Below are 121896 nucleotides of genomic sequence, written 5' to 3' on the forward strand. Positions count from 1 at the left end.
TAAAATGTTTGTTTAATGGAAACACAAATATTGGTACAATTTAAAGAGAGTGAGTGCCATAAATAGAGAATTGAAAGGTTTTATAGTTCTTTCCAGGTGTTCTCTTCAGAATTGCTTTCCTTGGCAACTCTTCTTTGTAACGTAACGTTAATTAGCACCTCGGTCTGGGCTTTGGGGTATGTCAGCCTTTCGTCACCTTCAAGTTTTTTACAATTATAGGATCATTGTCCTTTGCTTGGCCAAAAATGTATTTTTATGCTGAGGGAAAGCAGAGTGTTAGCAGCAGTTCTTCTCACAGCATTACAGACCAGCTGAGGCTGGAGGGCACCTCTGGAGATCATCTGGTCCAACCTCCTGCTCAGCGCAGTGGCCACTGCAACAGGTTGGCCCAGGACTGTATCCAGACGGCTTTTGAATATCTCCAAGGATGGAGACTCCACAACCTCTCTGGGCAACCTGCTCCAGTGTTTGATCACCCTCATCATAAAAAAGTTTTTTTACTATGTTTAAATGGAATTTCTTGCATTTCACTTTGTGCTCTGTTCACTTTTAACTCCAACAGGTAATAATGAAGGCTCTCAATTCCACAAAATGGAGTGTTGCATCAAAACATATACAGAGGGTGAAGTAGTGAAGGGCTGGTCGCCCAACAGAGCAGGACAGTCATCCTGTTGCTACATATAACTACTCATTCTTTGTACAAGTAGCATGAAATTTTGCTAAACAAAACAGCATCAAAGAGTTCTCTTTTGTTTTGTCCTGGGTACCTAAGAAATAGCCTCCCACCTTTATCCCATTTTGGAATGTAAATGCAATAGGGACACTGAGCTGGAATACTGTCCGATATGACATGGCTGTGTGTCTGTAAGCGGGAGGACCTGCAGCGTGGAATTCAATAGGGCCAAATAACATGGTGAACATAAATATCACCCGTCATCAGTAATGATAGAAGACACAACTCTCTAAACATGTTTTCTTTTAAAAGCTAGTGAAATGCATATTTCTTTGGTGAGCTGAGACTTAGAAGTTAACCACAGAGATATAGTTGTTGTTTGTTTTTTGGTTTTTTTTTTTTAATATCCTTCCTGGACCTTCAGTAGAGAAGATATTACATATTTCTTCTTTTATGAAGAAACTGCAACAGTCAAAAGAATATCTTACCCTGGGTGTTGTACTTAGTATTTGACAACGTGTAAAATCACAGCTGGATAGACTAAACCTCCTTATTTAGTGATTACGTATCTAAGAGATTTCTTTTACATATTGGTTCAGTTAACATTCAGCAAACACCATGCTCATGGTATCCATGCCTATATGCTACTTTCTGACAAAAGAATATTAATAAGTGGTTATTCTATTGGAATGTTAGATATGTATATCTACTCCAAAGACTCTTTTGTAAGAAATGGATTTGTTGGTCAGGCACAGATTCTGAACAGAGGCAGCCTCTTTTTCACAAAGAAGTCTCTCAACTTTGTGATAAGTATGTGCAGTTTTAAGATTAGACTTAAGATCCTCCTCCCTTGATATGTTTAACTCCTTTCAGCATCACAGCTAGTCTGAATCATTCCCTTATCCTAAAATTTCTCACTTGTTGTTTACATCTTTGCAATGCTGAAAGTAGAAAATAGACCAAAAGACTCATAGATCATTTTATTTAATCTTCAGTGTTACCATCAGTTTAAAAAAAACACCTAACCTGTTTTTTTACCCAGAATTCTGTAATTTACATGTCTCATAACTAGTACTTGAGATTATAGAACAGAACATGAGTGATTTGGGGGGGGTGTTATATTTATATTTATATATTAAGCAGAAACGTGTAACCATTTTAACCACTTCTTTGCACCTCCAGTCAGTTTCTGGTGTTCACAGAAACCTGTAATGTGGCAAAGAAGACAAAGCCCCACAAAATCCAGAGCCATGGAAATGATCAGAAGGTCTTTTTGCTTTGTTTTTAAATTGAGTACATTTGACATAACTGGTGTTACGTTAACATGATTTGTTGAAACAGTCATTCCCCTAACATTATGCTTAGTTCTTTTTAAAAGAATAATCTACCTAAATTCCCTGGGATTGACCATATACATATCACAGGGCAAAGTAATCTCCAATCCTGCGCACTAAGGATAGAGAAGGAGTAGGGAGAAGCAAGCACAGGACAAGTCTGTCCTGTCAAGCACCTTTATGAAACAACAGCATCCTACCTTCAGAGCAGAAATGAAAAGGCAAGCAGATCTCACCTCTCCCACCACCTCTCCTCTCCCCTTTCTCTTGTGAATGACATGTGTTTTTTCCTACTGAGACATGAATTACATCATTAGAACAAGTCTATTTGGATACATAAATGATAAACATGAAATGAATGCTGCAATACATCACAGTAATATCTTATCTCCCTAGCAAACACGTAAACACACACATAAATAAAGAGAGAAAGAGTTTAAAGAAAAAAATAGTAATAAATCCCAAACCAATTAGAAAGCATAATACGAAGTTCTGGTTAAGGTGAAATTAAAGGGAATTTAGGCACTGGCTTTGTTAGAGTCACTGTTGGGGTTTCTACATTCAATCTAGTTGAACACAGGTGAAAATAAAATGCTTGAATTGTCAAACACTGGAAATTCAGTGTTTCTCTGCTGGGAGATGCATGGTCAAACTTACATCAACACCAGTTTATGGTGTCCGTGCTCAAACTTTCAACTTAGTCATCTTTTGATCAGCAAACTTCTGGAGAGTCTTACAGCTCCAGGAACTATTAGCTTTATTCAAGATGTTATTAATATGATCATTTTGACTGGGGACATTTTGACATTTTGACATGTTTTGCCTCCTTTTCTCCAAGGGAGTATCATTCTCTTAAACCTGCATATGTCACCTGCTGTTCCTGCTAAGCCAGTGTTCAGTGTTGTACAAGCACACAATAAAGGAGGCATTGAGCAATCTCAATTAAGACAACCCCCTTTTTTGGCATTTTCTCAAAATCGTGACAAAAGTAATGGGACTGAAAAGTTCTTTATCATTCAGTTATCCATGCTTGCTCCTCAGACCTGCTGTAGTCTACGTTTTCTTAGGAAGTGCATAGTAGTTTGCCTTCGGCTTGCATGTGACACTGGACAGATTCAGTGTAGTCCTAGAATCGTATACATAGATTTCAGGGACGTTTCCAAGTAAGCACAGCTATAAAAATGCACTTTGGGAATCAAGTTCTTTACCTAGTCCTGTTTTTTAAGTCATTACCAATGACTAATTCTGTTTAGTTTCTCTCTACGTTACTGGACATTACCCAGCTGTATGTAATATGCAGTTTAAATAAACAGAGATATAAATTGAGTGTTTTCCTTTTGTAAATTACACAGTATTTTCTCCTAGCAAATGAACTTGCTCTGAATGGAAAGGGAACAGGTATTTTGAGGTAATTCCCCTGCTTGTAGTTACATTTCAGTGCTTGAAAATTCAACAACTGGCTGATTTTTGTCCAAAAGAATGTATCATTTGTCAGAGGTGTTGGGTGGACAGAGGCAGACTTCTATTTATCTGTACACTGGTAACTATTCAGACAAAAGCAGTACACTAAGCTTACTAACCCAGCACTGCCAACATGTAACGTGCCCAGCAGTAAACTGGGCTTCAGTTTCCAAACTCATTCAACCTTTTAGGCTTTCTGTAGAAACACTGCTAAGCCACATTGGTAAAAGCACGCTGTTTGCAGATGTGTCAAAAGAGCACTGATGTAGAACAGCTAGGTAAGTCTTTTCATAGACAAACAATATTCTCATCTATCACATCCCTCACATTAACTTCAGGACAATTTTTCTCTTCTTCCTTACTGACCTCAGACATCCAGATCGGAAGTGCAGGAGAAGGAGACATAATTCTCACAGGCAGTATAAGCTAGGAAGAGAACATCATTTGTGGTACTTAAACATTCAAGGAAGTTAAGGATATGTCACTAAGCAAGGCAGAGAAAGATAAATGCCTCCTGTTTTTTCCTGTGTGAGGAATTGCAAAAGTGCTGGCCTTGTGTTCCCCTAGATGCCAGCTCCAAAGAATCCAAAGACACCATCAGATCTAAGCAAGATGACACAAGTCTCTTCATCTAATCCCAGCTCTTCTTTACAAGTGTATTTCCATGAAATCCTCCTCATCACGTGGACTCATACTCTGCACCCTCAGGAAGACCTGTTGTCTGTGGAGTTTGTAGAATTTGTCTCTGTTTTAGCTTCAGTAATACTGAGAAGAGTTGTTGCCTGGAGCTCCAACCTTTCCCTCAGTGTGAACTGCTTTCCCCAGCTATGCCCTGGAGCCAGGCTAGCAGTGCCTACTGACCAAAGGTCCAGCGCTCAGGCAGAGAGCAGTTCCTAAACATTTTGGTATATGAAGCAATTAAAAAAAAAAGTCATTGAAAATGCTGCATTTTCAGAATATGTTTCATCCCAAACAATTAAAAACAAGGAAGAGGAGGGCCACAGCTGCACCTTACTGCTGTCCTGATAGCTAAGTGAATTTCATTTACACCATCAGTAACTTGAACTGACTAAAGGTATGAATCTCGAACAAAATTGAATGAAGGCTGCTAGTGCTGAAAAACTACATTTACGTTAAGGCTTAATGTAGTTAAGTCTGTTTTAAAAGTGAAGTAAGCTAAACAAGAAAAAAAGGCCGTTTTAACACCGTCCACCAGGGAATTTAAAACAGTTTAATCAGAGTGGTAATTCCTTCCCCCTCCCGCCCGAGTTTGTTGTATCCAGTTACAAAGTGTCCCCACGTTTTCTCTCAACCTAGCCGGTGATGCCTTGCTGCCTTGCAACCCTTCAGCCTGCCCGCGGCTGGACCGCCTCAGGCGCTGCCTCGCCAGGCCTGCGCTCCCCACAGCGCCCCGGGACGACGCCCGCACCCGCGGGGCCGCCAGCCGGGGAGGTGCCCGCCGCCGCCGCTGGGCCCGCCTTGTCGAGGGGGCGCGGGGGCCGCTGCCGCGCCGGATTCCCTCTCGGCCTGCCGCAGCACCTCCCTCGCCTGCCTCCGCCCCTCGGCCGCGTCCAGCGGCTGCCCCAGCTGCCGGGGCTGGCCGCCGCGCCTCCTGCGCCCAGTGCCGAGCGGGCAGGGCGGCGGGGCGGCGGCGCAGGACGGGACGAGGCAGGCGGTCCCTCGGGGCCAGGTGAGCGGCTGCTCAGCTGGCGGGGGCAGAGGCAACCGGAGGCGGCGGGCTCTCGGGTGGCGAGGAGGGAGCGGCAACGCGGCGGTCTGCGAAGGTGGGAGTCGTCCTGCGCTGCCAGACTGAGGTGGGTGACTCTCCGGGGCTTGGGCGGCGAAGGTATGCGGCTCCCTGGGGATGGGCTTTCCCGCCCACACTCCCCGGAGGGACGACCGGGGTGAGGGCAGAAAGGTGCAGCGAGAAGCCGTCTGCGAGGCTGGCGGAGGAGGGCAGGACGGGGAGTTTCACCCTCCTCAGCCGAGCCCCGTGGCTCCCGCTTAGTCACGTCCCCCTCACGCATCCCTCCCCTGGAGTGGCACTTGTGGGTTCCGCCCGGTGCAGGGAAGCACAGCCCGCGGGGAGCCCGGGGAGATCCCGCCTGCGAGCGCAAAGCGCGCTGTGGGACTGGGGCGGGGGCCGCGCGCTGCCGGGGCCGTTGGTGGCCGTTGATGGCCGTTGGGACTCGCGGCCGGGCCGCTGCGGCGTGTGAGGCCACGGTAAGAGGCTGCGGGGGACACGTTTCTCAGTTCTTCTTGTGGGGGAGTGCTCTTCTTAGCAGGTACATTTCCCGGTGCTGCTGGTTGGAAAAGTTTCCTTCTGGTTTCCAGCCTTATTTTAAGAGCTTAATCAGCGGTGATTAAAAAAAAAAAAAAAAAAAAAAAAAAGAACGTCTTTAAATCTGCTTAAAAAGTGAATGATTTTGACTGAGTAGGGGTTTGAATGCGGGTTACGATACAGAGCTAGGGCAGCGTCCCGTTGGGACTGTATTTCGAGGCAGGGTCCGGTTTTGCTCTGACACGCGTGGGAACGGGTGCTGAGAATACATTCAGCTCACAAGTTTGGCTGCTTGTTTCTCGTGCATTCTGCAAGATAACCTGTGTCACCGAAAGTAAAATGTCTTCGGTGTCACCTGTTGTGCACAATAATGGTTTTGAGTTGGGTTTTTTTGGTCTGTTTCTTTGTCTTGTCCCTTTACATTGGCTGAGTGTACTGGAAGCATCCTTTCCCATCTGCGTTTATTTTTGCTTTGCTTTCCAGCTATGTAGGTTTTGTCATTCATGGGTAGTGTTTACAACAGGACTGTCATTGTCTTGCATTGATTTACGCGGAAATGTTTAAGAAATGTTCGTAAACTAATTCACTAGCCTTCTAAAGGCATGCCTACCCAGCAAATTAAACGTGTGATTGTACAAGCCCGGGCTGGTTTTGGCTTACATGAAATAGTTATAGTAATGCTGAAAACGTGGTAGAATGAGCTTCAGCATGAGCCGAAATAATAGAGTTTACAACCTCAGGCATGTGGATCTGAGTGTTATTTGGTCCCAAAGCAAACTATTTGGGTGTTTAGCTCTGTCATTTGTGCTGAAAAGGTAGAGCTGGCATTATGTGTCTCTACTCAAAATAGTTTCTTCCTTTTGCTTGCATAGGCTAACAGTGTACATCATCATCAGAAGAGAGCTGCGCAAGTTGATATTTCTGTTCTTAAGCTTTAAGCTTATGGCTTTAGCCATTCCTTCCAAAGCTGGAAAGTGTACTTCTGTAATTGTTTGCATGGGGGAAACAAGCAGGATTTCGTCCTCTGCCGAGTGACCGGAAATGTGTTTGTTGAATTAAAGAACAGAAAACATAGCTTTGCTTAGGAGGGTCTCCAAGTACTTGTCTTCACTGAGAAGACAATTACAATTTATTGATAAAGACAATCTCTAAAGTGAAAAACCTTGAAAGAAGATGCAGGAAAGAAATTGCGCGTGAACAAAGTTTGCTCAGATGTGAATCGAGGTCGCAAGATTTTATACTTACACTGCAAGCTAGTATTATTTTATTTCTGCTGTGGCAGTCAGACACCAAGTGAACTAATGTTATTAATATCTTTATTAATATCAATAAAACTTTAGTATCTTAAGGTAATTCTGTAGATCAGATGGAGTTTGTGAGCACGTTTTTTCTCTTCAGTGCCTTCCAAATTTAATGTTAAACTTCTATTTTTAATACATCAACAGAAATTGGCTCAAATTAGGGCCAGCTGGAGAGAGATAAAAGTCTAAATTCCCATTCTCAAGTTAATTGCTCAACTGATACAGTTTTTGTACTGTGAATGCTTTTTGTCAGGTCTTCCACTAATAACTGTAGAATGTTGGCAGATTGAGAAAGTTTTGGACTTCATGAGAAAATAACTGTAGTTAGATTTGGACAGTTTTTAGTTCTCAGTATGTAACATGATCAGTGGCCTTGGCAAACACAGTATAGCTTTAAAACTGATCACTACACTTGAGTTTGGAATTTTATGTTTTCAGTGGGATAGTAGATTAGATTATTTGAAGGCCAAAATCAGGGTAGCTCATACAATCAATCTTGTTAACTTCAATGGAAGAATTGGCATGAATAAGGCATACTATTTCACCTGAAATGTTAACTTTCGATAAATGGTAAGTTTAGTAGTATTATTGTATCTAGGTTCAATTAAAGCTTTGCTCTTTTTTCATGGATTTAGAGAATATTAATTTGTTGCAGGACACTGGTAGGTGCTACTCAGCTTGTGAACAAGAAAGGAGCAAAGCAGAAGTGGATTGTTTCATGTTTATTAGATAGGTGCTCATGATTATGAGGTCTTTTTCTTTCCAGTCATAAATTCCTGGTGGAATTACAATTTGGAAAGGATCTATACTCTATGGTCTGTGAAAAGCTAGGTTTGTGTAACTATACGGTCATTAATAGGACTCAATTATTTGTGAGTCTTGCATTCCTTTTGTGCCAAAATATCTCTGAAATTTATTGTTGTTCAGGGTGGACAAAGGATCCTTTGTAGTTGACATTAAATCAAACACAAAAAAAAAGGATCTCAGACTCCTCCCTGGATGAGTCACATGGACTTGTCTCCAGCTGTGAGCTGACCATCTTGTATACCACAGGTACTCAACCTGTGAGTGTTACTTGCATTGATTTCAGGACAGTTTTATTGCAGGTAATAGGTAGTGGAACTGATAGAAGATTTTAGAAGTGCATTTGGCAGCTAAAGCCCCAGCCTCAGCATTTTCTGGTTTTCTTTTATCAATGAGTGCTGCAGCCCAGAAGTCTAATTATTCTTTGACACAACAGCTGCTTTTCAGCTAGTGCCTTATTAAAAGAGTGATTTTGTTCTTCCATTCTAGGTCCTCTTCTGCTGGCTACTGAAACACAGTGTTCTTGACATCTCAGACAAAAACCGTAGTTTGTAACATGATTTACTTATTTTTGCTTTAGAAGAAAACTGCAGAATGTCAGTTATACTAGATGAGACAGTGTATGGAAAAGAAATAGTTTATAAAGTTCCCTAATCCACTTAAAATACTTTTTTACTTTGTAGAATTTAGAGGAAATTATTAGAATTTATCACATTATTTATGTTTTCTGAAATTTACATGAGATGAGTACCTCAGATGATGCCTTAGTTGCTAGAAAAGAACAACCACTCACAAATTAAGCACTGTGTATTGTTCTCATTTATGGGGTTCCTTAAAGGAGTCGTTGAAGGGTTAAGGCCTAAGAGATCCATCAGTACATTTGCCAGAAGCTGTCATGTTTGATAAGATGTGACACAATTAGAAAAGGTAGAACTAGAAAGAAAATGAGTAATGTGAGTATGCTGATTATGGAAACATTATTGTGCACACATAACAAAACCCAACCTCTTTTTACTGATGCTTTTAGTGTTTAAATATTCTCTTAAAAATTCCTTTTATATTCTTTGGAGAAAAAATTACTGTGGCTCTCTGCCTGGATTTATTAGACATCTGGGCATGCCTGATTGTGAACTTGCCAAATTCCACATTTAATTTCTGAGTTCCCAACCAGACTTTGAGTATCTTTGTTTCTTTTGCACCAAATTAATTATGGACATAAGTTGACTGAATGGATTTCTGATAATACTTGTTACTTCATGTTTTGAAGTCTGGGGTACTTTGTTAGCTCATTACTTATTCATAGCATAGTCCAAGTATTCATATAACTTGAATTAAAAAAAAACTTTCTTTTTTTTCCACCCTTATCTATGTTTCAGCAAGTCAGCATTGTGATTAGGGTGGTTTATTTGTAAGAAGGCTAATCACTTTTTTTTATAGAGGTGGTGATGGTGAAAGAAGCCATGTACAGTGTAGTTGTACAAAGTAAATTTTCTGAGCTGATGTGTTCGTGGAGGCTGCACACAGAAATGGTGCTGGTTTAAAGAAATTATTCTGAAGGTGCTTTGAAGTCACCTACTTTCCTGTGTGATGACTTTCAAGTATTTAAGAATGATTGCTGTTGACAAACTTGTTTCATTTGTATTAGTCGAATGTGGGCTCCCGTCGAAGCTTTGCCTCCCCTTCTTTCCCTAACAACTGGTCATGGGGCTTGTCCTGGAAATGGTACCATCTCCTTTCCCCAGTGCTCCATAGACTTACGTTGTACACTATGGACGAGCAGTGCTAAAAGAGGCCCAGGACACTGTTGTGGTATAACCGTGTTTTCTAGAATGTCTTAATAGAGGACCCCTAAATATTTACCCCATGTGAAGACTAAGGTGCTAAAGTGACTGTATTTCCTTGGGCTGTATAGGGTAGTGATGCCATATTCCTAATCAGAGTTGTAGTGGAACTCTAGAAGATGCTTGCTTCAGTGCATCCGTCTTTCAAAACTGATGAGCTTTATTTCTTTGGTAGAAACTATTAATTTTGGTCATTGGGCTGTTGATTAAAACAGTCTGAGAGATTGTTTAAAAGAAAACAAACAAACAAACAAACAAAAAACCTCCATCAAGTATTGTGCTGCTTAGCTTCCAGAGAAATTTTAACAGCTCCAAGTGGAAGATCCAAGACACCTGTTAAGTCCATGAAGTGAAGCTTAGGATGAAATCACAGTATAATTTCTTTTTTTAGAGTGCTGCTGTTCAAGCCAAAAGAGCATGGAAAGAAGAGTGGGGAAGGAAAGTATAAACTGAGCAGAAACAACTATTTCCTTTTTTTTTCTCCACTTACAGTAAGATGAAATAAATGTTCAGGTCTCATTTTTAAAAAATAGGAAAACTGAAAGCATGAGCTGAACAGTCTTCTTTCTGGTCTGCCTGGCCATCACTTGATTCCCTACAGCCTGCTTTTACATTGCTCACTGCTTAGAATATTCCAGCTTTAGAAAAGTCTTTGTCCTTCCCTCTTTTTCCCTGCATCAAATTCAAGTCCTGTTAGCAAACATAAAGTTTTTGCAAAACTTTGTCTACTTTTGTATGCTTATATCTATGTACACCCTTCCTCATCCCTTTTACGTGGCTCAAGGTGCATGTCCAGCATTCCTTTAATCTTTTTCTATTTGCGAACTTAAAGGTAAGCTTTCTTATACTTTCAGTCTTTTACTCTGCAGAACACTTCTTTTGTTATTTCCCCCCCATGAAACCTATATACCTCTATACCCCAAAGTATTATTAATGAAAATGTAAACAACCTGCCTGTAGTTGAAGTAACCAGACTTGTGACAAACATAACTACTTTATTACATCTCTGCTTCTTATACTTCATCAATACTTTGTACTCTTTGAAGTAGAAACCTGCTCAGGTATTTCCACTGAAGGGCTTTTTAAATAGAGTGTGTGGATAATACTTTCTCTTGAGATAACACACAATGCAGAAGAGGATTTCCTGGATAGTGTAGAACTTTAATAGAGCTAGAAAGAGGCCTCTGGCTCATCACCCAGGTGACTGCTGGCTACGAAGAAGTGAAACATTGCCAAACTGGGTAAGAGGGAATAAAAACTTGCTTGAAATCGTCCTCGGTTCCATTTTTGGACTATATACAATGACACAAGTTACTGTAAGAGGGAATTAAATACTAAAAGTGATTTTTGGCACTGAGGTCTGTATTGGAGAGCCACCCAATAGCATAATACACTCATGAATCCACTTATATAAACCTTAATGATTAAGCTTATACTTTTACACTAATCTACGGGGAGATCTGTGAGTTGAACTGAAGGCAGACCTTGGCTTACACAGCTTGGTATTTGTAAAATAAAATTTCAAAAAATATTTCTAATACCAGTGTCCTGCAGCTGTTGAAAGACTAGACAAAATAATGGATTTCTTGGGGAGTTTTACCTTCTCTTTATTTTTGTTAAGAACTGAACAAATGAGCTATGAGTTTTGCAGAAGATGGGTGTCTAAGTGGCTTGTTGCTCTTTGTAAGTCAACTTAATAAAAAGTAAGGTATTTAATATCTTTGAAAACAGTAAAAATTTGTGTCAGGAGGACATGTTTGGAAGGTCCTTGAACTGGCTCCACACATTACCATTGTGGTCTTAGAAAAAGATGGTGTTCTACATAAAGTGGCTAAATTTTGTAGAATACAGTATGCCTGTTTTTACAGCCTTTGATAAGCACTGGAGAAAATGAATGAAAACCAAGCTATTATCAGACAGTAATAATCTTATTACTGTCTTCTGGAAAAACGCATTAAAAATACCCCATGGAACAACATTTTTAAATCAATGGTGCTACTTCTGCTGTTAAGTCAGTGAATACTGTATGTGCCAAAATTCACACTGACATAAGACTTTCCAACATAAGCGTCCTCCCTCTTACATCTAACTTGCTTCAGCCAAAATTTAAAAATAGCGTTAAAACTTTACTATGTTTTGGTTCCAGTCTGGAAAATATAAGGGGTTGATGGAAGAAGTCTACAGTTTTACGTTTCTGAAAGTAATTCAAGGCATCAAGAAGTTCTCATACCTGGACAGTATGATATTTCTCTTGCTCTTTTCTGCCTTTTATCACCTGGTATAGCTTTGAATAGTGCAGGCTGTCACAAACAACATCCAGAAGCTTACCATTCATTATTACCCTCCTCCTCAGCAGTAAATTCTACACATTTGGGAAATATTTTTATTAAAATCCAAGATTTTAATCGGGGATGACTACAAAAGTGGACAGAATGAGCCCCAAAGACTATGGATGAAATAAGTGTGACTTGAACAAAACAGTTTGAAGTGCAGCAATAGACAGCATGGTTAGAAGAAAATGATTGATTTCTTCAGGTTGTGATTTCCAACATAAGTTTCTGTTACCAACAGTTTATGCCTTGGCAGTGAGAAAATGCTCTGGCTAAAACTTGGCATAAAAGAAGTAATAGTTATTTAAATTTTAAAGACTGCCAGTAAATAGATATATTCAACAGGAATTGTAAAATTTTAGTGTGTTTTTCAAAAAACATAGTGATTTAACAAAGTACACTACAGCACATAAGAGTTGTATTTGCATTTTGCGCTTTCCTTTGGGTTCAAGCCTGTTGAAAATATATCTCCTGTAATACAAGGCAAGCAGTGGCTTAAGGTGAGCCCTGTATCTCTTGGTATGTCACCTGTGGGTGCTCACTTGGAAAGTAGTCCAGGTTTCTCACACTGCACTTTGAGTGGAGCTGCACTATGCGGTTCCCCTTGAGGCTGGTTGCAGAGGCACGGACTCCATCTCCTTTGCCTTCCAGTTGTGTTTGTAACACAAGCCCAGTTTCCTGGGGCACCTCAAAGTCCTTTCACTGTGAATACCTGTGACTAACGAGCTAGCTGAGAGGCTTTAAAAACATCAACTTCAGATAAATGTTACTCATCTTTCAGAGATACAAAGCTGGGTACAGCAGACTAAACACAGTAGAAGCCTTACAGGCCTTGGTTTTAACAGTTTTTCTTTGCCTGCTCTTGTAAGTTGCTGTTGGCTTACTGACCTTCATCCTTCTATTCTGCCCGTCCTCCTGCAGCAGGCGCCCTGTTACAATGTTTGTCTTGGTTAACCTGTTAGGTTTCAGTAATTTCTGCTGCAGAAACTCCGTGCTCTTCAGGTAGGTAAAACTCCCATTGTGTTGGAGGACAATTCCATCAAAAGGTAGTAAAATATCATGACATAAGCTAATTAATACTGATGGTAAGAATACAGACTCCTCTATATATCATCTTCCTGTTGGTATTTCCAGTAACCTCTTTTATTTCCACAGAATGTGGTATTAATGCAGAACTGCAACATGTGTAACACAACATACAAAACAACCATCTAATTTTTCAAACTGTGTTTGTTCATTTGCTTTAGGAAAAGTGCTATCAATTCTATTTTCACTTTCAAATTAATGACAAGGTATGATATGTTGTGAAACCTGGGTACCAATGCTACAAGATTGTCACTGTCAAAATAGAGCACTCTTCTTGGGGAGCAAACAAGAGGGAACAGCTTTATGCCTAAGCCCTTATTTCCTGTTTTCTGAATTTCCATTTTATCCACTGACCATAAAGAAAAGTACTTGATTATATTCTCTTGTACTTCAGGCAGTTAGCACTTTGTAAATAAAAGTGACTTAATTGTTACTTAAGCATAGTAAGTGAGAAAGCAAAGACAGCCAGTTCTATCTTTACTTGTGGTCTGTGCATAGAATCCTTTCCTACATCTTGGTGGCTCAGCAGTTGTGCCCAGTAGCTGTTTGCTTGATTAGATTTGCTTGATTTACAAGTGCAAATCTTTCTTCCTACTGCAAAAACTATGCAGATTCATGCTGGGTTCTCTGAGTCATGCTATATTCAGCTGTTACAATGAACAATAAAAATTGTTTGAACAAATGAACAAAACGAACAACAAATTTAAAAAAATCACTTATTACTAATTCTGTAATGTCAACAGCTACAATTACATTACTTTTCAGGATCATTATTAAGAGTAGAGCTTTAGAATTCTAATACAAATAAGGGCTTAAATAGGTTTAAGAGAAACATAATGTCTGAATGTTTTGGAATTTATCATATCATAATTTCAATAGATACAGTGAAATAATGTTTTATATCTTGCTTTTTATTTTAAAAAATAATAAAAAAAATCTATCAACACTAATAGCACCCTTTTCTTTGTTAGTGTCTAAACAGAACTGTTGCAAAAAGAAAGAAGCACTAATGTTATTTTTGTAACTCTTTTAATTGTGATTTTCACCAGACATTGGAACTAATCTTGAGGTAGCATAAATGTCCAAAGGCTTGCAAAAAGTCAACTGAACTATGATCATGTTAGGATTTTGCTTTATACATATACTCGCTTTCCTGCTATCTGGATTTTATTGCTTTTCCTGGGACCATTAATCTGCATACATAGCTTTGAATACCTTCAGAGTTCTTGATGGGACTGTATTCTGACAACAAGAAGCTGTGCCTCTGTCCCCATTTGTCTTTGCCAGGCCCATCTCAGGAAGTGAGAACAATGTCAAAAAAAACAGGAGAGTATAAAAACCTAAACATACTGAAAGTATTTATTACAGCCTTTCATTTAAACACTGGACAAATATTAGCAAAGCTCACTCTGGAAGGCCAGAGTTAGAGGCAGGTCTTTTCAAACTTTTCAGGGCTACATAGCACTCTGGCAGAGCTGAAGTCAGAACCAGGAATTTCTTTGCTTCTGCCCTCAGTTTTAAACTCTTGGAATGCAGTTTTTATTTCTGGTGGATGGGGCACTAATGTGATTGTCTAACGAGGTCTACCATCTGGCAAATAGAAGCCACACTTGATGGTATGGGATTAAACCTTTGTCCTAGTCAGCTCATTTCATGTATATATCTTTGCAGAACTGAGGCTTAAGGAGGAAAATAAATGCAGGGAATGTATAGAATCATAGAATATTTGAGCAACCTGGTCTACTCCCTGCCCATGGCAGGGGGGTTGGAACTAGATGATCTTTAAAGTCCCTTCCAACCCAAACCATTCTATGATTCTCTGATTCTCTGATTTAGGTTGGAAAAGACTTTAAGATCAAGTCCAACTGTAAACCTAATGCTGCCACTAAAGCATGTCCCTAAGCTCCACATCTTTTGAATACCTCCAGGGACGGCGACTCAACCACTTCCCTGAGCAGCCTGTTCCAATGTTTGACAACCCTTTCAGTGAAGAAGTTTCTCCTAATATGCAATCTAAGGCACAACTTGAGGCCATTTCCTCTTGTCCTGTCGCTTATTCCTTGGGAAATAGTAGCATTCTGAATCAGTATTATACGTGACACAGAGCAAGCAGTTTGCTTCAGTACTTGGCAGCACTGATGGCTAAAACTTGTGATTTTTTTAGGGCTGAGTGTTTTTGGGCTCCATCACATTCACATTACAACTCCTGATGTCTAAGTGGTAGAGGCAAGGGATGCTGAAAGTTGTGTTTGGTTGGTTGTCTAAATATATCACTATGGATAGATGGTTTACTGTACAAAAGAAAAGATATCCCCATAAAATGGAGGAATAGATGTCCAGCTTGGCTTTGCTTGGAAGTGACCTAATTTGAGACTAGAATGAGAAGCATGAGTAAGCAAAGAAAGGAAGCACAGCTTTTGGATGGACATCTCTTTTAACTCTACTAAATTACATTGTAGATGCACAGTCCTTGAAGTTGTCAAGTATATTTAAGCATGGCAGTTTTCATTATCAGGTTCTTCGGATAATTAATGTAATTCTGCTGCTTAGTTTACTCCCTGAACAACTTTATTAATACATGATTTTTAGGTGTTCAAGAGAAGCAAGCTGAAGACAGGTTTGGACATGTTTCCTGTGAATCTTTAGAAAGCTAGACCACCTTTGACATTTCTTGCTTTTTTTACTTGTTCTTGTTTGGTTTTGGTCTGTTCCTGTATAGGATTGTGTGTGTTAGCTATGTTCGTTGTTTTAGCATACCATTTATTTTCTCTCAGCTTTAGTATGCTTGATTTTTATATTCCTTTTATCAATAGCCTTTCGTCCTGCTGGTTAACACCTGCAGCACCCAGGCAGATGGCATTCATGATGTTGCCACAATTTGACTGTTACTTCCTTAGTGTATTTCAGTTCTGAGTGTGACATCCAGAACCTGCAAAGTGGAAGCAGTATGTGTCATCATCCAGATTGGCCTGCTTCAATGCAGTCAGTATGATCTTATTTTTCTGCTAGAAATACTGCATACTGTATAATTATTGAAAACACTGGCTGGCAACAATGTTGCAGTGCTCTAATTTTTAGAAAGCCTTTGCTTTATGTTTTCTGTGTTACATTATTATATGTGTGTAATTTATTTGCATGTACATTTAATCAGTTTCCAACATGCCAATAACCTAGCAACTTCACTGTTTTTCAGTTTATTCCTCTAGCACTTCTTTTGGAGAGTTCAGTCAGTAGTAGCCACTTTATGCTAATAAATATTTACATTAATGTGGATATTTGCAAAAAATACATTTTAGCCCTAACCTTAACACAAATTTACAACTCCTGAAAGAGTTCACAATTTATAGTTCCTGAAAAGAATGTATTGCAGCCTGATACAGCATGTACAAAAACACAGTAAAGTTTGCAAGCAGTAGAAGTGCTAACCATCACACATGCATCAAACTTGTGATGGCAAAGTTAAACTTCTGGTGTCATGCAAAATGCTCTGGTCTAGCATAAAGCTGATACATTGAAGATAAACAATACATAAAGTGTACTGCTTTGCATTTGTTTCAAGAATCAGTTATAGAATCACTTGTAAGTATGTATCTCCAAACCTTTTTATATAAGAAATAACGCATGAAAAAAACACAGGAATGTTTCTCTTAACATTTCTTTCAGCATGCAGAATGTATGCAGATGATGTACCTTTTTTTGAAAGATTGTTTTAAAAAAAAGTGTATAATTTCATAAAATGTTATCTCTTATAGTAGGAGACATGTTCTTTGTCCAGCACCATGTCCCATTGTTCACATTAAGCAACAATCATGAAGAAGAAATGTGGACAAACTAGGTTTTGATGATATTCTCCATGAACTTGCTGCCCACAGTGACTTGTGGCACTTCTAATTTTTTTGCAGTAGCTTCATATCTTGAGAATGAGATGAGGATCAGGAATCAAACTCTTGGTTATTCCTTAGAAGCTCAAGGTGTTGCTACAAAAATGTCAGATGATAGAACCTGTGGGTAGGGGACTGAAGAGATGATTTCTATATACTTACTGAGATTACCAAAGATTTTGGATAAGCTCTCCAAGCTTGCTCTGTGGTTGGTTTTGGGTTGTGGGTTTTTTTAGGGGTGTGTGTGTTTGTTGTTGCTTGTTTGTTTTTCAAATGTTGGAAGTCTTATTTGTGCAAGGACTCATGGCCATGCTCTGATGTATTTGTGAGCCTTTGGAGAATTAGACCTTGAGTGGGGGTTTTTTGGTTTTGTTTTTCCTTTCAGCAAACAGCTCTCTTGGTGACTTGGCAGTGCTCTACAGAATGTTTGTGCATTTCTGTATGATATAAACCCAATAGTGCAACAGGTTTGAAAAGATTTACACTGCTGGGTTGGAAACATAATTTGTCATAATATCTGCACACCTGCACTTTTTGTAGTCACTGTAGTTTGTTTATTTATTTATTTATTCTTCTAGAATGGTTGCCTGGGGAAAGCAGCACTCCTCTGTTGGCAGAATACAGGACATTTTCTTGAGATTCATGACTATTATAGCAGTTCTTTTACTTCATTTGTTCCTCGCTGCAGCAGGCAAAGGTAAGACAATTTTTTCCTGGTTTATCTAACGTTGGTATTTCAAATAAATAGCATTTGTCTTGATGAATAGGACTTTTGAACATATTCAGAACAGGCAAGTTTCTGCCCTCTTGAAATCAAGATGAAAAATTGCCATTAACAAGAAGTGAAACAGTTGGTGCTTAGCACTTTGGATATACAAACCCAACATTTACAGTATTTGTTTTCATAAAGACTCATCAGCAGTAACTTCTTTTCAGCTGTGGATGAGGAGAGAACGTAAACTCAGTATGTAGTAACAAGACAAATTACTTTCTTGCTATTTTTTTTAAACTGGAAGTATTACTACTTTCAGAATGTGTTGTTAAATCTTTTGCACTGCTTTTAAACAAACACCACAAGATCCTTTGAGCTTCACTCTACAAAGTGCATGTATGAGCATAGAACATCTCTTGTGTTGCATATGGCTAAGGGAAAGGTAGTAAGGTCCAAAACATGTAACAGAAATAATGTATTTTAATTTGACAGTCTATGCTCTTTATATAACAGTAAATGAAAAATAAATTTGTAAGGTTCTTGTACAAATTGGGTAAGTAACATGGTGATGCTTTTGTATGAGGTACAGTAGACTCATCAATTTGTGTTCCACTCATGGCTATTCTGTAAGCTGGCACATACAAGTCTGTCACTACTCTGGACCTCAACTGATAGAGATAACAGTACTTGTCATTTGTAAAATTTCCTTATATCACTAGTGTGTAATACATTTCTCATGTTAGTAATGTGTATGGAATATTAAAAAATTAGAAGTGTTTTTTGCCATATACTTAACGGCTAGTTTTAGAAACTGCTTTCTGTGTCATGGCATGCTATTTTACTCTGGAAGGTCAGAGTTTCTTGCAGTTCAGATGTACCTAGTCAGTAGACAGAATTTGAGATTCGGGTGATAAAACTGTTACTAAGATGGTGAGTTTTTAACCTTATGTACTTTGAGTAGTAAAAAGGACAGTTGCTCAGCAGATGGGCAGATGTCCTACAACAATCTTTCCAGGGAAAATTCAACTGCATGTAGAGTTCTGAGGAAGCAAGCAAAGAGGGATTTCATCTTTCACCTATATCACTTGCAAGTGTCAGTAATCCTTGAAGAAAAGCTAAACTGATGCAAGCGTTTATTTATGGTTCCACCCTGTTTGTTTTTTTGTTTGTTTTTTAGGCTGTTAGCACCATCAGTAGCATCTCTACTCAGTTCTCTCCTCATCTAAGATGCCAAAGTATGTTTGTGTTCTCCAGGAAATATGGAGAACAACTGCCTGTTGTTCTTTCTGATGTCTAGGACACTCTGGATAATGCGGTGTAGTTTATCCCCAGATATCCAAATACAACTGTGAATAAAAGGGAAGGATGAAAATAATTTTGAGGAAACAGTTCTTAGCTTCAGATTTCCAAAACATTCAGCAGAATCAAGTAACCCACATGTAGAAAGTTTAGAGTTTTAAACCTTTTGTAAAGAACAGTTATGAGCTCTAGGTGGAATGCATTAAGGTACAAGATTCTTGTGATGTCATTTTAATGGACTGTAGCAAGCCAAATATGTTACAGGTGGCAAACACTTGCATAGAAATTAATGACTATTGTTACTGGTTAAAGCCAGGTTGTGCAGACATATAAACTTGTGACTATTTTTATTGAAGAGAATACTCAACTGTATAAATGCTCAACTGTACTGATATAATAGCTATTAGTAATCTAAGGAAAATAACGCTGGTGCTTATGTACTAAAAGGATCTGCTCCTGGATGCCTAATTCTTACTACCTCTAGTTGGCTATGTCTTGTAAAGGTATAATTTACCACTACCTGAAAATGTTTGAAAAAAGAGATATTAAATTTTTGACTTACATTTACATTACCTTGTAATTCTCAGAAAGTTTATTCTAAACGTTTGGAACTATGTGCATACATTTCAGGATTTCTTTTAGGGCTTAAGAGAACACACTTAAGTGGATGCTTCTAGTTTTAGTGAGGGTAAAAACCCCAGTTCTTCCATCTATTAGAGATAAATATATTAAGAAGGAACAATTTGCATTTCTAAAAGAGGTTAAGTGCCCAAGTACAGCAAATGACATTGAAAAGTCAGCGCACAATTATTGTTGCATAGAGTTAGCACAGATAGTGATTTTTTCTTGTTTTTCTTACTCTGGAGATGTTTTGAGCATTCTTTCTACTATGCTACCTTTTTGTGCTATGGTGATAAGGGTATGTTCATGGCTAGGTTTCTGAATGTTATTTGTATTGTCTGAACCCAAAGGAACTAACTGTAAGCCCAGAGTGCCACTGTCAGAGCAGAGCCAGTTCCAGCTCCTCGGTTCTATGGTCAAGGGTGGGCCACAGCCCACAAGTACCATTACCAGAGAAAATACGTGATGATTAACAGAACTTCCAAAAGCTTCAAAGTAATGTCATCTCCTACTTATGTTGCATGCACCCACATACCAGACAGACTTAGCCAAGATGGTGTTGATAATTAATTTCTAACTAATTTAATGCTGTACTGCATGTGTTCCACATGGAACAGTGAAGTGCATTTTCTGACTATGGTTATGATTTCCTTTGTGCTTTTTCAGCATTCTCTGGGTAGATGAACCATATAAAATTTTCCAAGCCTTTCTTGTAACTTTCTTTACTATTTACTATTAGTATTGGTATCTACTGTCTTAAGTTTGACACTCCTTTTTGGCACCTTTTTTTTTAAAACTGTTTGGAGCAAAATGGGCCAGACTTTCCAGTTTCCAGAAGGGTAGACCTCTCTAAGTAAACTCTTTTGTTAGTTTAAATTAATTCATCAGGTCTTACATACTGGTCAACAGCAGTCTTTTTGAATGATACAAAGCAGACTAGGAGACTCATCATCATGATTGATCTCATTTTGCATCATTTTTATTGGCTACCTGCCTTAAGACTGTTTCCACCTGCAAGTTCATGTTCACTCTGGCTCCCTTGACAACTTCATAGTGTCAACCCCCCTAAAGAACGTCACAGGATTTTGCAGCCCTTTAATTAATTCACTCTTGGCACATAAACACTGATTAAATGCTTAACATGAAATCAAGTCTCTCACAGAATTTCTTCACTCCAAAATCAAGTCTGTGAATGGTACCTCAAGTTCTGATTAACATTTTTGCTCAGGAATAGACTTCCAGTCTTCCAGTCTGGACAGTTAACAGTGACTTCCAGGTTTTGAAACTATGTCAGGAGGCTTCCTTAACCAGTTACTTTGGTCATCTCTGCATGCTCAAAGCTGCTTACAGAAATTTTGGAGGGTCTATGAGTCATGCAAGTATACTTCTGACATATACTCTGTGAGGAACAGTAGCTGCATCAAATCAAAACCTTCAGCATAATTCCTACTTAATAGTGAAAGACTTGAGCAATTGGTTTTCTTTGGAGACTGTGTCACAAGTGTTGGTGTATAACTGTATATCCAGCTACCCGTTTCCATTATAAAATCAGTTTCCTCATGATGTGTCCAAACTGAAAGGTAGCAGATCTATTTTAATTGTCATCCTTTTACGAAAAAGGGTAGGTACATTTGAGTCTGTATCTAAAAATCTTCACTTCTGTGACACTTTGCCCTCCCGCGCAACCTTCCTCACCTCAGCTTTTAAGTCATGTTCTAAAAACTAAAAATGTGCTGTACTGTTCTTAGCTGAGTATCCCAGATTTTGCCTGTTAGGCTCTGACAAATGGCCAAACTGAATGAGGGAGTTTACGCTATAGGTGGAAGGGTGTATATGGGCAGGGTGGAAGTAGTTCTACTGCTTGCTGTTGGGTCAAGTATGTTTTTCTTCTCCATTGCCATAGAACCATGTTAAGTATTACCTCACCATTCAAAATCCACTGTCTGCTAGTTAGGATTTTCACCTAATTCAGCCTGTACCCGGAGAGTTTTTTGTTTGGTCTTATAGCCCTGTATGGCACTTTCATGACGTATGTTGATCTTCAGGAATGATTCAGGGTTGTGAAAGATGCCTACAGGTTTACGCTAATTAGCATCACAAAGGGAATCTCAAAGATATAGTATGCAAGAAGAATAGTTATCAATAACTTCCCATGAAACTGAATTGATATATTTTGTGTTTCAAAGTTTTTCTGGTAGCTTGTATCTATCAAGCTGCACTTGGAAGTTAGGAACTTCTTCCTGTTTTTCATTTGTTGCTATTGAAAAAGAAATTTGAGACCCTTGTGGTCAAGAGACAGAAAAGTTGAACATTCAATCAACAATTCAATTCTGAATCAACAATTCTTGATTCAGAATTGGCCTGATGAAAGCTGGTCCTCTGGTTGGTTGAGAAGATCACAGAAGATCTGGCTGTGATCTAGATAGCTAGCTAGGGCTATGAATGTAACCTACCTTGGAAAAAAAACCAACTGATACAAGTTGCCTGGAAATTTGTCTTTTCACAGGGGGGGCTAATGGAAAAGCTTTCTTCCTATATTGACAGATCTTCTCCTGCTGTCCAACCCTGACCAATCATGATTAATCACATACCTTTTCTGGCGGGTACATAAAAACTCTGCATAATAAATAAATGCCTCCTTAAAGGTGTCAGTAATGTGTTCTCTGGCACTGCCTGAGCATCTACCAGGCTGTTTCATTTTTCTGTAGTTCTACTTCATGTTCTATAGGAGTTTTTCTTAGTTTGGATTTATTTTGTTGCTGATGGATGCACCATAAAGAAAGCAATCACGATAATGATTGTGTGATCGGAATGTGCATTTTTCCACAAAATAAGAATCAGCTCCAAAGTGCTACATCTACAGCCACAAAAGCTTGTACTTTCCTGTAGTGGGACAGTGGAGGAAATGAGGCACCTACAAGAACCTAACAGTATGATCAAGTTCCAGTGTTTGGGGCATTCCCTGGCACTGTTTTACCAGCATTGACAGAGCCTGACACCTTGTTTACACCAGAAAATTTATTTTTAGCACCTAAAATTCTATTTACTGTCACAGTTGAACTCTGGGTTGCCACCATCTCAATGCCTCAGTAGGTTTGAGATTCACAGACCAGAGGTCTCTGCAAGTAAATGCCCTGGTAGAGAACAGGGGACAGGGGCTGGATGGGATTAAACGTAAAATAAACCAATGGCTCCAAAACACATTTTCTGAAAGTTACCTAAACTCATTCTCTTCCAGAATATGACTATTTTCTACCTTTCTTGCTGAAACACTACCAGTATGCAGCAGAGGATATAAAAATCTCAGGGCTGGAAAAAAATGGCATCAAGAAGCATGACCTTGTTCAGAGAAGCAGCATGCAAGGCTGGGACATGAGAAGGCAGTAAGGGCTATAGTCCCTTCTTCTAGCTCTGTTTCTGTATTTTATCCAGTATCTATTAAATGCAAAATACCTGTGCAGTCTTGGGAATAGGAACCAGGATCTGTGATTCTCTTTTTGCCTCCCATTTGTCATTTGAGTGCTGCCTCAGAGAGCTACGTGGTCATCCCCTGTCTTGTGCATGAGTTTTACTTCAAAGCTTTCATGAGCAGCTAGGATTTATTGACTGCCTCCAAATTTGCCGCTTCCCCACCACAAAAAAAGCAAAAGAGAAGGATACAAGGTTGTTTCTTAATGTGTTGTTTTGAAAACTCCTAGGTAAATGCCTAGGAACAGTGTTATATGGAAGAATAACATACATTTAGAAGATCCTTTTAAAAATGAAATAATTCTACAAATCACCTTTTCTTTATTTAGATCAGGAGGATTTCCTAGGACAATATAAAGCCGTCTTTAAGACTGCATGTGAAGATCCCTGGATTATGTCACCAAGAATTTCTCTGCGTCCCTTGAAAGAATTCATTGTCTGTGTGCACCTCAAGCTATATTCCTCAAATAGTCCCTGGACAGCATATGTATACAATCAAGAAACACCTCACAGCAATCTCTCTGCAGATAAGTATGATCTTGGACTTACAGGAGATCATGGTAAATTGAGGATATGGTTGTTTGGGAATCAAATAAATACAACAGTAAGGCTTCGTGAAAATACTTGGAACCAAATATGTATCCAGTGGAAGAGTGAGGATGAGGAGATGAAGGTATTCATAAATGGAATAAAAAAAGTAAACAAAAAACTAACTGGGAAAATTAATTTCCCTGGAAAAGGGCAGTTCTTACTTGGCTGTTCAAAGCTGCCAGGTACAGCTACGTCACCTAACCTGGGTATGACTGGGGAGCTGTACATGTTCAGAATGTGGGATAAAGCAAATATAAAGCAATCTCTGGACTGTGAAGATAGTGGTGTTATACGCTGGAGAAAGGAAGATTGGAACTATAATAAGACAGTAGAAGAGGATAACTCTTTGCTATGTGGTAAGTACCACTGCACCACTGTTTTTAAAATAGTATTTTTGTCAAAAGGTGTTCTGAACGTATCTAACATTTCTGTTCCAGGTTTTAGAAAGACTTTGTCTCTTAGTCATTTCTAGCTAAATGCTTCTGAGGTCATGTGAGGATCTGCAGCTTTCACCAGCTTTTATCCAAATGTAAAAAGCATAGCAGCAGTCCTTTAAAGACTTCCAACTTGTTTCAACTTTTGTGTCTGTCTACTGTCCATGTAATGGTAATGAGCACAGGATGCATCCAACCAAAACTCCTAGAAGTATTAGGGCTTTCTATCAACATCATCTTAAAATAATTAATTTACACACCTTCTATTCAGGGAATAAATACGGAGGAAAGCATTGCTGGTCCTCATTCTACACATTCGCTGGGCCAGAACTTCAACAAGTGCAACTTTTAACCGCTTCACTGGCACATTACACCATCTTTAGCTGGTATGATATACATCTGCAAAGATTACTGGAGGCTCTGATTTCTTTTTGTTTCTGTATCGGTAATGTCTTTCTTTATTAAAATGGCCAAATGGTTTCTCACACATTTCTCAAAATTCCTCTCTGTCCTGAAAAAGAATCATAAAAAGCTTTAAACCAAACCAAGATCTTATTTTTAGAGAAATTGAATTTTAATATAGTTGAAATGGAGTTAAAGCAAAAGAATAATCTTCTTTGTATCTTTTGCTATCGTGTCTGTTGACAAGAAAGTCAAACTTGAATCAAGCTTGGATGGGATCCAATTTATCAACCATAGTAAATGGTTTTACCCCCTAAGACCTTCAGAGATTTTAAGGTGACTAGCTCAATTTGTTCCTAAAATTCTTATATAGCATAGGTGCTTCAGTTAAACTGTGGCACCAATCTTAGTCTTCATCACTTTTATCCTTAAAAACTATACCTATTTTGTGCAGACTATATTAGCTATGTAATGTTGTAATCACTGCCTGACTGGGTAGATCTTAGTAAGGGCATTAAAATAAGGTGACCAGATTTCTTTTTCTGGGAAAGAAACAAGTTTGTTTGACAAACTAGGACACAAGGAGAATGCTTCTAACACTGGGTCATATTGAAATAAATGCCTCGGCAGGCCTGATGCTGTAGTTGAGAGCACATCTTCTCTGTTGGGTTGTGTGATTTGGGAGAGGAGCTGAAGAAAGGATGTCTTTCTTTTGCTCATGTATGACTGTGTTTGAAGGAACACAGTCCTAGGGCTGAAAGGGGGAACATTCTGATTACCAGACAAAAGTTTGGTACAAAGAAAGTCTAAGAGAGATCTGTCTGGATAGTGGGATAAATCCTGGTCAGAGTGGAGCATCTGACTATCTTTCACTGAGGCACAGAAAGGATAACCTTCTTGTTTTCAGCTCCAGCATATATCCTTTCAATACTTGACATACATCCTTGAGCATGACAGGGCATCTTGGTTAGGCAGTGCCTAATTCCCGTTCCAACTGATTAATGATTTTAGAATTAGTGATTTAGGGGCTTGTGGAATCCTTTGTCTAACTGCAAGAGCTTTCTAGTGAGTGTGTAAGATGCATGGTTTCCAAAGCTCTGTTACTTAGCCAAACTGAACTTTAATTATGCTGGCAGAGGTTTGTTTCATTATGGAGGCCATCTCTATTGCCAAATATAAGTTATCTCCTCTAGATAACTTGGAAGAATAACATCTTTTCGAAGAAAAGTTTACTGGATTTTTTTTAACAGTTTATTTGCCTATTTGCAGGAATAGATTAATTTTAGCTGATTGTCCTCCCTCTCCAAGTCAGCCTGTCAGAGGCATACATTTAGCAAATACCAATCCAACAATTAAACAAAAAAAAAGCATTAACAGTAGGAGCATATAATAGTCAGTGTCTGGCAATTTTAATTGATGGTGCTACTACTCTTATAATCTGATTTCTGTCTATGAGTTTCTCTGTATACCTGTGTAAAAATTACCTGATTTGGGGGCCTTCTCTGTTTTTGTTAAAACAGGACTTTGAGTAGTAAGTCTTCAGAAATTTCTATTTTTGCATCCACAAAGAACATAATTGGCAAAGAGCTAAAGCTTGGGAAAGGGCTATGCCTCCTGTGTAGGCACAAAAGGTGAAAAGGAAATGGTTCATTACAATCATAATTGTGCCAGAGGACAAGTTTCAGGGTTTTTTTTATGACTTGGTTGGCATTTTGTGCCTACATAAACAACAATTTGTAAAATGTTCAGTCAAAGGTTACTATGGTTTCTGTGATTTCTCCTTTCCTTAACCACTCAAAATCTTTGTACAGTGTAAGCCATTATCTAATTGGTGTCTTATAGGCAGTGATGCACTCCGTTAGTAAGTCTAGGTTTACTTAACATCACATTATTAGCTTACATCCTTTTCCTGCCTTTCTTTTTGTTGACTCTTTAGATTCTTTTTCATTTGGTTTTATTATTTATTTTTCTAATAATTATTCCCATTACCAAAAGTGTATTTAGTTTTTTCTTAACCATGTGAGGTCTGATAAGGACCAGAACCACAGTTCTGGTTAAGATTTACACACACACTTAGTGCTTAAAGGTGTGCTCAACTTTAACCGAGTAGTTCGCTCCCTAGAAGTGGGCTGGATTACCTTTGCAGTAGCTACGTATCTTATCCATCTGAAGATGTGTGAGAAAGGACTGCTTCTCAGTTTCTGACAAGGGCTGATCACATTTCTTGGACTAATGGCACTTAGCAACAGAAAACTTTTACATCTGAGTTAAAGATGCAACTCTTGCTTCTTCCAGTCACGCAGTTTTCTGGTTCTCCTTTGCTTGGTGTAGCCATTTCACGCTGAGCAGGTGTAAATACTGCAGGCAGGGCCAAAGAGGGGAAAGGAGGTCCCCCACTTTGTGTGTCAGTAACCTTCCACTTACAATCCCCAGGTTCCTTTGATAATTCCCCTTTTGCTGGGAATGAGAAGTAGCATAACAGCTGTGACATGGAGAAAGAATGCCACAGATTGAATGTGTCTCACTTTAAAGATCATCTGGTATTTAAAAGTACATAAGTGAAGAAAAATGGGCTCACTGTCACAAATGCCAACTTTGGAAAATTTCCTTATCTTCCTTCATGAATGATTCCTATTTAGCTACATACTTTAATGTGGACAATGTGAGTGATATCACTATTGTCTCTGCATAATCCAAGAAAAAAGTGCACTAAGTAATATAAAGCTCTGGGTGATTTAAGAAAATACAAAAACACAAGAAAACAGGTGAGTTTAAAATGTTAAATGCTCAAGAAGAAATTTTAGTTATCTGTGAGCACCAGCTCTTCAGTTGTCATTTTTACATGGGATATTTGCCTTTAATAATAACTTGACAACTTGAAGAAATGTACTGTTTAAACATTAATCATTTCAGTTACACATTAAACTGTAGCATTCTTAATCCAAATATAAATATTCAAACTGTTACACTGTGCATTTATGCAAGGAGCACAGAGAGGATGGGATATCTTTTGCGAATACCAATTAATAAATAAAATAAATTATTTATGGCATAACTGCAAATAGTGCCACTGACAGTAAAGCACTGTCATCTCATTTGTGGTATTGGTGCTGTAACTTTTAGCAGAAGTCCAGTGCCTGTTGCTTTTCGTTGCATTTGTTTGCATAAATATGCATAAATACAATTAAGTGTTTATATTGTGGCATTTTATGTTTTTCTAAACTGTCCTGTCCAAGCTTCAAGATTAAGGTGTTGCCACCTTTTTTGCATTTATCCTTTTCACTCCCAATATTGCTGAGCCTGCTACCGGTGTTGCTGGAGGAGGTTTCCAGGCTTGTGGGAGCAAAGCAGTTTAATGCTGGTGGGAGGAATGGGAAATGACCAGCGCCCTGTGTGACTATGTTGCCTTTGCATGCTCAAGGAAGAAGACTTCAGCTTGGGCTGTTTCTAGTTTGCAGGTGTGGACAATAGGAGGTATGATTTAGGCTCATGTAATCCCTTTTAAAGATTTCCCAAGCTGTGTGTGCTTCTGATGACCGGATCAGCTTTCCTGGAAGGGAGGGTGGAGTCCCAAAGCTTTACCAGCTCAGGTAGAAGGTGGAAATGTAGCTGCCACTCGTTCAGTCTGCATGCCAGTCTGTTGGGTACCAAACTTTGGGCCATACTGTTGCATTTACTGAGCAGATCATGAAAGCTAGAGATGAAAAAATAAATTATTTGCCCAAAATACCATTTTCTTTTTAAAACTGTAAGGACAGAATACTACAGAAACGTTTAGAAGCTCTTAAAGGAAGTAAATGTGACAGGGAAAAAAATACCTAACTCTGGAGTGGCTATTTGGTGAGTCATGTGCCACTCTACTTTGTACCTATTAACAGAATGCATGTTTGACCTTCCCTTTCTTTGCTCTTATTGCCTCCTTCTTATGTGATATCAAAGGACGTAGCTTTTTGGAAATCAGCCTGCCAGAGAAGAGGTGATTTGATTCACCTCAGTCTCTAATGTAAAGCTTTGTACACACAGAACTTTATACAAACAGATAAAAACTATGTTTATTACCTAATTTCCTAAAAACCTGTGTAACCTCAAAGCTGAGTTAAAAATATTGCACCTAAATTTTCTGTTAAGGATACTAAAATGAACTGGCCAAAGTGACAGAGCCTGATGTGAACAAGCACTTTCACCATTTTCTTACATTCGCTTCTGTCCAATCGCCAGTGATAATTCATCCTTTCTTCCATGGTGCCACTGCTAAGAGTCAGAGAAGACATGTCATGAGAGGCACTAAAACATAAAATCAAGATTGCACATAGTTTTATTCTATAAATCTATACAATATGCCTCAAAATCTGACTTACATAAAAAGTCAATATGGGCTAATGTCTACAGTGAAAAAGTTGTGGAGGATTTTTATGTGTTACTGTTATTAATGCCTTGTGTGACAGTATGGTTCATTCTGGCAGAATGTTTATCCAGCTGAAAGGTTTATCAGATGTTAACAGGTTCCACTCTCTTAATAGAAAATATGGATTTAACTTGAATAAGAGAATTGAATGTAGTATTTTAGGTGCCTGTTTCTGTAAATAGACGGATTTTAGAATATTACCATTTTGAAATTTTGCTGTTTGGGCTACTCAGTTTTGCTCATGAGCAAGTCCTGCGAAATATATTAATGCCAGGCATTTTCATATGGCTGTATCCTAGTAATATTGAATACAAATGGATGGTAGTTGCTGCACAGTACTGGCAACTGATGTAATACATACTGGTAACTGTTGCCTGGGAGAATGTTTAGAAGAAGATTTGTATAGACTTAAAAATGCAGTGTGGAATTGATTTTTTGATGTTAAATGTTTTAAATTAATTTTTTTTAAGCCAGAAAGTGATACTATGTATCTGTTTGGAATGAAAATTTCCACTTTGGCATTTCTGATGGGAATTTTTAATGCGATTCCCCTGCCTGAATCATTGAATTTTTGGTAAAAAAACTTTCAGCACTAGGTTTGCTATCACATCTTATTTAGAAAATCTAATTTTTATTCATTTCCTGGTATTTTTGTGTGTATTTGTAAGTCAAAACTGATCTTATCAGCAATACACAGTCATGATTATCTAATGTCATTCTTTGGTGTTAGCCAAGTACTGCAGCATGGGGAGACCATATTACATAGCCACCAAGGTGTCCCTTGGATTCTTCCATTCGGATTCTGCTGTTGATCTATTTGTGAGAGGTGATACGGTCAAGAGTACCTTTAGTTTGGAAGAATAGTCCTGGGTGATAATACAGACTGTTCTCATTTTTTGGCACATTTTTCAATTAATACAATTAAAATTTTAGGCACTTCATTTCATAAACCTATCATGTAAGCCCCAGAACATGTAAGTCCATAAATATATGTTTTTCTGCCAGTAACATTGTCTGTGCTTCTACAGATTGCCAGGGCTGTTGCTGCTCCTTAAGTGTTCAGTGCCTATTTCATGCCTGGACCTGACTGGAAAGCAACTGCTCCTTGCATTCTCTCACCGTGTTTCCTGAGAGCCAGAGCCAGCAGACACAACCCTCCTCGCTGTACCATCCCTTGCCCCTCCACACCACACAAGACTGGGCAGGGTGGGTGTCCATGTGGGGGCTCTAGTTCACTACAGTTCAGACTCTTCTTTTCCTTCTCCTAAGCAAGCACTCTAGTTGCTGTCTCAGGTTTGCTCAAAGGATGCTTTCTGCAAAAGTTTAAAGGCAATCATGAAGTGTTAGGTAGAATGGTCAGCAGCACCACTGTTCCTCTGAGATAGGGGAGCAAGAAGCAGCTGCCAGTAACTTAGTTCTTGCGTGATGTTGTTATCTGCAGCCAGGTTCTTGCTGCTTCTTACTCCTCTACCCTGGAAAAACTGACCTGCTTCTGGCTGAGGGGGTTGCCTGAAGACAGGTGAATCAGAAAGGGTTTTTACATCTTTTAAATTTTAATTTTATTTTAAATTTAAAATCTTTAAATTTTAAGAAAGAGTGTACTTATTGTAAGTTAGATTGGAGGTAGGGAGAAGAAAAGGATAGTTTTTGTTCTTCCAGCTGGAGACAGAACATTGTACACTATTCATGCTTTAAGGTCTTCTTCTGTATTCTGTGACTAAGTTACTGAACAAAAGGCATGCTATCAGTGACAATGCCTTTAATGCCAGGAGCAGAACACAAATCTTGTCCTTCCTATCTTGACCACTGTGTTACAAAGCCTCCCTCTCCCTTTCCTTCCCTTTGACTGAATTGATTTTTGAATTCTGCTTTGCTTGGTGGAACAGCTTCAGCAGGGCATGTGGAGACCATCCCATCCTAAAAGAGCCAGTAGACTGTTAAGATCCCTCATGCAAAGGAATGCTGTAAGCACAAGGCTGTTTTGTAGACAGGGCCAGGCACTGTTCTCTTTCAGAGCTACATCAGTTTGTGGACCTAGCCTTAAGTACTGTTATTAATGGATTTAGTCGCCCACCAGATTGGAGCTGCTAAAGTTACACTGGTTCCCATTGTCATACAAAGTCATTTTGGGAAATGAAGGTTGTCACAATGCAAATACTTGTTCCCAGGTAAGCTTTTTGCAGCTGTGGTATGGAGTGATGGCAAGAGTTGCCAAACGGGTTTCATACCAGTGGAACAGTTTCCTCTGCCTACACAGGTGGGATTTTCAGGTCTTGGCTTAGTGAGCTATTTGTGTCAGAATAGTCCAAAATGGTATGAAGACAGTAAGGGACTTGCTGCTTTTGTTTCTAATGATGCATGTTAGTAACAGAAACTGATGCTTATCGCATTTAATGCAGTTGCCTTTTTGTTCAGAAAAGAACAGTTCTTATGGGGACCTATTCTGTCTCCCTTGCAGCAAAAGCAAAGAATAATGCTGAATAATGTTATTTGCTTATTTATTTGCTGTGTGGATTTTCAGGAATGTTGTCTATTAGAGAAAATGTAGAAATGTATTACTACAATATATAATGTGTCGTGGTTTAGCCCCAGCCGGCAACTAAGCACCACGCAGCCGCTCGCTCACTCTCCCTCCCACAGTGGGACGGGGGAGAGAATTAGGAAAAACCTCGTGGGTTGAGATAAACACGGTTTAATAGGACAGAAAGAAAGAAGGGAACAATAATGATAATACCAACAAAGGAATGTACAAGAACAAGTGAGGCCCAATACAGAAATTGCTCACCACCCCGTGATCGACAGCCCGTCCCCGAGCAGCGATTTCCGCCCCCCGGCCAACTCCAGTTTATGTACTGGGCATGACATTGGATGGTAGGGAATATCTCTTTAGCCTGTCTGGGTCAGCTGTCCCGGCTGTGTCCCCTCCCAGCTCCCCGTGCACCCCCAGCCTGCTTGCTGGCAGGCCAGCACAAGAAGCTGGACTGTCCTTGACGGCTCAGCAACAACCCAAAACATCAGCACATTATCAACAGTTCCTCCTCCCAAATCCAAAACACAGTCTCACACTGGCTTCTGTGAAGAAAACCAGCTCTATCCTGGCTGAAACCAGGACAGTATCCACCCCTTATTCCATACCATTTACGTCATGCCCAGGTCCTATACTTTTCAATACATTCCAATTATTCATTATTACTCTTCCTGTCTTTTAATATATACACACAGATATCACTTTCTTAGTCCATGGGCCATCACTTAAAATGTCTATGGAGTTCAGTCAGTCCATGACTCTGGGCTTCATCCATCATAGCAGTCTCTCAGGGCAGGGGAGATGGTATGTGGTGTTGGATTGTCATCTGGCACAGTCCATGTCCATGATCTGCAGGTCGAAGATGTCGATCTCGAGGGATTTGTTGGGCGCAAGCTGCTGAAGCCCGTTCTGGTTTCATCACTGCTGCACGTTGCTTGGTTTCAGTGAAGCTCATTCTTCATCAGTCTGGGTGATTCTTACTATAATACCATTGATATGGTAGATAGCAGCCATAGTAGTAATGTCATACTGAACAATTAACATAATACAATTCAAATCATTGACTGTTTTCACCCAAAATCAAGTCTCCTTGAGGTACACATCGGACTTCCCCATCCTTCCGCATTACCCACCAAGTGCACCCAGGTCCCTGGGCAAAGGCAATCCCACGAACGGGTTTGCCTTTTCCTAATGCAGGAGTAACCCAGACTGTCTTCCCCAGCATGTTTCTCACATGCACCACAGGGACTTTATCCCCTTCTACAGTACGTAGAAGTTTTGATTGGGCAGGGCCGGCTCTATTAGTAGATCCCCTAGTGTTGACCAACCAGGTGGCTTTGGCTAAATGTTTATCCCAATGTTTGAATGTCCCGTCACCCATTGCTCTCAGTGTAGTCTTTAACAGTCCGTTGTATCGTTCAATTTTTCCGGAAGCTGGTGCATGATAGGGGATATGATACACCCACTCAATGCCGTGCTCTTTGGCCCAGGCGTCTATGAGGTTGTTTCGGAAATGAGTCCCATTGTCTGACTCAATTCTTTCGGGGGTGCCATGTCGCCATAAGACTTGCTTTTCAAGGCCCAGGATAGTGTTTCGGGCGGTGGCATGGGGCACAGGGTATGTTTCCAGCCATCCGGTGGTTGCTTCCACCATGGTAAGCACATAGCGCTTGCCTTGGCGAGTTTGTGGAAGTGTGATATAGTCAATCTGCCAGGCCTCCCCATATTTATATTTCAACCATCGTCCTTCATACCAGAGGGGCTTTAACCGCTTGGCTTGTTTGATCGCAGCACATGTCTCACATTCATGGATAACCTGTGCAATAGCATCCATGGTCAGGTCCACCCCTCGATCCCGAGCCCATCTATATGTTGCATCTCTTCCCTGATGGCCTGAGGTGTCATGGGCCCACTGAGCTATAAATAATTCACCCTTATGTTGCCAGTCCAGATCCACCTGAGCCACTTCAATCTTAGCAGCCTGATCCACCTGATGGTTGTTTTGATGTTCTTCGGTGGCCCGACTCTTGGGTACGTGAGCATCTACGTGACGTACTTTTATGACGAGATTCTCTAGTCGGGCAGCAATATCTTGCCACAATTCAGCAGCCCAGATGGGCTTGCCTCTGCGTTGCCAGTTGCTCTGCTTCCATTGCTGCAGCCACCCCCATAGAGCATTTGCCACCATCCATGAGTCAGTATAAAGATAGAGTACTGGCCATTTTTCTTGTTCAGCAATCTAAAGCCAGCTGGATGGCTTTCACCTCTGCAAACTGACTTGATTCACCTTGTCCTTCAGCCACTTCTGCAACTCGTCGTATAGGGCTCCATACAGCAGCTTTCCACCTTTGATGTTTGCCTACAATACGACAGGACCCATCAGTAAACAGGGAATATGATGATGGTGCACTCCGTACAAACTTCCGCCACATAGGTGGCATGCAATTGACTTCATCTGGATCTTTGGATGATTGTCCATTGTCCAAGTCACCATAAATCACTTCCAGCACAGCAGCTAGCTCCCTCAGGTACTGGATACCTTTCTCCATGGTGGTCCACTTGCCTGGGTGACATAGAACATCTTCCTTGAAGGGATACCTTTCCTTCACACCCGACAGGAGTCGTCTCCAGAGGCTGAGGACTTGTGCACCTTTTCCAATTGCTTTGTCAATGCCCCCTTCCCTAGAAGGCTGAAACCAGGACAAATGTCTTGATTTGGCATAAGTTATTAGGTATGTTGATTTGATGATCCTAAACTAACAGTGTTGCAAATAAAAATGCATGGGGCAAATAAAATGAGGTTTCATATATGTAAAGATTTTCTTGCTCTTATTGACAGTAAGCAACCTAAGGGAAATGATTTTCTGTTAGCTTGTAACTATTTTACTTTCCTTTTTACATATCAACTTTAGGGATATTTTAGATTGGACTTTAATTCTTATCCAAATAAGCCCTATTCACTTTCTTTTCTAGTTCTTAAATACAACAAAGGAGGAAGCTTGACAAATCTAAATGAAATTAAATAATGTATGACAGCCTGTCCTCCTTTCCCCTTTCTGTATGCAAAGGTGATTCTGATGAAAGACTTGGTTAGTGAACTTAATGCTGCACCTTGATCAGTGACAAGTCTCATTCTCACAGACAATTTCTAGCAACCGTAAGCATGTGAATATTATGCAGTAAGAGAAGTCATGGTTAGATTTGTGTCCAGGAAAAAGTGCTCCTCAGATTATGCATGCTATCATCACTTGCTGCATTTGCCAGCTCCATATTCATGGATTGTGTTTAGCGTATTTTGCTCTCTGTACTGCTGGATTTGTTATTAAAAGTATTTGTCATTTTTAGGGTTCACTATCTTCTTACTAACTTATGGTACTGAACATGTTAGTGGACAATTTTCTTACCTACCTCAGGATACTACTTGTATTCTCAAAAATTCACAAAGCGGGTTGAAGGGACATGGAGGATGGGAAATGCAGTTTGCCTAACAGTGACTCCTCAAGAGTATGTGAGAAAGACCTTAACATCAGATTCCCCAGGCAGATTTTTTTAGTGGGCAGAAGCAGCAGTGTAGTGATCTTTTCTGTAAGATGCTGCATACTTAAGAGTATTCTCAATTCTTTTAAGAATTTAATTTCCTCCAGGGCCTTTTGGTTGGAGATATGGGCTTTTGCACAAGGTGCTAACCACTTAGTAAGACAGGACCAGTGGCAGGTAAATTTTTGGAGATGGAAACTTCCTACAGATGGAAACTGGTAGGAAAGCCAGTTTGCCCACATGTGGAAGGATACTTTCTTCTCTAACCAAAAGTCCTCTTTATTTTATGTAGAATTGACTCAATTATTTTTATTCATCCCATTCTACCTTAAAAAAACTATTTACTGTTTAAATAATACAGAACAGTTTTATACGACTACTGCTTCAGTTTGGTGTACTATTTAAAGTCAGTATTGTAGCTTAAGGGTCTTCCCTAAACCCACATCTGGTGTTAATAATTTTATAGGTGCCATAATACCTAATCACTGTACAGTGTTAAAGTAACAAAAGTTCAACATATGAGATCTAGAACACATACTTTATAGGATAATGTATTTTAACCAGCCTTACCATGTAGGGAGAAGTCCTAATTTTCATGAAAATTGACTGTAAAAATTAAGTTTATAGAAAAATTTTCATGATCTGTGAAGTTCATACAGTGCTAGACATTAAAAGGAGGAATTGTGTTTCTCTGTAGGCAGAATCCTAGTTGTCTCAAATGAGATGTTTGATGTAACTTGGTTTTGTCTTTACTGAAATAGTTTAAATTCAGTAGGCTGCTAGATTTGAAGGTGTAATTTTTTATGTATACTTTTTACTTAATGGATGTGTATTATTTTACTTAGAATATTGGCACTCTCTCTCTCTCTTTTCTTTTACATGAGAAAATTTCTATCCAGGATGCAAATCAAGTAAAACTAACAGTTAATTTCAAGGAAAATGCCTAAAAATTAAACATAGTGCAATTAATCTGATTTCCATGTATTCATCCTTCCATATTTTAGAGTGGCTGCATTTAGCTTCATGCAGTGAACATTCAACAAAAATGAACTGACATTTCTTTACATCTGTCAAGCTCTCATTTACTCTCTTAATTCTGATTGTTGGCCCCAGTATCTCAGCATTGGAGCAGCGAGGCAGCAATCTGCTTACCTGGTCAGCAGCAATCTGCTTACCTGGCCAGCAGCTGTAATCTTTGTGCATATTTCACAGCTTGCTCAGTGAGAGCAACTGACTGAATGGTTTCTGTCTCTTTTATGATTTCTGTCACTTCCCACTCCTGTTCTTGTGGCTCTCCTGCTGCAGAACAGGCTGCCTCTTCTGAGTCTTCTTCCTGACTACCCTCAAGAGGAGCTTCTTCCTCCTTCACTAACTGGGTCAACCTCCACTTCCATTGTTTCCTCTTGACTGCAGGAGTGACTATTATGGTTAGGGTTGTGTCTCTGGTTTAGCCACAGCAACCACCTGTATGTCCTTAGATCCAGAGTCCCTCTTGCTTCTTTCAGGGTGCTGGACACAGGCCTGGTAGGCACAGACCAGGCCTCAACACAGTACCAAAAGTCTCTGTCTGTCTTCTGTGACTGTCTTCACTTCCTTCCTTCAACTGGTCTGCAGTTTCAATAGGTTTCCATGCCTGTTCAGGAAACTCCCAGGCCACCAGAAATGAAAACTGCTCTAGGGACCTGCCCAAATTCTCACACGCACCTTGCTACCCAGGAATTTGCTGCCTCAGAGTACTTTCCTGTATGTCATCCCTAACTGGTTGGTTACTGGAGGTCCCACAGAGATTTGAACTTGGATCACTGGATTCAGAGTCTGGGGATGGTCTTGTAGACTACTGATGCAAGTGGACCACCACTGGTGGAAGGAGGAAGGTGTCCAGCATCTGAGGGAATTAGCAGTAGTGGAGGTGGTCTACAGCAACCTAGACAACAACCAGGTCTCCAAAGATCTCGATGACGTCCACTGCACATGGGCCATGTGGCAGAGGTTAGTACAGTACACACCAGTATAATATGCCAAAACCTTGGTGATGATGGACTGGCCTGATATCAAGGCACTAACTGTGGAGAAACTCTCCCATCAGCTCTGGCAATTCAAAGAGAATCTCTCTACCTCTGCAACCCTGTGGGCCCGCATCTTGGCTGTAGCTAGAATGTCCTACCAGGTTCAGTGACTTGAAGAGAATATTTCTTCCTCCTTGACTCAACAGCCAGGGTCTCAGCTGTCAAGTGTGCTGAAGTAGGTGACAGTGCCTTAACTGTATGTCGTGCTGTGTTGCCACTTGTTTTTCAAAGCCCAGGATGATGTTTTGGGTTGTGGTATAGGCTGCAAGGGTACATTTGTAGCCACCTGCTAGTTGCCTCCACCATGGGAAGCACATAGCACTTGCCTTGGTGGCAGGTTCACAGCGGTGGTCTGATGTAATAGATCTGTGAGGCCTCCTCTTATCGATAGCCCAGCCGCCTTCTGTTCTAGGGAGACTTTAGTCACTTGGCTCACTTGAGTATGGCTCATGTTTCACATTCATGGGTAGCCTGTGCAATAGCTTCAATTGTCAGATCCAGACCTTGATCAAGAGCCCATCTGTATGTTGCATCTCCCCACAGTTGTCCCTAGGGACATGTTTCATGGGCCCATTGGGCTTTCATTCCCAGTCCAGGTCCACCTGAGCCACTTCATTTCTGGCAGCCTGATCTATCTGCTCATTGTTTAGATGTTCTTTGGTGGTGCAGCTCTTGGGCATGTGAGCATCTACATGATGTATATGCACAAGGTGATGTAGATGTATTCTCAAAGTACATCTCATATAATTTGCAAATATGTATGGAATAAAGCATCCCTGTCTTACCCACCTCTCTTGCTTCCTGCTTTTTTTTTCTTTTGTTTAATTTCTCTGTTTCTCTTTATATTAATAAAATTTCACTTCTTGAATAATTCATCAGCATTTCTTTTCCACATTTTTTCAAAAATAGCTGTGTGAAAGCATAGTTGTGTGTACCTGTTACATTTTTGGTTACTGTTATTTAGTCTACTTCATGTTCACTCAAGCTAATGTGCTGGAAAGGTTTCTGAATACATTGGCAATGGAAGAGCAGTGGGAAAAGCTCACAGCCTAATCTGTGTCTTCCGTAAGTATAAAAGTAATAAACTGAGTAAAAAATTGAGCTTAAAAGAGTTCAACTTCCAGCTTTCAAAAAGACTCAACACACATTTCTCAATTGTTTTGCAAACCAGCTTGAATTGAGGTGAGTAGCACATCTAAAATGGTTGTGTTTAAAAAAGTGTGTGTATATATACATGTGTACAAATATATATAAAAACTTTTGCTCCTAAAAAACCTTCTGCTGCTATGTTGCCTGGCAGAAAACACGTACATGGGGCTTCTGTGTAATTTTTTCCCCATTCTTGCGTTTTAGAAAGTGTTATAAGAAGGTTGCTGCTGCTGTTTCTTTGTAACTAATGGATATGGTAAAGAATATGTAAATATTTGCAAATTAATTATCCATATCATCCTTGTGGCTAATAAGCATATTCCACGGCACATATAGCATCAGTAATTTTCCAGAGAAAATAAAAACAAGGTCACTGAGATGTCTCTGATTCTCCTTTCCTTGCAGAAATTATATTTACGTTTATCCTTTGGAAAGAAGCTATTACTAGTTTTCAGTAAGGCAAGCAAAATAGTCTGAGCAAGGCATCATGTGAGTGATTAGTATTTCAGAGACTCCTTATTTACTATGTTTAACCAAAAATATCTCGGCTTCTGCATAGCCTTTTGATATCTCTGACTTAACTCTCCTACAACAGTAGGAAAGGCTTTACAGTATGACTAGAGTATTGTAAGTTACATTATAAGATGGCTTTTGAGTTATAAGATGTTGAAATACCTTAAGTATATTTTTTTGAATAGCTTTTCATATTTGCAGCCAGCTGTTCTTTAGATTATATTTCTATGATAACTGTGACTTGACTTGTCTGTGGCATTGTCAAAAACCACTCAGTGAATGAAAGGGCTAACTTTGAAGTTGCTATGTAAACCAGATATCAAATTTCCTAACTTATTTTTTGATCAAAATACTGACTGTAACAACGTCAAAGATTTAGTGACTAGTGTTTGCTGTACAAATAGTTGGCTGGCTCCTATCAAGATCAGAGGTTCAAATTTGAAATGAATTACGTTTTTGTAATGCTACTTTTTGCAGGATAGAAAAGAGAACAGATATGTATGGGATAAATTTTAAATGGCAAGTCTCAATGTTATACAAAGTCTGAAAAGAGTTCTTCATAGCCAGCTGCAGCCATCTTGTTATGTACACTTGATTCCCATTCCCAGAATTAGCGAGACGCTCAGGGTAGGTATGCAGCTTTCAGGCTAGCACAGCACATATCTTGGGTCAAAGAGTTTTGTTTTTTTAACATTATGCAATGCAGCCTGTCTAGTATTTGTTGAAATGAAATAGTCGTCAGTTGAATTCTATTTGAATTCCTAAAAATTGTAATTTTTTGAATCACAGATTGTTACAGCTGCCTTTTTGGTCAACCTGGAAGTAGTGTTCTGATAAGCAGGTGTTGCCCTCTTCTGGTGAATGCAATAAACTTTTGATAATACAAGGAAAGGCTGCTGAGGATGGTTATATATGTGTCTGAAACTTCATTACGGTCCTTTTTTTCCCCTGTTTGTTTTTTTTTTTTTGTCTGAAACAAAGCTGCAAATTCAGGAGAATCAGCTGCAACAACCATTTCTGGTAAGAAAACTGTGACTTTGCTGATTACTGCAATGTTTGTTATTTCCTTTTAGATAGATCTGCTTTTATGTCAGGTAGCACAGAAAAGTTGTAATGTAAATGAGTTCCAACTTTTAATGTTGTCATTGTTTGTTTTTTGAAGAGAAAATTAATTTCTTCAATCTACATCCTGAACCTTATAGGATTGCAGTTTGTGGCAGTGATGCTTGGGGATGAAATAGGAGCAAGTTGCTTGATCAGGAGCCTTTTGTCCAGTAATCTAAATAGTGAACAGTTTGCAGAGATGGCAGAGGAGGAACACTGTACTGAGAGAGCTCCCTTACTTCTCCTCCTACCTTAGCAAATGTGCATACATCATTTGATGCGGTGTCGTGTACTACACACACACATGTGAGAGGTTATTAAACTTCTGGGACCAGAGGAGATGAACATCATCTATGAAAGCATTTTTTAAAAATTAGGAATGTAGACACACAGAAATAGCTGTGTGACAGCCAGTTGCTTTCTTGCTTAATGTATACTGACATATTGTGCTCTGGAGAAAAGGAATAATACAGACACAAACACACATGCTTTTGTTCTTTTACAGATGCAATCTTGCTCTGGGAATGGTTCATCTTTAACAACTGCAGCCAATTCAATATTTGTTGTAGTTTATACCAAGCCAAATAATACAGATGAAGTCAGCACTTAGTTTTCACTCTGATTCCTCGTATTTTGGCTGCTTGTTAGTTGCCTTAGAAAATCAGTTGTCTTCAGAACTGTTACTTAAGAACCAAATAGCCTAGCTTTTACTCTGAGTATTGAATTAAGAGGGCACTTTTGAAAAGGCTCAAAATAGCTAGTCTAAGTTGAAATAAATATATCAGAAAGAAAAGCTCCCTTTCCCTTTCCATGTAATGAAGAGATTGGTTTTTTTCTTGATATGCAACTATCTTTATGCAGCACCACCAACTTTTCTTTATTATACTTAAGATATTGCTTCCACTAATGACAGTGATGCTTTTAGTAAAGATGTTTGGGAAGCATAATGTTCTTCTGTTATGAAGCTGCTCTGGCCCATTTAAAAAAAAGCCACTATGTTGTCATATTGGAGTGCTATAAAGTGGTCCTCTCACCACTTTGTATTCCTGCACTGACACCTAAAATGTGCTTACTAAGCACATCCTTCCTGAGCAATCTTTAAATTTTCTTGTCTTAAAGTAATTTTCTTTTTTTTTCTTTTGATGTAGCTAAAAATAATTTGCATCCTCACTCTATTTTATTTATATATGGTTACTGGCAAAAACAGCTTTTTTGAGAGACAGCTTGCCAAACCCAGCGTGTTGTCTTTGCTCATGAGCGTTATGAGTTTGTGCAAGAAAAGGTCCTTGGAGCTAAGCAGTTATTGCTATTGAATATGCCAAATTCATCTGCATCTTCTAAAGGAATGGAACCAATAAAAGGAACTTACCTGGAGGAACTTTATTACCAGCTGTTTGTATTCAGATATTCAGACTTGTGAAATAATGTGAACATTAGTTCAAATATTTATATTGAAATAATGTGAACATTCTTAACAAGCACTGCAGTTCCTCTTAAAATGGAACTTAGATAAATAATATTTGGTTCCTGTTCAAAGTTTTGCATGCTTGATCTTTTTTCTCCAAAATTCATAGAAATGAAGTATTACATTAATACAGTTTTCACTTCTTTTCTATCTTTTTTCCCTAGGATCCTCTATTGTTACTTTTATCACATATCCTATTAATCCTTCAGGCAAGATTTTATTAATGTTTCCCTTATTTAGACTTAGTTAGATTTAGATTTTTAAAATTTTTATTGTATTTTTATTTTTACTGTTATTATTTTTCTTCTTCAGATGTGACTTCAGAGGAGACGACACAAACTGCAGGTGAGAATTAGCATGAATAGAGTAAGGTCTGAAAGGAGGTGTTTGTTGCGTTCATGAAAGCTTGCTTTTTTTTAGTAACTGGGATTTGTTTAGATCAAATTATTTTCTTACATGATCTTAAAATTTGTATTTATCGCCAACCTGTATTTTAAGTCTGCATGGGTAAGCGCATTTAACTGACACTGAGTTGTCAACCTTTGTTTTTCATTCAAGATACTACATTGCTTACCAAAGCCCAAACTGAGCATATTTATTTTTAGTAAGTATGTAGTTTTTTGATATATCTATAGACAGAATGTTTTCTATACTCAGAACTAAAATGTATCCCCCACTGTCAAAGACACATGATGGGTGTTCGTGCAATGAGTTGCCAAATAGGATCAGTAAAGACTCAATCAGAAGAACTTGCTAATCCTTTTTTCCTAATGTTTGCATTTGAAAAGCATGAGTAGGTTCATCCCATATCAATACAGATTCCTACCTGTCTGTATATGAGCTAGATATCCTGCTATTCTTCATAGTTAATAGAGAGAAAGACACATTTTTAGAACATGACTCATCTTCATGCTGAAGTGCCCATGTAGAATAGGTTAAATGGCAATCATACCTTAAAAGCACCACTTTCTCCACTGAATAATAGGAGCCTAGAGTAACAGGCTTATATGGGGACATTAACATTTCATTGGATGGATCTTACTCTGAATGCTGCTTTTTTATTTCCCATGCTGAAAGTAACTTAATTCCCTTATAAATGGTCATGTGTTCACATGTCTTCTGGGAAGACAGAGTCTAAAGTAGAAATTAGGAAACATTTCTGTGACATGTATTTCATAGGCTTTTTAAATTAAAATGTGAAAACTTAATTTCAAAACTTTTCTTTTAACAGATGCTCTTAACATCGCTGATTACTACTCCACCATAACACCAGGTAGGATTCATATATCACTACTGATCTTTTTTTGCTCCTCAAAATTAAAGTACATGTGAGTTCAGGAAGTCTGCTCCCAAATACTTTAAATAGGATCTTTTTTCTTGGTATTATGGTGTGTTATATTAGCAGTCTGCCTTACTTCACGCTGATCTCCAGTCTGGCAAAAGGTCTAATTCTGCAACGCTTGTCTACATGACTGCATATAGAAGAGTTTAATTATTTTGTAAGTCAGAGCAGCAGATTACCAGAAAGATGTAAGAAGCACAATCTCAGGGACCATGTTTACTTTAAAAAAAAAAAAAAAATCCTCATGCTTTTTAGTAGATTGAAGCAGACTCAATTCAGTCACGATTTTCTTAGGGCAGGTCCAGTTTATAGGAGGAGGCTGAATTTAATTTTTTTATTATCCATGTAGGATCTTGGTAGATCAATTTGAATGTAGTTGCACTGAATTAGTGCAAGCGGTAGAAGAACTGGCTTGGAGCCATACTGGTTAGTATAATTTGATTGTGTGAATGTGACCTGCAGGAAGCTTGCAGCTATGTTATCTGATGATCTTTGGGGGCAGGAAGCACTAGCGATTTTTGATCAGTCTTTTATCCTCCACGCTGCTTATCTATTTTGTGCATTTTGGTGGCATGCAGAGGTCCTAAGCAAGAATAGATGGCACACAGATGGGTGCTCTGTAAAGAAAAAGAGGCTGATGTTTCTCTTCTGTGACACTACTGGATTCTCTGTTGAGTTTTTATAAGTGTTATTGTTCTTTATGTAGTTAATAATTTTGACAAATTCAGTTATTTATGAACATTTTATTTCTTTAAGGATTGTTTTTTAAAAAAAGTTCTGATACCATTTTTATAACTATTTCACTGACAACTGCCAAGACAAAAGGGAAGGCAAATTTATTTGAATCTAAAATGCTGTCTGAAAAAATATTTTTTTCCTAATAATTTGAGTATTGCCACCACCTCACAATCTATACCCTCTGATGGCTGTTTGTTGATGGTGATGTTATAGCATCAAGCTATAACAGGCAAATGTTTGTACACCAGAAAAAGTAAAAAACCAAAAAAATTCCCATCTCATTTGGTACTTACTAATGATAACAGCAGAGAAAATAGCATTTGTTTTTCCATTAAGGGAGATCAATCTATCTACTTACATAAGGAAAGTTGCACTGCCACGTTGTTTTTATGAACAAGTGTAGGAGTTTTTTCTTGGATGCAGATATCTTTCTGGTCTTTATTTTGATTTGATACAGAGACTTCTCTTTATAGAACCCTTAATTTGGGATCCTTGTTATTTCTTTGCAGTGTAGGTAGTATTAAAAATATGGGAGCAGCCAAAAGCTTGCTGGAGTTAACTAAAGACATGTTCTACTAGATGAGACTATAAGTGTGCTATCATCATAGTTTGAATTCTATCACATAGAACAGTTTTAGTTTCATGCTATCATAAGTAGCAGTAGTAGGATCCTCAGAAGCAGATAATATGGTATCTAGTGATTCAATACTGTGATATTTGAAGAGCTTATTTATGATATGTTGATTTCTGTTTTATTCGGTTTTTAAAAATGAATAAAGACCACTTGCGTGTCTTCTGTGGAAACTGTTACAGAAAATTATTAAAAATTAATTATCAAAATCAGCATGTTTCACTCTGAATACTAAGTCTTGGAAAATGTCATGGTAAGTACCTTAGAGAAGTGAAGTCTAGGCAGTATATGAAATATTTCTAAAAGGCAAAGATCTTTACATTTAAAACATTTGAATGATTGTAAATATGTATGTTTGTCAGTACTGCGTTTAAGTTCAACTTTTTGACTCACTAGACTTTTTTTTCCAACAAAAAACTGTAGCAGGAGAAACCATTTTATGCAACGTAACACCTGCCTGTAATTTTTCAGGTTAGTGGTTTTCTTTTTCCCTTTTTTCATTATAAAAAACATGTCCAGCTATTTTCTATTCTGAGTAATGAGGTAACTTTTAATTGTTGTGTAAAAGCCAGCTCTGTAAAAAAAATCTTGAGAATTTAGAGAGGTTTTGCATAACTTCTAAAAATTAATATAAGAAGTGGGGGTTTTTTATTTAAAAGTAATGTTTAGTCTGTTGTATTTTTGATCTTTGGTTTCTTAGAAAAGGATACACAGTTGCAGATAAGAATTACAAACCTGAGAAAACAAGAAACTAGTATTCTATGGTAGATGCTGTCTGCCATATTGAGCCTAACTGTATCGGGAATGGAAGCTGAAACAGTATTTAGGAGAATTATTGTAAAAGCCTGCATGTATTTTAAAAGTGTAATGTAACAAAACAGACAGACAAAGGAAAGTGGAAAGGGCAGTTATGTTCTCTTTATGTGTGTTGACAAAAACATAGTAAAAGAAGATTTTGTTGATACATGTTGCTGCCTTCCAAAACACTTTGATAAACAGCTTTTGTTAGAAGTAATTAAGAAAATAGAGTCACTTCTGCCAAGTACCCATATGCTGCGTACTTTATAGATTAGAAAGAAGCAGAGTGAGTATCTGCCTCTTCCCGCCCTTGCCCAATAAAGTTTCCCTACTAGTTGAGACAGTAAACTGCTAGATGATTTGGGTGATGTCACGTATATGTTCCTGTACTGGTCTTTCTCTGTAGCTTGCACTGAATGTATGGCTGCAGGAAGAAAAGTGTTGTAGAGGTTCTTCTTTGTCTCCAAAATGGGCCTACCAGGTCTCAAGGACTGCTGAATGATGCTCTGAGTTATGGTATCTTGAAAGTTCTTGAATCCTGAAGGGAGTCATTTTCAGAGTATCACTTTGCCTTTACCCACACATTTTATTCTTGTTGCAGGAGTGTATTAATAGTAATGTGCAGTGCAGTTTTTCTGCACTGGGGGGGCAGGACACAGGACACCAAAAACCAAAAAAACCCTAGAATGAATTTAGAGACAGCCAGCAAACATAAATATACAGAAAATAATTAAGCTATTGGAATAGTTAATTTGCGGAAATAGTAAGTGAAGACATGGAAGAACAATTGCAAACATAGTGAATGATAAGAAAAGCTAGTGTAAGTGTTCTTATTTCCCTTCTATTGTAAGACAAGACAGTGAATTTTAAAATTCTCAAATAATGTTACATCATGTGGTTTAGCGTTATTTCCTTAACTTTTTTGCCTTTTGGTTTTAGTGTTCTATGTGGGCAAGGTAAAACTTCGGGCAAGTGAAGAAAGTAACACGTCACTAAATGTAGAAATAGTAAGTGTTCTCTCTTTTAAAACTTTATTGTAAGGAAGGTTGAAATGAGTTTCTTGGTCTACACTTAAAATACTGATACCCTAACATGATTCTTACTATGGGGTTTTTTTTCATAGTTTTGTGTTGTTTCAAATACAGTTTGCAGTACAAGTTAATATTTGCAGTGGAAGGATCTACTCTCTCTTAAACAGCTGCTTTGCAGCTAAATTTTAGAATTCCAGCTAAGTAAAATTCCTACAGTAAGGCCCTGTAATCTCTATATAGCCACTGAAAGGAGGGGGAAGCCCTAGGAAGTCTGGAGAGAGGAACTGCCTAATTAAGAATCTACATTTAGGCATAGAGGATCTTCCTTTGGAGATTAATTTAGGCACTTTAGGCACATACTTTACTTTAGAAGGTGATCATCATTAGATGGCAACAGTGTGGGCATAAATGAAGTTGGATTGCATGCTGGGAATAATTCATGTTGAGACTGTCATCAATAGGGTATCATTCTGAGTTTTTTGGCATGTAGTTAATCAGTTACTAATTTTGCAATAGGCCTATGTGACACAAGTGTGCCCACTTATACAACATAACAGATCTTTAAGAGAATGATATCATGCAGAGCAAGGACCATATAGATAATTCAGTACTGAAATAATACTATGAGGATGAGAATGTTCAGTCGTTATACATGGAAAACTGAAGGGAGAAAAAAAAAAAGGACATTAGCTTGTAAAGGACCTTGTATCTGTCTCCAACACATCCCTGTCTGCACTCAGTCTGAGATTTCACATGCCAATCTCTGCAAGCCTGAGAGTAGTCTGCAAAATCACTGCAGAGAGCTACTGCAGAGGTACGCATGGAGCATGGCATTTGGGCAGGGGTAGGCCCCTGGCAAAAGCCACCTCTGCATTGTGTTGCGTTTCAATGGTGATAATGCCTACTGAAACTGTCGTAGTGTATTAACATTATGCCTACAGCTGTTAGAAAAATGTCTCTTGAAACACTTATTTTTTAGCAGAAAAAACTCTCACCTTTTCTTAGGTAATGTCAATACTGTATATGTTAGATGATGTTTTCTTCGTAGTGCTCACTAGTTGCATGAAATGTAAAAATAACCGGTAACAGTGGCAATGAGAAGAACATAAGAATGCTGATCTATAACAGGTCTTTAGATAAGCCTTAGATCTGGCTAGATCATACATATTTAGATCATTCCTACCATGTCTTTCAACTCAGTTTTTGACTTCTTACTCCCAAGATTCTATGTATGTTGTCTGTTACTTGTGTCTGTTATGGAGCTTGCCCCATTGCTGCACCTACAGTCAGAAAGTTTGTTCAGTATCTGGTCTAATCTTTGTTGCAAACTAAGCCAAATTCTTTTTCCATAATGAGACATGGTGAGGTCACTATCCTCTTGCCTGTATCTTTCACAAATCAGACCCTATTACTCACTGAGCCAATTCCTTCCTTAAGTTGTGACAACAATGTCATGGTGAATATTTGTTGAAGTGTGTTGATGAGAAAATGTGCTTCTTATCTTTGGAATTTCAGACTGTTAGAATGTGTGAAATTAACATAAGTTTCTTTTAAGGCTAAAAATCACTGTTTTACTTAGCCATGGAATCTCTGTTTCTAACAGATTAATAACATAACTGTCAACAAGCAAGTTACAAAATTAATTGCAATTCCAGCACCTACCCCACAAGAATTGAGGTAAGTAATTTTGAATAAAGATTGAAATCTTTGTTATATTTGAAAAAGATGAAGTGAGACTTCCATGTGGTTAGCAGACTCTTCACTTTGCATTATTCCTGCACTTTGTAAGTTAAAAATTTCAGGAATTGTCAGTCATTGTTCTTTATCATAAAGTTCATATAGGTTAGAATAGTCTTAGTTTTGTTTTACGTACCACTGGAGTTTGTTTTAAGAAATGGTAAACTTGCTTAATTCCTTTTAGGTCCTTTAGTTTCTTTGGAGCTGTTGTGGTTTAGCCCCAACCGGCAACTAAGCACCACGCAGCTGCTCACTCACTCCCCCTCCCGCAGTGGATGGGGGAGAGAATTAGAAAAAAAACCTCATGGGTTGAGATAAACACAGTTTAATAGGACAGAAAGAGAGAAGGAAACAACAATGATAATACCAACAAAGGAATGTACAAGAACAAGTGATGCCCAATACAGCAATTGCTCAGCACCCAGTGATTGACAGCCCATCCCCGAGCAGTGATTTCCACCCCCCGGCCAACTCCAGTTTATGTACTGGGCATGATGTCGTGTGGTAGGGAATATCTCTTTGCCCAGCCTGGGTCAGCTGTCCTGGCTGTGTCCCCTCCCAGCTCCCTGTGCACCCCCAGCCTCCTTGCTAGCAGGCCGGCACAAGAAGCTGGACTGTCCTTGACTGCTTAGCAACAACCCAAAACATCAGCACATTATCAACAGTTTCTCATCCCAAATCCAAAACACAGTCTCACACTAGCTTCTGTGAAGAAACCCAGCTCTATCCTGGCTGAAACCAGGACAGAGCTCAACAAGGATCAAAGGCCTTCTTGTTTATATGCTGCTGATGTTAATAATAGCAATAACAACAATAACAACAATAGTAATAATACATGAGGACATGAGAGGTAGATTGTTGAGAATGCCAGTCTGACTGAATAAATGGTTTTTATAATTTCAGGGATTTGAAATTTCTGTCTCTTAGGAAATTACTAAGAGAACTTTCATAGATGCATGTTTTTGAATATGTATTCTTGGAGTTATATCTATATTTTATTTTGGTGTAGTTTCTTTTTTCACAGTCTTTATCAGGAGAGGTTTGAATGAGTGCATATTTACTGCTATTCCCAAAATTTACCCTGAAAATCAAAAAGATGTAATTGGCCAACAGGTCTTGTTTGTAGAAGAAATCCATATTTCTTACTCGTTCTATTTCTGTAGCTTTGAGTATGAATTTAGAATTCTGTTCCAAATGATTGCTTGCCAAAAGGCAACTTTTGCTCTTTTAAATAACTTTTAAATAAGTGGATTGATATTAAAATAAGTCATGACAGAGGTTTAAACTTAGTTTGTGGAGTGACTAATAAAAGGCAGCTTTTAAAATGTTTAATCCTTTGAAAAGTGGTTTTACAAAATTAGAACTGGCATGATTTAAAAAAAACACTGATCAACTGGAGGTTTTTTTCCCCCCTCGGTAATTGCTTGTTCTTTTCATTATATTGTTGTAATTGTTTTTAGAAACAGAAGTAAAAATCATCCATAATGGTAACTCTTTCTTTTAAAGAATTTCAGAGTTCAACAAAACCTTGCAAGCAGTGAGTGAGGTAAGATTGCTAATTGTTGTTACTGTTTGAAAAACTTTTTTCAACTTACTTCTGATAATGTCATTATCTAAGTATCAGTACTTTTTTCTTCTGACAAAACAATTTTTTTCTATTTTCACTTGTCATTACAGTCCTCTGTTATGGAATGCAATGCAGAAAACCAGAGGTTTGTTGTTAATTTTTTTAATGCTCATATCTTTAAAAGCTCATATATTGTCTGTGTGTATGAATGGCTACGTAACAGAAGGAAAAAAAAAACTTTCTAGGAAGTTAAGTTTGAGAAACGGGCTGGAGAAATATATGTAGACCAAAAAAGGCATTCTGATTCCATTATCCTCCTAGCATTAGTGATTATTTTTTTAACCAAATGGTATTGCTTTTCATTAATCTTCTGGTGAAGCACAGGCTTGTCCGCCATATTTCTTCTGCATATTTGTCTTAGCTGAGTCACACAGCAACTTAACCACTGAGGCGATGGGATTTGGGATCACCAGACTTCCAGAGCTTGTGAATACAGTGCAATCATTATGAAGGAATAGCTTCAGACATCCCAAGTTGCTGTTTACCAGCTTGGGAAACCAGCCATCCTCAGGGTAGGGGAAGCCTGAGAAGGTAACCAGTTCAGAGTTTGGTAGCCATGGGGTATCAGAATGGCAAGGCTGCTCCACAGGGGTGATCCTGGAAACCCTGAAATGTAGATAAAGTCTGTCAATTTAATTGCTGCTCACCAGTAAATTGCAGGTCCTTTAAACTGATCAGCTTGGAAACACTATATTCCAAAATGTGTGGTTTAACCTGGAAGGTAGCTAAAACAATCACAAAGGCATTCGCTCACATTCCCCCCCCTCTCCCCCTGCCGCAGCAGGATGGGGGAGAGAATTGGGGGAAAAAAAAAGGTAGAACTCGTGGGTTGATATAAAGACAGTTTAATAGGACAGGGGGAAAAAATGATGAAAGAACATACAGAACAAGTGATGCACAGCACAACTGCTTACCACTTGCTGACCAATACCCAGTTTGTTCCCGAGCCACAGCCCCTCCCTGGCCAACTCCCTCAGTTTATGTACTGAGCATGACGTTGTATGGTATGGAACACCCCTTTGGCCAGCCTGGGTCAGCTGTCCTGGCTGTGTCCCCTCCCAGCTCCCCGTGCACCCCCAGCCTCCTTGCTGTCAGGCCAGCATGAAAAGCCAGACAGTCCTTGACTACTTAGCAACAACTGAAAACATCAGTACCTTATCAACATTATTTTCATCCCAAATCCAAAACACAGCACTATACCAGCTATCAGGAAGAAAATTAACACTACCCCAGCCAAAACCAGGAGATAAAACAAAATATAGAACCTAATTTTCCCAAATACTTGAATTTGAGGTTTATCTTCCTGAGTTAGAATGAAAGAAAAGTCCAAAACACTCAGTAACAGACAGAAAGTCAGATCACACCTTTAGATCATATACTGGCAGTGGTTAGGGTACTCTTAATTCTTGTTAGCTGGAAAGAAGCTCCCCTTCATCTTTTATGTGTTGCCTTGTCATTTCACCTGTGTGTTTGATTTTGCTGAACGTGAATAATTCTTACTGTGGGTTTGCTAGTTTAGGCAGGGTTTCACATCATCGAACCGTAATTGTACATGTGAAGTTACATGCTTCAGTGGGTCATTCAAGTTCTCTCTAAAGTCAAGAGAGAGAACACTGGCTTTCCCCAGGTGATAGAGATTTCATATACACTGACATAGCCACCTAGGACACTTGCTAATTCCTCTCTGGAGTTTCTTTACAGTAACAGTGGAGAATAAGTTATCTTCACAAAATTATCAACTTTTTAGGGACTAACATTAACTAGGGAGGACCCCACTTAAGAATCAACAGTGTCTGTAGAGAAAACAGAAAATAAGCTGTCACAAACTTGTGTATTACTCTTCTTTTTAGCCTGGCATAGTGTTTTATGTGCATTAAAAATATCCCCAAATCTGAAAAAGCCTAGGAAAAATGTGTTTTCACAAATAGCATTTGTGCTAATGTGCTTTCACTTAGCATTTGATGTTAGTTTCATGCATTATAAAGATGAGGCAGATCTGTTTCTTAAGTCTAAAGCTTTTTCTTCTCATTATAGTATACACTGCAACTTCATAATGAAGCTGGCTGAGAGAGAGAATATAAGCAGTTTAACAGACATAGCAGAAATAAGACAACTTGGTAAGTTATGCCCTTAAAAATAGTCTCATCACAGTTACCCTTTCAGATTAAATTTCATATCTTTGCAGGTGACCTCCCAGTAGCTAAAAGAAAAGACTGTTACTTACTTTTAGATAAAAATTATTTTTTGTTGAACAATGTAAATACATCAAAAATGCAACTTTCTGACTTTTGGGTGGGGAGGGGGAAGGAGAAATATGTTTAAAAAAACATAAAATTGCTGACTACATTTAGCAGACTTTGAAAGGATTAGGTGTAAAATTACTTGAGAACAGAAATGTGTTACTGAAACAGTGATCTGAATTGAAAAGTTTGTAAAGTAGCCAACCTCTCGTAGTGATATTGCGATAGTAGGGAGTGGTAACTCATACCATTTGTCCCTTTGTTTCAAAAGACGTAGCTTTTCATTTTGGTTTGTTTACAATAACAAAAAGAGAAATCTGTACTTGTCAGACATTAAGCAAAAATCTGGGGGTATTGCAGTATTCTGACTGGTCAAGATCTGTTTTGCAAACGTCATTTCAGAATAAAACTCAAAATCAATTATGCAATATGCACTATTATTTAAAAAGCATAAAACACATGCTTATTTGAATATCCTCCATAACAGTAGTAGCAATTTTTATGCTTCAGGATAAACTAGATTAATGCTTCTTTGCCATCTCAGAACGGTGCTGCTGTTCATCACTGAAGTATTGTTCCTTGACTGCTGAAGAGTTACAAATGTAGTAAGTATAAATACAAAATTTGACTTGCTTATTTCCTAAATTTCCTAATGCATTAATAGAGTCAGCTTCCACATTTTAGTGTAATAGCTAGGAAAGACTCCACAAGATCAACCTAACAGGCATTTTGCTATATAGCTCCCTCCCCATTCCTCCCTTTTCCTCTCCCCTCCCTTCTCTTCCCTCTCCCACCCTTAATTTTTTTCCCCCCTGATGCAGATAGCTTTTGTGTTCAGCATGAGATCACCTCCAGAATAGGCATCAAAGGCAGTAGTGGTGTTTATGGACTTGCTAGTTAACAACTACAGCAAAATAGAATGCAAGAACCCTCAAAAAGTTATGAAATTCATATTTGTTACTAGAGCATGAAACATCCAACATGATTGATTTTAAAATATACATTATCAGTAGTATGTCCATATAATTCATATATATTCCTCTATTATAACTTGTTTTCTTTAAAATAGAAACAATGTTAAATTTAACATTTATTTCTGTGCCTTTTTTTTTTTACAGTACTGTACAAGTGCCACCTCATTCTATATGGGTTCCTTTCCCACATTCTCCTTCTCTCCCTAAAAAGACTTCCTCCCAAACTAATATTTCCCCCACTGTGCTTTCTACCAAACAAAGCCCCACAATTGGACCACTGATCCCACCATTTACAGAAATTTCTTTTTCTGGAACTCTCTCCACATCTCCTACTACATATCCTCTCTCTGAAACTTCTACCACATCTACTACTGAAACTTCTGTGTCTTCCACCAGTGCTACCACTACACTTTCCTCTTCTGAGTCTCTTGCTCAGCCTACCATGCCAACTTTTCCTTCCATAGCTACTGATAAATCTGTCACTACTTCCATACCTGCAACAAAATCTGTCACTAATGCTGCTTTCTCAATTAAATCTGATGCTGCATATCTTAGCAAGCCTATTACAATAATTTCTCCTTCTGCAGGTTTCACTAAACATTCTGCAGTTCCCTCTTCTGAGCTTCCCCCCAAACCTCCAACAGAAGTTCCCCCCCTTCAGACTACCACCAAATCTGTTGCACAAATTCATCCTGCTACAGATTCAACCCATCCCATTTCTGGTAACAAAAATGTTACTACAGCACCTATTCTTCCCCTTACTCCTTTCACAATAACTTTGACCCCTACTGCTAGTCCTGTCAACCATTCTGTCTCAGCTTCTCATCCTCATTCTACTGCCGATGGCCATGATAGCCTGCCTAATGGGAGCACAGGTAAATGAGACAAGTAAAATTATTATTTTTTTAAATTGAATGTTATATACTGAATTTGCTTTTAAACTTTATTAAACAAGATTATATATGCGAGCTGTGACTTCCAATTACTGTGAAAAGCCCGAGACAACTCTCACGAGGTGTATTTTAATTGTAATTTTAAAATACATTTTGATGCCTTTGGCCATGATGAATGATACCTCATGCTACAAATTGTTTGGTAACTGTGATAGAGAGGTACTGTACTAAGTTCCCAACAGGTACCTTTGGCAGAAAAAATAAGTCACAGAGCCAGGTGGCTATTTTTTTTTACCAAGCTAGTATTTAAAATATTGTAAATCAATGTTGGATCTTCCTTAAAATCTTGTTACAGATTAGGAATATTCTTAGCGTATTTCCTATGAAGATAGTATGCATTTTCACAAGCTTCTTTTCAAATTGCTGATCTTATCTTGATTTTATTCTACTTTCAGGCACTCAGTGGCTAAAAATCCAAAATAATAGATTATTTAACATCACTAGTGGTCTGATGTGAGGAATTTTGTAATCAATAAAAAGTGGAATTAATGCTGGCTGTTTGAAAACTTGTTTTATGTTTTCGTAAGATTAAAAATACTGCTATCTGCAAAGTAGCTGATAGGGAGAAAATGGGATTCTGTCTCACATAACATGTTGAGAGACCTTACAAGTTGTGATAAGGTTTGCTGGTCAAGAGAACCACTTCATTTTTCTGCTTATCAAAAGTTACTTCCTTTGTCGAACACAACATTCAAATAAATGCACAACTTTTCTTTTGTCACAGGAAAGATACTATCAGCTACCACATACACAACTTCTGTATCTACCACCATTAATATCACTACAGCTGAGCAAATTGTGTCCAAAATAGAAAATGATTTAGCAGCTGGAAAAGTAGAGCCAAAAGATGTAGAGAGGATGGTTAGTGAGGTTAGCAAAGTCCTGACTGCTTCTCCACCTTTACCACCCCAGATTTCCAACAGGTAGGTCATTCTGGCAATAGATTAAAGGTGTGTTGTATTGACTGTATTGAAAAATTTGCTTCAGCAAGTTTCATTTTTTCATAATCATAATCCAAAAGAATATTTCTTGTTCTTTAATTTACTTATACAAAGCAGAAGAAGTATCATTCTAGTGTTACAAGATCTACTATAATATAATGCCATGGAAAACAGTGTATTTTTTTGTACTGACACCACAGTAAGTAAGCAGAGTTAACTGTAGTTCACGCTATGCTTGGATTGCTGCTCCATAACCACAACTTGCCTGAGAATTTTGTGTGCATGTGCTTGGTAATACTAAGTATCTCTTTTTCTTAACAGAATTATAAAACTGGTGGATTATATTGGCCTAAAACTGAACTTCTCAGCAACGTCTGCTGATTTTGCCTCCCCTTCCTTGGCTCTGGCAGTTGTCAAAACCAATAGTATCCGCTCCAACCAAATGTCTTTTGCTGTCCAGGACTCACCTGATCTCCAGGTTAAACGCTGATAATTCTAAATACTTACAAATTCTCAAGCATTTATTTTTAAGTATTTATGCTTTTATATTTACATGTAACATGAGTTTCTTCTGTGTTTATGTCACAATTTCAGGATCTTTTGTTCATGTTAGTTTCAGAGAAAAAATACTTTGTTTTTGAAGCCCTCCACAGTTTTTCCTTCCATTTTCTATTATGGTGTAAATAAGCAACAGACTTAACAGAAGCTGGCATTTGACTAATAAGCTGTTTAGAGAGGGTACAGCCAGAACACTGGAATGGACAGAGTGCTTGGCAGAATAACTTTACCTCAAAAACTGAATCATGAGTCACTTAATCACTCACCCTGGCAGTGCTGAAATTTGTCAAGGAGTGTTGCCAGATGGCTTCATCTGTTAGAAGGTTATTAATTGCAGAGGGTTCCAGGAATGAACTATTATGTTGCTTAGATAATGACATTCATACATTTGTCACTCATGCCTATTTGGTCTTGCCAAGAAAGTGATGCTTAGAAAGTTTGGATTCACTTTGCCTCACTCAAAAGCTCCCTCCTGGTTGAGGAAATAATTTGGACAATACCAGCCTTGGAGGCTTAAGCAAGGAGACATGGAAAGTTCTGGACAATTCTTGGCACATTCTGTCCTCTCAGAGAAGGAAATAACTTAATCTAGCATGAGCCATAAGTAGTACTGGAACTGTTCCGTGGTACTGGAAGTGATACAAAATGTTAACATTTGAGTTCTTTTCTATTTTCTTAGTAATGTGCAGTATATGAATGTGGGGTGACTAGGAGGTGGTAGTACTAAGAAACAGTTATTTGCTAAGTAATGATTTTCTGGAAATCTCATGGCACTGGCAATGAAATGCAGAGAATTTGCAACAAGTATCATCTAGTTCAAATCAGAGGAACAGGAATGCTTTTGCAGAATTGATTTGGGATTTCTTTGGTGGCTGTCTAAACCAGTGATGTCCAAAGTGGGGTGTGAGTACCCCAGGGTGTGCGCACCTGCCCATGGGGATGCAGGAAGAAAATATTTTTATATGATTAATAAATTAAATATATTTTTTAAAAAGAATGTTTAATCTTTGTCTCACGCTTTTAAAATTTCTGTTTTTGTGTATATTTTATAACGTACATAACATTAGTACAGTAGTACATTCGTATAACTTATAAATAGATAATTTTGGGGTGCATGCTCAAAAAATTTTTAGGGGGTGCATGATCAAAAATGTTTGGAGACCACTGGTCTAAACAGAAGAGTTAAACCATATTGTTAGGACACTGTGGAGAGCTCACACTGTTATTCCTGTTAAAATCATTCTTATTCAGCACTGCTGATGTTTCATATCTCTGAAAAACTCTGAGATGATGATATTTGTATGTAAAGTGACTAATGTGCGACAAGAAAATGTTACAGCCTTTGTACTAAATAAAGCTCTCTGTCCTATAAGTACAGCACAAAAACTAGGTGAAAGTTTAGATTTTTTTTTTAATAATGTTAGTTCACTAAGCTTTTGAGAATATCTAAATTGTAGCTTATCCAGTTTATTTTTGTCATTTTTGCCAGATGATCATAAAGTTAGGGTTTATGTTCTTAGGTTCTCCTTAACCTACTGTACTTAAAAACCTATTGACAAATAATGGCTATTTACAGTTTTTCTGATTCTGACATACTTCATACGGGGTATAAAAATCCTTTACCTCAACAGGCTTCCATGCTGTGAAATGTTAATCTCCCTACACAGTTGCATAGACCTACCCAGCTTCTTGCTCTTCACCTTTTTTAAATCAATATTGTCCACCACAGTGATGTGTTCTGTCCCTGTAAGCAAATGGGTAAAGCTAGAGTATTCTCAATGGTAGGCAGACCTGAAATGAGTTGTGTCCCTTTCAGGCCTGCAGATGCTATTTATTCACTGGAGCAGGAAAGGAATGAGAGAGCAGCAGTGAGTTCCTGGCAGTGATTACAAAGACATGTATTTCAAAATTCTAAACTGAAAATAAGTCAGCATTTAGTTTTTCTTTAGTGGCTAAAATGAAGCATAATCCTTGCATTTATTTTTCAGATCTCTCTAGGCATTAATGCAATTCATGATTTAAATAATCTTGGATCAATTACACTTCCGTCATCATTGCTGACAAATTTACTCCCTGAGGAGCTGGACTTGGCTTCTAGAATTATATTCAACTTCTTCAAAAAGACCACTGTGTTCCAGGTATCTTTTTGATCCTCTGTTCATGAGGTTTTTAAACTCAAGCCTAGAGCAAAATAAAATATGAATGGACTTTTTTCTCACAAAATGCATTTCAGAACTTCCTGATTTAAAAAGTAATTGTTTTTGTCCAGTGCTCCCTCCATATAATAACTGAGCTTGTGGGTGCTGTACTCTACTATTGTTTTCTTTAAGATTTTAAAATATGTTTATTTTTTGTCATTCCAGGATCTATCCTTGAAGAATGCATCTTTAATCAGCAATGTTATATCATCAAGTGTTGCTAACCTCACAATTAGCAATTTAAAGGCAAATGTTACTGTCACTTTACAGAATATCAAACCTACTCAGGTATGATTTACATTTTGGCATACTTAAAGCATGATTTTGTTGCCTCCATTGGAGTTGTTGTAGAAGAAATACTGTACTAAGAATACAGATCGGTTGGTTCTGCTTTACTAGTGTGGACATTTCATCTCCATCCATGTGGACTTGAAAAACCACTCATCTTTGCTTATTTATCAGTGGTATAAATTTTTGTTCTCAGATGGCTTCAGGTAATTTTGCTCTATCATTTATACATTCCATTTTTATCTTTCCTACCTACTCTTCTGTTTTATTGTTCAGAGAATAAAAATTCTTAGAGGAAAGCCTGACAGTGGGGGTGGCTACAGAGATGCTGCAATCATGACACTTCTAGGTGCTGCATGGCCAGAAAGCCTTTTTTCTTAGGTGGGGGATGTTGTTCCTTAAACTGGAACACAGGATTGTGTCCTCTGGAAGTATTACGGCTTATATAGAGCATCTCTTTCCAGAAGGATTAAAATCTTCCCATACAAAATATTATGAACTGAAAAATGCAGGGATTCCACTAATGTACCTGAAGCTTTTTTCTAGAGCTGGCTTAGTGTAGTCTTTACTTGTATTGATATAATACTGAGTTTTGAGATATAACTGTAGAATTATTAGTATTCATAGCAGTATAGTGTATTACTGCTACTATTTTTAGGATTTTCAAGTGTGTGTGGGAAATCTACATGTAAACCTTTAACATAGTAATATAAAGTGATCAAATGTTTGCAAATGAAAAAGAGTTTTTCCTTTTCTGTGTGGTCATTTTCTTGATACTTAGAAAATAAGGAAGGATGAGAAATCACAAGAAATTGTATAGTGTGGGAAGACAATGAAACAGCATTCATGATGTTCTACCAGGAACAGAATCTTAGCGTAAGCATGAGAGCTAGCTCCTGTATGGTGACTTCAGATTTGTTCAGCATATTTTCACATGCATGTTGCAATATTAATCCATTCCATACGCCTAAATTCATTTTGTGTTCATGTAAAACAGGTATATTTGCTGTACACAGTATTTATTATTGCCTGCATTTTGTGGAAAATTCATAAATTACTTGATCATAAACTCATAGTTTAGTAAAGTATCTTTTTTTTTTTTTAATATCCCAAACAGGATAACTCAACAGTTAGATGTGTTTTTTGGGACTTCAGTAAAAATGGTAAGTACTTGATATCACCCAAGATACCATGCTGTTTTAGCTGTGTTAACTCCTGTCAATATAAATAAAGGCTTTTATGAATAACAAAGCTATTTTCTTTAACAGGTGGACATGGAGGCTGGTCATATGAAGGTTGCATAGTTAAAGAAAGTAGAGTAAATGAAACAGTCTGTTCATGCAACCACCTCACAAGCTTTGCAGTTTTGATGGTAATTATTTTAAAAATTATGCAATATTACACTAATTCAAGAAAACATGTAAGCATGTGTTATCTTAAGCAAATGAAGATCCAGTATGCACATACGACCTATGAAATACTACTCAAGTTCTATTCACTTCAGTGTTAGTACATATTGCCTTAAAATTAGTCACGTGCTTAAACTGCTTGTTGAATGGGGGCCCATGAATTCCATTGAAGTAAAAAATTCCTTAAGTGCTTATTAAACTGCAGCTTTTACATTTAGGCAGTTTTTTATAGTGTAGGAAGTAAAAATTAGGATAAATCAAATTTAAAACAGGTTTTTAATCAAATGGAATTTCACAATTAGAATCATAGAGTCATAGAATATCTCAAGTTGGAAGGGACCTGTAAGGATCATCGAGTCCAAGTCCCTGCTCCTCACAGAAATAGATTGGCTTTTCTGTTTTTCAGTTAACTTTTTTAATCTTATGATCCATGATGAAAAGAACCATTTCCTTTGTTTTGTTTTCATTGCAGAGGGAAAGGTGCATTTTGGTTTTTTTGGATCTTTTTCCATTTAATAAACATGTTCTCTGAAAATAACTTCTGTTTCCCTTTTAGAACTTGTATGGAAATACTCCTTTGAATCCCACAGAAGAATTGGTACTGACTTTTATATCCTATATAGGCTGTGGCCTCTCTGCAATTTTTCTTTCTATTACACTTGTGACCTACATAGCCTTTGAGTAAGTACCTGTTCAGCTAAGCTCCCATTATTCTTCAGTTATGATTGCTTGTAGTCTTCACTGCAAAGTCCCTTCCATAAGTTAGAGATTCTGTCGCCATTAATTGTGCACAAATTTGTCCAGTTTACCAGGAAGACGTTGATTCAATCTTCAGGAACATTAATCTTGCAGACAAGGGAATTAATCATGAGGCTTTATGCAGTAAGAAGTGAAGAAGTAGCAGTCTTCATATAACAGATTATCATAAGTGTGAAGGAATGTTTAAGATACAGCATATATAGAGCAGTGCAGAATAATAGCATTTTAAAATGCATTTGTATTCTTTGTTGTTTGTCGGAATATTTTCTTACATTTAAGCCTTAACTGTTGAATCCTCTATGCTATGTTTTGGAAATACTCCTTGAAGTTATTAGTCACACATTTATTCTCTCGTTATCCTGTCATCAAGGACTTACTTGTCTTTATCAAGGTTTTAGAAACCCAGTCAAAAGCCTAATCTAGCTTATCAATAATGAACAGTCACATTTTCATTTTTGAAGTACTGTAACAAGAAGTCCAACGTACAATGTAAAAAAAAAATCATGGTACTAAACTCTAAGAATCGAAGTTATTGTTTGCATTTATGTAACATTATAACAAACTTTATTCATACAGACTGTTAATTTGGAAATATTTTGTAAATTACTCTCTCCATGTATAAATGCAATATATGAAGCATTATATATGAATGAAAATACATAAATAATTTCTTTTCTTGCCATTTGTGTGCTAAGGACTACACAAGAGGAAGTAAGCCAGAGATGCATGGACAGCTGATGTCATCTCACTAATTTGCTTTTTTTAGGAAAATCCGGAGAGACTACCCCTCCAAAATCCTTATTCAACTGTGTGCTGCATTACTTCTACTCAACTTAGTTTTCCTCCTTGACTCGTGGATCGCACTGTATGATACACAAGGCCTATGCATTGCAGTTGCAGTATTCCTTCACTATTTCCTCTTGGTTTCCTTCACCTGGATGGGCCTAGAAGCTTTCCACATGTATCTGGCCCTTGTGAAAGTCTTTAACACCTATGTACGGAAATACATTCTTAAATTTTGCCTTGTTGGTTGGGGTATGTATATTTTATTGTTTGGGTTTTTTTTTTCCTTTTGGGTGCTAAATAGATAAATCCTCTTATCAAGTATTTCATTGAATGTGACACAGTGCAGAAATGAAAATGAAGCAGTCATTAAACGTTATGACCTTGCTGTGACCATGATCAGTTATCCTGATCCTATATATTCCACCTTTCAGAGGTAGGGAACTGTCCCCTAACTGCAGAACTGAGGCAGCTGCAATGCAAATTGATAATGAATTTTCCTCGTGCACGTACAATAGAACCAGTTTTGAATGTGCATACTTCCATTTCTATTTGCCAGATGGATGGTGTCAGTTCTGTTTTGAAAACAAATGCCAATAAGTATATATATTCCATTTCTAGGATAGCATTGTGGCTAACAAAAACCAGCAGAACAGATCTAACTGGATAGAGGATGAAAAGATTCTGGACCTCATTATCCTCTCTGGCCACTTGAATAAACATGGGTGAAGACACTAAAATCAATAGAATTGTTTTCTTAAAACAGATGTAAGAAAGAAAATAGGGTGTCCTGTATTTGATGTTTTAAACCAGTTTGGTGAGTGATAATATTTGTTGCTTTATTCAGAAAGGTTTGGAGCTAGATGTGGAGAAGAACTCTTATTTCTTTGCAAGTTACACTTCTGAGCAGTTTGAATGCTCCAGTTTTTAGATTCTTTCAGACAGCTATTAGTCAACAGAATTCAACATGCAAATTTCAGAAACAGGTTGTAGTTTTCACAGAAAAATATAATAATTTCAAGTCATCAAAATACTGTCTTTGTAACGATTTTCTCTTATGTGTTTGCTCATAATCATTTAGGGTTACCAGCAGTAGTTGTGTCCATTGTGTTGGCAATATCACCAGATAATTATGGACTTATAACCACTGGAAAAGTTTCAATAAACAACCCTGATGAATTGTGAGTTAAAGGGAGGCGCTTTTTTGGGGGTGGGTGGGAGGGAAGTTCTACGAAATTGGTTTTCTTTAAAGTAAGAGTGGGAAAGGAAAGGAAGCAAGTGGAGCTTTGAAATGGTATAGCTCTACAGTACATCAAGTGTTTTGTGGATATTGCATATATGAAAGGCTTTACCCTTTGGCCAAAAAAATACTTTTTACTAAAGAGGCAAAAATGGTTTGCATGTGCAACAAACTACACCTTTATCTCATGTTTATTTTACTCAATTTCTGTTTCTGATAATGGTTGACAGACTATTCTTGCATTCTAGCTGCTGGATTAAAAACAGAATCGTCTTCTATATTACTGCTGTGGGATACTTTTGCCTGATATTCCTGATCAATATCAGCATGTTCATTGTTGTGCTGATCCAGCTCTGTCGCATCAAAAAGAAAAAACAACTTGGTGCTCAAAGGAAAACCAGTATTCAAGACCTTAGGAGTGTTGCTGGCCTCACATTCTTGTTGGGAATTACTTGGGGATTTGCTTTCTTCACAGTAAATGAGGTATTTACTTACCTCTTTACCATTTTCAACACTTTGCAAGGTAAGTTTATCCTTCATGTGACAGACCGTTGCATACAATACAATGAACAAAACATTTGATAATGGCATTTTCTTGATTCAGCAATAAACATGTAATTTAGATATGTGCTTTAACATGTTAATTAAATTACAGCTGATACTGCTTTACTGTAATCTTAAATTACAGTTATGTTACAATAAGGTACAGGAAAGCTAGCTACTATTTATGTGTATAGTATATTTATATCTATAAATAGTATCATTTTAAAAATGTGTGTAAAGCAGACACCTCTGGAGGTGACTGTATTTCTCTACTCAACGGATCAATTATAAATACTCAGTTACTGTAAGTGTTCATGTAATAATGCAATTAATGTAGTGAAATCTGTATCATTGCTCTACTTACCCCTAAGGCTTCGGGGTGAAGTATGATATTCAACAAAGGGCCATTGAGACAGGCAAGGCTACAACATCTAAAAGTTAGTGGTCTAACTCTTAAGCATGGCCTTTAGTACTTGAGAACATACAGGAAGTAGGTATGAAGGCATGCAGCTTTGCAAATGCCAGGATGGTACTGGACATACACAAAACCAAAGTTTCAGAGGCTTCAAAAGATTTCATATACACATGAGGTACCTTAGATACCTACAGTTATCTAGGTATACCTGAATTGCCCTACTGAAGTTTGGATCCAAACTTCTTAAATGGCACTTTAGATGATTCCCAGATGATTCTGGATGATTTCCCAGAGAGACTAAGGCATGAAAATTGCAGTTCAGTGTATATACCCATCCCCTATTTGCTATGTTGATTTTTTAGTACCTTACTCTTTGGTAACTTGAGGGGTTGAACACACATCAAGGTTCATGTCTTGCATGAGATTGTGTTGAACTAACACAAGACTAGATTCTGTATGTCAGAGTAATCTGTTATGTGAAAGTAAGTTCCCTTTTTACCCAGTTTTAAGTTAGGTGCTGGGCAAATTTTGATATTAGAAGTAATAAAAGTGCATAAATTGTATTGACTTTAATTAAGCTTAGGCCAGTGTTTCCAGAATATATTTGAAAATGGTATAGAACCATCTGTGTAGAGCAACACTTAGTTACATGCACAAATTCATCCTAAAAACCAAAGTTAAGAAAGATACTTAAGCAAAGAAAAACATGAGTAATCTCTTCTAGTGGGATTTTACGTGCTTAATTAAGCAGTGTAAACATAACATACATGTCTGTCTGCACCAGTCTGATCATTTCGTTTTCCTTCATGTTATTTTCTATTCATTGTAAACTGAACATCTGTTCTCAGGGACACATTGCAAAAAAATTGTGCAAAGACTGAGTGCCACTCTTGCTTAAAGGGGGTGATGATGATGGTCTTTTAAGCAGGGAAAATTATGGCCCAGTCTGTGTCAGTTAGAACTGAATGAGAAGCAGGCAATGAGTCTGTAATGTGTCACTGGCAAGAGACAGGGATGAGCCCCATCCCTTCTAGAAAGTATTTGGCTTTGATTTTGTGGTAAAGTGGGTACTATTTTATTGTTTTAAAATATGGGTTATTTTCTTTGTATGAATGCTCAAAATTTTGTAGCGTTACTGGTTCTATTACAGTTGGTGGTAACAGGTTAGCTGCTAGTAAAAGATGGGACAGTGTCACACCATGTGTTAACAGCTGCATAGCCTGATAGTGTCATAGCATAGCCTCTGTTTGACATTGTTTTGAATTCTTTTCCAAAAGTGTTACGTACATTTCAGGATCCACAGAATTCTTCCCTTCTTTTTATTTGATGGAAGGAAAGTTTATGCACTTTGTGGATTTGGTTATATTTGTTGTTCTTGCTTTTGTGTGTGAGTCCTCTCATCTATGTAAGGGAAAAGTACCCTTCAGTGTTGAGAGTTGTAAACTTTTTCACCAAATAAAGGTGTTACTACTTTTGATTCAAAATTTAAAAGAAGTGAAAGAAAACCAAAACATTGCTCATTAAGAAGTAGTAAAAGTAAATTTTACAACATTCTCTAACGTTATTGCTTTGCAGGGTTCTTCATTTTTATCTTCTATTGTGTAACAAAGGAGAATGTCCGTAAACAGTGGAGAAGATATCTCTGTTGTGGGAAATTCAGGCTGGCTGAAAACTCTGGTAAATATGAATTATGGGGGGTTTTTTTCTTCTGAATACTTAAACTCAGTGTTAAGTTCATAGTATTTTGTAACGCATTTTATTAACAAGCCAATAAATCATGTTGCTGCAGTTGCAGGTCTAATTTATTATCCTAGATACAACAAACCTACAAAATGATACTCTTCAAGGTGGTAGTAGATGCAGTTCTTACATGCTTACATGCCGCTGCATTAAGCTATAACTGTAGGTGATCTCTTCCACTGCAGTATAAAGGCATGTCTTTGCAGAAGACTTTTGATCATAGTTAGAAACTGTAAGATTTGTTCCAGCTTCTGAGTCAACTATTTTACCAGTGACTTCCGGAAAAACAAGGTGAAGCATAGTTTAAACCAAAACTCCTATAAATTATTTTATATTATTTTGTTATTCAGTAATTGACATCTCATAAAACTATGTACTTTTTATACACTTTAACTTAGAAGATCAACTGTACTTCAGTTATTTTTCTGATCTGGTCAGCAGTTGTAAAAACTGCAATAGTTGGCTGCTTGTATTAAAAAAGGTCCAAGAGAAAAAGGAACCAGGTTTAAATAATTTTAAACATCAAGAATCATTAAATACTTAGGAGAATGTCTTTGTGAGGAGAGTGGGTAAAGCCTTGTTTTTATTTTAATTCAGTTGCATTATTAACTATATCTTTATGTTTTGCTTGTATGAGTTGTGCTATTTTCTGTAACGTATCTATTGTAGACTGGAGTAGAACTGCTACTAATGGTTTAAAGAAGCAGACTGTAAATCAAGGAGTATCCAGTTCTTCCAATTCCTTACAATCAAACAGTAACTCCACTAACTCTACAACACTGCTAATGAATAATGATTATTCAGTGCATGCGAATGGAAATGGTATGTATAATGCAAAATTGTATTTCTCAAGCTATTTTTTTTTCTTGCCTTAAGAGAGAATTGTTATGCTCTTTCATGGTAATATAAAGCAAAGTGCTGACAAAATACTATTCATAAGTATAGGGTCAGAATATTTTAGGATGTCCTCACATGTAACACCACACATCTGTTTTAGGGGACTATAGACAAAGTTTTAGAATATCCATTTCTCCTACTCAGTGGGAACTCTTTGTTTATATATCAAATACTAGGTAATATTCATTATTAGAGCAATTACTTACTAGAAGCTGCTGCTAACACTTTTCTTGTCACCTGAATAAACTTCAAGCCACTTCACTGCCAATAAACTTGAAGCAGGTTTTAAAACAGTTCATATTTTAAACCTTATTAAAACAAATTCTTCTGAAGAAGAAATATAGCATAATAATATAGCTCAATATAGGATAATAATACAGCTTGAAAATATGAAAGAAATCATGTAGGAGGTAATATGAGGAAGAACATTAATGGAATGCTCACCTGGAAGCTGCTTATGAGAGAAGTAAGAGAAAATGGAGACTGTAACTTATAAAATCACCTCAGTGAAGAGAGCACTGCTGAGAGGGCTGCCTCACTGTTGGCTACAGAGTAAGTATTGAAACTGAATTTCTCTATAGCTTTTTATTTCCCTTGTGGGGTTTTTAAGGATATTTTTGCCTAACAGAAATATATCTTTGCTGCAGAAAACAATTCTTTGGAAGTAAAATTCTCTGTCCTTCCTGTTCTAACACAGTACTGTCCTCTGAACTGCTGCTCTCTGCTGTGTTCTTGAGAAGTTGAAATGCAGGTGTATGTAGCAGTCCAATCAATTTCACCTGCAAATTGGTGTGGCTTATTTGTCTATTGAGAAAACTAGATATGAATCTCCACTGAATGTACTTATTAAAAAATTACTTTTTGCAGTGGACATAAACTAGAGTTTTTCACACTCTTGCTGGACACGGGTCATGCTGCTGATTTGAGCTCTCAGTAAAGACAATCAATTTTTCAAAGAGAAAAATAACTTATAAATCCGTAACATATGAAAGTCGAAGTTGAGCAAAACTTAGAGGACATTACTCCTGTGCGCCTAGGCGTTTTTCCCAATTGATCAAAAGTTGAGACTACTAAGTCATCCCATCGGCTAGATTGTTTAGTATGAAGTTGTAGAACATGCTCAAAGAGGCTATGTTGTCCTCGTTTCTTGGCATATGCTGTCAGAAGACAGCAGATAATCAACCGGATAATCTCAGCAGATAATCTCTTAGATGTACGGAGTAAAAGCTGTAGAATTCGTATGTGCTGCCCCCTTAACGGTTACTGTCCATTTGGATGTACTAGCTGCATATTATCATAGAATCATTTAGGTTGGAAAAGACCTTTAAGAACATCGAGTCCAACTGTTAACCTAACACTGCCAAGTCCACCACTAAACCATGTCCCTAAGCACCACTCCTACACATCTTCTAAATACCTCCAGGGATGGTGACTCAGCCACTTCCCTGGGCAGCCTGTTCCAATGCTTGACAACTCTTTTGGCGAAGAAAGTTTACCTCATACCCAATCTAAACCTCCCCTGGCACAACTTGAGGCCATTTCCTCTTGTCCTATCACTAGTTACTTGGGAGAAGACACCGACACCCACCTCACTACAACTCTTTTCTGGTAGTTGTAGAGAGCGACGACATCTCCCCTCAGCTTCCTTTTCTTCAGGCCAAACAACCCAAATTCCCTCACCCACTCCTCAGAAGAATTGTGCTCTTGTAAAGAAGTCACAACACTTCAGGAAATTGCATTTGGACATGCCTGAACAGCTTTCCAAATTGAGTTTGCAAAATTTTTTCTTTTTTTTTCATTCCTTTATAAAACCTCTCTCTCTGGATACCACACAATGCAATAATTAACATACTTTTTATCTATGATGTCAGTTGAGAACCAGAATCCAGTAACTCTCACTGTCATCAAATATAAAGCAAAGCAGTATTTTTAGATAGAAGGAATACCTTTCAAAGAGAGAGAAATTTTCAGGCACAAAAGCCTGCATGTCTTGTAGGGTTTTTTTTCAGGTGTGTTAGTTACTCTGATGGAAGATGCCACCTTTCCCTGCCACATTTGACATGCTTATACACAACTACAAAAGCATTTTGGCTACGTTTCTCAACTGAAAGAAGGATAGCAGAAATGTTTTATTGAACTTGTTGTAGCAACTGATTGAATGGTCCTGTTGTAGCTTTCAGAACAAGTTTTTATTTATTTGGGTAGTATTTTAGAATGAGATGCAAAATTGATGGTCTAAACCATTTATTGATGCCAATTCTCTGTGACATGCTTCAGTTCTGTCCCAGTTTAGAGTGATGCCAATTCTATTTGATGTGCTCCAGCTCGGTCCTAGTTTATTTACATAATTAGATCTTTCCAGTGTCTGTATGTCCTGTGACAACAGGTTCTCAGACAAAGCACCTGAAAGAACTTTGATAGAACTTTGTTCCTATACACTTATGAACACAGATGTCTCAGATGACCCACCCCATCTCCTCTTGCATTTTACTGTATGTTTTGAATCTGAACCCTGTCCCACATCCTCCATTCGTTTGCCTGCATAGTTTGTTTGACTAAATAATTCTTCCGGGTCTTTAGGACTTTAGACAAGAAGAGGCTAAACTTATGCTTGGGTAGAGTTGGTTCTCCCAGCAAAGCTCTCTGAGGCAATTCCTTACACTTAATCTTCCAAACATGGGGCAGCTGTAGCTCAGAAGAGCTGGGCAAATGCCTCCAAAAGGTACTGCCTCCACCAGTTGACAGGTGTTAGACAGCAACATGGAACCTTCTAATTTCCTGTACCTGATTTCCCTGCTTTTACAGCTAGAACTTCAAAATAACATTGCAATACTTAATTTTAAAAAGTGAACTCCAAAAAGAAAACACTTTAGAAATCAATACCTATGTCATAAATGTACTGAGCTGTAAACACTTAATGGTTTTGGCCTCACTACTTCCACTGAAATGCTCTTCTGGGATTGAATGACTTGCCATGGTAAGTTTGGAGTGTCTGTACAGCCTGTGGCTTTGCTTGCCTCCTGGGCTGTGTAACTTCGTCTTTTCATGGCATACTAATATGTCCTTGGTTTTGGTTTTTTTCTTACAGGTTTGCATGTTTGGAAAACTATCATTAGTATCACATGGCTGAACCTGCAGATTTCCTCACTGAGGAACAGAAACTACCTTTCTGAATTTGTTCATAGAGTAGCCTTATTTTCTTCTCAGATTTTGCACTAACAATCAGGCACAGCTATTTTGAATACTGCTTCTAAAATAAACCAGTTGTAGTCAGGCAGGGCATTAAACTACATATGCACTATATATGCAAAATCACAGTGTCAGAAAGTATGGTTATTTCCTGTCATTTCAGTCTTTATCTGATTTTAATTGATTAACAAAGCTCTTCTGCTCATGGTACCCGGTTTACATTTGTGCCTTTTTTAGCGCTTGACAGCCTTTTAAATTAATAATAAAATATTAGACTTTATATTTAAGAGGTTTTGCATAATCTGTTGGGCCATTGCTTGCATTTTGTGGGTCCAGTGGCAGCTCAGTTGTTTGGCATGGAATTTGTAATCTTTGTTTGACATCCATTACCACAAACCCACTCCCTTAAACTCCCATCCTGAGATGTTTAAATTAAGTTATATGCATTACATTTTTCAGATTGGTAGTGAGCTTTATCAGCTATAAATACGTGTTCATGTCTTATTTAAAAAAATGCCATCTCTCACTCCAAAGAAAAGTTTGCCAGTGAGACTTTGATGCAACTGATATACTGACATCTGCTTGAATCAGTAGGATAACTGCTGAAAGGTATGCAGTCTGCCTGAAGGGAAGGAGTTTCAAGAGGAAGCATTTGGGTACAGCGATATGAAACCTGTGTGCTTGGGAACCCTGGCCTGAGCAGAATAGAGAAGGGCAGTCCAGCCCAGTCACTCAAGCAGCAGAATCCTTTCTGCAGGAGGGATTAAGTGCAGAGGAGGGATATCACCAAATACTTCCTCTGGTGACCCCAACAAGAAATAGTTGAAGAGCATCCTGTAATGTGGTCCTGCCCATTCTAGAAAGGTTCAGAAGCATGAGGTAGTGTGAGAGTGAAAGGGGAGGATAGAGCCAAAGCAGGATTCTGCTCCAGGATGTTTGAGGTATTAGATGGACTGATTCCAGGCGTACTAGAGAGGATCAGATTTTGATCCCTGTAACAGAGTCATTTTTTCACTGCCTAGAGGTTTCTCACCAGTGTTTTTCCTCCTCCTAAAAGCATATACTGCAAGTAGTTTCGACCTTGTGTGTGTCTGTTGTGTCTTTTCTTGTTGTGTCTTTTCAGTAGATTTACTGAAATCTACTGAATTGTGATGATGTTTGTTATATGAGATGTTGTGAATATTAACACAAATAGCAAACTTGGATGTTTTATGGTTTTTATTCTGTTTCTAGTATAAATGATAAATGACAGCTCTGCATCTGTGCTTGTGAACTCAGTTCTCAATGTTTAACAGAAGTATCCCCTCCCAAAAGAAATACTAGTTCTGGTTTTGTTTCCCCATCATCGTATTCCTTATAATTTACTCCTCCTGATATGATACATGTGATATCAGGATCCTGGCAGATCTTTTAAATTTGACTGCTGTGCAAAAAAAAATTTTTAAAAATCCAGCCAGAAGCATTTGCAGAAATACTTACAATAAAAAAATGCTAATTCTCGTCAAAATTATCTAGAACGTGATGCATAGAGGTAAGAGATTCTATCCAGTGAATTGAACATTTGTGTAGCATTTCATTAATAGGCTGCAGTCAGCAGTGGTATTGTGTGTGTTCATTGTAGATTCACCTAAATGCCTAAGAGTCTCAGTCTCAATATGGCTTAGACCCATGATTGGACCTAGGATATGTTCTGATTGTCCTCCAGAAATAAATGCTGCAAGTTGAGTGCCTTTCAAAGGAAAAAATACCCTTGTTTCCTCAAACACTTTCTTGTTTCAGATGCATGGCAAACCTGCGAAACCTTTTAAACTTAACTTGTTAAAGCAAAACTAGAATGAGAAGTATTTTGCATCTTATGTAGTGATATTTATTCCAAGTCAAAGTCTACATTCTGAGAATTGTGGCCTTTGCTGCTTAAAATATGGCATCCTATTGTGTGTAAATGTATTAATAACTCTCAAATCTCTTATTGATTTCACACAGGAAAATACATACAGAATATGTACAGAAAAATGAACATATTGAAATTGTTGCAGGGATAAAACAAGAGTGCATGGACTCCCTACAGTGGCTGAAAAAGCATGGGAGACTTGAGTCTGAACCTTTCTGATAAGGGATTCACTTTTTTTGTTTCAACAGGTCATCTTTCCAGTGAGAAGAATGGTGTTTCTTTCAGTGTACAGAATGGTGATGTGTGTCTCCACAACTTTTCAGGCAAACAACTTGTTTTTCAAGAAAAGGATGATACAGGCAGCCAAAAAAGCCGTATCTCACTCAGAAGGACTTCAAAGAGGGGAAGCCTAACTTTTATTGAGAAAATGTGATTTCCTTTTAAACAGCACATTATTTTACAGTGTGAAGTAGAGATTTACTTTAACAGTTTTACATAATGTGAGCAGACCAAGAACTGATTTTATTTAATATATGGTACTGGATCTTCAAGGGAGCCATGCAATGGATTGACAAGGACAATTATTTAAAAAAAAAAAAAGGAAGCTACTATTTTGACACAGTATCTTGGATGTCAAATTACAGCTGGCACATTTCCATTTTGAGTCTTCATTAGAGGTTTTTTTTTGAGTTTTTTTACATTTAAAGGAAAGTTCTATTTCGACTTTTTTCATTACAACTCAGTTTATCTGGGTGTAATGCAGAGTAGTATTGTTAAATGTAAGAAGTTAAAACTCGTGCGTACAAATGAAGTTACCTTTAAAAACATTAGCTACACTGTCTTCAACTTCATATGTTGTAGTAGCAAACTCTATAGTGATGTACATAAGCAGAAAAATATCAGCCTTTAAGCATTGTAATGATACTTTTATATTTATTTCTTGTAATATTAATTTAAATATTCCTATCTATAGGAAAATAATTGGTATTTTGTTTTAACTTTTATTGTAAGTTTGCATTTGTCTTTAATCGAAGTAATTAACTTTAACATAGAATGGTACAGAAGTTAATTTGTTCAGCAAGTGAAATCACTTACAGTGGTTTAAACATTCACTGGGTACAGGACTGTAAATACAAACACTGTTGGTCTTGAACCTTTAGTACACCACAGAGGGATAGAAATTGGGTATCATCAAAGTAGAGTACTCATATGAATGAGGGAGTGACAAAGTTGTCAGCAGGATATTAAATACAACTAAGTTATGTTAGTGGCTTGAGTAAGTCAATGGGAGCTTTTGCTGTTGATTTCAGCAAGGTCAATATTTTCTCAAGTGGTGGATCCAGAGATTAAACACACTGCCATGTCTCATTTGCAATGCTAAAGGAAAGTAGAGAAGTGTTATTTGTGAAGAAAAAATACAGAGAATAAATCCTAGCTGCAGTATTTAGCAGCTGGGAAATTGTTTGTTTCATTGTGTGGCTGTTTTTTAAGGGGTAGCTCTTGAGCTATTCTGATGAGTATGTCTGCTTGTACTTTGGCCCTTGGCTGGTAAGCCAGATCCTGAGGCCCTAGGTCAGTAACTCCTGACGCAAAATTTCATTCCCTTTGCCATACTTGTCTGAACAAGTGGGATTTTGGCTCTTCGTGCACAACAGCTGAAAGAAAATAAAGCCCATCTAATGTTGTGAAGAGTCTTCCTGATCAGCAGTAAGTGCGAGCCCTGGTTGTGCCTCTTCTTCCTCACACAGGTGTGTAGCTGTGGCCGTTACTTTTTTTCCTGGTGTTCTTGGGCAAAGGGTGGATGCTCCTGGAACAAAAGCTAGAACAAACTGGTGCCACGCTGTGGAGTGCCCAACCCTGTGGTGCGTTTTTTTTTTTTTTTAATTCAGATGCATGCTGGAGGGGTGCAAGGGCTTTACTTTCCCAGAGGACTCGGCAGGGAGCGCGGGAAACACTCTTCTCCCCAAAAAGCATCAGCTACATGCCTCCTATCTGGGGCTCTCTTGTAGTTCTGCAATTGAACCTCTTCAGTGCTTAAAACCCTCTTGTGGTTCTATATGCGACACATGGGTTCTTTTGGCCACCTGTGTCCAAGACTACTCTGAATTTGCTTTTGAAGTGAGAATTTAAAGTATTTGTTGTGTTTATCCACAAGGTTTTAACTGCATGTTAATAAAAGACGGTACTGGAATGCTAGTAGCTGGAATGCATTTCTGTGAATGCTTTAACTATTTGGCTAATTGCCTTTGCACCGTTTCTTGTAAATTTATTTAATATTCCTGTATTTATATTTTCAACTGTAGAAAAAATAATAAATTTACAGCAAGTACAACACATAAAATGTATAAGCTTTGTCTTTTAGATAAATGTGTCATTATACTGGGCTGTGTTACAATTCTTCAGATTACATGAGCTCCAAACTCTTGGAGAAGATGCTGACCTAGCCCTTACATTTATTGTCTTCCACATATTTTACCTTTCACGGTTCTAGCAGATCTGGTTTTTAGCAGAGAAAACCCTGACAGAAGTCTGTGCGGCCGATGATTGCCCTCAAGTATGATGAAGCTCTTCCACAAGAATGCTCTGAGCAAAAGCACAGAGCTGAGTTTGGCTTCAGTAATTACATTCCCACACGAAAAAGCACATTCCACTGTCACTGACCTGCTTGGAGTCTTCCTTTTTTATTTTTGCACACTAGCATCTGTTAGGATTCTTTTAATCATTTTTATTTGATACATTCCTGGGCGTGGGGAGTCTTTTCTGATTTTGACACTTAAAAGCACACAAATATTGTAGTAAAATTTTGCAGCCACAGCAGCGCATTATTTTAGCTCAGTGAATAGTTACCATCACTAAACTAAGCTGAAAGAGCATTTGCACGTTCGGTGTCATCGTGTCCTTTTGGCACTCGCTCTCTTGCGCACTGCTAGCAGCCTAGCTGTGGCAGCCCAGAGCTCGACGGAAGCCGCAACCCCTTCCGAGAGCACAAAGTCACATTCTGTGCCTGAATTTGTGGCCACAGACCTGACTCGGGGATGTCCATAAGGAGGCTTTAAGCTTACTCCTAGATAAACACCAGCTGGCACCACCTTGCTCAGCAAGCCTGTTCCCCAAGCGCACGCAGTCTTCTCCATAAAGGCAGGGATCCGGTGTGGGGTTTAGGGGAGAGTGAACTGCTCCCTGTCCTGGGACTGCACAGCCTGCAGGGCTCTGCCTGATGGAGTTAATGAACCTCTGGGAAGCGCCCCATCCCCTTCCTCCTGTGCAGCACCTACAGAAATGCTGTCACTGCTGACCGAACAGGTCTCCTTTCTAAGACTGTTTTCTCAGCCATGGCTGCCAGTTACACAGTCAGTGAAGTAAGCACAGGAAAAAAAAAAATTACAAAATTAACCCTGTTAATGTTGTCATTTCACGTGAGAAAAAAAAAAAGACAAAAAAAAAATTCCTTTCTGGAGTCTGAGTGGATCCCACACCTCCAGCTGCCCTGCAACATCCTGTGTGCCCTTCAGTGCCATCCACACCTACCGTCGCTTTTCTGCTTGCCATCAGGAGCACAGAGGGAACTTGCTGGAGGTTTTGCAACCGTGTGCAACACGTGACTTTTTCTTTTAAGTCTTTGTCAAGTTTCTACGTCTTGGTTCTCTTTGTCTGACTTCCCTCTCAGCTCACTCCCATCCCGTCCATGTCAGGGAACCACAGGGTAAAAGCACAAGTCCCGCAAGGGCAAAGCAGGTCAGAAGTGCAGGCCGCTATGAGGCCCGCAGTGAGCGCCTGCAGGCGCAGGAGGTTCCTTTCTGCCGGAGACCTCTACATCTCGTTTCTTTCCCAAGCTGGGAGGCCACGGCCGGGCCGTGAAGGCATCTAGTGAAGTCTTGCCGTCTTTTGCCTTTTGTTCTATCAGATCTCAAAGCAGTGTTTTTTAAGGCTGAAGAAAAAAAGGCTTCCAACACATGTTCTGGCCTTTTGCATTTTATCTTTACGAACTTTGGAAGAGGATGTACAAAATCGACTTTATTTCTGACAATTTAGCCTGACTGTTGTCACTCGCCGCCCTACGGCTCAGGCTGCTCGGCCTTGCCTTTGCTCCCGCGGGCTGCCGTGCTGCCGCCCCTGACGCTCGCCCTTCTCCTGCTTCTTCAGAACTGCCGGATTTGGGAGTTCACACACCCCACCCGCACGGAAGCGCCCCTGCTGGCCGGCGCTCCGCAGCCTCGCTCGCCTCCGCCTCACGGCTCCGCGGCCGAGCCCGCCCGCCCTGGCCCGCTCCCGCCCCCGGCTCGCCCGGCCGCAGGGAGGGAAGGAGGAGGTCGTGTTCCGCTCCCCGCCCCGCCTCGCCGGCGGGAGGGCGGGCTGGCGCACCGCCCGCCGCGCAGGCCGGCGGGGGCGGAGGAGGTCGCCGTCGCCGCCGCCATCATCATCTCCGGGTTGCCGCCGCGCCGATCGCGGCCGGGTGGGAGGGGACGGGTCTGGCAGCCGGTTCGGCAGCCGGGCCGGCTGAGGCGGGAGGCGCGGGGCCGCGGCCGGGCCGGCCGGCCGTGGAACGATGAGGAGCCGCAGCAACTCGGGGGTGCGCCTGGACGGCTACGCCCGCCTGGTCCAGCGGACCATCCTCTGCCACCAGGTGAGGGCAGCCGCCGCCGCGGGACGCCTGGCCGGGGCTGGGGAAGCCCGGCGCCGTGGGGCTGGCCGGGGCGCGGGGGGCCGCCGGGGCCGGTCACCGCAGGTGGGTCGGGCACGGAGGAAGAAAACATCTCCGCTCCCCGGCGCATCGGCGCCCTTCCCTGCCGCCTCCTGCCGCCGCCTGAGGAGGGGCGCGGGGGTGCTCGCTCGCCGCTCATAAAAACCCACGTTGGAAGAGAAATACAGCGAGTCTGAGCTTGCAGACAATAGGGCCGCCTCTAGAATGCGTTGGTGCTCATATGACGCACACACACCCGCTGTAACACTGTATATATGTACGTATATATATACACGTCCGTAACACTATGAAGTCCCAGTAACGTGGAGCTCCCCAGCAGGGCCTCTGAGATCTGTCAGTCAGCACCAGCTCGGTGTGAGTCCGGCAGAGAGCGGGGCTCGCGGCGAGCGTGCAGCCGTGCCCGCCCGAGAGGGTCCCGGTCCCGGTCCCGGTCCCGGCCGCCGCCGGCGCAGCCTTGGCCTCGGTGCTGGCCTTGTTACGTGCTGGCTTCGCCCGGGCGGGCCCCGGGGCCTCGCAGTGCGCCCTGCGGTGTCGGGCTGCGGTTAAAACAGGCCAGTGCATCAAGGTGAGACCAAGAGGGTTTTGGTGGGGTTTTTTTTGTACAAATCAGTTCCCAAATAGACTTACTTGCTGAGAGTTACAAGAAACTGGAAGGCAGTGAAAGAAGAGGCTAGGCCCCACGTCCGCTGGGGCCGGTCAGGGTCTTTGTCACTGACCTTGCGGGTGCAGGGTCCAGACACATGTTCGTTAATGTTTGTGTACTGATTATTGTAAATTCATCAGAAACAAATGCAGTGGTGTAAGTGGTGTGAGAAGATAATTTTGCTCGCTCGCTGTGCTGGGATGCAGGAGATGCTTTGAGTTGTGCTCCGCTGTCTGCCATTTATCCGTGGGATAACCTTGGGCGAGTCACTTTGGCTTCCAGTGCCTGTCTTGATTTCCATGTTTATTGGATGAGAATGCTGATAACAGCCTCCATTAGAGGAGAGATGGAGCCTCTGAGATCCAGAGATCAAACATGCCCCATGAAAGCTGCACCTTAATGATACTAATAGTTAACAATAAGCAAAAGGATAACTTTAATGGTAATATGGGAGTTTGTACCAGTGACCCAGAATTTTGTAATTGCTATTTACAGTGCTTGGATGCATGTTCATGACTGAGTGCTGCCTTTTCCACTAAGTTCTCAATGCTGGGGAGAGCTCAGGGGCGGGGGAAGGAGATAAATAAGTTTTCTTCTGTGTGTGGAAAGCAAGTCACAGGCTAGCAGCAAGGCAGAGGGACAATGATATCACAAGAGGGCCCAGAGAGATGCGGCAAGGCAGGTTTCTAGATTAATTTTCTATATCTATGCTCTTCATTGTTTTCCACTGCAATAGATTGAAAATATCCTGCTCAGTTGGGTGAAGAGATGCAGTGCTTACTTGGGCAAGTTAGGATGGTTGCCTTTGGGCCATGTGCAGCCCTGTCTTGCTTGGGAGCAGAACAGCCCATGGCGGGCTGGGCTGGGCTCCTGTTTCACTGCTGCTGGTGCTTCCTGGAGCCTTTCAGGACGGAGACGGGGAGGGGAGTTTAAGCCATCTTTTGCCCAGGAGCAGCCTGGCAGAAGAGCCAGGAGGCATTTAAGATGCTTCTGAGGTGGCGCCACTCAGCACGGGGGTGATGTGTGACTGTGACCTCGTGCCTCGCATCCACAAGCGTGCCAGATGTGCAGGCTTGGCACATCAGCTGGCACGCTCTGACGGAGGGCAGCAATGAGCTCGCTCTCATAAGGATGCAGCAAGGAGAATGTGTAGTGCGCTCAGGAACATTTTGCTTCGTTAAAAGGTGTTTAGTACGCGAGGGGTTGGGTTTCTCAGTAGCAGTAATTGATCTCGTGTTCATTCCTGTCACTCAAAATCAACATTATTTTAGAGGCAAATTTTAATTCAGAATATACATGCTACCAGGCAGACATGCATTCAAAGCACAGGTCTGGACCCCTCACCAGGGTTGACAGTTTTACGTTTGCGGCATCTTGCAGATTTGGATCCGTAGCAAACTTTTTCTTGTTTTGCAAGCATTGCATTCTGCTGATGAGTCCTCGCAGCATGCACGGTACATGCATAGGTACAATCCTGTTCAAGGTTATACAAGGAAGCTAAGACCAAACTGCTGGCTCCTGTCTCGTGCCCTTGCGTCGATTATACCAGCCTGCTGTGGTGTGGGGTCTGCCAGCTATTGCACGTGTGCCTGGGGACAGGGGCCGAAGGGATGCTTCAATGCTGTAGCTGAGCAAGCACTGAAGAGCATCACCAGAAAGCTGCTCTCAGCTGCTTATTACATCTGTTAATTTGAATGAGGTAAGAAAAAATGTGAATCTTAAGATCTGTCCATAAAATAGCAAAACTTAACGTCTCTGTACATTTGAAGTATTGCTAGGGTACTATAAGAGAACAGCATATGGAGCTGATATAAGGAAAGCATATCTGGCATACATTTATGGGTGACCACAACTGTGTTACGTCCGGTTTCGCGCAAACAATCTATCTGCAGACTTTTCTGGAGCTTACATCGGTTTTCATCTGACAGATCAATGAGACAGATGCAAATTAAATAGATTTTCAGCAAGATGCTAAATGTGGGCCTAATTGTATTGCTGCTCTGGTTAGAACCCCGCTAGTTTTGTGCCTGTATTGCTGAAGCGCTTGTTAGTGTCTGGTCCCCTGTAGGAACCGGTGTTGTGTTTTGGTTTTTTTTTGTCTCCAGACTAACAGATAGACTTAAAAATAAGATTGGACATGATATAACAGTTTAAAGTCTTAGTCCAGCAATCAGCTTTCTGTTGCGGTGCTCTCAGCTCACAGAGCCCGTGGGTGCTGGTAAAATTCTTTGCTCTGTCAATCTGTATGTCCAGTGTGATTTGCAGGATGAGACCTGCTAGTCCAATTAGCGATCACTGTGTGGACATAATGTTTTAAAGTACTAGCTGAGCTAAAATCCCTTTGACATCTTTGGGGTTAAGCACACTTAGTGTTTCTTTGGGTTCTTTAACACCTTGTAAGGGCTATACATTTCATACGGTGTCAGCAGGTAACAGAAGAAAATAATTGTAATTTTTAAGAGTAAGCACTTTCTAAAAAAAACCCCAAACCACTGGAAATGTTAGTTAATATATTGTGGTGTTCTGCCAACATTCTGAATGTGTGTGAGGAAAGACATTAACGTGTTGTCTGTCCATGAGAGCCAGCCCCAGTGCACCCCAAAAGCTGGGACCTTCTCGTAGAGGAGCCAAAGGCACTGAAATAGTGAGAGCTGCCCTTGGATGTGTTCAGTGCGGCCTCTGGAAGGCAGGCAGGTCCCTCCCAGGGGACTGAATGGTCTTCTAAAATCTCACATGGGCCATTTCTCCGGGATTTCCATCTTGGTACCTGCAGGCATTTTTACTTTGCAACTGGCAGCCAGCCCAGCACGGAGGGTGGGGAAAAATAAAGCAGAAGGATCGTTTCTCAGACAGCAGGGCGATCTCTGGCAAGCCAAGGCTGCAGGTACATAGACATTTCTTGTGCTGCATGGGAGGGACGGAGGGAAACAAAGTGCCCTCTGAAAATACCACGGTCTGCCTTTTGAGATCCTGGTTTCTGTCACGCGGGCGCAGTGCTGAACGGGGAGCGGGGTCTCTTTTCTTTGCTTGCTCACTGTTCTTCCGTTACTCCTTGGTTCGACTTTCCAGGTTTAGAAAGAATTTTTTTGAAGCCCTTTGGGTTCATATGTGCTATTTTCCCCAACAAACAGATGAGTAGCTGGTCCTTGGGTTGTTATTTGGTTTGTGAAGACCGTGCTGAGGGACTGTTTCAGGAGAACTACATGCCTCGACTCTCAGCCAGCCACTGGACGTTGCTGTATTTAAGCCGTAACAATAGCACTGACTGTGCTCAGTCATGTGTGTCAGGCTGTCACCCGTGTCGTGTTCAGTTGTCACGTGCAAAGCCCAGGAAATTGTAATTGAAGCTACTCCCCCTCCAAACTTCTTTCTTAAAAACAACTACGGAAGGAGCAGAGTGAACCAGTGTGTGGTAGAAATGAAAAATTGGTGTATGTATTCTTTTTAATTTTACTTATCTTTATTACTGTAGTCTTTGCCCCTTGTCACACCAGCTCTGGCAACTGGTCTTTGTTCACTGAAATTTTCTGTGAAGGCTTGATTTGATTGAGCGCTTTATCGACCTTCTGCCTCACTACCTCATTTTTTTGTTAGTGAAGAACATACAGCTGAGAAAGATAGTCTTAAAAATTAATGATAGTGAAGTCATGGGAATTAATGATGCAATTAATGGAGTAGTTGGGATGCAGGAAAATACTCAGTGTGCTGATTTTCAGACAGTGCTGGTTTTCAACACCATCAGAATTTGTCTTTCTGTACATTTTCCAAAGGAGGATATAAAAAGGCTTTGCATGCATTCGTGCTTTAGCTGTCATAAACCAAGCAGGTAAATAAGTAGAAATACTTTTTTAATTTCCTAGAAGGGAAGTAGTGGGTTTTTTGCTTCCTCGATATTATGCCATAGATCAGTTGCATAGAGAAGAATAGATCCCAGATTCAATTTCTAATGTTAACTCGGTACCCTCTTTTCCTTACAAATGTGTAAAATTTAAATTTGCATTCCCTCAGCGTATTTCAAATTTCACTCAGTGATTTAGCTAATAATCCTATGTGGATGAGGATGCCCAGCTGGACACTATAAGCTTTACATCCTGACATGTTCAAATGAATTTCGTATTTCACTTGTGTGAGTTTGGGAAAGAAAGATGGGACCTCACTTCTGTTGCGAAGTTGTGAGCAGCCACAGTGTGCGATCAGTGTGAGATCATCTTTGTCTCTCCCTTTTGTTTTGTTACCCTTTGATACAGAAAGAACTGGTGCTTCTTAATAGCTGGAATTTCAGGTAGTAACGTTTGTTCTTTATTCCTTCTGCTGCGGTTAGAACCCAGTTACGGGGCTGCTTTCAGCCGGTACGGACCATAAAGATGCTTGGGTACGGGACAACATCTACAGCATCCTGGCTGTGTGGGGGCTGGGGATGGCTTATCGGAAGAACGCGGACCGGGATGAAGATAAGGCCAAAGCATACGAGCTCGAGCAGGTATGTCAAAGTTCAGCATAAACCAGTTATGCTGTTTGTTTTTGTCAGACGGTCGTGGTTTTGAATGGTGCATTCGCATTGCTGCTGCGTCTAGAACAAGAACACGTGCCTTGTTCCTATGACGGCGGCATCCAGGCAGTGTGTGCTGTGCAGCGTTCCTGGCTGCCTTCCGGCAAGCAGGATTTGGAGAACCGGGTGGCAGAGGGGCCAACATCTGAATTAAAATATAAGCAAACAAAAACATGTAGGAGTCAAACTTTCATCAGTTGGCTAATCATTGAAAATGAGACTTCTGAGAGATTTTATGCCCAGACTTACAAGCCTCTGATTAAACCTTGAGATCCCTCATGAGGTATATTATGGAGGAGAAAATCAAGCCTAGGTCCCTGGGATCCCAGGGTAGCAATTTTTCTGCTAGACCATTCCTCCCGTAAGGAGAAGCATGCCAATTAAAGTACCAATCTTTGAAATGTGCGCTTTTGTCATCTCATGGAAGTCGTACACGGTGTATAGACATGTTTGTTCAAACCAGACAAGGTAACAATCTCCAAACGGATAAGACTCGTGCTGGAGAATTGGAAGGGGAGGTAACTCTCACAATTAATTTCTATAATCTGCAGCTGGGGAAGTGGATATTAGAAATGAGAGTGTAGAGGTGGCTTGAATGGGAAACGAGGGAGTGTTGGTGTTAGTGTCCTGCTGTTGTTTTGAAGGCATGGAGTAAATTTTATGCTGATGTGTACTGCTCAAATCAGGGAGATCTGTGGTGACAGAATAACCTTGACTCAGTTTGCATGATCATATTTTGAGGATATAATAATTTTGGGATAAAAAGATGTGGTTGATTTCTTCATTTAAGGCAAAATCTCGCACTTTTCTTTGTATGCACTAAAGGCCCTTTCTTAGTCATCTGCTTTGTGTTGTACAGAGTAAAGAGCAAAAGCAGCTCCACAGGTTCTCCAATCATGTCAACGTCTTGCAGTCACTTACCAGTGTTTTCTGGATCTGTCACTCTAGAAGTCATCATCATCATCATTATTATTCTTACAAGACATAGCATTCCTCTTACTTCCTTAGCTGGATAAAAGGACCACAGAGAGTTGTTCCACTGGTTAGAGAAGGCGTTTGGGAAAAGACTTGCTCTCCTGTATAGGGATGTGAGAATAAAAATCAACCAGTATATTAAAAAAAGGCATGTAAAGCATTTCAGGCACATACGCATGTTTTTTACCTTTGTCAGGACGTTAGTAGGCGGCGTGAACTTTTTCTCTTTTGCATGTTGTTTGTAACAGCCGATGAGGCTGGCCATGTGAGGGTGTCACGGGTCTGTTTTGTTCCCGCAGAACGTCGTGAAGCTGATGCGAGGACTCTTACAGTGCATGATGAGACAGGTAATGTTGTAGATATGAGTTTAATTAGTACATGTTGTAGTGTTGTAATTGCAAAACATTTAATCCGAAGCATGTATTTCTTGTGTCTTTTCTGTAGAATGATTTTTTTTGCATGTGAGTAGATGGTCATGTGGGGGGTCTTTTTAAAACTCTTGAGCAAACCTCTGCTCTTACTCACACCTTTTTGAGATTGTACTTGTAGAAAATCACAGTTTTGCCTTTGCAAACTGATTTTCACCAAGATGCATACCTGTAACTAAGATCTGAACTCAACAAGGTAATTTAATCTTATTCTTTCCCAAAGAGATGTGGATTTAGCTGGAGATTAAGGTAAGAGTTGTGTTTAAGCACTCTGATCAATCAAAACACACTGAGATAACAGGTATTAAGTGAAGTGTATTAAGTAAAGAAGGTATTAAGTAAAGCGAGGTAACAGGAATTAAGACCTCAAGTTTCTCCTCACCTAAGGAAAGTTGTTCATTCTGAAATAGTTTGGAGAATTTCTTCTGAAATGTTTCATATTTGAGATTTGTGGTGTTTTTTAGGTAGAAAAGGTAGAGAAGTTCAAACGCACACAGAGTACCAAAGACTGCCTACATGCCAAGTATAACTCTGCAACTTGTGCGACGGTGGTTGGAGATGACCAGTGGGGGCATCTACAAGTAGATGCAACTTCCCTTTACCTGCTCTTCTTGGCACAGATGACTGCATCGGGTAAACAGAAGATATTTTAGCCTTGAGTATTGTTGCACTCTTTTTCTATTCTAGCTTTCATTTAAAAAGGAAAAAAAAAGTTGTAACTAGCTTCAAAGACCTTTGCATAATTATTACACAGAAGAAAGTAATATTTCTCTGGAGAAGAAATGTGAGTTAGGATTTAGTGTTTATAGCAACTGGCATTCCCTTAATGTTTATTGGCATACAAATACATGAGATACTCAGAGTCATGTCAGAGAAGAGTTTTGTGTTTGAAGAGTTTGTTTGGTGTCCTAATGGACAACCAGGTTTCTTCAGTGAGTGGCGACATTGAGTCAGGTGCCACTAGCGCCGTCTGTGTTCCTCTTCTTGCTGGCGCTCTGTTATTTTGTGCTTTTCTCAACTGTACTGCTCCTGCGAGGATAAGGCTTTGTTTCCTTACATGTTTTTCTGTCCTCAGAGCCCCTTGCAATTGAACCCTGCAGAGCAGCTGCCTGGTGGTCCCTTGATAGAGCACTAAGTGGGCGGAGGGGTGAGGAGCTGTGGGAGTTGGGATGCACTGCTCTCAAGAGCCAGAGCTGGCTCAGAGGTCTCTGCTTTGCACCCACTGTGTCTGAATACCACCTTCCCAGGGCTGGTTTTTGTTTGGTCTTTGAAACAGTATGTATTGGTGGCATTTGACGTATGTTATCAGCAGCAAGTATTGAGGCTCGCTGCTTGATCTTTTTGAATCAGCATGAGTTTTTCCATTGACTTCAGTGGGCAGTAGTTGGTAGCAAATAAACAAAAGCATGAAACTCACTGAAGAGCAAATATTTCAGTTCTGATACAGTCTACTTACTCCATTCCTTCTTTCCATCAGGGTTACGTATTATCTTCACCCTTGATGAAGTTACCTTTATTCAGAATCTTGTTTTTTACATAGAAGCTGCCTACAAAGTTGCTGTAAGTAGTTGTTTAGATGTAAATCGCCTGAACACTGCTCAGATGTGGGTGGAAAATTATTTATTGGTGGAGAAGGAAAATAAGGACTTCTTTTTCCATGAGAAGATAACAGAACCTGTCAGTTCTTTACGTTGTGAGGAGCATCTTTGGAGATGGTGGGAGGGCCATGGAGGATTTACTGCTGCCTGGGTGAGGTATACTTGCTCTGTCATGGTAATAGGGTTTTTTTATTGATAATTAATAATATTTCCTGATGTCTCATTAAAATCTTATGGGCCTTTCTAAAAAGAGCAAAGTGTTAAGAAACAGTTTGGAAAGTGGCGAGTTGCAGGGACACAGGGGGAAGCATAAAGGGCATTCGGTGTTCTGTGAAGACAGTGATTCATGACTGTAGATCTGGTCCTGCTGGGGTGTATTTTTATGTGCTGCTCTTCAAACAGCTCTTTGGAGACTTGGAGCCTTTTTTTTTTTTGAGGCAAATAAACTAATTTCATGCAGGGGTCTGGTTTTGCTGAGGGGTAAGGGGGGAAAACATTGTTTTTGTATACAATCATGCCAATTTTTTCTTCATGATGTTGTTGCAGGATTATGGAATTTGGGAACGTGGTGATAAGACAAACCAGGGCATCCCTGAACTGAACGCGAGCTCCGTAGGGATGGCCAAAGTGAGAATGTCTTCCTGAAACCTCCTTCGTGGCTGTTCTGTCATGCTGAAGGGCTCTGACAAACCTCATAGCTTCCTTTGCGTAGTCTGCTTGGCCACTGCGATAGTTAACTGAGTGTATAAGAATTTTTGTTTGGGTGTGAGTGAGTATGTTTCAGTGTAAAATCCTTGTGATAACGGCTTTCATTGAAGGACTTCAGCACAGTTGTTCCGGGGATTGCAAGAAGGGTACCAGATTAATTGAGCAATGAACCTGATAGATTCAGTGAGGTGCAGTCTCGTAAAGTGGCCTCAGGGTTTCTGTCCTTCTTTCTTAATTCTCCAGCCCCAGTATTATATGTGAAGTTTTCATGGTAAGGTTAAGTCAGATGTGAATAATTTCTTAGACTGTTATTCTGCTGTTTTCCAGAATTTACAAGTAATTTACAGAGAAATATGAGTAAAGACATCCTTAAAAGAAAGTGGATAATTTTGGTTCCCCCATAGCACGAGGTCATGGAGATGCTAAATGAAGCTCAGAAGGCCATAAATGTAAATGTGTACTTGATGGCTACTTTTTTACATGGTGTCTGGGGGACTGACAGAAGCCAAGTATCATTAAGGTCAAAGATGTAGTTGCATTTCAGCAGGATTTATTAGTTACCAAGATCTGGTGTGGCTGCAAGAGGGAGAAGCTGCTGGTCTTGGCCACAGTTCATTTGCATAGCGATGGGGCAAGTTCCATGGGGTAGGTTATTCCTTTAGCTGTCCAGTATGAGATTTTTTGTGCTGAACAGTCTGGCATGGGTTGCTGTGGTCTCTGCACGACTTCTGGGCGCGCTGATGTCAGGGCGATCTGCAGGACTCGCTGCACAGCTTTGCTTCTCTGTGGCTCTGAGTTCAATAAAAGTGCTGTTCGGGGTGGGGACGGGGGTGCACGCTGGAGGCCCTGCTGCAGAGGGTGAGGTAGATGCTGTTTTTTTAAATCTGCCTCAAGAATTCTTCCTCTCAACATTTCTCTCCCGTATCTGCTTTGTGTGGTTACCCGTGGCAGCAGTACCGCGCAGAGCGCGTGCCTTTGAGTAGATCTTGGAGCCTTCTCTGCATCATTAAGACTGCCCATGGTCCCGGCTCTCAGTTCCTCAGTGGGGCTTTCTGCTGCTAGCAGGAATGTCTATCTGCTGCTCCAGCACCTGGCTAGAGAGAGGGGCTCTGCAGAGCCCGTTATCCCGTGTTTGTGTTGGAAGAAGAAAAATACCCTTGCCCCTCTGCAGAGAATTAAGGCAAGCTGTGCTGTGCGATCCTTCCTTTGTCAGAGATTGACATTACTGTAAAGCTGCAGGAAAAACTGGGCATGGACCATCATTCAGTGCTACCTGTGAATATGCATTTCAGGGGACGGCTCTGCTGTCCTGGCTCTGGCTGTCCGCTGCTTGCTCTCCCTGCCGCGTTCCCTGCGCAGTGCCGCACGCCCCGCTTCTTCAGAGTCAGGTTTTGTATCCCGCCAGGTTAAAGCAGGAGTGCCCAAATGGAGTCGGTGGTTGGGCTACTAATGTCTTCACGAGGCAGATGCACTATGGTCAAGAGGTGCGAGGTGTGGTGATTCACCAGTTGACGTGGAGCATGCCGTGCCTTGGTTGGCTGTGGAGAGAGCGGGCGACTCCTTTCTCTCTCCCTTGGGAGCTGATAGTATCAGAGAGATGGTGATGCTCTCTTCTCTGGGCACTGGCATCTGCTGATTCTGGGGCACCTTGAACAAGCCTTCCTCTTTGAACAGCCCTTCAGGCAGGAGGAGTGAAAGGCCACTGAATGTGGGGGTTATTTTGGACTATAGTACAGGAGAAGCATTTATTACTAAGTACTTTAGATATTATCGGTGGAAGCCCTGCTCTCCATTGCTTTGCATGGCCCTTAGTTGTAAGAGGGGTCACCAGCACATCAGTCCTTTATCCTACTAGTGGAAAGAGAAGAATACTTACTTTTTCTAAAATAATTGGCGTGATTTCCTTTAAAGATGAAAAATGTCTGTGAAGAAAACTTTTGTCTTGTATAATTTCCTTCAAAGGATAAGCGCAGATGCTAGGGTGTATACTTGGCTTAAAAGGTATTTAATAGTTTTGGGTTGTTGTTTGGGTTTTTTTGAAGGCTGCTTTGGAAGCAATTGATGAACTAGATCTTTTTGGAGCTCATGGAGGACACAAATCAGTGATTCATGTTCTTCCTGATGAAGTAGAACATTGTCAGGTAAAAAATAGTCTTCTGTTTCCTTTGCTAGGGGAAAACCCAACACCTTCTCCCTTTTGTTTTTTAATGAAAAGTTGATTAACGGAACCAAGAACTTGAACATAGTAAGGATGGCTTCAGACTATGCTATTCCCCCGGTTTCTGGTAGATGATGTGAAAGTGAGTGGTGCGAAGTGTTCTTGTACTAACTCAGTCAAAAATAATTACGCAGCGAGTTCTCTGTCAGTTTGCAAATAGTATAGTCTATTCCATTTGCACTTGACATAGTCTTTTGAAGTAGGTAAATTGTTTAACATCCCTCTTTTCTGTTCCTGTTTTGCTTAGTCTATTCTATACTCTATGTTGCCAAGGGCATCCACATCAAAGGAGATAGATGCTGGCCTTCTCTCCATTATTTCTTACCCGGCTTTTGCAGTGGAGGATCTAAACCTTGTTAATGTGACCAAGAGTGAAATCATATCCAAACTGCAGGTAAGGATTTCCTTTATTTTTTTTTTTCCAGAGGGAAAGAGAAGCAGAACCTTCCATTCTTAACCAAAAATCCTAATTAAACAAGGGTTGCCAGACGTGGTCCATCTGTGTGTGGGAGAGAGGCTTAGAGGCCTCAGCATATACTTTTGTGCTGATATTAGTCTGTGGGGAAGAACAGTATGTGAAGTTTTCTATAATTTTGTTTTTACAGGGCCGCTATGGCTGCTGTCGCTTTCTCCGAGATGGTTACAAGACACCCAGAGAGGTAGTTCTGGTGTATATTTTCAGTAGACGTTAGGAAGAATTTTATCTCTGGTTTTACAGACATTTTTTATCTTACTTACATGAAGGAGTGAAATTCTGTATCACTGTTAAGACATCTTAGTGGATTTGGAGGTAATCCAGGTATCCACCCTAGTAATAACACATATTTGAAGGAGACTCAGGGTTTGAAAACCAATTATTAAGGACAGAACTTAATTCATAATTCTGTAAGGAATGAACCCTTAGATATACTTACAGTGCCTAAGGGGAAGCAGTGTTTCTGAGGCATCCCAAAATATCTCTGAACTAAGGCAGAGCCAAGATTATTTGGGTGACACCTAAATTCTGAGACTGGGAGAGGCTGATTTGTCTGGGGAACGATCAAATGAGTTTGAGACTGAATGGGAAAAAGAAGTCAAGAGGCTGCATGGAAACTATTTCTGGTGTTTTTATTGGTTTCACGGTTTTAATTACATGTATAAAACAGGCTACCATTATGATTGAAATATGAGTGACTAATTTAGCACTGTGACTAAATGAGTATGATTGAATTTCTAGGATCCAAGCAGGCTGCACTATGATCCTGCTGAGCTCAAGCTCTTTGAGAATATTGAATGTGAGTGGCCAGTGTTCTGGACATACTTCCTAATCGATGGAGTATTTAATGAGGACAAAATTCAGGTAAGGAAAGAAGAAATTACTTTCAATGGAAATGCAAAGCGATTTTACCCACAGTATTTTGTAGCTTTGCTCCATGTTTGTTTTGGGTATCACTTGGATAGCCCATCAGCAAGATGGGAGTAGTCTTCAGCCAATCTCACCTTCCTAGGGAGTTTGTGATATGGTAGAGGCTGCAGTGTTGTGCACACGGGGGCTTCATTGCCCTCTGTCTACCAGGTGGAGTAGCTCTGTTAGCAGACATGGTCAAATTGAGCTAAGCGTGGTTTATTTTGTCTTTTTGCCAACCTTGGTGCCCCTTTTCCAATTACTGCAGGATGAGACCAGCTTCTTTTTCCTCCAGTTTCTGTGGCTTAGCTGCTGAGAACAAGATGCGTAGTACCTTGAGTCCTTTCATACATTCAGGGAGATTTGGGGTTGGCTATTTCATTTTCACTAATTTCATTTTTCAAGTTAATTGATGATTCCCTAAGTTACTTCATGCCTTCACTGTGTCAAGCATCCAGTGGTCGGGGTGGCACTCTAAAGGTTATAGTGGCACCTGGAGAGTATTGGTGAATTACAGAGCAACAAGCAGCCAGGACTACATGTATTCATACCAAGACTTCTGTAGATTGGTGGCTTGAAGGGAGTCAAAAAGATACGTGATTTAAAATTGACTAGTACATAGAGGGACAGGAGATGGCTAAACATAACCCCTTAAAAATAAAATGGCATCAGAAGCAAGGTGGGGCATTTCAGACCAAAAACACCCTTTTTCTGTACCAGATGTTGTAAATCAAGTGAAATACTTACTGACACTAGAAATGTAAGTTGCTTTCCCGAACACGGTAAAAATAGTCTGGTGGAGGGAGAAATGACATTATGTCATGAGGGGTAAAAACTCAGTGTTTCCTGAAACTTCAGTCGTGTATAAAACACCACAAAGCGGTCTCTAGAATTTAGTTGGATGATCTGGGACGGTATGTACCTGGTTGCCTTTATGGTGTGCAGGTGGGCTGTGCTAGGGCATGCTCAGACCAGGCAATTGCTCCTGGTTCCCACAGTTTAAGCATAGCTGGTGAGTCACTGAGGCGCTCAAGTGAGTGTCTAGTCTTCCCCAGTTACTGCTGCAAATAAGTGGTTGCAATGGCAGCAATTCTTAGGAAAAATAAGCACCCTGAGGAGTTAAAAAGAGTGGAGAAGGATACTGAAAATATCAGCGTACCATAATATGAACCAGTGGTGCCTTACCTTGTGTGTTCCACTGTCCTCAGAAAGGTATAGCAGAAATAAGATTTCAGGGGCAGGTGCTGGTAGCACTTGAAAACAGCTTCCCTGTAAGTAAAAAGTTGGAATGGGAATGGGATAGTTAAGAAATGGAACAAAATAAAGGATCTGGTAAAAAGAATATTACATGTTCTTTGTTTTGTGTCAGTCTGGTATTCCTGTTCATAATATCTTGTCTAGCAATGCAAGAACAAGAGGATTTTCCGTTCAGTTAACTTAGGTATTTTTAAACAGTTTAAATCTCTTCTAAGTTTTCGATAGGGCAAATTTTTAAGCGATTCAGTTAAGAGAAACTGATTTCCCAATCCTGCAAAGCAGAATGCAGAAAATTGTAGACAAATGTGCATGGTAGAAAGCTAAAAATTTATGGACCTTACACTTTTATGGAGATTGGCAGTCCTGACATCCATGTTACTGCATTGTCCTCCATTCCAAATTTCATGTAGGATTTGTTCCAGTGACTTCTTTATTGGAATTTTCTAGAAGTTTTGTACTGGAGTAGTGTTTATAGATTAAAGAGGGGTGTTCATGTTTCTGAGGTTGACAATATTGAGATGCTGGAACAGTCTCCAAGAATTTGAACCCTGATCTTCCATCAGCAAGTCATAATCCCCCCCGCTATTTTTTTAAAATGAACTTTAGAAAGTACTAAAACTTTACTGTTTCTGTTTTGCTGACTGTAATGTGAATTCTCACGCTCTTTTAAAAATACTTTCAGGTACAAGAGTATAGAGAGGCTCTGGAAGGAATACTTATTAGAGAGAAGAATGGAATAGTGCTGATGCCTGAACTGTATGCAGTCCCTCCTGAAAAGGTATTGTGAAAATGCAAAGTAGAGATATCAAGATGAACGTCGGTTTTATAGTTTTCCTGTAGCTGATAAATCTAAACCAACAATAAAAAAAGACTACTACACATTATTTAAAAGTTATGAGACCTCTCAGAGCTCCTGCTGAGAAATGGTAACCTTTAGACTTACAAATGGTCACATTTTTCACGTGGGAATCTGAGTGCCTGTGGAAATATTAGAGCAGGTCTAAAGTTTTAAATCCTCATAGCAAGACATATATTTAATAAGTGCTGATGCTGACTTAGGAACTGAAGCTCAAAGAAGAAATAAAGCCTAGACTGTCCTGCCTGTCTAGTCAATTGATTGATTGATTGTGCTTTTTCTTTTTCAGAGCTTGTGTGTGGGAGAAACAGGTTTCAGACGGATTAGGGTTTGGGCTGGGTTTTTTTCTTTTCTTTTCTCTTTTATCTTCTCTCTTTTCCCTCTTTCCCCCTTTCCCCTCCTTTCCCCTCCTTTCCCCTCCTTTCCCCTCCTTTCCCCTCCTTTCCTTTTCCTTTCCTTTTCCTTTCCTTTTCCTTTCCTTTTCCTTTCCTTTTCCTTTCCTTTTCCTTTCCTTTTCCTTTCCTTTTCCTTTTCCTTTCCTTTTCCTTTCCTTTTCCTTTCCTTTTCCTTTCCTTTTCCTTTCCTTTTCCTTTCCTTTTCCTTTCCTTTTCCTTTCCTTTTCCTTTCCTTTTCCTTTCCTTTTCCTTTCCTTTTCCTTTCCTTTTCCTTTCCTCCCATCTTTGCTATTACTGTTTACCTGATTCTCCCATTGTGACAGAGAAATTCAGACAAGCTTATGTGCACTTCCATGGTATTTGCCTTTGTATCCCTTCCCACCAGCTTCTTTTCCTGCTCCAGACATCTCAGCCCTCAGTCACTAAGGGTGTGGAGCCTCCTGGATTGGTCTGAGTTTGGGCAGGGAGCATTGACACCTGATGTCTTGCTCGCAGATCTGAGGTGGAAACTCTGATTTGCCTGCCTAGTGGGAACAAGTGTGTGAGGGTTCAGAGCCTTCTTCTGAATGTTTATACGATTATGATCTGATGAACATGCCAAATAAACAGGGTAGATTTTGGCTGTCATTTATAAATTTTAAAATGGCTGTAGTAAAGATGTTATCTAGGAGGGTTTTTCCCCTGTCCTCAATAGATGTATATACTGCAAAACCAAGACAGTTTTTCTTTTTTTAAATTAATAAGACTCTGCTCTTAATTTTTCCATTGACCTTTCTTGCTAACACAGGAAAGGTGGAATAGCCTTCATTTTTGGAAAGCACCTTTACTTCAGGAAGCTAGGTAGGCATCAGTGAAGTTCAAGTGTTGTCTTGCAAGGGGTGGGAAAGCAGATGCACAATTACCTACAAGCTGCCCAGAGGGAAGGCAGCAAAGGCATGGTGAGAAGAAAGGGGAAGTGCTAACACCAAAGCTGTAATTGCATACAGAGTCCCCATTCAACCTCCAGCTTCAACGGGTGGGGTGGCGGACAAAAAGTAAGCATAGTTCTTGTCCCAGAAAATGTTCAGCAAAACCAAGAGATCTGGATGTCAGTAGTAATGGCAGGTTAGAAAGGGTAGGTGATAGACCATATTTTTTCAAATACTTCCATGTTATTGATTGTTCTTCAGAACTTTAGGGTAATTTTTCTTGCTTATGCATTTATTTTCAGGTCAACGAGGAGTATGAAAATCCTCACTCAGTGGATCGTATCCCATTGGGAAAATTGCCTCATCTTTGGGGCCAGTCGTTGTATGTCCTTAGCTGCCTGTTAGCAGAGGTAATTGTTTTTTGTGTAGCAGGTGAGCTTGTATTTCATTTTGTTTTGAGATGGTGGGCTTTAAGTACAATTTGGTTGATAGGTAGGGGACAATACGTTTTCCAGTAGAAACATGTACATGAACCATGGAGGGGTGACTGTGAGCTTTCTGGAGCTTTCTTTTTTTTTGTATATAGATATGCAATTGTCTGTTTCCAGTCAAGCTGAATAAGTTGTCAGATGGACTGGCTACATGGTTAGGCTAGAGGAATATCCCCAGACTGCCTTGGTTGCCCTAGAGCTAGGATTTTGCACTGTTTCAGCTCCACTAGACTATGTCTTACTCTGTGGCGTAAGATGCCTACACAGTTGTTCCATATTAGCCATGGAGTTGTTAAAGGAACCACTGAACATCTCTGTGGGGCTGCAAAAAAATCACTGGCCTGGCAGAATTGCATCAGTTGCTGCAACTCTAAAATGGGAAATCTGAACTTGCAGATTGTGTCAGTCATAAGCATTTTCTTGTTCCAAAAAAACCTGCAGCCATTGTTTTTGCTGAATGTATTACTTACTGGACAGGGTAGAGAAACCAGGCTTTAAGTCCTGCTCTCCTGATAAAATATGAAAATTGGTTAAGATTTCTTCTAGATGTTATGAGACGCCTTTCACTTAATTTTTGTTTGTTTCCTTTCTTTTTTCTTTCTTTTGCATTTATTCTAGGGATTTCTTGCTGCAGGTGAAATTGATCCCTTAAACAGGAGATTTTCCACCGGATTTAAACCTGATGTTGTGGTACAAGGTGAGGGAGTTTTTTAAACATTCTGGATGAATTGGCTCGTGATGGTGAAGTCCCTACATACAACAGAGAAGACAGACATGTTGAAAAACAATGTGGATTTTTGCATGGGACATGGATGCTTTGGTGTTACTGTGAGAAGGGGAGAGGGGTTGTTTTCCTAGCTGCCATTTTCCTGGAGGGAAGATCAGTTTTAACAAACTTTTAAAAAATGTGTATTAATATTTTAAGACTGGTCAGGGACTGGAGAGTGGCAAACTTAATCTTGTCATGAAAAGGGAAGTCTTGGTGGATTCTAGCAAGAAAGGGCAGGAGACCAGTCAGTTTAGTTAGGTTTCTGTGCAGCCCCTTTTTGGAGGAACCAGAGAGCAATGAGTGGGGACGTTCTCTGTACACAGAGGTGAGGCAGCCAGACTTACAGCTATCCTTCGGCTACTGCAGGGGAGTGTCTTCTTTTGTCAATGTGGGAACAGCCAAAACCAGAAAATCAAGCAGAGGGCAAACACCAGCTGAAAAGAGTTAAAGACTTTTCAAGGGCCTGTACCGCTCTAGAAGAGCAACCAGCAAGTTTATCAGGAGCAGCCTTTCCCAATGATACTGTTATGTGGGCAGGTGCCTGTTTACCCCCTGTTGGTGTCTCATGGAGGTGGCGTTTTGCTGTTCCGAAGTGCTTAATTTCTAGTAGAGCTATGAGTGCTTGCTTGTTTTTAGCATTCTTTGACAAGTATTTGTAATGCAAAGAAGAATACTGAATAATTAGCCCCAAACCAATAAGCCAGCTAACATGGGCAAAACCTCAAACAGGACAAGAGGTTGGGTCAAGGCCTGGATTGTAAGTTCCTCTGATTTTGGGACTTTTTTTTCCTACCTCTGCCATTTTATGGCCTCTGTAATATGTGTTGCTATACAGGTAATGGCATTTGTTCCCCATTGACTTGGCTGTGTTGTTACAGTGTGCTGTATTAAAACAATGAAGATTTTTAAGTTGCGTTTCCCCTTGTTTTACGGGAGAAAAGCACCATCTGCTGAAAGAGACTGCATGATCCAAACTAGTGGTACTGAAAGAAATCAGAAGAAACTTATAAAGCCCCAAAGAACCTGGTCTAACCTTAGAGCTGACCCTTCTTTGAGGGGGAGGTTGGAGTAGAGACCTCGTGAGGACTCTTCCAACTTGAATTACTGTGTGGTCCAAAGTGGACAAGAATAGCAAGACATGAAGCAAAGAGCCACAAGCTGGCTGACACCCTCTTACAATCCCTTACAATCTCACAGGCTCATAAATTAAGAAAGAAGTGAGGCCTTTGTGCATTTTTAGTCAACTGTGCGGTAGTTGAGAGGTGACAGTAGAGACAGGTTAAAAGAGGAGAACTTTGGTTCTTACTAGTGGTTTTGTTTTCTGTCACGCAGTAACTGTTTTGGCAGAATCTAATCAAATTAAGAGTCTCTTGCAAGACCATGGCATAAATGTTCAGAGCATTACTGATATCCATCCGCTCAGAGTACAGCCAGCTCGCATCCTGAGTAACCTCTACACCATGCTGGGTAGGTATTTCAACATGGAAGCCTCTTTTTACTGCTCTGCAAGGTATTTTTTAAGGGTGGTGTTTTGTTTTTTGTTTTTCTTCCTTCACACTCTCAATTTCTTTGATTTAATTTCTTTTATTTAAATCAATTTCTTTGATGTAAAAAAAAAGCATTGGTGCGAAGAAGCTTAACAAAATTGTAACTTCAGTCTTAAACAAGAAACTGCAACAGGAAAAAAAAATTGCCTCATTAGAAAAGGTGACCAAAATACAGGTTTTCCTGTACCCTAGGAGTTAGGCAAGAACTGACTCTTCCTGTCCTGCAGCAGCTACTTCCACAGAACAACTAGCTTTAGTAAAGGGGTTTTTTGTTATTTTGGTCGCTTTTGTTGTCTGTCAAGTTTTTTTGTTTTAAGAAAAGAAGTTTTTTGGAAGCATCCAAAGTAACGGGGCCTTTAAATGAAGTCTTAGAGAGTGTGCCCTTTACATGGAGAAAGGAAATTGCATGTACTGCTTTTGGGAAAGAATTTGTCTTTTCATCACAAAGAACTTTTAACAAATGAAACATTTGCAGTGTTTTGCTGAAGCTAACATTTATTTCATAATAATTCATAATAGCTTTCTTTCACTAGTGGGGGTGAGTAGGATCATTTGACACATTGGTGTATTGTTTTTAGCAGTGTCTTCTTTGGGAATATTCACAGTGGTATTTTTTCAGGCGCGTGTTGTTTGGCTCATATTCCTTGTCAGACCAAGTCAAGTCAGCTCCTGGCTGCTGGAGCAAAGGGTGGATCATTCACTAATAAGCCCTACTGAGAAAAATGGAGCTTATTGCCTGGTGAAAAGAAATAAAATCTGTCTTTGTATTTGGATGTACTTTTTATTTGGATTTAGCCTTCTGTAGGCAAGAGTTTTTCAGGTTCTACACTGAAAGCACTACAATTTCTGGTGTATGTTGAAGGCCTTGTTTTTGAAAGGGCATACCTCCTGTCCTTGTCGGGGAGCTTTGTATGCTGAGCAATGACTATAATTAAATAACCCAATTCCATGGTCAGTGAAGCCAAAATTTTTATTTTTAGTCAGGCCTTTGAAGAACTCTAGCTATTATATTGGTGGTTGCTACAAAACAGGCCAGTCTGTAGCATCTCTTTTATCTGTCTTCTGCCTTGCTCATACAAATGAAGTAGATCTCCTTGTCTAAAATGATTGTTGTGGAAAACCACACAGGACATGTTAGGTGAGACTTTATTTTCTTTGTCTTTTCTTTACAGGCCGGAACAAGAACATGAAATTAAGTGGACGGCCACACCGACACATTGGAGTGTTAGGCACTTCCAAGCTGTATGTGATAAGAAATCAGATATTTGCTTTTACTCCTCAGGTGAGCATGTAAAGCTGGCAGGGAAATCACTGCTTACTTAATGGCTAATCATTAGTGAATCACTTTGCTTTTATGTGCTGTCACTCTGCTTTAGGTAGAGCAGGGCTGATAAAGCAGATGCGCTTTGCTTTGTGTGGTTTTTAAGAGCGTTGGATAATCAGCATGGTAGGAGTGCTGATAAATCTCTCTTCTATCATACAGAGTCTGGCTTCTTTGGTTCTGGCTTAGGAGAACACAGCAAATCAATGGTACAAAATTGTTACTGATCTCTGCCCAAACCAACATTCTAGGTAATGAAATAGTTTCTCCAGAAATAGATCACTTACTACATCTTTTTAATGATTGCTTTGATGGAAAATTTAGTTTCACATAAGTGTGCCCAGTACTATAACTCCCAAGAGACTGAGATGTAGTCTTTTCATTATATTGTTGAAAGGCTCAGTAGTGCTGAGAACGGGATGTTCTGTCTGTCTTTTATGTTTAGAGCCTTTTTCAATGTAGCTGGAAGTTTGGATCCTCCCAGAATTAATAGCTCTTATTTATACATTTAATGAAATATGACACACTTATTCCTGTAGACTTATACTAGCAGTTGGTACTAGAAAGCCAAGGGGTCACCTACTCTAAACATGTGCAACTGGAGCAGGATAAAGAATGCTCACACCCTCCCTAAATAGATGTTTGGCTAATGCAGTCTTTAAATTCCAGCGGAAGACATTCAGTGGACTCCATAGGTGGTTTCTGCAGTGCTTCATGATGTCCAAACAACATCAGATTTACTGCAAATAATGTGGGTCCCTTCCCATTCTTCCCCATGTCAACTGACCACAAGCAGCTTTGTAACATACTGTTTATTTGTTGTGTTGTTCCCCCACACCAATTTTCACTTTTTGCAAATTAGGGAAAATTCCTTAGATTCATTATTTTTTCCAAAATGTCTCTTTGTCCACATCTTACTATGTAAGGAGGACCCAATATTCCAGCTGAAATCTTGCCATGTTTCAAGTATGGACATACTTGTTAATGTATTCCAAAATGGCATTTATCTTTTCGTCAGCAACACACTGACAGTTCCTGCTTATTTCATGTTTGATTAAAACCTCCATAACATTTTCTGTTGTACTTTGTAGCCAGGCATTTCTCCTTGACTTTTTTTGGGAGGGGGGCGGGGAAGAGGGCAGGGTGTGGAATTAATCTTTAATTTCACCTTCCTAAGGTTAGCTGTTAACTCATCTGTGTTGATCTTGAGTAATGTCCACAAATTTTGTGGTTTTGTAGTTTGTATTTCATCCTGTTCTCTAATTAAAACATTGATTAGGTGTGGGGCTGAGGCTGACCCCATTTAGATACCCTCTATGTAGAAAAAACGGTTAATAACTGCCTTTTGAGAACAATTTTTCAAGCAGTTCTGCCTCCTCGGATGTTTTTTCTTCAGCTCACTAGTGAGAAAATTTGCAAAAGTTGAGAGGTGTCAGCCACTTTCTTGCACCTACCATCTAGTTGCTCCCAAAGAAGGAAACTGGACTGGTTTGCTGAGGTTGGTTTTTGAGATGACTGGCCATCTTGCTTTTTGCAATTATCTTAGCAGTCTCAAATTGACTTTGTTTTCCTGTGCTTTCAGGCACTGAAATTGGCTTGGCTGGTCTATGTTATCCCAGGTCGTCCTTTCTAAAGATGGGCAGTGTGTTTGCTTGTCTCTGGATTTCTGGGACTTGTTCTTCCCGAGTTATCAAAATGTAATTGGGAGTGGCTCAGGGATTGTTTTGGCTAGTTCCTTAAGTTCTGTGCATTAATTTCTCTGGACTTTGCCAGCTTGAATTTATGTGCTCTTTAACCTTTTCTTCCCGTACTCAGGCTGGACTCCTATCACTTTGTGAAAAGTAATATTACAGATCATAATTCACTACTTTTCTTCTGTCAGTAAAACCAGCATCGAATCCTTCAGCTTGTCTGCATCCTCTATTTCTACCTCCGTCCTTTCTTTATTAACAGGCCTACAGTTTCTGTGTTTTCCTGTTACTTCTGATGTGTTTACAGGATGTTTTCTCCTTGACCATTATGTGTCTTATTAATTAATGTTTATTTTACATCCCAGCCTCCTTTTTCCGCCCCTCCCCAAGGCTTATGTGCTTCCTTAATTTTTGTTGTGGTTGCTTTGACATGCTTTCCATTGTTTGTCCAGCTTTTTTGGTTTCCAGCTCCTGAAGTAGCCATAATAGTCTCTTACTGTGGTTCTTGGCTTTCCTCTGTAGCGGGAACAGCCTACTTTACGATTGTACATTTAATGTACCTTTTTTTCCCCAGTAACTGCAACTTTTCTGTATTCTTCTTGACTTTCCGATTGTTCCCAAGAGACATACAGTTACTAGTTCCCAGTCCCCAGCGTGCACTTAAGGCTATTTATGGGTTTCTTTTGCTATTGTTATTTTTTTCTTCCACATACAGAGTATTTCTGTCTCCCAAATCATAGGTTACTGTAATTCATCATTGGGAAGATTGTTTCATGGGTGTGATTCTCTACTTTTTGTATGGCTTCTTTCATGGTCAGCCTACAAGTGAGAGAAAGTGGACTCTGCAGAAGCATGGATTTCTTCTTCACCATCGCAGGCCTTCTTAGGTTAATTCATGCAGTCTGTATTGCAGTCAAGAATAGCTCATGCCTTTTGTGAATGATTTAAGAGAGGAAATGGAAAAAAATAAGCGGAGCACTAACAGCTACTCATGCCATATTTCTCTGTCCTCTAGTTTACAGACCAGCATCACTTCTATCTGGCTCTAGACAATCAGATGATTGTGGAGATGCTCAAGACAGAGCTAGCTTACCTCACTTCTTGTTGGAGGATGACAGGGAGGCCAACACTGACGTTTCCCATCACCCACACAATGCTTGGTAAACTCAAATTTCTCTGTTTCAAGCAGAGTAGATTACTGCAGGAGAGTAGGATGGAAATTAGTTTGAGAGGAGACAGGTGGCATGACTGTTTCAACATCTGAGTTTTAACATGAAAAATAGTTTAACTTTCTCAAGTGTATGCTGAATTTGGATGACATGGTAATATTTCATTTTGGCTTTACTCCCCCTTTATATCCTTGCATGTCTTCATCATCTCCATACTATTTCTGTCCAAAGAAATTTGATAGAAATCGCTTTGGAACTTGTTTTGGGGTTGGTTTGTGTTTGCTTGTTTATTTGGGGTTTTTCGAATAAGCTAGTTGATAGCAGTTGTGGGTTCTGTTTTAAATTTGCCTGATTTACATTGTAGAGAACACCCCGTAACACACTTTATTTGGACATGATAGTTTAAGAATGTGTTGGTAAGCTTCAACTCTTCCATTATTCTTTTTAGTTGATGATGGTACTGACATTCATCCAGCAGTTCTTGCTACCATAAGAAAATTAGAGGATGGGTATTTTGGAGGTGCAAGGTAATGTCAGAACCCCAAAATGATTCTTTCCATGATTTTATTATTAAATCCTACACAAGCCTCAGTTTTGAACTTGTGATAGTGCACAGACTTTGTACTGGAACTCTGCAGAGGGAAGTTTCAGCTTTAGTTATTATGTGGCAATCAGATGGTAGCTGGTCCTCAGATGCAGTGGTAAAGATCTATCTCCCAAGAGGTGTGCCATCTCTGACTGCCACTAATGGATAAGGAAAAACAAATGTCAAACCATTGTAAATACAAAAACTCAGTCTTGGCTGGGCTTCTGTTTTTAAGTAGTAATTATCTTTCACAGTTATTATACATGTTTTAAACATGAATTACATGTAGTACTTTTAAGCCTATGTGTTCCATTCATCTACATACAAAAGCAATTTAATATGATGCCACAATACCTCCCTATTCTCTTTCTGCTTGCTCTCTCTCAGTATCTTCTTCTGACAATCAGATGTGCTTTCTGTTTTTTAGCAGCACTGCAGTTCTGTGAAAAGATACTGCTGTTCATGGGAACTTCCCAGCCCCTGTTTCTCATGCAAAGACCTTGGAGTTTAGGTCTTTGTTCAGGGTCTCTCTTCATATAAACATACAACACCCTGCATAATTAGGCACTGAGTTAGGTCTGTAGGTGTTACCGTAACACAGCTGAGCTCAATGAGTAGCTAGAGCAGTAAGTACCTGCAACTATTGTTTTGCATTTGTTTTTCTCAGTATCAGTTATCTGCTGCTTTGTAGTTACCAAAGGTGAATTTGACAGTAGGTCTCATAAATTTTGGAGGAGTTTTGAAAGCTCAGTGAGCATTAATCAGTACCGAAATTGTGGATGTTAATGCTTTTTGGCATGCATTCCTGTTTGCAGGGTGAAGATCGGCAAGCTATCAGAATTTCTTACCACCTCTTTTCATACATATCTGAGCTTCCTGGATCCAGACTGCGACGTGAAACTGTTTGATGACCCTAATGAAGGCCGTAATAGTCCTGACAGTGAATATGGAAGCTATCCAGCAGACTTCTGTGAAAAAGGTAGTTCTCTTTCACTTAAATTTTTTTTCTGTCAAGTTCTACCAGCAAGGCCTGGGTTTATTTGCAGTGCAGAATCTATTTTGTGCACAGTTGATAGTCATTCCGGTTTCTCATGCATCAGTCCGAGAACATTACATGCATGACTGACTTAATTTGGAGAAGGTGTTTGTGCATATTCTTCCCACCTTTCTAGTGTGGTGTTGACCAGTAACTGCTGCAGGAAAGCTGAGTCTGAAGAGTCAGCAGATGGGGGGCGGGTGGGGTGCATGGAAGAAGCTAGAGAGAGGAAGAGACTGTGAGGAGTCGTAGACAAGAGTTTGTGAAGAGCCAATCTGTGGACTACCAGCAAGATAAAAACCCTTTTGCTTCCTTTCAAAGGGAAAAACAACTTCTTAATATAACTGTTTTCAAAGTGTCAAAAACTGATGACATTTTTTTTCTTTCTGATTTCTGCAGCTTAAAAATATCTTGCTTATGATATTCTTGCATTTTTGTGTGCCCTGCTCTAAAAGCAAGAAGAGAGTGGTGTGATTGAAAAAGAAAGAGCTGATAAATTATGTTTTTACCTTTACTAAACCTTTTCTTTTATGTATGTCACACTAGAAAGCCAGGATGAGCTAGATCAATATATAAATGACATCCTGCAGAGTACAGCACTGAAGTCATACCTGCCTCCAACTTCAAAGACTGCAAATCAACCACCTGTGTTCAGTGCAAACCATTCCACAAAAGAGATACTCTCAATAATGGCCAAGACAAAGGGCTTGGAGGTTCCAGGTATTTCTCCCTATTTAGTGGTAATAATAGAAAGCCTGTTTTGTGTGCTAATAGGGGTAAGTTCAAGTATTTCAAAATTCTGCAACTTGAAAAGAACTAGTGGCACAAGTATGTTACAGTTTCAAGAAATAAGAATGAATCTGAAGTTGTTCCTGTAGTGTTCCCACAGTATCCCATGTCTTGGTGTATGCATAGGTAATGTGCTATGAAATGTAACATTTAGTTAAAGTTAATGTTATTCAACTTCTCAGTTGAATAGAATTTTTGAACCTGAGTCAGTGAATTCATCTTTTTTGTCTTTGTATAAACAAAGGCAGACAAAATGTACTTTCTTATTTTAATAAAGTTGTGGTGAAATGAAATGTTTCAATACCAGAGGAACGTAAGTATGCACATGTATTTAACAAATTTGTAAGAACAAATATGAGTAGAGAGGGAGGACAGTATTACTAATTATGATATGTTTCTAATAGACTGATTGGAGGCTTTACACCAAAATACTGCTTTGACTGAATCTGTAAATAGTTCCAGCAAATGCAGTGATTTATATGTAGGTATGTAGTATTCAGTGCCATGGTTAAGGGAAGGCTTCCCTTAACTTCAGTGTATATTAAAAACTTTCAAGCTTTTTTGTTAGTCTTTTCTCCCATCTTTCATATGCCTCATCATCTGATCCTCTATTAAATTCAACTTATGAAATTAACTAACAGAACATTAGCCTTTATCACTTTATTTATGTAACCATTTAGACCATTTTTGCCACATACTTCCTGTTAAAATGTTTAAAATGCTTAGCAGGGTCTGGCCACTGGGCTATAGGCATGGGCTGTCGTAGAGGTATCAGTTGAGCATATAGCACCCTGAGCCTTTGACATGCTGATCTCAGAAGCGCTTGGATGAAGCCTGCAAGGAGATAAGGTTCAGAGCGTGAGCTTGTCTCCCAGTTCCACGCACAGCATCTCAGAAGTGTTGCCTCTATATTTTGACTTACAGGCTTATTTCTGTTGTTTTTACCTAGTATAGTTGCTTCATGGTAGGTGTTTTCAGTTTTCATGTTACTGAAATGGACTGGTTTTTTTCTGGTTGCTTTGCATTCCAGCTGTGTCTGTGTCTCTTCCCACTAAAGTTCTGAACACACACCGGAAGTCTCTGAATCTTGTTGATAATCCCCATTTCTTTGAGACAAAGGTAAGCTATGGGAATTTTTATGCTGCTTGTGTTTTTAGGACCTAATACTGTAGCCTTTCCTGTGTTTCCCAGACAAACCCTGTGCTAGTTCTCATTTTTCTTCACAGACAAACCATTCTGCCTGAGGCACCAGATAGCTACTCCCTTGTTTTGGAATTTATTTTTTGGTTGGGTGAAGTTTTTTTGGTTAAATAGACATTATCAAGTGGAAAATATTTAATTGTGTGTGCCAAACAGAAAATAATACAAGTGCTTAAATAAAATATAGGTGCTTATTTTTAAAGGCCAAAGGTTAAGTCATCATTTTTAGTTCTAACTGAATACTCGAAGGACAGGATGTTCATGGCCTTTAGAGATGTTCTTCAAGAAATGTTACTTATAGTAATGTCTAGGCAGGAGGGGAGTGTGCGGAAGGACAGGTGTCCTTAAGGCACCAGCCAGATCCCACTACAAGGCATGAAGATGGGTTTGTGCTGGGCACTTGTTTTGTCTTCGTACATGTGACCAGCTGCTGCGAATGGCTTCAGGAGGTTGTATCCAGCCTCCAGAGGGATTCTGCTCTACAGGCTCTGTTTGTGGAAATGCTATTTTAGGACCATATCACTTGCTGAATAGCGTATTAAACAAAACTCTTAATCCAAGAACTCAGCAGGGGATTGCATCATCTGATTAGTTAAAATGTTAGTTTCATAAGCTGGGAAAATTTATGATGGCAACATCTGCATTCATAAAACACCACACATTTACAGGTGGAGAGATGGAACTCAAAAAGCTTTAAATATTTCAACTAACAAAAGGTAGCGTCCATCTGCTTTTCTCTTCCGAAGTAACAGTATGTAACAGGAAAAAGCATGCAAATAATTTGATTTCCTTCTTTTACAAAATATTTTTTGTTTTGTCAAAAAAATTGTTTTCCTTGTTGACTGAATCAAAACTAGAGACACAGTTCCATTCTGGGTGTTGTTTCCAGACAAAGTCTGGAAACAGACAAGTCTGCTTTTTACGTCTGCAGTAGTCTGAGAAGAACTACATGCTGTGTCTGTATTTCAAGTGCAGAGTCATGTTGCTTGTGTGTTGTATTCTTTAATGGGAGGTTACAGTTTGAATTTGATCTACTACTTTTTCAAGACCATTTCTTTGATTTTTCATCTGTCTTTGTTATCAGGACTGTGAAAATGTTTTGCACTTACCTAAAGATGCTCATGGTGATTGGGATTGCAGGAAACTTGTTGAGCAGCTCAAGGAATGCCCAACGCTCCATGATCAAGCAGATATTTTATATATCTTGCATATACTAAAGTGAGTTATCTAAGTATAAACTTCAGCATGTTTATAGTTGGTCACAACTATCTGATTATTGCTGTGCAATTTCCACTGTTCAGGGTTGTGTTTTGAGGGGAGAGGTTAAAATAATATTTTGTGCTTTAACAGGCGTATTTTCAGTTTGCTTGATTACATAAATAATTTGGATGCAAAAAACACTTGTGCAGATTTCAGAGTTGACTGGCACACAACTGCGAATACATACAGGCTCCAAAGTTCACAAGTGAAATGCACAAATGCTTTACATCAGTGAACACACCTTGCTATATTTGTGTTACTGTTAAGTTCACAAAGATTTGGTGTGATTTTTATACACAAGAAGGGAAGTGGAGGGAAAGGTCATCTTTTCATTTTTTTAACTAAAAGCAAAATGCAGTTTTAATGAGTAGTCACTATTTTTCCCTCTCATCCCTCTGCATGCTTAAATGCATCACTGGCTAAAACTCGGTGCTCTCCAACATTCTTGGAAACAGTCTAACCTGAGTTGCTGGGGTTAGTAAACAACTGCTCATTAAATAGGTTTGATGGGAACAAAATGCAAATACAAACCGATTGAATCATCTTTTAGCATGCATTTATTGGGCTTTTTTTCCTGTGCAGGACAATACTGCTGGAATCTGGCAGGACATTAGCTTTGGGTGCAAAGACAAGCGTGTGTTAATTACAGATGGTCTTCCTTACTGCTACAGAGATGTATTTTTTTATTTATTTCAGTTGTTCTCCTGTGAGGACCTCTTCTTTGATCTTCTTGTTTTCCCAAGCAGAATGTTTAGCAACCTCAAGGAAATCCTGAAAAAATATTTTGTTGTTTAACTGCATGTAACACCCTTCATTTCCTGTTCTGGACGTGTTTCACTTGGGAGTCTCTGCTGGGCAGGCAGGTGGGCTTCTGGTGGAATCTGTTCCTCTAGGAGGAGTTGAAGGGTCATTCCGTGACGCTTCAAAACGTTGTCAACAAGAAGCCGTAATGCAGTGAGTTTCAAAACCAGGAGAGGAACAGAAATCTCCTTTGCTTTTTTAGTAATGGCGTAAGCAGCGTGGAAGCTTAGTTAATAGCTAAGAAAGAGGCAGGGCAAAAAAGCTTGTAGAGCCCCCCTGCCGCATCTGAAAAATGGGTGCAGTCTTCAGCAGTACTGAAGACATTGCTGAATTCTGCTCTGAAAAAGCATCACATGGAGCGTTCCTCCAGCAAACTGTCTGTGTGCATACTCAATTTAAAGCCTAGTGGGAAGTCCCTTGGGTAGTTGCTTTGAACTCACAGGGTGACGGCTAAGTGAGTGCTCAAGTTAGTGTGAAAGTTCCTGGTATCAAAAGGTTTTGTTTACATATAACCGATCTCTGGTGAAGACCTGCATGGCCTTTGTACTTCTTAAGTCTGGCACCAAAATGAGCAATTTGTTCCAAATCAGGCTGCTCATGGTGTGGTAAGGTTAAGCAGTGCAGCGTTTTATCTGGTGAAAGTTACCTTCTCTCTCTTTTCTGGCAGAGGCGCTGACTGGGACACAGAGCTGGATGGACAGTACGGTGTCACTGTTCATTGCCTACTCAACGAGCTCTACAGAAAGGCAGGCCTCAATCAAGAGTGGGGCTTGATCCGTTATATTTCTGGTATACTCAAAAAGAGAGTGGAAGTCCTGGCTGAGGTATGAAATATAAATAATGCTGGTTCAGTTTCCTGCCTGGAAACAAGAGATAAAGCTACCAGTTTGCCAGTGGGGCTTGTGCTTGCCTTCTTCTGGTCTTAAGTCATATGTAAACAATGATTGCTTTTCTGATCTAAAAGCTTGTTACGACATCTTTACCTTTCATCTGTACTGCGAACTGAGCTAATGTTGGCATGGACTGAGAATGTCACATTGTAAATGATTGTGAAGGCTTTGTGTCATCCCTGTTAATCAGAGAAGCTTATGTGCTTTGAAAACTGTAGTTGTCATTGCTAATTGTCTATTGCTATTGTGATAGTGTGAACAGTTTTGGAGCACCAGTACGTCATGGTGCTAGAAATGATGCTAAAACATGACCTGACGATACCCGTCCCATTGGGCAGACAGTCCGCTGTGTGAGTGTATGTGAATGTACGGAGGCATTAAAATATCCGCAACTATTTACCGGTAACAAGAAAGATCCACTCTAAGGGTACAGATTTGATTGTGAACATTACAAAAATGTTTCTTCTCAAATACTCTAAAGTATTTGTTTAATTTCTTACTTACACCTGCATATTTCTGTAGAGCTCTTTCTCTAATTCCTGGCCATTTTCAAAGTTTTGCCTGTCACACCTAGGGTGCCCTATTTTAATGACAGTCATATCTGTGGGGAGCAACTTGTGATAATTACCTTGCATGGTACTTCATTAAGGCCAACCTTTTCCATCCCCAAGATAAGATGGATGAGCAGTACAGACATGCTCACTGAAAGCCGTGTATGTTAAATTGTGAAGATACTGACAACAAACTGAGGAGGAAAAGAATAGAGATGATCTGTTTTGTCCCACATGAAGGGAGGGGAAAATAGGCCCTTCAAAATCAGGGGAACATTGCTCTGTGAGGTCTTTGATTCAGGATGCTTAAAGCAGGTAAACTGAACACCCAGGTTTGAAGGAGGTCGATACAAAAGAGTAAAACACTGGAGGAAGCACCGATTTCAGAATGTATCAGGGTGACTAATTCAAGAATGTGATGCAATATGTTCTGTGTTTGTTTTTTTTTTAAGAAATGTGTTTATTTAAGCTGTATTTTTAAGAGATATATTAGTACACCAAGTTTTTCATTCAAAATATTTTTTGTCTTTATTTAAATAAAGAACAAGTGTTTATCTTATGGTAAAGGATAAAGTCCTTCATTGATCTGGCAGCCTCACTGGAGTCCCTAATCATTATGTTGCTGATTTCACAGAGCAGGGAAGCAGGCTTTCAGCCTGGGCAGACTCTCATAGCCCTGTTGACCTCAGGGGATCTTTGGCAACTAGTTAAGAGCATTCTGCTGAATCTGCATCCGGTAGTTAATAGAAATGCACTTAAAAATTGCTAAAGAAATGCTTCATTTTGGGGATTAAAAGCTGTATCACTTCCACATGACTCAGAGAAAGGTCTCTTGCTTTCTGTCGCATTATGATAGGCATGCACAGACCTTCTGTCACACCACAAGCAACTTACAGTGGGCCTGCCACCAGAACCCCGTGAGAAAATCATTACCGCGTAAGTTGAAGCTCTGCCTCAGTTACAGAAGCAGCCTGCCCTTCAGCTTCCTGCCGGTACCGTTCTGCTGCTATCATCTTGTTTTAAAACTTATTCCTCACCTTCAGAAGGAATTGCAGTCACCCAGGCAGAATAATAGGCACCTTTGCGGTGCAAAGATGTTTCTGGGTGACTTGGTTCTGCTGCTTGTTCAAGAGGTTAATAGCAGGTGCCTGAGTCACTGCTAACTGTGGTTTGCCTTTTTGCAGCCCACTGCCACCTGAGGAGCTCACAGATCTTATTTACGAAGCAAGTGGCCAAGACATCAGTATTGCAGTCCTGACACAGGTATGCAGCATGTGTAAAAAGGGAGAACCCTTTTTCCCAACATCCAGCTGTGCCCAGTGTGGCACCAGTGTCTGCTCTGTGACTGGGGGAGCCAAGATGACCCACTCTGAATGGGTGCCCTTATGGATTTGTCCTTACAGGAAATAATTACGTACTTGGCGATGTACGTCCGGTCACAGCCTAGTCTTTTTGTGGATATGCTCAGGCTCCGCATTGGTCTGATAATTCAGGTGATGGCCACTGAGCTGGCTCGGAGTCTGAAATGCTCAGGTAAGAGCAATTTTATCATAAGGATACTTACAGTGTTATTCCTGCTTCACCTCATTGGTTGATTTTTCATTTATATGTGTTAAATCCTTTTATTAACTTCTTCACTGATCATGCACAGTTACAAACTGTGAAAATAACTTCTCTCTTTGACGTAATGAAAGATTCCTGCACTCGCCCCCCACCCCCAATGCCCTCTGAAGTGGACATTAAATACTTAAGTCCCCTGACGTTCAGTAAGTGTTTAAAGTCCAGGTCATCAAATGGCACATGTATGTGTATTTAGGGACCCAATACCACTAATGTCAGTGAGAATTAGGACCTTAGGTATCTTCTGAATATTTGAGCCTTAATTCATAGTTCTGGTAGTTTTTATTCAAAGTAATTTCTGATCTTCTTCCTTTTACGTGTAAACCTTCTCCCCTGGAATGTCCGTAGTTGAAAAATATTTGCTGTTTAGTGAAATCTAAAGTGGTAGCTTTAGTGGTATGTTAGCTATAGTGGTATGTTATTTTGCCAGGTGGTCAGTAAAAAAATTCTTACAGTATCCCAAAGGTCTTCAAAGGGCTGGAGCACCTCTCCTCTGAGGACAGGCTGAGAGAGTTGGGGTTGTTCGGCCTGGAGAGGAGCAGGCTCCGGGGAGACCTTATTGCAGCCTTCCAGTACTTAAAGGGGGCCTACAAGAAAGCTGAAGAGGAACTTGTTACAAGGGCATGTAATGATAGGACAAGGGGTAATGGCTTTCAACTGAAAGAAGGTAGATTTAGATTAGATATAAAGAAGAAATTGTTCACTATGAGGGTGGTGAGGCACTGGAACAGGTTGCCCAGAGAAGCTGTGATGCCCCGTCCCTGGAAGTGTTCAGGGCCAGGCTGGATGGAGCTTTGAGCAACCTGGTCTAGAGGAAGGTGTCGCTGCCCATGGCAGGGGGCTGGAACAAGGTGATCTTTAAGGTCACTTCCAATCCAAACCATTCTACGATTCTATGTTGCATATATGGGTAAAGAACTGGCTGGATGGCCGAGCCCAGAGAGTTGTGGTGAATGGCGATAAATCCAGCTGGCAGCCGGTCACAAGCGGTGTTCCCCAGCGCTCAGTTCTGGGGCTGGTCTTATTCAATATCTTTATTGATGATCTGGATGAGGGGATCGAGTGCTCCCTCAGTAAGTTTGCAGATGACACCAAGTTGGGTGGGAGTGTTGATCTGCTGGAGGGTAGGAGGGCTCTGCAGAGGGATCTGGACAGGCTGGATCGATGGGCAGAGGTCAACTGTATGAGGTTTAGTAAGGCCACGTGCCGGGTCCTGCACTTGGGTCACAACAACCCTGTGAAACGCTACAGGCTTGGGGAGGAGTGGCTGGAGAGCTGCCCGGCAGAAAGGGACCTGGGGGTGCTGGTTGACAGCCAGCTGAATATGAACCAGCAGTGTGCCCAGATGGCCAAGAAGGCCAACAGCGTCTTTGCCTGTATCAGAAATAGTGTGTCCAGCAGGAGTGGGCAGTGATCGTGCCCCTGTACTCGGCACTGGTGAGGCCACACCTTGAATCCTGTGTTCAGTTTTGGGCCCCTCGTTACAAGAAGGACATTGAGTTTCTTGAGCGTGTCCAGAGAAGGGCAACAAAGCTGGTGAGGGGTCTGGAGCACAAGCCTTCTGAGGAGCAGCTGAGGGAACTGGGGTTGTTCAGTCTGGAGAAGAGGAGGCTGAGAGGAGACCTTATCGCTCTCTACAACTACCTGAAAGGGGGTTGTGGCAATGAGGGTGTTGGTCTCTTCTCCCAAGTAACTAGTGATAGGACAAGAGGAAATGACCTCAAGTTGTGCCAGGGGAGGTTTAGATTGGATATTAGGAAAAATTTCTTCACCGAGAGGGTGGTCAAGCATTGGAACAGGCTGCCCAGGATGATGGTGGAGTCACCATCTCTTGAAGTGTTCAAAAAATGTGTGGATGTGGCGCTTCAGGACATGGTTTATGGGACACGGTGGCGCTGGATTAATGGTTGGACTTGATGATCTTGAAGGTCCTTTCCAACCTAGTGATTCTGTGATTCTGTAAATAAAATGCATACAATAAAACAAGAGTTAAGTAACAAACAAGAGGTGCAAAGCAAAAATTATTTAAAACTCACTTTGGACAAGAAAAGTGAAAGCAGAGAAGAATCATGATTGAACAGAGATCTGAAAAATCATTGAAAACTTTTCCACACCAGTGGAATTTAAAGGGGTCAGAAGTCTAAGAAGGAGAAGTCATGAAAAGTAATCAAGTTAATGTGACAACTATGTAGTCAAATGCTGACACTTAGGAGCATATCTGGGCCATATTTTGTGGCTTAGCTCTTGTTACCATTTCTAATGCCCTAGCACACCGTAAAGGGGATAACTTCGTGGAATTGCATTTTCTGGTCCGCCCCGGTTTTCTCCCTCCTGGAGTGAAGTGGGGGTCCCTGGTAGTTGGTTAGATGGAGCCCACCTTGGACGCTGCTGCTCTCTGACTAACTCTAGTGGCTGCCACTGGGGAGTGGCAGGTTTCTACCTCATGAGTAGTTGACAAAAGGAGCCAAGTCATTTTCTGGGATAATTCTGTTTCTGTATGAAGAGTGCACAGAAAGCACTTTTCCCCCAAAGCTGTAGCTGAGTAACAGAAGCTGCTTTATTTACAGCGCAAAGCCTCTCTTTCCTGGGGTCCCTTTTGTTATTCTGTAGCCTCAAATGCCAGCTGCTTTGTACTCTGCCCTCAGCTTCATGGCTGCCTTTCCCACATTTTCCTATGGGAGATTTGTCTGTGTGCACGCGTGTGCTCATGTGTATGTATGTGCTTTTTCTCTCTCTCACTTGCAAGCTGATCCTTTAATAAACAACAAAATACAAACCTTCCACATGCATGCATTTCTTTATGGGATAACTCCAGCTCTGTAATTGAGATCTCTGCTGTTGAGAGATGGGTGTAATGCCTTTTCATGCGATCCTGCTCTCCAAAGGAGGAAGCAAAGGATGCTTCCTGATGATGATGCTCTCATCATCAGCTTCAGTGAGATTTCGCACAAGGTGCAGCATACTATTCAGTAATGCAAATAGCATTATTTCCATGCAGTGGTTGCGTAGTCTTGAAGTGTATTTTCTTTGAAATGTGACTCTACATATTAGTTTTTTTAAAGGAAGCGCTAGCCACAAGGGAAACATGACTGAACTTCATTCAGTCAGCAGTTAACTTAGGAAAATAAACCTATAGAGCAACCTATAGTCATGTTTGTCCTTTTTTGTTTGGTTTGGTTTTTTTTAACCAGGTGAAGAAGCTTCAGAGAGTTTGATGAATCTAAGTCCCTTTGATATGAAAAATCTCCTACACCATATTCTCAGTGGAAAAGAGTTTGGTGTGGAAAGAAGCTGTAAGTTGTCCTCTCGGGTACTTGTATATGTTAAGTGAGAACTATAAATACAAAGTTAGATTGTCTTATAAGTAGGAATCTATTCTCTTGGCATGTAAAATAGAGGTATAGGTGATGAGTTGAATCATGGGTAGCTGGTACCTGTGTATGTCTGCTGTGGAATAAACAAAACACATACCATGGAAGCTGTCTGCACTGAAATAAGATTCTATCAAGTTTTCAGTGATATGAAGGCAAACTTTTATAATGAAGACCTTTTATATGGCCAGAATAAAGACCATAAAAAGGGCATATCCAATCTGCCTTCAAGGAGCATGTCTGTGATACCTAGGTATTCCCAACTGGCACTTCAGCTGTCTCCCAGCTTCATTCTTAAGCACTCACAGACATGTTGTAACTCTGATGTCTTTTGAAGCGATGATTGCTCCATGTTTTGGAACATCAGGTCCCAGTATCCAAGTATGGATCTACGCCCCTGACTTGATGCAGTCAGGTTTGAACTATTGATGTGATTTGAAAGGATGCAGTCACCAAGGGCACTGTACACTTGTGAAAGGATATGCTTTTATCTTTAACTTCTAGTTAAAATGTCATCTGCTTTTCTACCCCCTAGCATTTTAAAAATGTCCATTTGCTTCTTTTAGTGCGACCTGTAGATTCCTCTTCATCTAGCCCTGCAATTTCTATTCATGAAATGGGGCATTCTGGAGCAACCAAAACAGAAAGAAGTGGTATTACTAAACTGAAGAGTGAGATGAAGCAGGTGAGGGTTTTCCATCAATCCTCATCAGAAAATGCAGCTGTTCTGGTACTGTTATGTTAGATTTTTGTGTGTTAATTTTAGGAGACCATTTTTAATGCCAAATAATGTCTTCGTAAATGATAGAAGTTTCCAAGGATCCATTGATTTAAAGCTGATCACCAAATAGAAAGCAGTAAAGGGATGTTTCCTCCAAAAATGCATTCCCTTTTTTGTTCTTGTTTACGTGCTGAATATAGAAGAACTTGAACAAACTCTAATGCATCCATGGCATCAACTTTAAAACAGCTCTTTAATCATCTTTAGCTAAGGAAAGGTCAGATGTACAAAGTGAAACTTGCATGCAAACTGTTCATTTTTATAGCCTGCACAAGCTGCTAATGTGATTCACATGCCTTTTGGAAAAGATACACTTGGTAAAGAAATCTTGGTTTGTTTTCTTCCTGTTTTGTTTCTTCAGGAATGGAGGATGATTACTGGTAGAATATATATATATATATATATATATTTAAGTTCAGTACATTAAAGTATGCAGCAACTGGAGAGATATAGGAAATACTTCCAAAATATTCTGAATGAATGTGGCTGATATTTTTGTTATAAGTGCTTTTGCTTTCTCTTTTTTAATGTTTCAATTAGTAATTTTCTTTTGCTCTAGATAAATAGGAAGGTAGTGATCATATTGTAGCTTCATATTGTTCAGTCTGGGTTGTTCAGCCTGGAGAAGAGAAGGCTGCAGGGAGACCTTCATGTGGTCTTTCAGTATACAAAGGGGACTTATAAGAAAGGTGGAGAGAGACTTTTTGCCAAGGCCTGTTATGACAGGACAAAGGGCAATGGATTTGAAGTGAAAGAGGGTAGGTTTCGGTTGGACATAAGGAAGATATTTTTTACGATGAGGGTGGTGAGCCACTGGAACAGGTTGCTCAGCAAAGCTGTGGATGCCCCATCGTTGGAAGTGTTCAAGGTCAGGCTGGACGGGGCTTTGAGCAACCTGATCAAGTGAAAGATGTCCCTGCCCACGGCGGGGAGGTTGGCCTAGACGATCTGTAAATGTCCCTTCCAACCCAAACCATGCTGTGATTCTATATTAGAAGCGTATTTTAAAAAGACTCTCTTCTGAGAGCTTATCAAGCGTGATTCATCCAATCTGGGCCCATTTCCATAAGTTTCTGAGGAAGTATGTGGTGTTCTCCTTTGATGGTATGAAACAGAACTGCTCGATAAGCCCTTAGAAAGGAGTGGCATTTCTGCATGGTCTTGACGCGAACCATTTGATGGTGACGATAAAGATCAGTTAATGATCCTTGGTGGGACACGATGAGGCAGGGAAGCAAAGGCCCCTGTGAAACATGGAGTGTCTGTCTCAGGAGACCCAGTCACCGTGTTTGAGCCATGCTGCTGCCTGAGCATGGTCATGGCCGAGGCTTGTGGTGCGGCTGGGGCTGTGAAGGTGCTGCCAGCTGCTTTCCGCCGGCCCTGGAGTGGCTTTGGGCGTTCAGTCCGAGCAGGGCTCACAGTGGTACAACGGGTGTCTGACTTCAGGGCCTTTCTGGGAGGGAAGAGGGACTAGGCACTAGGCAGCAGCATTATTTTGTGTTACATACAGAGGTGAGCCTGAGCTGAAACACTTGGAGGTTTGTTGAGGTTGGAAAGGTATTTCCTGCGTTGCTTTTGCATTAGATGGAAACGTGGTATTTGGCACAAAGGAGGAGTCAGCTGCTTTAGTTTTCGTTCCTCTCACCTTTCCACTCATGCTGCTTCCTGCCACGTCTCACTGCATTCTCTGAATAATTCACTAGATACTGATTTAATGCCATTTTGATGGAGGGGAATCAACTTTGTGATACAAGCAACATTTCAGGTACTTGCACCTCTTTGCACCAGAGCTCAGGTGCTGAGCGACTGTGGCCATCTCATTTGCCGCTGTTGTTTCTTGAGTCTGAACATCAAGCCTTTGCCTGCGTCTGAACCATTAACACTGAATTAGGAGGCATTGCTTGGGGCGGGCAGTTACAGAAAAGTGCTGTAAGTCTGAGATGCTGCATCCTCATTTGAGCAAAAATTTTTGCCTTGCAGGTGTTTGCTTGGCACTGCCCACCCAGTTGGCAGCCCACAGATTTTCTGCAGCAAGATGACCTTCTTGTGCAAAGAGAAGCTGCTGACATTGCAGCGAGTGGGGAATGGAAGGGGGGAGCGTGGGGTTTTTTCACAGCCCTGAGTCACAGGGAAGCTTTTGCATGCATCTTAAACTGTGGTGGTTTGTGTTGGCCATGCTTGGAGCTCAGTAGGTGGTGTGGGCAGCTTGTGGCTGTACCACAACCAAGAAGGCTCCTGGCACGGTGGGGTCTGCCTCGTGGTGGCCCTGGGAATCGGCAGCAGCAGCCCCGAAGTCAGCTGAAGTGCAGTACTGCAAGGGGTCAGGGGCTGTCGCAGTTTCCCCCCCCTCCAGTACCTGAGCTTATTCCATGTTTATTGTCTTTGCACAGATGGGTTACTTAACCTTGTTTGTGTCCTGTTCTGTCATGGCTGGCTGTCTGATGTGTTGGTGTCTGGTTTTGTTTTGTAGTTCTTTCATGAGGGCCACTCCATGTCCAGCAGCATGTTCGCTTCCACGGTAAAACACCATCTGCAGCTCTGCACCTGCTTTTCACCCTGTGTGTGTGTGTGTGTGCACGTGCAAGGCTCTTAGCTCTAGTCACCTCCCCATGGCTTCTCCTGCATAAAAACCTGTTTTCAAACCCTACCTCTTTGTTTTGTTCATCTTCATTGGGAAGTAATTCTCATTAGTAATCTTTTAATAGAAGTCGAGTCTTGCATTTAGATCCACTAGTTCTTCTAAAGCTTAAGCAGTTGTAGCCGGTAAAGCACTATAGCAGATTTATCTACTTGATGGTGAATTATGTTACAGGTGTCATCAGTATTTAAAAGTCATGTAGCATTGATAAATGCTGGCAGTCTGTGGACATTAACAAACCCAGAACAGCTTCGGGTTGCTGAGAGGGGTTTTCTGGGTATGGGTATGTGCTCAAGCAGTCATCTTCTTTCAAAGGCAGAGAACTGTAGCTCTTCTTAAGCTCTCAGTGGTAAGAAGGGAGATTACCATTTAAATATTTTACCAACAGAAACCTCAATAAAGCAAGACTGAGAGGTTGAAATCTGTCACGAAGAGACACAAAGCTTGCAGCTACACCTGCACTTTAAACTGGCGGTTGTGATTCATGGTTCTCTGCGTCTGCAGACTTGCTGTCCATGGCATGCCTCCCAGGTGTCCTAAATACACAACTGCAGAGCACCACTAGCCCTGTGGCCTGGCCTGACAACTGCCAGGTTGCTGTTGCCTCTCTTGCCACATACCGGTGCAGAAAGGCAGGCTTCAGCTGTGTGTTTGATTCAAGGGCACAGAATTGTTCAGTGAGATCTTTGTTTCTCTGAACCTGAATAGCCAGATTAATTATTGTATGCCGATGGATTTCTCTATTTTGGCGTCCACCCTTCTGCTGACCTCTTGCATCCCCTAGTTCTGCTCAACAAGGGTGGAGGATGTTCTGTCTGTCTGTCTCAGTGTGCAGTGGAAGGGAACAGCATGCATCAAGCCACCAGGGGAACACCACCAATGCCTCAGTGACACCAGTAGGAGTGAATATGGACTTTCTTTGCATTTGCTGGTCTTCTTGCAGAGCTTGGCTGTGTAGAGTCAGTGAGCCTATCCTTTGCAAATGTACAGTTTTCGTTCTTATTTCCCACCTTCCCCCGTACTTTGCTCAGGCAGTTCCCTATGCAGAGGTGATGGAATCTGAGATGGGGCTGTCAGTGGAGTCCTTTCTGGGCTGAAAGTAACAGGTGTGCAAAAACGAACGAGGAAGCAGAAGAGTACGGTCTTTGGGAGTGCAAAGAGTAGGCAGACTGCATGTGTGGAAGTGTGAACAAGACTTTGGAGGGAGTGCCACAACTATGAGGATGATTTGCTTCCTAATTTACTCTCCAAGTCTGGTAGAGTAAAATAATACAGCAATAGTGACAATAAAGGAAACAAGACTGATACTTGCAGAGAGGCAGGCATGATGATTACATGACCCCATGAAGTCAGTTTTCAATCTGCTTACCTTAATGAAGCTTTTTGCATGGAGGACCTCTTTTGCTGGACTCATGAACCCTTTGGTTCTTTTGTGACACTGAGCCCGAAGTCCAAGTCAGACCTACCAGCAAATCCCACCATTTGCACACCAGTGACACTTCCCTGGCAGCCAACTCATGCTTGTTAAAATAGCCATGCCTTGCGCTGAACCAAGCAGTGAAGTTTACTGGGTTATGCCTTGTTGAACTACTTCCCTGTTTTCTTGAGAAATGATTGAAGTACTGGAGCAGTGAAGCTTGTTGTGAAGGGGAGAGAAAGGGAACAGTCCTGTTCTGTCATCTTGTATGGCATCATGGCCTGTATCTTTTCACCGATTCTGAGGCAGCTTTTTAACAGACTGATGTATTCACCAGCAGTAGCACTTGGGGTGGCAGAAAGCAACTAACCAAGGCTTTAATGTTTCTTACAGAGGGGCAGTACTCCATCGTCTCCTACGAGTACTTCTCCTACAGGCTCCAAAGGAGACACGAGCTGGGGTGACCGAAAAGGGCAGTGGCTGCGCAGAAGGAGGCTTGATGGTGCTATTAACAGAGTTCCTGTTGGCTTTTATGAGCAAGTGTGGAAAATCCTTCAGAAGGTAAGCTGACAGCTGTGGAGGGCAGGAAGCAAGCAAGCCGTATGGTAACTTGGGGAAGTGGTGGTCCAGAGGCTGTGTGTTGCCGGGAGTTGCAGTTAGTCTTCAGCTGGAAGACTGGTGGAAACTAGAGACATTAGTAGGAGTGTGTTTCTTGAACATAAAAGGGCTCCGTTAACACAAGTTCACGTGTTTGTTTGAAAGCATATTTTTCTCTGAAACCACCATTGCTGAATTTTGTCTGAGCGATTCTGTTCCACCCATTCTGTTCTATTTTGCATCGCCCATGGCGTAGTGCAAGTTGTGGTCAGTGCCGCTGAGGGGCACTGCAATGCAGTGCAGTTCATGTGCTCCCGTTCAGAAAGGCTGCGAGGAATCAAGTAGCAAACTACGCTGACTCTTCCAAAATGTCTTGAGATCTCTTGCTGGCTGTTTGGAGCTGTATGGCATTTTTAACATTTTTGTTTGTTTGTTTTTAAATGAAAAGTAAGTCCTTGCCAGCACCTTGGAGATCAAGGGTATGGAAATGTGTTGAAGCAGCTCTCCAGGAAGGAGGAGAGGGGAATTACGAATTTGACTCATTTTAAAGTGATTATGCACCTGTTCTTCTGCTTTGCTGGATGAAAGACAGCATTTGGCATCTTGTAGCACTGAGCTGTTCATGCCTACACAGTTGGGAAAACCTGTGCATCACCAGCTCAGGTTGATTTTGGTTGTCCTTCTAAAATCACTTATGCTGAAGGCTGTTAGTGTTCATGTCAGCCAAGACAGGTCATATATGACCTCATGGCTATTTACTAATGGGATCTTTCAGGAGAGCGAGCATGACTTCTGTTCTGACCTAACATAATAGCTGGGAGTATTTGAATGGTTTTCTGGGCTATTAAAATCAATTGCGCTTATTTAAGTCACCTTCAATATTTGGTTCTTAAACTCACTTTGGACTGCTCATAACGGCTCTCTCTTCTTGGTTTATTTTTGCACCTCAGGTACCCAGAAGTGACATTGCTTAGCCTGCCTTCTCACCATTTAGGTTTTGTCACTCTTTTTCTAGAAATACCACTTGGTATTTCTAACACCACCTCTCCCCCACTGTTGGTGGCCCATGTCCAAGCACCACAACATGTTGACATCCTTAAGTTGTTGTGCCCTGGATCTGAAACACTTAACTAAATGTTTTAGCAAAAATGAAAAATAAAGGTTTGCACTTTCATGGTCTGTTACTGTGCTTTTGCATCATCTTTTATTTCTACATCTTTTCCCACAGAATGTTCTCATTGATTTCTTTTCCTCCTTTGTGTGCCTCTTGCTGCAGTGGCTCTCTAAGTACTTTCAGCCCTTCAGTAGCTGGACTGGAACACAGCATGCTCTCTACATGTCATAGGATCATAGAATAGTTTGGGTTGGAAGGGACCTTTAAAGACCATCTAGTTCAACCTCTCTGCAATGAGCAGGGACATCTTGAACTAGATCAGGTTGCTCAGAGCCCCGTCCAACCTGAGCTGGAATATTTCCCAAAACGGGCCATCTACCACCTCTTGCGGAAACCTTTGCCAGGGTTTTACCACCCTCATTGTGAAAAATGGCTTCTTTAGACTTAGTCTAAACCTACCCTCTTTAAGTTTAAAACCATTACCCCTTGTGCTAGTTCTACAGGTCCTGCTAAAAAATCTTTCTTACAAGCCCCCTTTAAGTACTGGCAGGCTGCAAGGTCTCCCTGGAGCCTTCTCTTCTCCAGGCTGAACAACCCCGATGCTTTCAGCCTGTCCTCACCGGAGAGGTGTTCCATCCATCTGATTGTTTTTGTGGCCCTCCTCTGGACCCGCTCCAGCAGGTCCATGTCGTTGCTGTGCTGAGGGCTCCAGAGCTGGATGCAGGACTCCCGGTGAGGTCTCAGAAGAGCAGAGTAGAGGGGCAGTATCACCTCCCTTGACCTGCTGGCCACGCTGCTTTGGATGCAGCCCAGGGTATGGTTGGCCTTCTGGGCTGTGAGTGCACATTGCTGGCTCCTGTCCAGCTTTTCATCCACCAGTACCCCCAAGTCCTTCTTGCCAGGGCTGCTCTCAACCCCTTCATCCCCCAGCCTGTACCTTGATACTGGGGGTTGCTCCGACCCAGGTGCCAGGCCCTGCCCTTGTCCTTGTTGAACCTTATGAGGTTCACACAGGCCCTTTTCTTGACCTTGTCTAGGTCCCTCTGGATGGCATGCTGTCCCTCAGGCGTGTCAACCGCACCACTCAGCTTGGTGTCATCTGCAAACTTGCTGAGGCTGCACTCGATCCCACTATGTAATTGATGAATGTATTAAAGAGTATTGGTCCCAATACGGACCCCTGAGTGATACCAGTTGTCACTGATATCCATCTGGACATTGAGCCATTGACCACTACCCTCTGGATGCCACCATCCAGCCAATTCCTCATCGACCCGACAGACCACCCATCAAACACCTATCTCTCCAATTTAGAGAGAAGAATGTTGTGGGGGACTGCATCAAAGGCCTTACGGAAGTCCAGATAGATGACATTGGTAGCTCTTCCCTTGTCCACTGATGTGGTCATTCCGTCATAGAAGGCCACTGGGTTGGTCAGGGAGGACTTGCCCTTGGTGAAGCCATGCTGGCTGTCTCAAATCATCTCCTTGTCCTCCATGTGCCTTAGCATAGCTTTTAGGAGGATCTGTTCCATGATCTTCCCTGGCACAGAGGTGAGGCTGACAGGTTGGTAGTTCCCAGGGTCCTCCTTGCTACCCCTTTTAAAAATGGGTGCAACGTTTCCCTTTTTCCAGTGCCCAGGGACTTCAGCTGAATGCCAGGACATTTAAAATATCCTGGAGAGTGGCTTGGCAACTACATCAGCCAGTTCCCTCAGGACTCTGGGATGCATCTTGTCAGGTCCCATGGACTTGTGCATGTTCAGGTTCCTCAGGTGGTCTTGAACCTGATCTTCTCTTACAGTGGGAGGGACTTTGGTCCCCCAGTCCCCGTCTTGCAGTCCATCCACTCAAGAGGTGTGGGAGGAGAGATTGCCAGTGAAAACTGAGGCAAGGATACCCCACTTGCATTGGTGACCAGCAGGTCCAATATGACATCCCCTCTGGTAGGGCTGTCTGTTACCTGGCACAGGAAGTTATCCTCCATGCACTCCAGGAGTATCCTGCGTTGCCTACAGCTCACTGTGCTACTTTTCCAGCAGATGTCAGGGTGGTTGAAGTCCCCCAGCAGGACAAGGGCCTGCGAGCGCGATACTTCCTGTAGCTGGAGTGAGAAGGCTTTGTCAATAGACTCCCCTTGATCGGGTGGCCTGTAGTAGACATCATCCACAAGATTCCCTTTGTTGCCTCAGTCCCTGTTTCTTACCCACAAGCTTTTGACCTGCTCATGGCTGTTCTTCAGAGGCAGCTCTTCACACTATCTATTTCTTGATGTAGAGGGCAACGCCTCTGCCCTTCCTTCCTCACCTGTCCCTTCTGAACAGCCTGTAGCCATCGATACCTGCACTCCAGTCATGGGATTCGTCCCACTGAGTTTCAGTAATGGTCACCAGGTCATAGCTTTCTAGCAGCATGGTGGCTTCCAGCTCCTGTTGTTTGCCTGTGCTGCACATGCATTGGTGTAGAAGCACTTCGGCTGGGCTGTCAGCCGTGTCGCCTTCTCAGAGGAACATCCCTTAATTCCTTTGAGGTCTTTCACTGGTGTTGCCCTGTTGACTCCTGTTACCTCAGGAGCCCCTGGCTCATCTCCGTAAGGCTGCAAGTGGGCTGAAGTGTAGCCAGCACGTCTCAGGGAAACAGGCTATTTCTAACATGTGGCAGGTTACATAATAACTTCTTCAACAAAGGTGAAATAATATTTTTAGCAGGTTTTATTTTATTGTTGTTGTTTTGGGTTTTTTGTGGGTTTTGTTGGGTTTTTTTAAACAGCGTTGTTGCATCTTGGCTGGTATCAGAGAACACTTACTTGCAAGAACTGTAATTTCTGTTCACTGACAATTTGTTGTTGTTTCAGTGCCATGGTCTGTCCATTGATGGGTATGTCCTTCCTTCTTCAACCACCAAAGAGGTACAGTAAGATGCCAATGATTTTCCACTGAAAATGACTGAATGTTTGGTTTGACAGTGTAAGGTGCAGCGGGGCTGCTGTTGGAGATCCCTGGTTTTAAGAAGGTTAGAAGACTTGGACCTTCTCCCAGCACCTCCGCCAGCTTTCCTGGGGCCCTGCAGATGAGTTCCTGCCAGGCAGGCCTGGGAGTGGGTTTGTGGCAGGTTTTCCCCTTCCCCGAGCCTAACCCCTGCGCGCCTTCGCTGACCATGTGTGCCTGCGGAGCAGTGCTTGAAGAAACTTGAAGAAGGACTGCTGGTGGCAGTCCTTGGGGCAGGGTGAGGAGAAGGCACAGCTTTGTTGGAATGACGCAGGCACGTTGTTGGCCACTTTTTTTTTTAATATGCTGCAACAGCGGCCAGTGTATTTTGGCATCACAGTCTCAAAAGTAAATACTGATTAAGGATGATTGTTTCTAACGAAAGCTCTGACTCTTTAAATCCATAACCTTTCCTTATGCTTTTTTCCTTAGTTGGATTGCCTGTCTTTAGGCACTCTGGCAAGTTTTGAATTCACATCTATAAAATAAACTCTTGTGAACAGTAATCCGTCAGTGCAAGAGAGGTGCTTGTGTGCCTGAGACTTCTCCTGCCTGGTTCCCTCAGATTTGTCTCTGGCTTCCTTCTCTTCTGAGGGACGGTGGTAACAGCTGAAGAGAGGAGCTAGCATTTTCTGCCAAATTCAAACCTTTTTTTTGCAGAATGGAGAGCTTTATTTATGCCTATTGTGTAGATAAATAGGCTTATATTTTTAGCCTGTCAGACCTAGACAGTATCTAATTTTGCTCTTTATAGGAATCAAACGGAATAAGCACAAACCTCCTAAGGCAGCAGCCTTTCACATAACAACCATGCAGCTATGCCAGTGCAAATTAGGCTGCTCTACAAACAATGCAGCTATATCCCTGTGTGGAAAAGCATTCCCTCTAAGCAGGTAGTTATTTTTAAAACCTGACAGTAATTTTGGCTTTGCAACTAACCTGCGATGCCAGAAAGATACTTACAAGGCAGAGCATGTCAGCCCGCAGCATGAGGAGCAAAGAGTTAATATCCAGCCAAGCGTCAGCAGTCCTGTATGTAGCTGAAATGTGTGTGTGATGGGTTGCAGGGCTGCAGCAGTCCTCTGGAAGTTGCATAACTCTTTGCAGGATCAGGGCCTAGCAACACAAAAAGTTTCTGTAAGTGCTAAAGCTGCACAAACATTTTGTTCATGTCAGTCTACCCCCATGTGCAGAGAGGAACATGTGTTTAAGTGCTTGCAGGATGTGGGGAACTAGTCTTTAGGATTTGTCAGTTTTTCTTTCCATTTCCACTCAAATTTGCCAGATGACCCCATGTGAAATCAAGTTTGCTGTGCACGTGGAGTCAGTGCTGAACCACGTACCCCAGCCCGAGTACAGGCAGCTCTTGGTGGAAGCTATTCTCGTTCTCACGTTCCTCTCTGACATCGAGGTGAACAGCATCGGTGGCATCATCCACGTAGATCGAATCGTGCACATGGCCAATGACCTGTTTCTACAGGAGCTGGTGAGTTCAAAGGGCGGTGGTGGGAAGCCTCCACGGGTGAAAATTGTCCCCTGCTCCTTTTGTAAAATGTGTGATGAGCTTGATCTTATCCTACAAAGACCAAATCACTTAAGTATCTTCTGGAAATATATTTGGAAGATTAATTTAAGAACTGTGGGAGATTTAAAGGGAATAAAATTGTAGTGGCTAACAAGCTCTGAAGTAAGTGGGTAGATTGAAGTTTTGCTATACCAAGGCATCAGAATTACCGATATTTGAGTAATCCCACCCATCCCCCCGAAGGACAAAAATCTGTGGCGTGATATGATGTTCCTCATTTACTTACACGGATCTAACTAAGACATGTGGGTCCTATAACAATTCTGACTGAGGTTTTCATGAGGGAAAGGAGAATTGCTTTCACTATTCAGCACAAATGCAAAATCATAATGTGGCGGGGGTTTTTTCCAATAAATAAGCATGCAGGCCTAACTTTCCCTACTTCTTCCCTTGTGTCTTTTCAGAAATCGTTCGGAGCTACTGGTAGTATCTTGGAGAAAGATGTAGCCACAGGAATTTGCCACTTTTTTTATGACAGTGCCCCAAGCGGGGCCTACGGCACCATGACGTACCTAACAAAAGCCATAATTATTTATTTACATGATTTCCTGCCTAGCACAGGCTGTGCGATGCAATAAGCGATGCCTCATGCAGGAGGGAAGGCTCAGAAGCTCTTCCTACCCCTTTCCCTGTCACAAACCTCTTGTTTAGTTGCTGCATGTACGTGTGCCATGCACTACCTCAGTATTTTACACTAGCTGTCATGCTACGTGCATGCCTACCTGAGGGGGGACAGGTAGGTGGAATTTGGCCTGGTTTTAAGGGAATGTGTGAGAAATAACAAACAATGAGGCTTTATTCTGCCCAAAGTGCATAAATGTAATTCATATTAAATTAACAAGAATTACACAGTTCTGC

The 121896-nt window shown here is 40.3% G+C and overlaps 2 protein-coding genes across 3 annotated transcripts; both read left to right on the forward strand.

The window, feature by feature from the left end:
- Nucleotides 1-17050: 17050 nt before the first annotated feature.
- ADGRG2 (adhesion G protein-coupled receptor G2) lies at nt 17051-70753 on the forward strand. The gene is made up of 26 exons (XM_082006144.1): nt 17051-17689; nt 23422-24087; nt 39710-39736; nt 41598-41630; nt 42517-42558; nt 44420-44467; nt 45734-45801; nt 47429-47502; nt 49069-49108; nt 49240-49274; nt 51224-51306; nt 51974-52034; nt 52548-53278; nt 54081-54279; nt 54619-54775; nt 56844-56993; nt 57219-57341; nt 58459-58504; nt 58610-58713; nt 59307-59431; nt 60276-60544; nt 61374-61473; nt 61781-62055; nt 64066-64167; nt 64900-65052; nt 70456-70753. Exons 1-26 carry the CDS (start codon nt 17572-17574, stop codon nt 70638-70640), a joined length of 4014 nt encoding a protein of 1337 aa, XP_081862270.1. The 5' UTR covers nt 17051-17571; the 3' UTR covers nt 70641-70753.
- Nucleotides 70754-74753: 4000 nt separating this feature from the next.
- On the forward strand, nt 74754-121616 carry PHKA2 (phosphorylase kinase regulatory subunit alpha 2; the record flags this gene model as incomplete). Of its 2 annotated transcripts, XM_081997279.1 has the most annotated exons (32): nt 74754-74831; nt 79874-80032; nt 81376-81423; nt 81969-82137; nt 82982-83064; nt 83649-83729; nt 85853-85951; nt 86276-86422; nt 86634-86687; nt 87245-87367; nt 89352-89447; nt 91131-91238; nt 91938-92016; nt 93421-93555; nt 94808-94917; nt 97663-97807; nt 98265-98343; nt 99218-99381; nt 99985-100158; nt 101258-101346; nt 102512-102645; nt 104156-104312; nt 105786-105865; nt 106114-106192; nt 106333-106462; nt 109741-109842; nt 110487-110605; nt 113172-113219; nt 115150-115317; nt 119321-119374; nt 120739-120939; nt 121443-121616. In XM_081997279.1, the coding sequence occupies 32 exons, from the start codon at nt 74754-74756 to the stop codon at nt 121614-121616; spliced, it is 3666 nt and encodes a 1221-aa protein (XP_081853405.1). The 2 variants fall into 2 exon arrangements, with proteins under 2 accessions (XP_081853405.1, XP_081853406.1); XM_081997280.1 differs by lacking the exon at nt 113172-113219.
- Nucleotides 121617-121896: the final 280 nt, after the last annotated feature.

This window comes from Phaethon aethereus (genome assembly GCF_964289735.1).
Source record: "Phaethon aethereus genome assembly, chromosome: 1".
NCBI lineage: Eukaryota > Metazoa > Chordata > Aves > Phaethontiformes > Phaethontidae > Phaethon > Phaethon aethereus.

Excerpts from the sequence above, each read along its gene's own strand:
- ADGRG2 (XM_082006144.1), top strand. The coding sequence starts at position 17,572 with ATGGTTGCCTGGGGAAAGCAGCACTCCTCTGTTGGCAGAATACAGGAC. Across the intron at positions 58,714-59,306 it reads CAAGCTTTGCAGTTTTGATG|AACTTGTATGGAAATACTCC; the intron begins GTAATTATTTTA and ends TTTCCCTTTTAG. Across the intron at positions 65,053-70,455 it reads AGTGCATGCGAATGGAAATG|GTCATCTTTCCAGTGAGAAG; the intron begins GTATGTATAATG and ends TTGTTTCAACAG.